The sequence below is a fragment of the Chiroxiphia lanceolata genome, chromosome 17 (genome assembly GCF_009829145.1).
Source record: "Chiroxiphia lanceolata isolate bChiLan1 chromosome 17, bChiLan1.pri, whole genome shotgun sequence".
NCBI lineage: Eukaryota > Metazoa > Chordata > Aves > Passeriformes > Pipridae > Chiroxiphia > Chiroxiphia lanceolata.
In genome coordinates this window covers 6,665,292-6,809,470 of record NC_045653.1, presented here as the reverse complement: position 1 = coordinate 6,809,470, position 144,179 = coordinate 6,665,292, and the positions used below count along the sequence as shown (strand labels likewise).

Genomic DNA, 144,179 nt, shown 5'->3' with positions numbered 1-144,179 from the left:
TGAACTTGCTCTTTTAGATGAAGTTGATCTCTTTTGAAAAATCTGTGTCAGCAAAGCCTAAATGTCAAGTCTCCTGATATTGTAGTGTCATCAAGTTTGAATCATGGCACTTTAGATTTATGTGTCTCTCCCTGAACTCTTGCTCCTGTCTTTTGCTCTCTTGCAGTTTGAGACTTGCAAGGAGTTAAACTGTGCAAGTCCTGGTCACCACCGGAGTTTCCTTTTCCTCATGGATCTTGCTGTGCTGCTCCAAGCAGGCACTGAATTACCTTGCCCTGGAGCAGCACAGGTCAATCCCAAATTCAGGCCAAAGAGGAGGCACAGACTGAGTTTTCAGAAAAACCCTGTTGAACCAGATCCTTTGGCAGTGGGATGGAATTGTCCCAACAGTGAGGGACAAGAGCACTGACCATTTTTGCAGAATGGGTGTGTGTGATAGCTATGATTTCCCCCTTGATTAATAATTCACCCTGTGGAGTTTAAGTGACATTTTCAAGCATTTTTGTTGCTGCTGTTGAAGATTGCTGGAGTCTGAAGCTGGCCAGTGTAACGAGTCAGGGCTGGAAGCATTTGCTTATACAGCCTAGAAAAGCCCCTGCCAGTATCTCACAGTGTGGTGTCAAGAAAGCCTTAATTTTCATGTGCTTGACAGTAAGAGCTAGTTGATTTGTAATTTACCTTGGGTTTGTTTTGATCTGTTTTTTTAATAAGAAATTTCTCTAATTGTCATTTAATGTGCACTGTTCTATCTAATGCTTAACTTTTTCCACTTGAGTGACTCTTCCCATAGTGGTTCCTGCTCAAAATTGAGATTTTTGTCAAAGCAAGATACTTGATGGCTCCATAATCTTGCTCCCTTGAAAGAAAGCAATTATTCAACCAAAATATATACACTTTGGTTATTATGTCAACATATCCACTTCCTGCTGGGTATTGAACTGTATTATTCTTGGAGTCTGAACTGGGAATATGATTAATAACAGGTTCTGATATGTAAGATAGCAAATGAAGGCAGAGTAATAGTAATTTTTCATTTGAATCACAGACAAATTGGCTGTTTTGCAGTACTTGTCTATGGCAATTACATGTTGTTTTGCTTCCTAATGCTGATTTCCTTCCACAGTTTATTAGCATGAATGTCAGGGAAACACTGGCATACTGGTTTTGTCTATAAACACTTGTGGCCAGGTGGAGAAGGCAGCCCTGCCTGAACTGCTGATTAGATCTGTTTGAATCCAGGCACTCCTGCAAGACAGAGCTGTTGCCAAGTGCCTCCTGCTCCTGCCTCTGGTGTGGCAGAACGAGCTGCTCTCAGCCCCGACCTGCCCGAGGTGGTCACCTGTGAACGGCCGGGTTTGGGAATCTGGGTTTGGGAATCTGGGGACAAGCTGTGCAAACCTTCTGCAGATGGAGTGTGTTCCCAAAGCCAGATCATCCCCTGGCTGGCACAGTTCCCCTTGTTTAACCTGAACTGCAGGTTTTGGCTCTGCTTTGGAGCGGTGCCAAGCTGCTCCAAAAGCTTTCACTTATTTGTTATTCCAAAACAGGATCTTGTTCAGAAATGTTCAGAAATCTGAGCTGCTGAGTTAGATTTGCAATCAAACTTTGGATAGATCTGCACAAGAATTTCTTCCCAATATCCCATCTAAACCTACTGTCTTTCAGTTTGAAACCAGTTCCCCCTTGTCCTGTCACTACATGTCATTGTAATATACATATATACATATGAAAATATATAAACATATATAAAAAGAAGTATAACTCATGATGACAGTAAAGTTCTTAACAGGCTGCTATTTTGTCCTGTGAGCTACTAATTGCAGGATGTGAAAATACACATTTTAGCTACTTAGACCTCATAAATGTACAGCCAAAGTGGCTCTGATTACACAGGTGCCAACACACTGTGCTGTTGAATTCACAATGGAAACAAAAAGAATTTTGAAGTCTATTGCAGCATTAATGTAATCATGTTAGAAATTTTTTTTAACAATTGCATATTTTGTAATAGCAACTTCTCAATAAGAGATGGCTTGTTTCTAGACTTTTCTGCCCTACAGAAATTACTTTTTGCTTTTAACACATGCTCACTGATTATGCAGATGACTTAATGATCTTGTACTCATTGCTGTTTCAATGTGGGGACTGTATTCTTTGTTAATTCCATCTTTTCCTTTATTCAGAATATCTGATTGCTCCATGTCCTTTGATGTGGTGGTTTTGATCATGCAGAGCTCTCACTCACCATTCACAGAGCTGTCTTAATGTACTTTTCTCTACAGGAAAAGTAATGGTAAAACCTTGTGTTACATGTTCTGCTCTCACCAGCTTCCAATAAAGCAAGAAAGTGGGTAGTATATCAGTGATTTAATTTTCTAAATAGCAATATTTGTGCATATGCCAAGGAAGTTATTTGCCTTTTCTGATTAGCAGTTATACAACAAATTGGAAGTAATTATCACATTAGAAGGAAAGTATTACTTCAGTATGTCTGAATAATTTTTCATTAAGGAGAACCACCAAAGGGACAGCATTTAAGAAAACAAAACACCAAACTGTCACATAGCTCTAGCTATCCCAGAAAATTCTGTTCTCTGAGCTGTCTCTTGGCTGTTACAGTCTGGAAAATACTGTTCCCTGAACTAAATCTCCTCCCTGACAACTTGGCTGCCTTCAGTATTTGACTTTAATAAAGACATGGTCCCCTGCATCTTTTCTGATATCTTCCCTTCAAAGGTAAAACTCAGAAGGAGAAAGTTTTGTTGGCTAAACAAGAAATCCTGTTCCTTTAGGAGAAGGCAGGGAAGGACACAAAAGATGCTTCTGCCCTTGGTACCACTTAAGTACCATTTTGGTCTGTAAACCAGCACCAAAGGGAGAACTAAGCCTTGAATTCCAGTTTCTATTAAGTAAAGCAACCAAGGGTGCCCAGTAGGATATTCAATACCTCTTCACATGTTGCTTTTCAGACAATAATTGAGCTGGGTTGGAATATTTCTCATACATTCGGACTGTCAGTAATTTAACAGCTCTTAGATTCTGGTAAGGAGCTGCACTTAGGTCAAAAAATGATATTTAAAATCCACCATATCTAAAGAGTAATTAGCTCCATTTTGAGAGGGGAACATTGATTTTTCACTGTACTTGTGTTACCACATGGAATTTAGAAAGAAATCAAACCTAAACCAGGTTAAATTGATATTATATGAGAGAAGAAAACAATGAATTCGAACTCTGAGAACATCATGTTTTTCTACCTGGTGGATTAATTTTTAAGAACACTTTTTAGTCACTTATGTGTGGCTCATTGATCCCCTGTATCCATGTATGCCTGGTTTAATTTCAGTAGATTTTGTAACAACTTAGTACCCACTTGCAGAATTTCTGATTAAAAAACAAAAAGTACCATCTTTTTCTCTTAATAAAAGTCACTATCCTATGATAATTTGCTTTTGTTTCCAATATAACTCCCATTTTTCTAGCTTTTTATTTAAATTTCAGGGCTTTGTAGTTATTAACTTTGTTACAGAATTGGTGGCACATCTGGTTTACAATTTTAAGAGACTTTAACAACAAAAGAATTTTGGGCAACAACAATATGATAGACATATAAAATTGTATGTCAGATGGTCCATAATGGGGCTAAATTCTAAGAATCAGTGATGGAAACAATGTTTGCACTGTTATTACACCCACAAATCCACTTGTACCTGTTCTCAGTGGTAACAGATTTCAGTTTCAACTTCTCTCGCTCGGTTAAAAGCAAAAAGCCCACGTTTGTGGATCTAAATGCAGGTGGCAGAAGGGAACAATTGCTCATTAGTAAAAACTTTTTATCATTGAAATGTGCAACTGTCCCTTTGTCTACAAATACACACACTTCCTAATCTCTCTGTGCATTTTTCTGATTCTTCCCATTTTAACCGAAGGGAACTTCTTTGATTTTGTGAATGATCCACTGTGGGGTCTCAATGACTGATTGCATTTGCCTGAGTTGGTTTTAAATGTTCACTTCTGTGCTCTCCAAAGTATATTTGCCTACAGGAAGTTGTTCAGAGTTACCCCTGTGCACACACCTGCTTTTTTTTTGTATGAATAGTAATGACCCACCAGCATATGAACTGCAGCTACACAGCTGTAGGGTTACTTATAGAAATCCAGGTTTGTCCACTTGTATACATGGATTATTGAGTTTGTTTGTTTAGGCTTCATCCTGTGAAGTTCCCAGTTGTTGCACCTGGCATTAAAGGGAAGTAGTGTCAAGTAGTACTTAGGGAATGAGGGGAATTATTTGTCTGCTGAGTGTCATTTGAGTAACTGCAGCCATCGGTGTAGAGGAGAGGGGTAAGAGCTGAGACACTGCATAGGGTTGGAAGCACCATGGCATGGCTGGCAAGGGGACACAAAATAGCAATGAAATGACTAAAACAGCACCTTCTAGTCAGATTTTGTTTGTGACTGCCTGCTGTGACAGATGTCACAGAGAGCAGCATGGTGTCCCTGTAAGATTAAACAAACCTGAGAGAGAAACATTGATTTTAGAGAATTTTCTTGACTCTGTTAAAAAGCAAAATCTATTTTAAGACTGAACCTGAGCTCAGCTCAGTTGGTTAGAGCATGGTGCTGATAGCACCAAGGTTGTGGGTTTGATCCCTGTGTGGGCCATTCACTTAAGAGCTGGACTTGATGATCCTTGTGGGTCCCCTCAAGTTCAGAATATTCTGTGATTCTGCTTTGGTGCCCACTGATGGACACTGTCCTTCTTTGCTGTTCCCTTCCCCTGGAATTGAATGTTCAGCTCACTCCATAATGCAGGAGTTGACATTCTCCCTTGTTTAACATTTTTAAGTAGCCCCTGCTGTCACGTTTTTGATGCTGAGACAGACACTTGTGTCCTTCAGAAGAAATAGATGTTCTGTTATGTAAACATAAAAGATAATGCAGAACACTTGATTATGACACTAGTGAAGTGTTTGGTTTAGTTTTTGTACATCAAGTTGTATATGCAAACCATTAGTTGCTTTCTTAGAGACAAGTTTACTGCCTGCCTCGTGTTTGGTCCTGATTCCTGATTTGTTTTAACAGAAGTTTTGAATTACCAAGTCTACCTCAATTGCTTGCATGCAGAGAAATTTGAAAATGAAAGATTATCTTTATTTATTGTCCATGTACCATTTCAGAACTTGCAATTACAAGTCCTTGATTTAGAGCACATTTCCAAGTACGTGCTGTACACTTTTAAGATTACTGAAGGCAAAGCTGTTCACAAGTATCTCATAATTGACTGCTACCAAGAGCAAGGCAACAAAACGCTACAAGTACAAGGTCTGGTGTTTTGCCAGAATGAAGAGTAAGCTCAGGCTCACTTTGAGAGACAAGTGGTTTGTGAAGAGGTTCTTTGCTCTTAAAGGCTGAAGGAGTAACATGTAGGCTTTGTGAAATCAGATAGGATTAATCATGATATCTGTCCTAATTAGCTGTGGGCTCTTGGCTTCATAGTTAATAGGTCTTGTCTGCTAAACAGCATCAAAGATACTCATCCTTGGATCTTTCCCTCTCCTGTGTCCCAAATGTCACCACATGCATCCAGTAGTTGTTTTGCACAGCTGTTCAGACTTTGTTTCCCATCCAGCTTTCTCTTGCCTCTCTTTTTTTGCCTTATGATTTCTTTGAGGTGTTGGTCCTGTGGGGATGAAAATCTGAATTGCACTCATACATGGCATGTTGGGAGTCCTGCCTGTGGGCAGTGCTGTAGAACCATAGAATAGTTTGGGTTGGGAGGGACCTTAAAGCTCATCTCATCCCACCCCCTGCCATGGGCAGGGACACCTTCCCCTAGCCCAGGTTGCTCCAAGCCCCATCCAACCTGGCCTTGGACACTTCCAGGGATGGGGCAGCCACAGCTTCTCTGGGCAACCTGTGCCAGGGCTTCACCAGCCTCACAGGGAACAATTTCTCCCCAATATCTCATCTAACCCTGCCCTCTGTCAGTGTGAAGCCGTTCCCCCTTGTCCTGTCACTCCAGATCTCCAGTGTTTGGACAATCTTGAAATCAGATTTTCTCTAGTATCTCAGAGATGATGGCATAACTTTAAGGGATCGAGATGCCTCTGCCTGATCCTTTCCAGAATTTCATAAAAATTAAACTTTGTAAATTTTTCACTGTTTCCTTTGAGGTTTGGGAAGGTCAAGGTCTACAAGGTTGGACAGAAATTCAGTATTTCACTGAGGTAAAGATAAAAAGACTCCTTTTTCCCCAAACGAGTTGTTTTGAAAAAGTTATGGTCCTTCTCTTCTTTTTCCTCAATATGAAATTTTGTGTGACTGCTTTACCTTGACAAAACAATTAGGCACAAAACATTTAACATGCTAAGTTTTATCAATCCCTGTCAGCTCCCTTTACCTGAGGAAGAAAGTGGTTTCTGGCATGGATCTGATGCAGCAGTGGCCTAATTTGACTTTGCTGGACAGTGAGTAGAAGAGCCTCATCTTCTCCAGTGACTACTGAAAGGAACTTCCTTGCCTGCAGCATTACCCTTTGGGAACATTCCTCACTGTGCAACAAGGTATTCTAAAACCAGAAAATGAGTTAAATACACTTAGAACTGAAGAAGTCCTGAGATGACCCTCAGCTGTATGAGAGTGGCAGAGGAAATACTCCTTAATGCACTTATTCTGAATCACACTTGGAGGCTTTTCTCAGCTTTCACTCGAGCCTTGCAAACACTGCTGCCAAGCTCTGTTAAGATGCAATAGGAACCCCTAATGAAATGAGTGCTAATAGGCTCTGGCTGCCTTTTCTCATCACAGGAAATAACTGGTTAGAGTGATTCTCCCAGCTGCACCTTTTCACTGCTCAGATTATCAGCTCGGTGTAATGGCCCCTCTGGGGGAGGTTGTTTCTGTGGCTCAGCTTCTTTGGAGAGGGGCTGCAATTGCTACTCAACTACTTGGATAATGTGGGACTGCATCAAGTGAGCAAACTGGAAGAGGAACACGTGTAGCAGGTCTGTAGCTGTTCTAACCTCACCTCCAGTTTCTTGTACCTCTGTGAATGTGTAGGTCTAAAGAAACATTCATTTCTCGGAGTGTCTGTTGGTCTGTCTGTGCTTAAATGTCAATTCAAGCTAAATTAGTGAGTTTAAGTAGCTGGAAGTGTTTCTGATTCAGTGTGTGGGTGTTTATTTCAAAAAAACCCAAAGTTTTCATCCTATTAATTTAAAGTGTGTTCACTGTTACATTGATAAATACCTGGTTATAATATTTATATGTTAATACAGAGTAGTCTCAAGTCCATAATGTTTGGCCTCTGGCTTTGTAATTCAGTTGCAGCATATGCCAAAAATAGTAGTGAACTTTGAAAATATCCTTGAAACAGTAGTGATTATATCAATCATGTCTTGAAAGTATTGTGCTGTCTGTTCTCCCCTTTGCAGTGAATCAGGACTGCTCTCTATATTTTATTTTTTCTCTAGAATGTTCATTTTTGGCCTTGAATCAGTAATAGGTACAGAACAAACCCAAACTGCATCAGTTGGGCTTGAAGGTGAATTCTGACCATGTTTGTTACTCATGGAGACAGTTTGAGCAATAACATTATGGCTTTATGGATTTCCTAAGTAAATCTCACTTGAGCAATGCCTTTGTTTATAATCACAAGAGAAAAATAGCCTCAAATCAAAACTGTGTTTTTCATAAAAAAACAAATGAAAAATATAAAACAGGACAAAGGAACCTTGGAAATTCGTAACAGCTTAGGGCAGGTACTTAACTGTGGAACTATGAAAGTTTCAGATTATTTATTTTACCAGATAATAAATATATTTCCATCACCATCCCAGAACAAGCAGGTATGTCCTTTTCTTGTGCACAGTCAGCTGAGTGAGTAAAAATAGCAAGTAGATCTACTTTTCACTAGCATTTTCAGAATGATGTGAATATTATATAAATTTATCTTAACTCTTTGAGGTCCTGGTCTTCCTGATAAAGTATCCACCCCTGGACTCCTGCCCCACTAACCAACACGTTGTCCAAACACTAAATTTACATGTCACAGTTTTTATGGTTTCTGTTTCAGAAGCATTTCTGACTCGCCTGTGACATCCAATCCTCTCCATATCAGGCAGATTTAGGGCTACCTTGTATAGCACTGAATTAGTGAGTGGGATGGAAATGTGCTTTTATTGAAATCAGCCCTAGTGCTGTGCTGGGACCTCACCCAGTGATTTTAGGTTGACTCTAACAGGTGTAAATTGTGAGAGTGATGAATGAGCAGAGCCCTGTGCTACCATTTCAAATGCTTTTGAAATATATAATGACTGGGATGAAGAACAAAAAGATGTTTATTTTCCAAACAGATTTGAAACATCAAAAGCGATGTTTTTCTCTTTGGAATGAATCTGATAGAGTTTATTTCCATTCATCAGTGTAACATCTGACTTGAGCAGTGACCCCATTACCTGCCAGCCCAGGAAAGAACACAATGAAATGTGCAGCTGGGATGCTGCACCACTGCCAGCACAGTGGGTTCACCTGTGGCTCTGGCCTTAAGAATCTACTTTAAATTTCCTCTCAGTGCCTCTACCCACTTAATGTACATTTTGAACTGAACCACTTAGGAACAAGGCTGCATTTTAATCTTTTAAGCTTTAACCTTCAAAACTGAGCAGAACTGCACCATTTGAATATTCTACACAGAGATATACATGGACAGGAATTTTGATGAGTCTTTGCAGCGTTCTTTGAAAGGTGTTTCTTTCCTCTGCCTTCCACCTGAAAGTGGATTGATCAAGGGCATTGTGTTACAGTTGTCATTAAAAAAATAGATCTGTGCCTGTACCCAGAGCTGTTCTGAAGAGGGAACAGCAGAGAGCCCTATTGTGGCTTGGTAGCACCATTTGTAGTGAGATGTGGAGGCTATGTGAGTGTCTCTGCTCTGCACCCTCTAACCCACTGAATGCTGTCCAGATTTCTGTGCCTTATTTAGAAGGGATAAAATAGAATAGAATGGTTTGGATTGAAAGGAACTTTAAAGCTCATCCCATTTCACCCCCCTGCTATGTGCAGGGGCACCTTCCACTAAACCTGGTTGCTCCAAGCCCCTTCCAACCTGGCCTTGGACATTTCCAGGGATGGGGCAGCCACAGCTTCTCTGGACAACCTGTGCCAGCGCCTCCCCACCCTCACAGGGAACAGTTTCTTCCTAGTATACAATCTAACTCTGCTCTCTGTCAGTTTGAAGACATGAATCATCTCACACCAGCAGATCTGAGTGCCTGTGCTCTTGGATGGTGGGGCAGGAAGGAAGAAGCTGTTGTGGAACAGTTGCATTTGCTGTGCCCGTGCTGGGTGTCTCAGTGCCCAGGTCACCTGGTTTCTCTTGTACCGTCTCAGAGGTTTGGAGCTGAGATTGGGCTGCATTGCCCAGCAAAGGGGCTCTCAGTGTATGTTGTGAAGCTGTATTCCTTAGTGGATTCCTTCAAAATCTCCTTGATGGTTTAAGTACAGCCAAAAAACCCTGCTCCCAAACTAAGCTTCAACAAATAGAGCCATCTTATTTCAGTGAAGAGATAAGGAAGCTATTTGTACTAATGGTCCTAATAATGACCTTGTTTGAAGGCAGCACTCTGTGCCTGGACTTTGTTATTTGCCCATTAAGACAAATGTTGTCAATTATAAAATATTTAGACACTTATTGATGGGAAAATTGCCTGTGTAGTGCTGAATTTAATATGAAAGAAACAGAATGTGCTGTGTTGAGTTGACTTAGGAGGATTACTCATGCTCCTGTGAACTCAAATATTTGTCTTAAATATATGAGGATTTTCTAACAAGTCTTTGAGCAAATGCTAATCCTACAGTGCTTGTGAACTGCCTAATTTTGTTGCAGAAAAACTGAATCAATAAATCCATATTAATGACACCTTTAGATGAAAAAGATATTTTCTCAGCCTGCCATTTCTTAGATCATCTAGGGGGAAACTGCATATAACCTGTTCAGCCCAACACTGTTATCAAGGAAGAAACATTTCTTATTAGGAACAGATTATGTGTTGGTTTAATAGTAACAACTCTGGTAGTGGTCACATTTCACTGCAGTTCTGATCAGGGGCAGATTCTCAGATAGAAATGTTGCTCTGGTTACCAGCCCGAGTCAGGGGCTGCTCTCCTGTCCCTGCATGTGTTGTGATGTCTTTGTTCTGCTGTATGGACACATCTATAGGGTCACTGCTGGGAAATGATACTGGTTTGGGCTCTGCCAGTGCTTCTGTGTCTCTGGGATGAGTCCTGACTGCTGTCCCCGAGGACTGAGGGGATTTCCAGTTTCAGGATTCCTTTCTCATCCAAGTGTTAAGGTCTGTCCCTCTGACTGCAGAGATATTTCCTTAGGGTGCAGTCTTGTTCTTCCCTCCACTTCCACATTGCACCTGGAGCTGTAGCTGTCAGTGTTCATTCAGTAACTCCTCTTGGGGGTTCAGCCCCATGGAACTGCCTCTTTCCCTTCCCAGGCTTGTGATGGATATCATCCTGGCTCTGTGCAGAACTCTGCACCGTGGATTTCCAAAGTATGAGTTAGAGCTGAGAATCTGGAACTGGACAAACCCATCATCCATCTCTGTGGATAATCTGTGGGGAGGGTGGTGACAGAAAGGGTGAGAGATCTTTGGGGGATTTTATGGATTCTCTTCCCAACTTGTTTCATGTGAGACTCAGAAATCTGGATTGTTTGCTCACTTTTGTGTAGCTCTGTGGACAGAGTTTAGAATTCAAGGCCATACTGGATGGGACTTTGAGGAACCTGGTCTAGTGGAAGGTGTCCCTCTCCTTGGCAGGGAGGTGGAACTTCATGAGCTTTTAAGTCCCTTCCAACCCAAACTATTCCATGATTCTGTGAATTAAGAGGCTTTTGCCCAGTGTTAAACTCTATTTCTAGTTTTGTGAGCCAGCCCACAGACTGGTTTGACATGATGTGGTGCTCTGATAGAAGCAAACATGGCTCTAAGTGATCTCTTCAGATTGTTTTATTCAGCACATGGATGTTTTGTTTAAAGGCAAAGCACAGTATGAATCGGTCTTGTTTAAATCGCTTTTAAAAGAGAAATAAGTAGGACATCAGGTGCAATAAAAGCTAAATACACAATAACCTGAGCAGAATATCATGGCAAACCATGCTCCAGAGTATAAAGATACAGAACAATGACAACAGGTAGAGATTTTTTACAACAAGTGCAGTCTTTCCACACTACAGAAGGCCAGTTGTATGGTTTCCTGTGCTGATTTCATCTTAATGTGCCACATCAGGTGTTGCAAAGTGTACAGGCTGAGCTATCAGAACAGATCTTGGTACTGCTGAACTCTGTGAGACACAGGTAAGGCTGAAAGCATTCTTTGCCAGTTGTTGGGATGTTCTCTAATTTTTACCTGAAATTGGGGAGAATTTTCATTTGTGCCTGTTCTGCTCCACAGTGATGTTGGTGTTTATTTTGTTTGGATTTGGTGGTTTTGCTGGTTTTTTTTGTTTGTTTGTTTGTTTTTAGTGGTTTTTTGTTTGTTTGTTTGTTTGTTTTTTTAGTTTAGCTTTTTTAAAATTTAAGGTGATGAGATTAGGTAATTGTTGGCACAGAGGAATGCCTGGAGGATGTGATTGTGGGAGGAAATGAGAACTCAGGGAATTTAGGGTGTGATCAGAGGGAAGGGAAATAGGGGACATGAGGTGGGTTAGTGCTGATGGGCAGTGTGGGAAGAGCACAGGGAGAGATGGCTCTTGGCCCCTTGACTGTAGGATTGGGATGTTGGGTTGCTCCCTATATAGGTTGGAGGATGCTGAGAATCAAACACAGGTCAGTATTTGCAAAGTGTGAAATGTGACTCCCCACAGCAGCCAGAGTTGGATCTGGAGCCAGTGGCAGGGAAACACCATCAGCCTGGGGGGTACCAGGACTAGTGTGTGAGTGCAGAACTGGAGGCAGAATAGGTGGGGAAGCTCTGGGCTGGATTAACTGTTCCTGACCTGACAGAGAGAGCCTCAGAAATAACTCTAATAATAATAACTGAGCAGCTCCATTCAAATGAAATAGGAGGGGGAAATAAAAAAGATGGTCTTAAGTCAAATGAGAACTTTTAGGTGTTTGAAAGCAATAGACAACCCTGAGGGATTTGGGATACTGCCTCTCCTAAAAGCAGAAGGTACCAGAAAGGTGCTGAATAGACTTTAGGATGGCTCAGGGTTTTCTTAGCCTGGCACTGCCTGCACTAGTGCCTGTACCTGTTGCACACAAACTGCATCAGCCTCTGCTCAGTTACAAAGTGCTGTTTGAAGGCCACTGACATGGTTTATTCCTATGAAAAGCAGAGGCACAGACTAAATTACTGCAGCTGAAGTTGAGTGCTTTACATACCACTGACTTGCACACAGAGTTTGGAAATGATTGCAAAGAGCATGTTGCTTCCTTGTTCCCAGTGTCCATCCCCTGAGTTCAGGGAAAAGCTTAAGTAAGAAGAGACTGACCCATGGCATTAATTTCTCAATGTATAGAAGTCCTATCTGTTATAAACATCTTATTTCTTCAGGTACTGAACTTAACCAGGTGGATATTTCTGATGACTCCATGCAGCTTTCACACAAAGCTAGATTCAAATTATTTTGCATTTTAGCTATTCCTGATGGTCAGATCTGTGGGTCTCATTAGTGCTAGTTTATCAAAAGGAGATTTCTGTGACTTTTTATGAACAGACCAAACACTACATTGATCAGTGTGTTCCAGCTTAAAAAAATAATTAAATATTCAAGGATATAATACTCCTATGTCACAATAAATAATGTAAAAGCCTTTGTATCAGTCAATCCTATCAGGCAGCTGTTTAAATCACACTGTCACTGATACTGTGATTCCTTTTCATTTGACTGATCTCAGTGCAAGAGAAATGTTTACTTTCACCCTTCCAAAATTGTACTCGAGTTGCTTTATGGCAAACAGAATAAATATCAGTCTGTTCTATCATTAAAAGGTGGAGGCATGGGAGTAGGTGTGGAACAATGTTGTTACCTGTTGGGCTTTTGAATACCTTTCCACAGAGATGACTAATCGAATCGTTTAGAAAACACTGACTTGGTGATGGTGACACAAAGATAAAGCAACAGGCACAAATGAATGGTAGAGAGAATATTATTTCAGTCTCTAGAAGGTAATATTCCCTTTCAGGATTTGTTTTTCCCAGTAAGTTTCTTAAGCTATTTTTAAGCCACTCTGGATTTCCTTCTGTTATAACTATTTAAAAAACTTCATATAATTCAGTTGAAACTGTTTCTCATTCTGAAAAGTATGAAACAAGGCATCATGTAGAAGGCATTTTTCTTTCCTGCACCCTTCCTTCAGGCACTGCATTAAAAGTGAGCTGCTGTATATCTTGATAATACATACATATATATATGCATACACCTATTGTGGGCATTTTCCATCCAAAGCCAGAGGTTTATAGCATGCACTGTCCCACACTCATGCCATAACAGCAACACACTATTTCTTTGAAAGTCTTTCTCATCTCCAGACTCCGGAAAGCATAAATGAGTGGGTCAATCACCGAGTTGCACATTATCAGCACCAGGTAGGTGTTGAAGTGTGAGGTGTAGCAGATGCAGTATGGATTCATCGGGCAAGAAATGATGAGGATGAGGTGGAGGAAGAAAGGTGCCCAGCAGACAATGAAGACACCCAGCAATATGGTGATGGTGACAGCTCCCTTCATGCAGGTCCTCTGGTAGGGCACCCCTTCCACGGGCAGGGCTGCGATTCGCTTCACGTGCAGGCGGGCGAACAGGAACATGTGGACATAGAGGGAGGCCATGAGGAAGAGCATGGTAAAGAACATGGTGATGAGACACACAATGACAGTTTTGCTCTCTGAGTAGGCAATGAATATGATGCCACAGATGATACAAGCAATCCAAATGACCACAATCAAGGTTAAAGCTTTCTTCACAGTCATGATGCTGTGGTAACGGAGAGCATAGAAAATAGTTATGTACCTGTCAATGGCTATAACCAAGAGGTTGCAAATTGAGGCTACCAAAGAAATACAAATCATTGAGTCAAAAACATTGTCCATGTGCTGGATGAAGTGGTCATCAATGATCAAGTAGCCGTTGCTCAGGATTGCAATCATGACAGTCTCCAGGGCGTTTGACATGCTCACCAACATATCTGCCACAGCCAAGCTACAAAGGAAGAAATACATGGGAGAATGTAGGTTTCCATTCTTCAGCACTGCAAGAATGACAAGGATGTTTTCCAGGAGGCTGATGATCCCTAAAGTCAAGAAGACCTCTGCTTTTATGAAGACCTGCTCGCAAAATCCATCGCCACTTCTGCTGTTCAGAGTGGAGTCGTTGAAGTCTTCGGTGACATTAAGCTGCACAGGCTGAAATGAAAATGCAGAGTGTGTGGTATTCATTGTCAGCAAAGGAGTTGAATTCACAACTGATTATGGACCTGATAGAGCACAGGTTAAAAAGAGAAAAAAAAGGGAGAAAAAAAAAAGAAAAAGGAAAACAAGTCCTTCCAAGCTGCTGCTGCGCATGTGGGGTGGAATCAAGCTGGACTTTTCTTTGGTCACTTTTACAAGTGGAAACATAAAAAAAATTATGCATTTACAGTGAGTTTTATGTCAGTCACACACTGCTTTTTCCTGTGTAAGACAGTGAGCTTCAAGCCTCGCAGGCATCAAACAGTTTTCTCCGCAGGGAAAAATCGGCAGCAGCACATTGCTGGTTTTAGCTCTCCCAGTGATTAAAAGTAGGGAGTTTTCCAGTCTGCTGGGGCAGGTTTGTTGCCAGCATGTTGCAGCTCAGCGAAGTATCTGTTGCTATTTCAGTGGCAAGAATGGAAAAGAGAACTAAGGGATTTATACGTGCACGAAAGAAAAAAACAACTCCTACTTCATCCTCCGTGCAGAGCATTGGCCATTCCAGAGCGAGCACCTTTGTGACTGACAGCCGCAAGCACCTGGTGCAGCATCCCCAGCGCATCTGAAACCGTCTGGCGCCCTCTGCAGACACCGAACAGGAGGGATTGGCTAGAAAATTCCTCTGAAAAGCGGGATTTTCATCCAGCAAAACTTTATGCCTGTTCTGGGCATCCGGATCCTGCCCAGGGGAGGGATGGACCGTCCCTGCACCTCTGGGCACCTGCACTGGAAGACAAATCTCTGGTGGAGAAGTGAAACATGTTCTTTTCCTTTCTTTACTCTTTCAAAAAGACATTTTCTCCCCAGCCACTGCTTTTGCTCACAGGATCCCACTGTGACTGGTCTTAACTGGAGTTGTACTGATTTAAACCTATGAAGGACCAGGGAGATTTTCATTTATCGTTAAGTATAAAGTAGATTTTCCTTGCACTTTATTCATTCTATATCTCTCTGGTGAATTTTCTTAGTTTGTTTTTTTGATGGCACCTGCTGATGTCTGAATACTCCACAACTCCTGCTTTTGAGAAGTATTTTAAAGTCAAAACCATACAATATCACTTATACAAATGTTTGAGGCTTCTCTTACAGCTCAAAAAGTCACAAATCTTTTCCAGTTTCCTTCTGAGCCCACAGAAATATTATCAGGTACACATAATTCAACAGCAAGACGCAACAAATCTCAAATTCAACCTCCATGTGATGGTTTTACAAGGACAATATTCAGTGCAGTAATTTTAAGCTGAATAAATGGCTGGGGACTTGTTCACCAAGTTATACAGTTAATGTTTTAAGGATCTTAATTGATCTCTCCCTAAATTCACAGTGGTGTATTTTAAAGCAGATATCTTAAAAATATCTTAAAAAAAGTATAGCAGCAAGCTATCTCCCCCATGTCCCTAATCTCATGGTAGGGGAAAAGATATTCCATCTGTCCAAGTGTCTGGATTTAAGTCTTGAGCAGCTCTCTCTGTTTTGAGCTTCAGTTCCTGGTTTCCAGCTTTTTTGAGCTGATAGAGTACACTCAAGATAGTGATTTTTAGACATAATAACTATCACTGCCCTTGGAAATGTTGTTTTGCAGCTGAGCAGGAGCCCAGCAGGAGCAGGGCTGGGCAGGTGTCCCTCCCTGCCAGCTCTGTCTTCGTGTGCTCTCTTTGGAAGTGGCAGGTGGAGGCTGTGTCCTCCCAGGGCAAGCACAGGATCCAAAGGTTCCCATCCATGCAGGAGAGCTCTCCCTGCAGGGGTAACATCCTTCTGGGCTTGGCTCTGGACTACCTGCTGGTGGAGGGGCACTTAGGTTTGAGGCACCCACATACACACCAATTTACAGGAGTGCTTTGCCATTTACGTTCCAGTCCTGTGCTGCCCATCTGGACAGTCTCAGCAACATACTGTGATAGTCCTGTAAATCTCCCCTCCAGAATGCTCCATCCCTTGATGCCACACTGTCTCAAAAGACTAGTACAGATTTTCCCAGCTTCAGCTGAGAGTAAGAAGTCATTAAATGCGTTGCATCATAAATTTCTGAATATATCTGACAGCAGGAATCAAGCTACCATTTGCTCTGAGATGCAATTTGAAGTGGAAATTGAATGTTATATACCAAGGTGGATTAATGGCACTATCAGCTTTGCCATTAAATGCTAAAAATAGTGGGCTAGAGCCTCATGTATCTGATAGCAAGCTCAAACTGACTCTGAGATCTTTGCAAAAATGGGAAAAAGTTGCTTTTGCGCAAAAGACAGCAACGTGTGAGCCCTTATTTTCAAAAGGTGTAAGGGGATTTCTCTGCTCAGCATCGGAAAACCTACATGATCTGAGATGTCACAATATATTTTGCAACCTATATAACAATTTGCTGCCCCTCAGCTGTCAGTTCCTGCCTCATTGCCAGAGATAGGGGTAGTGACTGTGACTATTGCAGTGCCAAACAGGGTGGCAGTGGATTTGTGTCCTGGACATTGCTACACTGCATCTGAGGGGTGGCAAATCACTAAAATGATGTTACACATTCATGTCCTCAATCTCCCAGATAGTGAAAACCACTTGTCTTGAGTAGGGGAGCAGAGCTGTAGAAATTCCTGCAATCCAGGGCATATTAAATGAAATGGTAACTTGGTTTAGGTCCTCCCTTCACCATGACCTGGTGAAGAGAAGACTGGAGAGTTAGGGGTGTGAGATGTCTGTGTGTACTCCTCCAGTTTTGCCTTGTGTGTAGCCCCTTCCACCTCTTTTCCTGAGGCCTCAAGGGGAAAACCTGCAGCCTGGGATGTGCTCAGGGCTGTTGTCAGTGCAGATCCAGGATGGAACTCCTGCAGGTTGGGTGGGACCAGTCAAAGTTTTGAACCTCTGTGCTTTGCTGGATCGTGGTGAGTCAGTAAGCTTGTGGTACTTGAGAATGTTTCCTTGCAACTCTGTTAATGTAGGTGAAATGCCATCTTCTATTTTAAATCAGTGACTAAAAGACCCTTCTCACCTCTTGTCTTGGGCTCAGCAGTCCATCACTGATGTTCCTGTGCTCAGCCTTCTCTCCAAGTATTGTGAGAGTACATTTATTTGACACCAAGAGCAGGGTCCTATTTCAGCTGTGCTCTTGTTTGTTCCCTGCACTCACAATATAAACCTGCTGTTGAAAATACCAATATAACCTTTTAATCCCATGGTGTGCTGAATGAGAAGAGTCCTTGGTCACTGTCCCTGTAGTTGCTACCAATTCTTTAACTTGGATGGTTCAACTGAAGAAAACACTCTTCTGTGCTTTTATAAACAATACTTTAAAACCCCATAAAAATAAAAATTTTTAGCAGCTTGAAGGCCAGATTGAGAAAATGAACAATGAATTTATTATGAAAATATCTCACTAATTGTGGAGCCATTTCGACTCAATCAGCACCAGCATTTTCTTAGAACCATATGGTGGTTTGGGTTGGAAGGGACCTTAATGCACATCTCATTCCACACCCTGCCACGTGCAGGGACACCTTCCACTTGCCCAGGTTGCTCCAAGCCCCATCCAACCTGACCTTGGACACTTCCAGGGATGGGGCAGCTTCTCTGGGCAGCCTGTGCCAGGGCCTCCCCACCCTCACAGGGAACAATTTCTTCCCAATATCCTGTCTAACTTTACTCTCTATCAGTGTGAAGCCATTCCCCCTTGTCCTGTCACTCCAGAACCCTGTAAATAGTCTCTCTCCATCCTTCTTGTAGCTCTTTCATGTCCTGAAAGGCCACAGTTAGATCACCTCAAAGCTTCTCTGTTCCAGGTTGATCAATCCCAATTCTCTCAGCCTTTCCTCACAGCAGAGCTGCTCCAGCCCTCTGATCATTTTGGTGCCTCCTCTGGACTCACTCCAGCAGGATTTTTGCATCTCAGCCTGTTCATGTCTCAGCTTTGACTGTGCCAGAGCCTGCCTGGGGTCTGCAAGGCAGCTGGACAGACACCCACAGGTGTCTCTCCTCACTACACTGTACCTGTGCCCAGATTTGACAATATTTAGTGGCCTTTTCCTTTTAGAGTGAGTTTAGAGCAAAATGGATCTTTGCTGTTCTGTGTTCTGGGCTACTGATTGGAGCTCTTGCCAGGAAAGTGCAAGATCTAATTTCCATTCCTTTTTTTTACCTGAAAAGATGAGACAGCTTATCTTCTCATATATCATCAGCACAAGCCTGGATTTGTCAGGGGTTTGCCCTGTACTTTCACTGCTCTGTGAACTAGCAAACCATTTCTTTACAGCATCCTCTGATACACCCTTGCCATCATATTTGCTTATCTGCCAAGGCCAGGGCTCTTCTTCCCTATCTGAGGCTTCCAAACTTAAAATTATTATCTAGTCTGAGAATCTGGTACTGAAAGTTATGTGTGCTTCATATTGAGCAGATGGATCTTTAGAAAATTTATGACAGTCCTTAAAAAAATGTCAGGACAACCCACCCCAAGCCCATATAGATGAAATGGGCTAAATGTGGAAATTATTGGGATATCTCTTCCTGAGGATGCTTTTGTTCACATTCTTCCCTAAGGAAAAAAAAAGCTGTAAATAAGACGATGTCAGCAGAGTTTATGTAATATTGGCTGTGATGAAGGCAAAGATCTAGCTGTTTAAGCTACCAGCAGAAATGACCAATTTTCCTTGGTGAAACCCTCTGTTGTGTTTTACAAAGCAGTTAATATTGTAAAGCTTCTTTTTTTTTTTTTTTAGTGTTGTTTTTACTTAGTTGTTTTGTCACTAGTGCAACTATTTAATCTTCAGGGAAAGGTAAAGTGAAAGTAACATTTACTGCTAAATGTGGATAATGGAGTTTTCTCAGAAAATTCCCTTGTGAGGTTGTTGAATGAAAAGTCTTGTGTAATGCTTGACGTGAGATTAAGCTGACAATGGCAGATAAATGCATATCACTTTCCTTTATTTTCACTCTTTTCCCACAATAGTTTGTGGCAGATAAAATTGGAAATTTGGAAGGAAATTAGAGCATGGTTGCTCCCATGTGTTTACTCCCATGCAGCAGGTATTTAATACTCTCCTGTAGTTCCAAGTAGATAAAGTAGTGAGTGAAAAACTCTTGAAGACCTCTGCTGTTTTATTCTTTATAAAAAAGGGCTTAACAGATTGAATATTTAATCTTAGCAAAGCAAAGTGTGCTGGGTTTGAATTCTGTGCACATTTCAGGAGTGTTTTGGTTTGGAATATCTGTAAACATGTGCTTGAATTCATCATCTGGGCACTCCAGGATGGTTGCTTAACTCTCTGCTGACCTGCAGAGTTATTCAGTGCTGAAGAGCTGCCTTAGTAGAGTTTAAGTTTTTGATAATAGAACACTTGACAAATGCAGTAAATGATATTTCAGCTCTTCTTCACCTTTTAACTCATGAATTGCTTGAGTATTGACTTAGTTCAAGAAAAAAACCTGTTTGCTATTTTTCACTGAAAACATGGAGGTATCACAAGTTATACTAAATAGCAGAAATGCAGTTTGGGATGTTTTAGAGATTCTAAAACTCCAGAAAACATGGAAGTAGGAGCCTCGCAAGAACCTGGCTTGTGATGAAACTGATGTAAACACTCAGGTGATTAAGTGCTGTCTACTAAAATGCTGCCTTTTCCTTACGGTAACAGAGTCACAGACTGCAGAATTACTTGCAATGTCAGGTGTCAGGTGCAATATTGAAAAGATTTCAATGTTGTTCCTCCAAGAAATTGTGGTTCATACTTCTCACATAGCTAATGACATTATTTTATGACCTGAGACGAGATCTGACATCAGCTGAGGCCAATGGAAGTTACATATGCGTGTACCAGGTTTCTGGAAGAGATTTTCAAATTGCAAGAGTAGATCCTCACCAGACACAACCAGCTGAATCCCTGCTGAAGCCAAGCACTAGGAGTTTGCATCATTTAAGATGTTACCTGCCAAATTTTCCTTCAACCCTGGCTGTAGGAAAAAGCAGCAGTGAGGAGGCAGCCTGGCAAACCTGGTGATGAGTGAGGAGAAGGGACACGTGATGATGATTGAAATGAGGGAGCTTTCAGATGAGTATTTCTATAATTTCAGCCAGTTAACAGGTTATTTTAAACAGACTCAACTTCTGGACATCATCTATGATTTTCCTTCTCATCCCTGGGTAAAAGGAGACAAAGCAGACCTGATTGCAAAACACTCACCAGCACCTGCAGGTGCTTTGTCATATTCAAGGGATTTTAAGTGCTTTAAACTAATAATAGTCAGTATCAGTTTTGTTCTCTCCTTTACAGAGTGAAAGACAAGCAGACGTGATTGAGCCAGCTGCCTTCTGCTATTCAGCTTCATCAATGCCAAAAAATCCCTAGCAGAATATCTTCCTCATCTCCCTGGAAGCTCTTGTCTTTATAAGTCTCATTGCCCTGTGGGCTAGGGCTGAGCAGCGGGTGCATTTGGCCTTTTAAAGCCTGATGCTGCTGACTGACCTCACTCCTGGCACTACAGAGAACTGTAAGACTTTGGAGACTGGCAAGCTTTCAAGATGATTTTCCTGAGCTGTCAGATGCTGTGGGTGGATGGATATTGGGACAAATTGTTCTGCTGATGCTTAGAGTGTCTCAATTTGTTCCTGTACTTGCAGTCCAGTGTTGCTTTCTCCCAGACAAAATAGTCGCACAAGAGGGACAAAAAAAAATCCCACAAACAGAAAATTGATGAAGGTTTTTTCTCCCTGATGCTGCCACTTCTCACATGACAGAGATGGATTGTTTGCAGTGCCAGTCATCAGTCACTCCCAGACCAGAGAAGGGCAATGGGTCCAGAGAGTAAATCATATGAGGAGAGGCTGAGGGAGCTGGAGGGGCTCAGCCTGGAGAAAAGGAGGCTTGGGGGGACCTTCTCTGTCCCCCCAACTCCCTGACAGGACGGGGGAGCTGGGGGGGTCATGCTCTGCTCCCAGGGAACAAGGTACAGGACAAGAGGAAACAGCCTCAAGCTGTGCCAGAGGAGGTTCAGGTTCAGGAGGAATTTCTTCATGGAAAGGGTGGTCAGGCATTGGAAGGGGCTGCCCAGGGAGGTGGTGGAATTCCCATTCCTGGAGGTGTCCAGGGAATGACTGGATGTGTCACTCAGTGCTCTGGGCTGGGTGACAAGGTGGGGATCAGTCAAAATTTGGACTCAATGACCTTGGGGTCGTTTTCCAACCTTAATGATTCTGTGAGATTGTGAAGTACTTGGTTGTCAGCCACGTTTCAGTGTATGGGATTTTCCTGAAATAGGTGGGAAAGGCTGTGGGATGGGTGATTTTCTCTTTCTGGCTACAGAAGAGCTCTCCCAGCTGCTTTTTCCGAAACAGTGACAGAAGTTGTGAGAACTTATCCTTTAATTTTAATTACCAGTTAGGTCTAACTTCTGCCTTTCTTTTTTTTGTTCAAGGATTTTCTGTTCTACTCCTTTTGTGTTTGGAAGATACTGTTCTACAGTTAAAAAAAAAATTCAACTCCACTGCTTTTATCTGCATTTCTTTTGCAAATAACTTCCAGAAACAGAGCAAGGCAGTATTATTTGTTATGGTTTGGAGATAACTGGGAATAGCAAACAACTCTCTTAGACAAACACACTGCTGGCCTTCAACAGTAAAATGGGACTTTAATGCTCTTCAGGGTTAGAGAGGTTTCAGAGGTTTTCTGGACTCTGAAATTTGAAATATGAGCCCGTTGTTTTGAGTAATGTCAAACTATGGAGTGTTAATAGGGAATATTTTCTGTCAGAAACAGAATCTTTTTGATTTAGAAAGCAAAATAGATTTGGGAAGCAAATATGATTCATGTAACCTTGTGTCCATTTATTATGGAAAACAGAAGAGACGACCAGTTATTCATGCAATTTCTTCTTCCTTATTTTTTCTTTTTTTCAGTTCAAGTACACAAGGCTATTCCCATGTCTTTGTATTTAACAGTAATCTGAATAGCATATTTTCCTATTTAACACAAGACCAAGGGGATATTTAAGGTTTTGTTTGTACTGAACACTGTCTTGACCAGAAAAGGTGTTGTGATGAAAAGGCTCCCCTGTCACTCATCTTGAACAACTTTTGATGGCAGAAATAAGAAAATTGCAGCTGAATTCACCAAGGCCACTTTTGTAACTGCTTAGAAACTTCCTAAAATGTTTTGTCTCCTTGCTCTTCTAGGCCAGATGCCAGAACCTTAAACCAACCAAGCCTGACCTCAGGACCTCTCTCATTCATAGAAGCATTTTGTGTCACTGCTTCACTAACTTTTGCAGAGTGAACCTTCAAACCCCTTCTGGTTTCCCCTGAATCTGTTTTTTCTGAATCTGAGCTTTATTATTCCCTTTGTTTTCTGGACTGGTTGTGACAAATTAATTTAGATATATATGTATACATAATAAGTGTGTCTAAATGCAATATATAGTAATAATATTATGAAGGGTTTTCTTTATGTGAGCCAATGCTGCCTTTCCTCTTCCAAGCCATGCCAGCTGGTATGGAAGATCTGGAGAGACTCTCTGCTGACAGGGTGTCTGGAGATCTGTCACTGCTATAAATTTACTCCCTGCCTAGTGGGTTATTGTTCCTTCACTGGCTAATTAAATGTCAGGGCATAAAATACTGCTTTTACCATTTCACAGTGGAGATCTGAGATTTGATGCCTTATTCCTATATGTCAATTACAAGATACTTTTTTCCCCCCAAATATAGTTCTCCTTTCCCTCTCACTCCATGGAAAGCAGAGCAGGAAGCTCGTTGTCTGGGAGTCTGAGCATCCTGTGTTCTCCTCTGTAGCTGGGCAGGTATTTTTCTTGTAATCTCTTCCTTCAATATCCCCATGAAGTGGGAGGTGATAACTGAACACAACCAAGCCCTGCAGATGTCCCTCTGCTCTCTCCATTGCTTAGCAAATAGCCTGATGATGACTAACTCACTGACACCGAGCCTGGAATTTTAAAAAAGCTCTTAGTAACAACCTGCCACTGGCTAACACTGGGGGCTTAGGTTTCCTAATAGCAGCTATGGCTGATAATACAGAAGAGAGTGCAGCTGAGTGCTTCCTACATTGTAAAACAGGGGATAATGATGAATAACTCCTGAAGGGAAAATCACCAGGGCTTGATTTAGCCCATTTCAGTGTTTTGTTGCTGCTGCTGCCCAGGGCTGTGCCCTCAGGCCTCTTCTCTTGGGGATGCTCTTCCAGAGACTGTGCCAAAAGGGGCTGCTCAAAGGCAAGTTTTATTTCCACGAATTTCCTCGTTTGAACACCAATTTTGTCAATCATTTTTAAAGCCAGCATCTAGGGAGCTGGGCTGTGTTGTGATGTGTCATAGACCCCAGTTCAGAAAGGATGGCCTTGCAAACGTGTTTGTTCAAGTTTTGGCGACTCACTGCCTTGGCTGAGCTTTAAATTACACCACTGAGTGCATAAAGGGTGAGGATTTTGGTGAGTGCTTGGTCACTGTTTGCAACATTCCTGACTAAAGCCTGGGCACAGATGGAGATCTGCAAGTGTAGCTTCAGCCAGCAACATCCCTGACCTGAGACACAGAGATAATGCCTCTTGCATTATTCTGACCCTGGCACAAGATGGAAAACAGAGGAGGGGACTGTACTAGAGCTGTCCCAGTCTGGGATGCCATGACCAGAATGAAATGGGGGAAGGTGAGGAGGCAGCTCTAATCTATCATCCTTTTCAATATTAGCTTCTGTCAAAACCAAAATATCTGTTTTGATTGATGAAAGGTTCAAAGTTTCAAAAGGAGGTTGTGGGATAAGAGGCATCCTTTGGTCACAGAGCTCTTTCCAGGATGCAAAGGCCATCCTGGAGTGTAGAGGAACCTGATTCCTCTGACTCCCCTGTGCCTCATTAAAGGATGCTGCAGCTGTGTTTCACAGCTTTAGAAGAGTCATCTGACTTACCCTCAGAGCCCTCACGGTTGCTTTGGCTCTCTCTTTGATTCCACAGCCAATTTCTTGCTATTTAGAAGCTTTCAGCACTCGCTGCTTGCCCCTGCTGAGCCCCAGCCATTCCCAGGAGCTGGTGGACACCCTGGGCACAGTCACTGAAGCGTTTGTCATATTCTCTCTCATCTCATTTAAACCCTCATACATGGCTCTTCAATTTTATACTGCTTTGATGGTGCACTTTTTAACAGCCTGAAGTTCAGGTAGTGTCTGGTGCCATCTTGTGTCACAAAGGAGTAGATATAGAGCTGTCACTTTTTACCTTGGAATAGTGTGGTTTTAACTTAACTTTCATGTGTGTCACTGAATGCAACACCAGTATTGACAGGGGGACACCACCAGATATATTCAGAGGACGAGATTTTGCATGAAATATGTTTTAAGCAGTTGAAAAAATGAGTTAAAATATGAATTGGGGTAGTGTCACCAGCTTGAGCAAAGCTTTCTTGACTCTAAGGCACAGGCTGTGGGGGAAGCAGGAGTGATTTGTGCTGCCTAAAGGCCACTGAGCTTCAGTTAAACTTGAGAGGAGCTTTCCACTGCTTGGGTTTGTTACTTCATCATAATTTTACAAAGTTTTCCTTGTCAGGGTTGGCTCACCCCTTTCAGGTAAGTGATTTTACCTCTGTGCTGCCAGGCTGGATGGGGGTTGGAGCAACCTGATCTGCTGGAAGGTGTCCCTGCCCACAGCAGGGGGTTGGAAAGAAGTGGTCTTTAAGATCTCTCCCAACCCAGGCCATTCTATGATTCTATGATTTCCTTTATTACTGTTTATTGCACACAGTGGGAAGTTAAAGGAAATTGCTCAGATAGTTGAAGAATTGTTACTTTTAGAAACATGTGGGTCGTTGTTTTTCTCTCCTTGATGGTGACAATGAACCACTGTCAAAGGCAGAAAACTGCTGGAAACATTTTGTTGTTCAAAATTCAGCAGCTAAGTAGTTTTGTGCATCACCAATTCACAGAGGAACAACTAATAGCTCACTGCTAATTACAGATTTCCTTTATTTATGTATCAAGCTGCCACTGTGCTTTGCAGCTGTTTTGAAAAGTGAAGAGTGAGAAAAGAATATTTGCTTTTATAAAAGAAGCCAAAAAAATTACACGTCCAGCAACTAGGCATCGTGTACCAATTTCTTCATTTTAATGAGTAGATATATTATTTCTATCTCCTAGTTCCTACTCTATTTTTAACTTTTCTGAATTCTCCCACTATTTACCAAAATGGGCACATTGAATGGATTTAAAAATTAACTCATATTGCCTGAAAAAATTTGAATATTTTATGAGAAAATATTTCTTTTATGGTATTTCTGGTGAAACATACGGAAAATTTAAGTTTGACACATGTCCAGCCAGCCTGGCTCACATGGGTTTCCACTGCACAGCTCCAGTGCCTCCTTTCCCTGGTTTCTGAGTGTCCTGCTGGGTTGGACATTCTGCCACTGTCCTGTCCAAGCCACCTCATCCCTCCCAGTTCCCTCCTCTCTCCCTTGGGCTTTATTTCATAATCATAGCTATAAACTAAATAATAAAAACAAAGTGAACTTGAGAACTGAGGTGAAATTCTCCCTCTTAACCCTGCCAGGAAAGACTGGACCAGGTTTTGGACAGGAGCCTGATTTCAATAGGAATAACTGAACATAAACTGTTCATTTTTTGTATTGAAATGTATTATTTCTGCTTCCAGTTTAAGAAAAAATTTGTAGAGACATAGAACAAGCCAAATTTGGTGGAGCTGGGTACCTTGGGAAAGATTAATGGGTGAGAATACTGCAAAAATGGGCAGAATTTGTGAGAGGATTGTGTGCTGAGCATCACTAGATGTCACCCTCGACCTGAATTTAGTTTCACAGACTCACTTGCTTGTCAGAAATTTTAAATTTAAATTACTCATCTTCTGTTCACTACCCCCACCCTTTTTTTCCCCTTGCACTTAATGCACAGGGGATCTCCCAGTTCAGTGGAGCATAAACTGTTGTGCATTGATATTTTTCTTGCTTAAAACCAGAATTAAAATTAGGTGAGATAGAAATACTGGAATTTGCAGTGCTATCAATTTCTGTGCTAGATAATCCCTGAGGAAACAGCAAAACCAAAACACCCTGGCAGGGCTTCCTTCCAACATGTTTGGTTGGTTTTCCAGTTCTGTTCAGATCTGGTTGCCACAGTTACCCATCATGAGAAATGAAGAGGAGGGTGTCCATTTCAGCCCAAAAGTTCTTCTTTGTTTCAAAATACTGGACTTTTGCTTATGTTACCAAGCAGAGGTGATTTTTAGGTAATTTATCTGATTTAATTATCTTTAATAATCTTTTTTGAGTTGCCAGGGGTTTCTATTTTTTTAACTTCTTGGCTTCTGCACTGAGCCAAACTTCAGTGAATTCAAAGAACACTGCAAGGGCTCTATTCATCCTGAAAATCTAAATAATCCCTGTCATGTAGCCCCAAATATCTCTGTCTCTTTAAAAATAAAGACAATTATCATATAGAGGTGTGAGAAGGACCAGGCTCACCACTCCTCCCTCATCCCTTGTCCTATCAGTGATTCCCAGCTCTGTTTTTTGGCATCACTGACTTCAGAGGGGGCACAGAGGAGCTGAGGGTGTCTCAGCTGTGATCTGGAGCTCTCTGGCAGGGCAGCTCATGTGGTAAATGGAGGGTGTCAGGCCCCCAGGATTGCCAAACTGGTTGCTTTAAAATAGCAACTAAAATAAAATTATTGAGAGCTCCTAAACCATGAAACTTCCATGGCAGGAGGAATGAGCTCATGGGAGGAAGGAAGGATGGATGGAGTACCAGACAGACAGATGGAAGAAGGCCAGGGCTTAGCCAGCTAATAACCATAAAGATTTAATGTAAAGAGCAAACCCAACATCCTACAGGTGAGTTACCTCTCTGCTGGTCTCCTGTGCACCAGAAGTTTCTCAGCCTGATGTCTCTTGTCCCTGTGAGATCCAGGCTGAGCTGAAGAGATTGTTGCAGTTCAAGGCACAGCCTCTCATTTGGTCACTGAGCAGCACATGTAAGTCCTTTCTCACACCAACCCTTAATGTGAGGATGTTTCTTATCCAGTATCTCAGTCAGTTCCTTGATTAACCTGTTATAAGAAGTAATACAACTGCAGTGTGCTTCCTTTGGAGTGGATGCTCTACCCCTTCTGGTCCTTTCAACCTTTTCTTCCTCTTTGTTAGAAAAAAACCCTGCTTTCTGTTTATTGCTCATGTATTCTCCCCCAGTTTTTTTTTTTCCTGATTTGCCCCCAGCATGTCTCCCCTCATTCCTTTCTGCTGATCAACACCCGTGGTATTCTGGTGGTACAAAGTCAACCCCCCCCTTCATGTGATGGAGTCACGAGGAGCTCTGCCTTCCTCTGTTTTTCAGCACCATTCCACAGAAAAAAGAAAGAACCCTTTTATAAAGCAGGTTTTAGGCAGTAATTTTCAGGTGAAACAAGTTTTCAGTGAAAGGCTTTGTTTTATCAGCTCTAAAATACTTTCTGAGAGTGTTCCAGCCCTGCTGGAACATTCATGCTTGAATGAGAGGCAAAAATGTTTCTATGAAGTTAATGCTTTATTTATTTATTTAAACAATAATTTCATTCAACTCTCATTTTTTAACTTATCTCATGATGTCCTTTTCTTAGGTATGAAAATATTTAGGAAAATTCTTTTAATACATTGAAAGAGACATAAACATGTTTTTAATTTTGCCTATTAAAAGCATATTCAGGTTGATTAAAAGCATACTGGCCATAGGAAGTTTCTTTTTTTAGTTTAACTTCCACAAAAAGCACCAGACAATGAGTTTGCACAGGGTTGGCCACAATATGCTATTGGAAAACTGCTTGGGGATTTAGCATTTCAGAAAACAGGTAGGGAAGTCCCTAATTTCTGGCATGTGAAGTCACTCCCAGGGCTGAGATAAAAGGAAGCAGAAGGCTGGCACAGAGGTTCACACCTCGTGGCTGGAAGGAAGTTTGGAAAAAGGTGTTTCAGAATTTCTATTAGTAAATCTGAGACAAGTCAGTCCTTTTAGCCTGAAACCCAGGAGGCTGAGATAATAGGGGTCGTTCAGCCTGGAGAAGAGAAGCTTTGGGATGACCTAATTGTGGCTTTCCAGTGCCTGAAGGAGCTACAAGAAAGATGGAGAGAGATTATTTACAAGGGCCTGGAGAGACAAGGGGAATGGCTTCAAACTGCCAGAGAGTAGGATTAGACGGGATAGTGGGAGGAAATTGTTCCCTGTGAGGGTGGAGAGGCCCTGGCACAGGTTGCCCAGAGAAGCTGTGGTTGCCCCAGCCCTGGAAGTGTCCAAGGCCAGGTTGGACAGGGCTTGGAGCAACCTGGGCTAGTGGAAGATGTCCCTGCCCATGGCAGGTTGTTGGAATGAGATAATTGGAATGAGAGGTCCCTTCCAACCCAGATCATTCTGTGATTCCATGAAAGCAGGTCAGGAGGACCCACGTGGGAGTGGGACCAGCCTGGGGGGTCATGTCCGGTCAGTGATGGGCAGCAGCAGTTTCAGGCGGGTCGTGACAAGGCAAGAAAGAATTTCTTTCCAGAGAGGGTGGTCAGACATTGGAATGGGCTGCCCAGGGAAGTAGTGGATTCTCTGTCCTTGGAGATTTTTAAAGAGAGACTGGATGTGGCATCAGTGCCATGGTCTAGTAACCACGGCAGTAGTGGATCAAGGGTTGGACTTGATGATCTCGAAGGTCCCTTCCAACCCAGCTGATTCTATGATTCTAAGGCACGGGCAAAAGGACCTTGGCAGCAAACACACCTTGTGCAAGTACTAAAGAAGTCCTACAAAGTCATGTCTGATACCAGCTTCATTCCCTATGGTCAGAGTTCATGTTTTTCTGAAGCAAAACATGCACTGCTGGTACAACACATTTACCTCATACATTGGTCAGACAGTGCACAAAGTGCTCTTGTTCTTCCACAATTATTCCAAAACTCTTTCCCCCACAATTTGCATCTTCATGATGTGGTTTATTGAGGAGAGTATTTTACTTCAATTTATTCCAGCAGTGAATTTTCCCACGTGTTTGTTGCAGCACATGAGTCTGGCATATGTTTGGATCGATAAACTGGGAGGAAAAAAAGAAAATTACACCCGAGCCTTTATTAAAGGGAGGTGTAATTAACGACTTCAGATTAATTGAAAATGTTTTCTCTAAGAGTAGCAATTGAGCTCTATCCTGATTAACTACTTTCTCTCAGGCTTTGTAACCTTGCAGAACATGCTGTTCAGCAGGCAGTGGAGGGGAAAAGGCCATCTGATATCTCTGCAGAACCTTTATAAAAGAAACCTGTCATTTTCCCATTCTGAAATGTTCTGTGCTGCTATAATCACATTATAAAAAGGAGTTCCTTGGGATTGTTCAATTTAAAAAGAAAATCATAGTTCCTCAAGGGTTGAGGACTCTAAGGGGGAATAGGTTGGTACTAGAAATTTGATTCTGAGTGAATTAGTTGCTATTTTATTTTAACCAAATGACTTGAGATAGCTATCAAAGAAACATATTTCCCGTGATTTCTTTTTCCATCTTCTCACACTGGACATAGAACAGTCAGAATTGAGAGCATGGAAAGACAATCTTTTATTGAATATTCCTACAGAAGATCTGGGCTCAGTCAGGCCCTGTTACATTATTGGCCTGTGTTAAGTTAACATTCTTTCAAAGAATAGAACTGACTTCTAACCAGTTAAAAGGATTAAAACCTGTTTATATTAGCATATATTGACCTTCCATTTAATTTCTACTGCCTTAAGTAATCTGAGAGAGTTAATTCCTAATCCTTTCTCTCCCACTTGTTTGATACTGGGGTCTCTCTTGGATCCATTTGGTTCAGTGAGTGTGGGTTTAAAGGCTCTTGACTGTGGGGCTGCCAGAACCTGCCCTGAGGCACAGCTTTGAGGTCTGTGTCTGGGATGTTGACAACCTGCTACAAGGTGAATGTGTTGGCCAGCTCTGCACTGTGATGTTTTCCTCAGCTTGTCTCTGCCTTCCAGCCTGAATTTGCCTCTTTTGGCAGGTAAATCAGTCCAGCTCCTCAGTGGGGGTCCATAACTACATCAGCTGAAAGAGCAGGTGGGATTTATAGCTGTGGGTGTACTGGGCTGAGCCAGGGACCCCCTTCAGCCCAGAGTGGTCCATTGGCACCTCTTCTGCACTGAACTTCTCAACTTCCTGTGTTTCTATTAAAAAGCTGCCTCTAGACCAGCAGAGGAAGGAGACCCATCATCAAAACGTTTCAATTCCTGTCACTTCTTAAAAACTGTGCCTTGCAGGAGATACTTCATAGCTTTTGATCTTCCCTTTTGCCTCCATTTGGAGAAGGAATGTCAAAATATGAAGAGTCCACTTTCCAGCCATGTCTGTTAAGAACCTTTAAGCTCCAAATTGATTTCAATATGGTTTTGTAATGTAGTAGAAGCTACCTTATATCAGTGGGAAAACTGAGGTATATTTTCCCTGTAGCTGCTGAATAATTTTTGTCACAGCCAGGGTTAGATTTCAGGAATGTCCTACTGGTAATTCCCTCTTCTAATCACTAGACTCTCTCCTCCAGTACAGACAGCAAAGGCAAAGTTTGAAATGCTCTTTGTCTTTACAGGAATCTTGTACATTAAGCTGTAGGTACCTTTGTGCTTTCATCCAACATGAACATATTCATGCTGGAGTTTGAAGACATGTTAAAGATTGTTGCTGTGCATAAAAACACTGCTGGGAAAACTGAGCACTGTATTTGCAGTTCCTCAGGCAAACTTCATTATATTTAGCACAAAATTTGTTTGGGCAATTAACATGTTGGGTGTTCCGATAGATTGAATGTACAGTAATAAATCAAATTTTCAATATTCATGGCTTGGTGATTTCAGGAAGTCTCTAGAACACAAATATCAGTTCAGGAAAAGCAAACAAACAACTTCTACATTTTTTTTGTCTTTTCACAGAGTTGCCATAAGGAAGCAAAGCATCATTATTGTTTCTTTCAGTTCTCAGCATAAAAGGAAGTAACACTTAATAAAAGCCATTGGCTGCAAGATTTCATAAGAGAGGGAAGCAGAGAGAGAGAACGAGCAGCGTGGTGTGGAAAAGCAGGTGTGATTCATGAATAAACTGTACTTTGCAACCCTGTAAGATACTGATGAAACAAATAGAATTTTCACAGACATGGATAATACAAGAACACAAGACACTTTTTCACAGGTAAAGGTAGAAATTGTTATGGCTTGTGTGAAAGTGCTATTTGTTGTGTGTAACTGGAGAAGGCATTTCAGAACCTGAAAATGACTTTGTACTTTACTGGCAAGGAATTTGCAGTAGATTGTTTGATGTAATTGATTATTATGTGATGTGAGCTCAGACTGGTGGAATATTTCAGGAAGTGTTTGCAGAAGATGTGTATGAGACAATATTTTTCTGTGCTTTATTCTTAAGAAAGTTGAAACTTGTGAGGTTTTCCTGATACAAGAAGAGGGACAAAGAGATAAAATCAGTCTTTCTATTGCCATGCTAGAGAGGATTTATTAATATTATGTATTATCTGTGCTAAAAATTTCCATAAAGTAATTGGAGGGGAGAAAAAAGTGGTTTATATTATAGGCAAAAGCAGTCTTTTGATAATCACAGTGGAATCTGAAGTGATTGATATGCCAGAATTGAATATACATCAGCTTGCAGCACTATTGGATTTGTCTGAGTGCCTGCCAGATACAGTCTTGTAGCATTCTACCTGTTTCAATACTTGGGTGTTTGGAAGTCTGTTATCTGGAGAATTGAGCAGTGGAAAACTCCTCTCTAAGTCTGACTAGGACAGCTGATGGGATGTATTGGCAGAGGCTCCCTGGTGTGTGTCCTGGAGCAAAGAGCAGTTAGGAAAAAGGATGATTGTGATGCACAGGGGCTGAGAAGGTGATGGAAGGGTCTGAGTTATCCTGGGCAGCCATCAAGGGGGACTGGGGAGGATCCAGCCCTGTTTGCATGATTCCTCTTCTTCCCTGAGTATGGGATGTCCATTGAACAGATTTTCTAGGCAAGACTTTGGACAAACCCAAAGAAGTTGAAGGGAGAAAATAAGTTTCTCCTGTTTATTGCTCTTTGGTTTGTCAAGGAGGAGGAAGGGGCAGGTGTCTGCCTTTGGTTACCTCCACACATCAACCTCCTTGGCCTTGGAAGGTTTGTGCAGGGCAGTGTAACAGGTGATCCAAACACTGAGTCCTTGAGCCTGACAGAAGTGAATTGCTGCACCTCAAGTAACAATACCTGAAGTGTTATAAAATTGCAGGTCCCACCTGGCTCTGTTCAGTGTCCTGAGGTGCTGGCATCTATTTGGAGAAACTGTTGATGACAGTGGGGTTGGAAAGGCACAAATCCAGCCTGGGAGTGTTTTCCCTTTCTTTGTTATCTGAAACCTGTGTGTTCATTGCTTGGCACCAACACACAGGCACGAGTGGCAGTGATGAATCATTGCTCTTATTTCTTACCTCAGGTACTGCAGGGGAGGTTGGGGACAGCACAGATGTGGAAATAACCAAATGTTTGCTACCAGAAAGGGCTTTACATGAATGAGAATCTGAAAACAGGAAACCACAACCAGATGGTGCCACTTCTCACTCTCTTTCACTCCCCAAAGCCTGCAATAAAGCACATGTACAAAGCTCAGGTTGTACAATCACTAAAACATTTGCAAAACTAAACCATGTCTGAGAAAAATGTGTGTTTTAAACTTTTTGTAGACTCCTTTCAGAACCTGACTGTATATCTTCCTGACGTTTTTCATGTAAGTCTTCTGAGAGCTGGGAAGATCAAGGTGCAAGGCGGAGTGGCTGTCAGATCTTTTGCTTTCCACCTTGCCTTACTTTAATCAGCTACTTTAAAGTACTTTATCCCCATGGCTTTCCCCTACAATTTTCGTTAGACTTTTTGTTAAAGGTCACCTCTCTTCAGTGATTGATTTTTTTTTTTTGTCTCCCCAATTTTTATTTCCCTGAGCTCTTCCAAGGTACCTTAAAGCAGATTTTCACTGTATCCTTACCAAGGGATCAATTCCATTTAAATAAGGCCAAATGATCCCATATCTTCAGGTATATATATTCATGAACATGTGCCCAACCTTGGGAGCAGCTTTTGCAGCCTTTGAGATGGGCTATTTTTGAAGGACTCCAAACCAGAAATGTGATGTTTTGCTGATCTCTTGGGGCTTCTGATGTTTTGACCGTCCAGAATCTGCTCCTTGCAGTTAATGTCAAATGTAAACCAGTGTCTAGGACTTGAGACAGTTCAGCTCCCTTGGTCCTCCTGGCTGTCTGTGGGTTCTGCAGTGAGAAAAGGATGAGAAATGCTCTGTCAGTGTATGTCCCTTTGAGGCTGCACCTGTCCTTAAAGCCAGGATCACTTGGAGTCAGGCTAAAACATCAGTATGAGCATTCTGGGGGGGAATCAGAGCTCACCTTTGCTTGATCCATCCAAAAACACCTCAAAACTTGGGAATGTGTTTCTTTTACATTGCCAGACCCAGGAAGGCTGCTCTGAATTTTCATGTTTGCCGCTTAGCAAGAAGTAGCCCAGTAAACAAAGAGGGTAAGAAATGCCTGTGGGACAGGGATAAAGCACATCCTGAGGCATGTCCTCCTCAGGCAAAGGTGAAGCCCCTCAGTTAAATTTCCTGCCACTGAGCCATTTGGAGCTCCATCTGTCCTGTTTCATCCTCAGCATTGTCCAAGTTCCTGAAACTGGGAGCACAATGGATATTGCCAACTTTTATTTTTTTAATAGAAATTATTCCCTGAGTTTAAGAAAGGACTTTAAAACTCATCTTAAATAGATGTCCAGAGAACTGTTCCTGAGGAATCTGACCCTATTTGGAAAATGTAGTGTCCTTTTGTAGGCAAGTATTCAGAACATAACATTTATACAGACAAGGATCATACTCTGCTTAATCTGCTGGAGATTGAGAAAGAGAAATAGCCCATTTTTACATAAATATTTTACTTGGATGATTTATTAACAAATCAGAATCCTGGGAAAAGACAAAGCTGGGTCAGAAATTATACACGAGCAGGTGGATGCTCGTTGGGGATTTTCCATGAGCTCTCAGACTGTGTTTTGATCAGAGCATAATGAAAGGTTTGTTCATCAAATGTTCCACCTCATTAATGTAAAATTCATGGAGACCCTGGATCCTCAGTTAAACGTGCATGAAATCACTGTTACATTCTCTGTGTTGCACTTGATACTCTTTGCTTAGCAGGTGTTAACTAAAATGATCTAATAAACCTCGAGTATAATGAAATGAGTCTTGTTCAGCATTTAATAATTTTAGCAATCCTGTTCTTACTTGATATGAATCTTTCTTTTACGAGACATTAGGGCACAAGATGAGTCTGTAAACCCGTGAGCAGAAAGATGCATGTTTTCCTCCAAAATGATTAGATGTTGCTGTTAAATAGTCCAAGATTAATTTGACTACCATGCTAATAAGCAAATATGATAATCCTCAATAGTTCTTATCACTGTGGATTATTTTAATTACTGTAGCTAAAGGCATAGAACATTATTATTTTAGTAACTAATTGAAATATTTCTATGTGAGCCACCTTCTTTATCCTATTTCAGTGTATTTTGTATTACAGCATTTAAATTATACCTCAATACACCGAGAAATTGCTAGGTAAGTTCACACTTAAGTATTGTTTTGAAATTAAGTATAATTTAAAATATTCAGGACATACTGTGTGTTTCTATGGGGGAAGGATACTGAAATCAATGGGAGTTTTACTCTTGCACTGAATGTACTCAGTGTAAAACTGTCCCTGAAGGCTTTTGAAAATCTTTCTTTAAAATTGTACGTGCCTAACATGAAGGAGGGTTTTCCAGGGACCATCTTTGCATTGGAAATAAACATTCATAGCCTGGGTGAAGTTTTCTAAAAGCTTTTAAATCTCTGACTGCCACTTTCCCCTAAAAGGGACACTGAAAAGGAGTGAAACCACCTGTTCTTCTCACTCAGGCTTGGACTGAATAAGGTGCAAAACAACTGTGGAAACGGTGGTTCAAAGGAGGAGGAGGTTGGGTTTGGCACAAAGCTGGTAAGGCATCTATCAAAGCACCATCCAAGGCTTTTGCACCCCACAGTGTCCATAAATCTTTTTGTTTATTTCTTCTTAAAAATGCTTAGCAGTGGGAGATTGCACAGTTTTCCCTGGACAACTCAGTGTTATCCTTACAGTTTTCCAAACCTTTTTTGCTGTAATTTAAATCGTATTTCCTCTCATCCCACCACGCAGGGAGCAACCTGCTCCTTTCCTTTTTGCAGCAGCTGTTTGTGTAGCTGCAGGCTGTGCCTGCCCCAGACTTCTCTAGGCTCTGAAATCCAATCCTTCCTCTTTTCAGTTGCAAATCACGTTTTTCCATTATTCTCATTGATTATTCTCATTGTCCCGAGCTGGACTCCTCCAACTCTTTTCTGGGGGCATGGAAGACTTCACACCCCATTCCAGCAGAACCCTTTCTCAGTGCTGAGTGCTGCAGGATGACTGGTGTTTTGGCTGTGCCACTGCCTGGAACCTCGCTGAGGAATATTCCCTTTTATTCCAACAGCAGGACGTTTGTAACTCTGGTTGGTGTCACTCTGCAAGATGTTCTAACTTCTGGGTCTTTTTCTGCAGCAAACATGTGCTTCAGCCAGGGCTTGTGAAGCTGGTAATTCCTGCTGAACATCAGGATTTTTTTCCCCCTGCTTGCTGAATTATACATTATTGCTTCTCTCATTTGTCAAGGCTGTTTTGGATTTGAATCCCCCTCTCAACCCGTCTGCAGTTCTTTTCCACCTTCGTGTCAAAGCCTGCAAATTTAACAACCAAAATCTCTAGCCAACCACTGGATCACTAATGAAAAACTGAGTAGTACAAAGCGGAGTCAGTCTCCCGTGCAACACCACTCAATTTATCCTTTGAGTTTCCACAGTGAAACTCCAGTAATTACTTTCTGAGTGTCATTTCCTGACAAGTTCTCAGCGCTGCTGGAGCAGGAGGGTCCATGCTGGTCTGTTAAGTGGTGATCGAGGGAGAATCTGAAGTGTTTGCTTCATGTGAGACCTATAAAATGTCAGTTTTTCAGGGGGAAATGTTAAGGTTTTGAGACTCTTCAGTATGGTGATATTTTCAATACTAAAAGTAGATGAAGTAGTTGGTACTGCACACTGTGCTATGCACGTGTCACCGGGCACCAGTTTACATTTTAAGTTCCTAAATATTTTTGGGAGTAACTCTCTGAGATTTCTTTGTTGTTATAATCGATCACTCTATACCTTTATACCAGTAAGAAATGAATTACAACAAAATACTTTCAGGCTCCTCCAGCTCCTACTGAAAGGGACAGAATTTCCAGTGTTTTCAAGGAAATCAAGCTATGTTTGATGAATACCTTCTTCTTTGGATAAATGTTGACAGATATTATTCAGCCAGATATAGACCTGAACAAATAATGCAAAATATTATTACAGATGGATAATTTATGTGACAAATAGCAGCTCTGTTTGACAAATAATATTAGTCTGTCTCTAGGGCTGGCTACAAAAGATGGTATTGCCACATCAAAATATCACATCAGTCACCTGTATTGATATTTCACGTAAATGGCCAGTGAAGACCTTTCAGATACCCAGTCATAGGAAACAGCCACTCCCCTGTAAATAAATGGGAGCAGTTAGTGCACTCTGAGCCAAGTTCAAACCTGACAAAAGTGAATACATTAGGAGATGAAAGTTGATAACACCAAACTGGAACTTTAAGACAATCCAAGTTGTGTCCACTGCCGTTAAAATCTCTTAAATGACATGTTCAACATGCAGGTAGAGTGAGTTCAGCATAATTCATTGTAAAGCAAGCCAGTGCCTTTGATTTAACAAAAAATAAAAAGTGTTTTCTTTGAAAACGCAGCTTGGAAAAGGAAGTAGCTACTCTAAATTTCATCACAGGTCAATCACTGCATTACATCCCAACTCTTACCTTTAAGCTTCTCTACTCTACTTGCTTTGCAGAAAGTGTTTGTGCACTGTAGCTGGGAGGCACTGAGTCAACAGAAAATCCTCAGAAGGCTTTGCCTCAAAGACATTTTATCATGCTGTTCTGGATAGAAACCAAAATCTTCTATTATTGAAAGCTGTATTAAAAAAACAGACTCCAAAATGAGTGAAAACATGACCTGGTGCTGGCTAAAAGATGTGTGTATGTTAATCCAGGATATTTCTGGCTGTGTGGACAACACTAGCATTCAGATTGATACTCAGAAGTTATGAGATCTCTGTAAAGCAACATGTAGCCACTACTTGACCTTCTTCTCTTGTATTGAGCTCCCTTGGAGCACTGACCCGAGAAGGGCTAAAAGGGAGATGCTGTGGAGCACAGAGTGTGAGGAACAGGCTCCCTCAGCCCAGCCCTCCCTTCTGGGCCCTGCACAGCTGGGAGCTGCTGTGTCTCTTGCTCCTTGCAGCGAGCAGATGAGGATGTTCAACACTGTTAATGTTTAACAAGGACAAGTGTAAGGAATCCTTAACAGCGAAAAGCTTCACTAGACTTGAATAAAAATCACTCCTCATTTGCACAGGGAGCAGGATTTCTGCATGGCTTGGTTTTGTTGTCACAGGAAATGATAGAGCTGGGTGCACATTAGCTATGATCTTCTCCTAAGTGAAGCTGAAACAATGTCTCAGTGAGTTGTGCCGGTGTTTGCAACGATTGTGATCCTGTGCAGGGCTCACTGACAGCCACGGTTCTGGGTGTGCACGTGCACACATTCCAGGAGTATTTTTGCATTAGACTGCTGTCGTGTTATGATGATTCGGGCAGGATGGTCCACAGAATAAGGATAAGCTGAGTAAAAGCCATGTAGCTCAAATTCCTCTGCAGGTAGCGAAGGGAAAGAGTTGCCAGATATCAAGGCAGGTTGAATTGCCTCCCCTGGAGGAGCCCAGGTGTCTCAGGTGAGTGCACAGGAGTCACAGCCATCCTGTGGCTGCCTGGGGGGTGTGAACCAGTGTGTATTAAAGGCTGAGAGTCAGAAAGAAAAGGCAGAGGAACACGTTTGCTGTGCTATCCTTGAGCAGTTACCCATATCCTGTGTGCCTTCCACTGCCTTGCTCAATCAACTGCGGATGGCTCAGATGATGTGGCTTTAACCCTTCTTTCTTGATTTAGTCCCAGGAAGGTCAGGGGACCTTTGTGGAGTCATTACAGTGATGTTTCCATGGTGTGGAGACTACAGGCAAAACCTTCTAGGAGGTCCTCTGAGGGCTCCAGTGAGACTGTGCTGGGTAAACGGAGAGGGGCAGGAAGCCCTGGAAGGGCTCATGTGCAGTGCTGTGTTGGCAGCTGCCCAAGAATAAGCCAGAAATCTCCTGTCTCACCATTAAACACATTTTATACCATGTCTAGGCCAAAAATATAAAAACCTCACCTCTCATTCCAGAGAATGTCTGGAGCCCCAGACTCTTCCTTCAATTGTGAATGTTGATTTTTCTTTCGAATCACTTGCGTGACTGTGCTGAATTTTGGGTGGGTGATGAAAATTTAATCTGTGTTAAACAAGCTGCTTTAACCTGGCAGGTAAATGAATGCATTATTAACACAATCTCATGTATTTCCTTAATGTGCCTGCTTTATAATAGAAGTTTTGTGATCCAGCCTTGTATAAAAACATTCTGCTTGGGTGCCCCAGTCACACTCTATCAGGCAACATAGCACAGACTGACTTAGTGGCATTTTGGTGGATAATATGACAAAATTTTTTTCCTTTTAAGAAAAAAATATAACCAAAACAAACACGAGAATGAACACTACAAAAATCGTGTCATGCTGAGAGAAAATCCCTACAAATACACAGTGATAAAGGTCAGGATCTGTTGCTCAAGTCTTGTTTGCAAGTGAAAATACCATGTTAACCTGTGGCTGTCAAAAACCTAAGTGAGCCAAACAGACTTCTGACAAATAATTTTGACAGTTCTCACAAGTTGAAAAGTGCCTTTTTTGCCTCTCTTGTCTTTTGAAATGTTTCCCTCCTGCTTACAGATGTGTAGAGAGAAAGAGAGTTAACAGAGGTAGTAAAACAACAGAGGGCTGTTAAAAATAACCTCCCCCAAGCACTGCCTTGTGTGCTCTCTGGGGAAGGGACTCTGTCAGTGGTCTAAGTTCCTAACTAAACTCTCTGAATTTGAAAGACATAGAATTATTTGTTTCTCTCCTGTAAACATTGTTTTCTTCACACATTATCAAGCAAATTAAGAGATGTTCCCTGTTGCTTTCGTGTCTTGGGCAGAATTTTATTCTAGTCTAAAGGAGACCTCAGTGAAGGTAAGAAGAATGAATAGTTGAGTACTACACAGAGCCAAAGGTGCCCTCTTTTCTGCAATTATTTTAAACGAAAAAAATATATTAAAAATTAAATTTGAAAAAAATGGTCATACTGCTGCAAAAATCTTTGAACCCTTCTCCACGTAAAAAGGCCTAACAGGCAAAAATACTCTACAACTTCCTCTCAAGAGCTGCTATCCTGAATAAATAGGATCTTGCATTTTAAAGCTGGCAGAGCTTAGCCTTAAGGAAACTATATTTTTCAATTCAAATATATCCATACTCTTGTTTACTCACCCAGAGCCTGTTCAGTGGGGAATTATCTTGTTAAGATCTAATCCTACACAGTGCATGTGAGGTTGTAAATATATGACCGTTTAAAATTCAAATACTGAGCGTGGAGGTCATTGTAGGAAACTCCTGTGCCTCTGCAAGTGTGAATGAATTATCAGGCTGTTTTCCTGCTTCCCTCACTGTTCACATTACTGTTGGCAGCTAGGAGCTATGGCATAAGTTACCTTTATATTAGCATTGAAAATTCCGAGGCTTTAAAACCAAAATATTGCTTTTACCCCACAGTTTTATTTGTGGGCTGTAAAAACAGCGTGTCTGTCGGTCAGACACTGATTTAGAAATCTGGCAGGTTGAAGTGTGGTTGGTGTGGTGTGGTTTAAATAAAGGGAGAGAACACGTGGATTTACCACCTCTGTGGTGGGACTGGTTGTTTTTATGTGCCCCATCAGACCTGTGTCAGGTGGCTGTGGTGCTTGGATGGGTGGAGGTGTTCAATAAACACATCCCTGGAGGTGTCCAAGGAACAACTGGACGTGGCACTCGGTGCTCTGGCCTGGGCGACAAGATGGGGCTGGGTCACAGGTTGGGTGATGACCTTGGAGGTGTTTTCCAGCCTCGATGATTCTGTGATTCTGAGAGGACCTTGTGCTGCAGGGCTGTTTAGCAGAGGGTGCTCTATCTGTGGAGAGATGCAGGCACAGGCAAAGCAGGGGCAGGTGCCTTGTGAGCTCCAGCTCCTTCCCAAGCCTCCTGCTCCTTCCTCTTGCTCCTGTTTGCCTGGATGTCCACCTGGAAGAGTCTGAAAAGGACGATTGGAAAGAAAGACTTTAGGGCAGTAACTCCTCTCCTGGTGGTGAAGCCATTCTCCCAGGGGAGGGGAACATTGGATGTTGTAGCTAATTGAGTAGTGGAGCTACTGGATAAAATATCACAAGTTTCTGGGCTCTGGTGGTAAAACCTACACATTCCTTTCCAATTCCCAGCTCTGCTGCTGTTGAGGAATGGATATCACACATGGGAGCTCTTTGGTCTGTCTCAAAGGAAGGTTTATTCCTGCTACAAAGTCTGTGAAAGAGCTTTGCCGGTGGTGTAACAGCTGTAGCTCTGGGTCTCCGGTGACTCCACTTGCCTTTTTTCTTTGCTTGATTCCTGTTTGCCATTGCAATCCCCACCTGGTTCTCTCAAGAGTGACAGAAATTTGTGTGTGAGCTGGTTGGCAGCACACGAAGCTGTTTTGGTAAAAGAAAGGGGAAGTGTAACACCGGCTTGTTAACGTGGTTCACTAAGTTCATGTGGCAGCTGCACCCCCTGCTACCAACAACAACTTACCCCCTCTTCACCCTGAAAATTTCAAAATGCTCCTGATTTTTCTTTCAAGTTATCTAGTATGCAGGACTTCACACTCAGGGTAAGACACAGGAGAGCATGCAAAATTGATGTTTTCGCTTCTTACCAGACTTTCTAACTAAAAAAGTTTCCCCCTGGCAGTTTTATCTCCAGATATTACCACCCCATCCCCTAAAATTGTAAAAGCCCCTGTGTATTTGCTATCTTGTGGACTTTTGCCAGGTTTCAAAGGGAGTTTCTATTTGCTGGGCAGGTTGTCGATAGAACATAAAATATGAATGAAATTGTAATTTTATGGCAGGCACTGGAGCTGTAACTGTCATGAGCCCTCTGTGTCCTCCACATCCACGTGAAAAAGCAGTCTCTAAAAACATTTGATTGACTTTTTTATTTTCCAGTTAAGCCAGGAAAAGATCCTCAAAATTATGAACATGGTGAAAAATAAAGAAGTGAGCATTGAGGGGGCTTTGCATTTGGCACAGAAGGAGGTGTATGCTGAGAAGGTAAGGTCGCTCCTCTGATCTATTTTGCGAGATATTCAAATGTATGAGCACTAGGAGCACATCTGTGCTGTTTTCAAAGGTACAATCCCAGCTTGTGCAAACACATGCACTCAAGTTTCTAACAAAATAGGACATGTACTAATGGCTGATGGTACCTGTGTCCTATGTAATGGATATTTCATGTAGATGCTGCAAGAGGGGCAGGAACACCTTTCACTATCCCAGGTTGCTCCAAACTCCTTCCAACCTGGCCTTGAACACTTCCAGGGATGGGGCAGCCACAATTTCTCTGTTCCAGGGCCTCACCATGGTCACAGTGAAGAATTTCTTCCCAATATCCCATCTAACCCCACTCTCTGTCTGTATGAAGCCATTCCCCCTTGTCACTCCATGCCCTTGCAAATAGTCTCTCTCTATCTTTGTTAAGGTGATTAAAAAGGCCAGGATGCTGCTGCTGTGCATCTCCATGTGGAATTCTTCTCCAGAGCCTCCAGAGCTGTTTAAACACTGTCTGCTGAGGGACATTTTACCTGAGAATGTGTTTGGATTTGGGTGGGCAAACGTCAGCCCAGTGCTGGATGTATTGCTGATTTCTATTCTGTTTTTCAGGATTCCCAGGATTTGTTAACTGGATCACAATTTAACTTCATTATCTACAAATACAAACACTATCGGTGGCAGAAGCGAATTTTGCAGGTAACTTGAAAGATTGTCCCTTTTGGAGCAATATTTAAAAATATATTATGCTTAAGTTGCTGGGTTAATGTTAGTGGGCAGCTTAAAAAAATCTTGTGGGTCAGCAGCCCATCAGAGAGGTGTAAGATAGAGAAAAAAATCTCTACTTTTTACACCAGAAGTATTCTGGGGGTAATATCTGACATTCCCTGTACTGAGGCCCCTGGGAGGGCTGTGCAGGGGACCTGATGATCTAAGAGGTTATTTCACCCCTGCAAAACATGAGTTGTCCCAGGGTGATGGATGATAATGGGCTCTGCCTGGGAGTTCTTATTAACTACCAAGAGTAAATGCATACAAGTGATGTAAACACACCTAAATATCTGTGCCTTTTGACAGGACATCACTTCCACTGCACTCACTAAAACCTTGGGAAGGAACATTCCTGGGATACTCAATGTGCATTTGGTAGACTGTGCAGTTTGTCTCTGGTTACTCTACCCTGTGAATCGTTTTTTGGATATCAGGAACCCTTAAGACTTTATTGACTTGCATGATATTAAAGCGAACTTGTGTTGGCAACACTTGATGATGATTTGATTCCATGAAGTCAGGGACAAAGGATTCATCTTGTTTCCAGGGACCTGGATTTCACTGAGTTTTCCTGTAATTTTGACAAAATTTAAAAATGAGCAAGTCCAAATCCCATATGCTAGAGGGTATTTTTTATTTACTACATCTAAACTGTGGAAAGTATAATCTCCTTATTTCCCTCAACATCCACCATGTTTTGGAATTAAAAGGTTATTTCTTTAGACATAAAACTGATGGAAAAAATTGAGAGACCTGTAGTTGATGTGGAAGTTATCAGTCTGGGAATCTGGAGTCATTTAATTTCAGTTCTCTAGTTTAACAGCAGCCTTCAAAAGTCAGAGATAATAATGAGAATGGTTCTGCTTTGAAGGTTTCCAGCTATAAACAGAAGGCAGGGAAAGGCCACAGTGTGGGCATTTGGTTGGCATGGTCTGCACATGCAAATTTTTAACCCTGCAAATGTAGGCTGGGCAGTGGAAGAAGAAGGATCTCATCTTGAAGCAAACAATTTTTAATTGTTATAGCCATGAAACTGCACTAAAGTAATTTTATTGGCTATTATTACTCCATCTATTTGTACACATATATATGTGTAAAAATAGGGAGGAAGGGATTTTTTTAACTGGGCAGGTAGTTAAACACAGGGGAAATGGTTTTAAACTAAATGAGGAAATTTTTTACTCAGAAGGTGATGAGGCCCTGGCACAGGTTGCCCAGAGAAGCTGTGGCTGCCCCATCCCTGGAAGTGTCCAAGGCCAGGTTGGACAGGGCTTGGAGCAACCTGGGCTAGTGGAAGTTGTCCCTGCCCATGGCAGGGGGGTGGAATGGAATATTCTTTAAGGTCCTTCCAACCCAAACCATTCTGTGATTCTGTGACAAAAAACTCTGTGTTAGGTAAGATCTAAATCAAAACACAGTAATATTTATATCAGAAAGTAATCCCTCAACAGTCCCCTCTTTTCCTGACATGGAAGCTGCTGCTATAACCACCCTCACTGCATTTCAGTGCTGGGGCACAGGCTGAAGGAGTAACTGAACCTCTGCTCAGATGGTCCTGCCATTAGTTCTTGCTACCACTGCTGCTGAATGGGAAGATTCTGCACTGGGTTGTATGAGACAAGGGGAATTTAAAAACAAGTAATATCTCAGAGTGATAAATTGATACATATTCATCAAAAGAGACAGGGAGACACAGCTGCATGGAATATCTGTTTTGTAACTAAAACAAATATTGTATGGTATCTTGATGATGGAATGTCATTTTTTTATCCTTTCTATTCTGAGCTGTTCCTTTCCCTAAATGCCTTTGCATGGTGATATTGGGATGTTGTCTTTGCCTTCCTGTGACAAGAAGCGATGGAGTCAAGTAATGAAGAATCTTCTCTTCCAGATTGATTTCAACACAAGGACCATTTTTAACATTGAAAAAGGAATTATTAAGAAACAGTTCCCTTTCTCTCAAGTCAAAGCCTGTGAAGACACTGAAAGGAGGCGCTTCAGCATTGTGTTTCATGGGAGACAAGATTATGAGCTGGAAGCTGTGTCTCTTGATGATAAAAGGAAGGTAAGTTTTTACAATGCCATGGACAGATTGCTATAAATAACAGTTGATGTGCTGGTGGCACCCAGCAGGTCCCAATCATTGTTATGCTGTGCTTTGTGTGAGCAAAAAAGGAGGAATGTCTTTATTCCATGTGTGTTTGTGCTCAGAACAAAGGGAACGGGAGTTCAAGATAAAGCTTGGCCTTAGGATTTGGGCACAGTTCTCTGGGACTGGAGATGTAAAGCCAGCTCAAGACATGATATGAAAGTGGATGCAGTTCTGCAACTACACCTGGAATGTAACCCCTCTGAGAGAGGATGAAAACAAGCAAAAAAACCCTGATGATGTGCACAGTTGAATCTTAATTGAAACTTTCTAAGCACTTTTTATTCTCTGTATAAGGTACTTTTTAAAATGTCTGCTTTTAATAATGAACAAGGTCATCCTGATGCTGTGAAAAGAAGACCTAGTGATTAATCTTTCGCCATCAAAAGAAACCGAAATGACACAATTAGCAGAGGAATGAAGTCTAGGTACAACTAATTGTTTAATTAAATGATGCAGTGCTGCAAGATTTTGTATGAGCTGCTTCACTTCAAGATTTCAGCTCCTTTTGAGTTCTACTGAAACACGAGAAAGTCAAGTCACGAGCTTTTCACCTGAATGCAGGTGTCCAGGGGTGGGCAGCTCTTGGAGTTTGTGTCGTTGAATCCACCCTGCACAATTTAGACTGAGGTACAAACTTTAAACCTCATGGAAGAATTTGCATCCAGACTTCTACTGTGACTCGTTTTTAGGGGGCTTTTTTTCCTCAGAAGGATTAATTCCCTGCAAACCCCAGCAATTCACCCCCCCATGCAGAAACCTTTCTTCCAGATGAGCAGAACCTCGTGGTTGATCAGCCTAATTTTGTTCAAAACAGATTATTAAGCAGAAGAGCTCAAAAAGGAACATGTATTTAGTAACAAGAACATCACATATGGCCCTGTACAGCACAAAGAGCTCTTTAAATTCACACCCACCTTAATCCATAATATTTTCCACTGTAGCCAAACCTGAGGTTTCTGGCTTAATCAATCAGGTGCTACTTGGGCTTGAACTGATCTGAACAGACACTTTGTCCTAGATTATTTTGTGTATGAGTTAAAAAAGTAAAGTTAAGTTTTACAGTAATCCTTCCAAAATAAAATTGTATTCTCCTTACACTGATGGGTTTAGAATTGTGGGCATAAAGCCAAATTGCAGTTAAGTAGTTTAGCATAAATTACTTATTTTATGTTCGTTTGTTTTACCTATTTGGCTGCAGTTTAGAGTGTTGTCTGTCATCTTTGGACTTGAAAAATCCAACTATTGATGTCTTATTCAAGGGAATTAACATGGAAAATATTCTCTCTCTGCTGCCACTTTTTGTCTAGATAATATACCTCCTGAGCAGAGTTTTACAGAGCAATTCATACAAGAGACCAGTGGAGTCCTGCTCTGGGAGACCTGCAGAATGGGATGTGATACATGAAGGGCTGCTGGATTTGCAGCAAAACACTTTTGCATCCACTGAATGGGTGAAGTATGAACTCTGGGCTGTGGATTTCGTTAAAATTTCTGATAAATGCATTAAGACTTTAATTTGCTGATAATGAGTTAATTATTTAATTGCTTTTGAAAGTTAAAAAGTGGATGGCAAATCTGCATGAGATGGAAACATTAAAGTAAACTTTCAGTGCAATAGTGGCCTCAACAAACCAAAGTTCTGGTGTGTGCTGGAGCCTGCTGGGTCCATTAGCAACACTGATCTGTAATGGTGATGGTGCTCAGAGGGATTTAATGGTGGGATTTTATGTTTATATCTTTATTTTCCCCTTCATTCTAAGTAATAAGGACAAGGAGACACTGGAGAAGTATAGGAGTCCTTCTAGAGAACATTGACTCCCATTTACCAAATGACTGCCCCAAAATTCATAATTGCTTCTCATAATGTTCTGAGCTCCCTTCCCGGGGGGTGACCAGCCACGGAGGCCTGATGGGGTGGTGGGATTGGAGACAGGAATCATTATTCAGTAGGAAATGGGCTGTCATCACCATTTCAGCCCCTAAACCATCCCAGATCAGCACAGCTTTTGCTTCTGCTTGTTCTGTTGCTGGATTAGTGAAGCAGCCCCAGTGGTTTTACATAGTTTGCTCCCCATTCCACAGACAAACCACCCTTCCCTGAGCCAGCTCCTAAAATACCTGGAAGTTGCTTATGCTACCAAAGGAGAGAAAGAGAGGAGGGGGAAAAAATCTGTCTAGCAAAACTAAGGAAAAAAATTTAACATTGTAATTTTCTGCATGGGGCAATTATCTCAACACCCTCCACAGAAAATGATTTTAATTGTTTTTAAAAGGCTACGCCTGTATGTCTTGTAAACACTATCCTCAAGTGTGTCCAGGATTTGTTACCTTGCAACAGTTAACAAGTTTGTTAACAAACAAAAATTGATTTTTATTTATCTTGTGAAGCAAAGCCCTTGTTGCTTTCTTCTTTATATTAATCCTCTCTCTTTTTTCCTCTTTTTTTTTGCTTTTTTTGGCAAAGTAAATAATGGTGGAAGTATCTGGAGATCCGATTAAACTATAAGTCTCTGCCTTAAAGAAAGGAGAGATCAATATAACTGCCAGCTCCATTAAACAATTCTTATCACTTTGACTGTTTATGTGGGAATAGATGCAATTTATATTTTATGTTTAATTCTTCTGGAGCAGCTAAACTTATTTAAATTCCTCATAGAACACCTTAATCAACCGGCCACACCTTAAAGAGAGAGTGGAGGAAAAGGAAGGTTTGATAGAACTGTCAGAATGATAAAGAAAGGCAGAAATCCTCAAGAAAAATAAGAGCACAAATGCTTAAATAAGAATAAACCCCACATACTGTAAAGCCCCATCTGTTGTTGAATGGGGGAACCTTTGTTTTGAGCAGCAGAACAGAATCTCGGAGGGGAGACTAAAGCAGAAGGTTCTGCTGAATTACAAGCTGTGTATGGTCAAGGCAGCGTTTTTCCAGGATTAATTTATTCTTTAAGTAGGTTTTACCCAAATTTTGGCACTGTCATTTCTGATGGAAGCCCTTGAGCCTTGTCCCTTTCCTGCCAAGTGACTCATGGGACCAGCATGAGTTCCCACGAAGTAATAGGATTTTTGGGAGGGAGGGATATTGGCCTATATGACTGGGAACTAAATTTGGTGACTTGTTTATAGCTTGGGGGCAGTGAAACTGGGAAGACACAGAAGCTCTGAAGCCTTGTCTTATTATGCACTGCTCAGTCACACAGGGGATTCCTTTAAAAGCTCATAGTCCAAGTGATCCACCCTTCCAAAGAAACAAGAGGAATAAGTGGAGTGGGAGGGACAGAGAGTGGCTACAAAATTAACAGGAGTTGGGTGATTTTTGGTTGATGGTCAGATCTCTGTTTCAGCTCTCGTTGGGCATGGCAGGCTGTTCAGAGTTGGTGTCAGTTTGCTTAGATAAGAATAAGTAGCCCTCAAATAAGAATATCTCAAAGGTTTTATGCTTTAGCATTGATACTTTTTGCCTGTCCCATGGAAGATGTTGTAAAAATGTGGAGATTTATTGATTTTAGGAAGTGCCATAACAAAAGTAAGGCTTGTGTAACTAAGTAGTCAATGAAGAATGAGCTGTATGTCCATTCCTTGTTCTTCAGGTACTTGGTGCAACTACGTGAAGGAGAATTGACTTTATATTGCATAGGTGTGGGAGGAAAGAACAGGACTGCAGACCCTGGAGCAAACACAATTAATTTGTCAGGTGGGGATGTGAGTGTCAGCAAGGAGAATGGATGCAGCACCTTTTCAGTTCAGACCAAAGATCACAATTACTTGTAAGTATAGTTGGTAATTAATAATTTATTAACGCAGAAGTACTGAAAACAAGGTCAAGCAGCAGAGGGCCTCAATGTTTCAGAATAAAATAACAATACTGGAGAAATGAGACCATCAGAATTATATAGATTCCTGCTCCCATTGCTCTGCAGTGATTTGATGAGGATTTTCAGGAGGAATCAAAAGTACCACATCATGGAACTGAAATACTGCCCACAGCAACTTGTCTAGTTGTCATGTCAGGAGCCAGGGAAGAGGAGATGCACATTCAGCTTGGTAGGACAGATGTGTGAGCAGGTCCTGCTTGTGCAACAAGCACAGCAAGGTGTAACAAGCTGTTCACCTTCCCCCAAGGTGGAGAGGAGGAATTATGAGGTAACTGCACCACGAAGTCAATATATGGCAAAACTTCAGCTCTCTAACCTTAGACACATAAGCAATTAACTTTACCTGAAAAGGTCAGAGTCAGCAGCATTGGGCTGCTTTGACAAGTAAAGCTGCTGAACATCATTCTGCTTAAATCAGAACTATCTGTGGCTGTGTTAGTCAGCATGTTATTTACACTGCCTCGTGTTTATATATGACATTCTTAAATTTCAGGTTTCGAATACCCTTTACTGTCCAAAACAGCAGGCCAGAGGATGCTGGCAAGCTCCAGAATGAATGGGTGTCTCTCCTAGAAAGGTACTGTCAGCTGGGCCAGGGGACCTCCCCACCTCAGGAGGGATCTCAAGGATGCACCTCCCCTGAATCTGATTATGAGGAATTTATTGTACCTCTGAATGAACAGAAAGAGGAGACTCTGCACTTTGGTGTGAGTTCTACAAGGACCAGTCTGAACAAGTCTCCAAGCCCCCTGACAAAGTCTGCAGAGGGGGAAGCAGCCCCAGCATCACCATCTCTTCCACTTCCCATAAGTAGGGCTGAGGTCCCACCAGCCCCTCCTGCCCTTCCACAGCCCTGCAGCCTCTCTCCAGCAGCAAAGAGAACCAAAGCCTTTCACTGGGATGTTGTTCCTTCTGATAAGGTGAGGATGAAACTGATGGTGGCTGTTAAAGAAAAAAAAATATTTATGTATTGTGTTACATCTATAGTTATAAAAGTACAGCTGTGCCACAAAACAACCTTCTCTGTGTTTGGATGGAACAAAGTGCCTCTGTTCTGGCTTTCTGTTTACCCTGTGTCACTCCTGTATTTTTAGATTCACAAATCTCTCTGGGGATCACGTGACCCATGTAAGAAGAAAATTGATGTATCCAGACTCTGTGACCAGTTCCAGATCCAGGACACAGCAGTGTTTTCGGGCAATGAGCCTTCAGTGAATCAGCACATCATGTTAGACCGAAAAGTTGCACACAACTTCAGTAAGTGTGTTGATAAGAGCTGTGTCCTCCTCTCTGAGCTGGGCTGAACACTGCATACATTTTCTGTTTGTACTTCCTGCCATTCAACAGGCAATGAGGCAAACTTCTGGATCATGTTTTAATTCAATGCCCCTCTACTAATTTATAAAAGAAGACCTCATGGCTGAGTTGCTCCAAATGTGGTCCTTAATGATGTAGAGGTGAAGCCCAAAGCTTCTTCTCTTCTTGTACAAAACATGTGGATGTGCCATTGAACTGTGGTGGTGTTGTCTTAGAGCAGACATGTGAAATCATGTATGTCACCTGTGAAATCAATGTAAGACTGAATTCAGAGGCTTTTCAAATTCTGTGGGTTGCTCAGGTGAAGAAAAGTCAACAGGAGCAGGTTGGGAGCCAGAAGTTTGAGTGTTGTGCTCAGTCTCTCTCCTGCATTGAGGTCAAGAAATTCATGTAGGTGTAGGTGGGTTGGCATAAGAGACCTTTGAGGCAGCTACAAGCCAAGTTTCAGGAATTCTTGGCCTTCCTCTGGCTGAGGGCTCAGGCTGTGAATGACTGTCTTGAACAGGATCCTTCCCTCTCGTATCACAGGATTCTACCAAAGACCTGACCTAGAACAGTCTTTCACAGCTAATGAAGGAATTCAACACGTAGTTCTGCTCTTCCTAATAAAATGATGTAAAGGTCTTTCAATCCTTTTAATGAGAAGTGGTAGATATTAAAGGAGCAAGAGTAATTGTTCTTCAAAGACCACTCTGATTTCTGTTACAGAGATGGCTTTCCAAAAAAGCTCTATAACCTAGAGATGTTTTAAGAAGTGTTACATGTGTAAAGAATTTGGGGCAGTTAATTTTGAAGTTTTAATGATTTTTTCTCTATGAATATTAATAGGAAAGAATGTATTTTGGAGATCATGTAAAGTTTTAATTGGGAACTTTAAATGGGGATAACTTGGAATTATTGCATCCCTTGACTAACAATTTGAAGGGTTAAAAGGAAGAGAGTGATACAGAAGTGCTGTTGCAGATAAAAGGATCTTGTAATAGCACTTTTATCTACTAAATGATTGCAGTTTCTTTGAGGAAATTTCTTTCTTTTGGTTTGCAAATAGCACCATTCCTCCCTTTGATCCTGTTCCTCTTACAACTATTTTTTCAATGGGACATTCTTAATCTTATCCTTAAAGTTCCATCAGTGAGATTTTTGGCCTACACTTATTATAATGGATGTTACTTAGATCAAAAGTTAATTTGATCCTTAGAATTCTGATTAATCTTCCTGCAAGTGCTGCAAACTGCAGTTGTTAAATTAACGAATAAAAGGATGAAGCTCCAAAATTGCCAGTGGGTTAATATTTCTGGAGAATTTGAGTGGGTTTCTGAACACAAGAGAGAAATGAGAGTTCTGAGAGTAGATATATACACTAAATTCGAGTCTAGTGTGTAAGAAAATACAAATAAAAGCTAAGTTATCTTGTGGGTTCTTGTAGACAAAATAAATTTCTGCCGTACAGAGAACATGTATCAGGAAGAAACAAGAAAAACATCCTCAAATTTCCAATGCAAAGTTTTGGGAGACATTATAATGTATATGTTAATCCAAGAATCTGAGATCTAATGGGTGAAAAGCTGATTTAGGAGTCAAAATATCAGCTTCTGTGTCTTGATTGGTGCCTGTTTCTCTGTATGAGACCCACTTTCCCACATAGTATCCTTATTTTGCCTGGGAAAATATTTTGACAAAGTCTGATGACTAGAATTTCTTCAGTGTCTTGATATCAGTTACTGAAAACATTCAAGACAATTTTAAATGCTTTGTAGACAGGTTGTGAAGATTTTAAAATCCACATTTTACTGTGAGTTATTCACTGTTATGGTGATTCCCCACAACTGAAGAGACACACGGTTTAAAAAGCATAGGGAAGCAATAGATATGAGGCATAAAAAGCACAAGAAGGAAAAAAGGAAAGTTCTACCAGGCTTAGCACTAAAGCACAGATCTTATAACAAAATTCAAAGGGTGTAGAGTGTGTCAGAGGAAGAATAAATGGTCTGTACTCCACTGGCCAACACTCTCCAGAACCATTAACAGCTGCCTCGGGCCACAGCAAGTTCCCCTAACCTGAAAAACTCTGTTCCTTTATAGAATTGAATTAAAAAGAAAGTAAATCATACAAATCCTTCCCAGATTCTCCTTCACAATCCCTTTATGCTGCTCAGAGGAGTGTTGGTGTAGCAGAGACTCCAGGGCAAGTCTCGTGCCAGCAAGGGGAAGCATTTAAACGTTTTCCCTTTCTCTGCTGCTGCCCTTTGTTCACTTCCTTGTGATTCCTTTTTTTTGTACCTCCATCCTTCAGTATCAGTGAGGGAGATAGACAGTAATTAAAGAATAACTGGCAAGACAAAGTGGTCTTTTTGGGAGCAACATCCTTACAAATTTTTACTTGCCTAAATGATGACCTTCACCTCTTTGGGGAAGAGACATCTTATTTGCATTTTCCTGTCATAATGAATGTTAGGAGCCAGCCCTGTATCAGCACAGAAATCTTAAACATTACAAAAACTCTTTATCAGATTTTAGGATCTTAGGGAGAAGTGAGCACTTCTCTTTCCTAGTTTACCTTCATTTTGGGAATAAGTTTTCCTACTGGAAATTAAACAAAGTGAGTAAACAAAATCAAAACAAATGGAAAATGTAATTCCTTTAACTTTCAAAATAGTGTGCCAACTTATTGAACTGTTATGTGGAAAAAAATTATTTGAACTGTTGAGGTGAGTACAAGAGAAATACATATGAGCAAGTACTGAGTACTTTCCCAAAACGGTATCTTGATAGTTCTGTCCAAAGCACTGACTATCTTATGAAAGAAATTTGTTTTTCCTTCACTACTGTTCTGTAAATTTAAGGAAAATACAAAAATTGAGTTATTGCTTTGATGATAGCAGCTGCTAAATATTTTGGTTTTTTACTTTCTTTCCTGTGTGTTTGTTATGGGTTTTTTCTTTCTTTCTTTTTTTTTTTTTAAAATCTGATAAGTACAGATGAGATATTTTGGTGATTTTCCTTCCAAGTAATCTAAGAATCCTTTTCCTCCAGATATTTTTCTTAAAAGTTTCCGTATCAAACCAAGTGAGCTGAAAGAAAAACTGTACATCATACATGAAGAGAGTGGGGGACTCACAGATGAGCAGATTACAGCACTAAGGAGGTAATTTTGGGGGTTCAGTTGTTTGTTTATGTTATAAGGTACCCTTTGGAGAAGGCAGAACCTTCTGCAAATAATGTGAAGCTCATGGATGGACTGAGACATTGGATTTATCCTGACTGTGGATATCAGGTTGCACGCAGAAATCAACCCTTGCAACTGAGATTTTTGAATACACAGGACAGGAGTCCAAACAGGATAATCCAGGGCTGGAAAATCCCTCTCTGTGCAAATTGTTCCTGTCAGACTGTCTGAGCCTGAGCAGGAAGTCAAAATTCTACTATTGTAGAATGAAAAAATATTTAAAGTCAAACCCAAGATTACATTTTCAAGACTGTGACCTGTGAGCAGAGTGTTCTGCTCATGTGTCCAGTGGTGGGATATTATTAGAAACTTCAGGACTTAATGTGACACGGAAACCTTTCCATAATTCTCTGAATGATTCTTTATCCTGATGTCTTAAAATCAATAGGAACGCACTCCTTGTCTCTCTAAACTTAATTTTTTTCAGAGCAACGGGATTTTTTTCATTGTGCAAATTCCATTAGAGTTGCATTCATGTACAAAGATATTTATGGAATGCGTTCACATATTCTTGTGCTTCCTTTTTCATGGCTTCCATTGTTCAGTGCTTTAGGCTTTAAACCTCCTAGATAATCTGCTGGGTTTTTTTATGTACATAAGACATCTAAACAATTTTATGGAATATCAGACATTTGATTAAATGAAGATATTTGCTGTCAGTTTTTAAAAATACGTTGTTTGAATTTGCTTAAAAAGTCAGACTTTTTTCAGTGATAAATAGCCTTCCATTTCACAACAGTTAACTTATTTTTAAATGAGAATTCAATTACTTCTTTGTGATAAAGGATGAAAAAAGTACTATTTTGTAATCTGCTTTAGTATAGATTTAATAATTCAAACCCTAGCCATTATTGAATTGAAATGTCAAATTACTGACAACAGTAAAAAAAAATAAACCTTACTTCTTGTCCTGTATTTAACATGCTAAAATATTTGCTTTATTTTTTCTATTTCTGAATATATTACTTTTAATGAAAATGTAGAGCTATCCCCATGAATGTTTAATCACACTTGCTACAAGTTTAGTAGGTTTTTTTGAAGAGAAAGAGAAGATAGACCTGAGTACTTATTTAAGATTCTTTACACTCCTTCTCATATGTTTGCTATAACATCGATTTCATTTTGCTGAAGATATGCTGTGAATTCCCATAGTGAGCACTCAGACAGGCAGGAAGATCTCCAAAGGAGAACTGTGGTGATGTGTTTGTTTTTCCAAGTGGAGTCAATATTTGAAGACATCAATTTTCTAAAAATCTGTGGCCCTGGAGTTCCGACCCTGGAGAATATATTCCGTGGCCTCTTGCAGAAGGAAGGAAGTTGTGGGTCTGTGTTATGTGCTGTCATTGTTTGAGCAAGTGAAAAAACCTGCAAAAACAATGGTAAAGAAGATGACTGTTCTCAGGCACAGGGAAGGATTGCTGAGGTGTCTGTGCAGGGCCAGGAGTTCCACTGATTAAAGAATTAACATGCAACACATAGACCACACTAAATGTAAGAAATTCCAGTGCATGGAATGGAATGATTGTTTTATGTTACAACAATACAGAATGAAGAGGAAGAGGACATTCAACTTTAATTTCTATTTTACAGATACATGCCAACAGCAAAAGATGCAGAAAGGTACCAGTCATTCAGGGGGTCGTGTTCAGAGCTGCACGTGGTTGACCAGTTTATGTTAGAGGTAAGAGGCATTAAAAGGCACCACATGCCATTTCTAGGGCATTCTCTGAGGTAAAACCACTGTTGTTTGGAACTTAAATTTACAATCTCACCCAGAATCAGCATAAGAGGATTATTCTGATAATATTATTCTGATATATATTCAGATTATTCTGATAATATTCTAATAATCAGATTATGGATTCCTTTGCTTCTCCAAGTCACACTCCCTCCCCTTGCTCCAAAGTAGGAGCTGATTTATTCTGAGCTGGGTTTCCAAAATATACAAGCAGAAAATTGTATGTAATTAAACATTCTTGTTCACAAGAAAGGAGTGTCGTTGATTTTAATAATGTCTGGCCCTACCAGCATATTTGAATTTGCATATGCAAATGTGCACATTCAGGTGTGCACCATAGTAAATCCACAGACCTCAAATAAAATTAAGAAACGAGCACAGAAATTAGGAAAACTATGGTGTAGCTGGGTTGCTCAATAAATTACAATGTGTATGTGCATGTTTTGGTATAAACATGAGTTTTGATTCCTTTTCTGTTCAATTCTGTGCAGATGTGTAAAATCCCTCACTTGGGCCAGAGGTTGGATCTCCTGCTCACTGTTCGTGAGCTCCCTGAGAGCATGAGAGATTTGGAGCCTGTGAGTAACAAGAGTCCTTCACAGTGTGTTTGTCATCAGAATCTACCCCTTTGATACTAGAGGGCCAAATTACCTCAGTGCAGATCCTTTTTTTTCTAATATGTGCATTTAACATCATCTTTATTCCACCAAGATGCAAGAAGCAGTAGCTGATGGGCCTGGCAATGGAATAGACTTCCACAAAAGAGGGAGAAAAGAACAGGAAAGGATTTTCAAATTTTTTATTTGATGTTGTTAAACTTTCCTCTTTCTTTGACCAGTGAGAAGTGAATTTCACCACTAAAAATCAACTTCCTTTGTGGGGAGGTTCTTGCACAAGCTGAAAGACATAGAGCAAGTTTATTTGACCAGCATCTCATAGAGAATTTCCTCTTTGCAGAAGACTGAAGGAGAATGTTCCTCCTAAGGGTTACAGGACTGAACTGAACTATCAGGAACCAGAGCTCAAGTCCCTCTCTACCTTTTTTCAGGATGACCTAAGGGTGGGGGGATGCAAATAAACAGTCTCATGACCGGACCTTCCTGTTCCAAGCCGCTGCCTTCCCTGCCAGGTTTTGTCTATGCTTTGGTTCAAAACAAGTATTTTGTCACGATTCTGCTTCTATGAAAATGTTTCAGAGGTTTTGCTCTCCTTCTGCATGGGAATGAAAACAAAATGTGAAAGTTCTGCAAGACCAAGTTGTTATCCTTTGTCTGGCTGTGACTAAAACCACGGTGACAGTGGCCAAAGCTCAGAAGAGGAGCAGATGGAAAGCATAGGGGAGATGCCCAGATTTCTGACCCTGCCTAGTGCACTGCCACACCTTTGCTGTCCCCCAATGAAGCCAAATACTTTAATATTTAGAAGTTATTATATGCACTGTTTGATTTGGCTGATATTTGATGTTCATTGAATGTTCACTGATCAGTTGTCTAAGTATTTTCTTACTTATGCTCACTAATATCTGTTTTAAAATCATAGAATATACACTTAAAATTCTATGGGGCAAGCTGAATACTGGCTTTCAGCCCTCTCTGGCCCTGAGATGTGCTATAAATGTTTTAACAACAGCTTTCAGCTCTCCCATGTGCTTCCACCTTTCCCTGTTTTTAAGTTTGTGTGTTGGTGACTGACGAAGAGGTGTGGTGCTAAAAAAATACAAATTTCCTAGTGGAAAACAAAACCACCTCTTGTGTCCATAGCCTTAGAAGGGAGGTGGCTTCCCTGGGAAAACAGAATTATATTGAGTTTGATTACAGGAAATCATTATTCTTCCTTGTGGGGAAACTGTGCTAAGAATTCTGATAACAGTTTTCAGCTGGTATAAACAGAAGGGAGGGAGGTGGAAGCTGGAGAGCCCCACACTGAGCTCCAGGCTCTGCTTCCCCTGGTACCTGACATTTGGTGCAATCTGGTGCATTCAAACAGCAAAACACTTCTTCTGCAGAGGCATTTTAAGAGATGAGTTGAAGTGGTTTTGGCAGCCAGAGAGGATGTGACCTCCTTTTGGGCAGAGTCACTGTGCCAACACAGCTTTATCTGGGTGGGAGAGTTTTAACTGGTCCTTCCTGAAAACCCTGAGCCTGTTTCCTTGAGGGACTTGAGTAGGAAGATGTCCTTGGTGAGGTGTGACTCGCTTCAGGTGGGGACAGTGAGGCTTTGGCACAGGGGCCCCACGGATTTACCCACATTTCCAGTCTGAACTGAAGGAAGATCTGTGTGTGTTTTTCAGCTGATAAACCAGAAGATCCAAGCCAGTAAGCAGCTGCAATCCAGCCAGAAGTTTGTTGCTGTCTTGGAGTACATTTTAGCCATTGGGAACCATCTAAATGAGAAGGCTGGAAAAGAGGTGGCGAAAGGATTTCGATTGTCATCTTTGACCAAAGTGAGTAAATATTTTCTTACCGTTAAAAATCCTGTTTGACATTATATTCTTGAATTTCTGTGATAAAAAGACACATTTCCCCATTTCAGACAGCAGCACTGGCTGGCTGGGGGGGCTTGGTGGCCTTCAAGTACCTGAAAGGGAGCTACGAGAAAGATGGAGAGAGACTTTTTCCAAGGGCCTGGAGTTGCAGAACAAGGGGGAATGGCTTCAGATGGACAGAGAGGAGGGTTAGATGGGATATTAGGAAGAAATTCTTCCCTGTGAGGGTGGTGAGGCCCTGGGGGGGAGGTTGGTCCCTTCCAACCCAAACCATTCTATGATTCCATGAATTAAAGTGTCTTTTGCAACAAGTGATACATGGCCATTTTAAAGTAAAATTTCAAAAGCAGAATTTAAACAAATTAACATATTGAAAGAGAGTGAAATTTCCTGCAATGTTTTTAAGCCCCCATCATTGCTCTGCTGGATGATTTAAAAAGGGATGAAGGTGGGAGTTGTGATCTTCACTCTTTCCTGACAGAGATTTGCTGTACAAAAAGCATCATCTAGTTCTTAATTCTCTAATTGCCTCTTCACTGACCTACCACTTGTGTGACATTAGCCTGAGTTTTCCATCAGTTTTAAGCAACCTGCTTCCCCCTCTTCTTCAGAATTTGCCATCAGAAAATGCTGCTGCCGAAAATAGGGGGTTTTTTCCCCCTTCCTCCATCCAGCAGTTGTAGAACATAATTTTCTTATCCTAAAAAGTAAGAAACAGATACAAATTTCCTAAGCTGCTTGTGCCTTTAATAGTATTGTAAAATCATGCCTCATCTGTAAACAGAAGAGAGAAGGATTTTTACTTTGTTTTCATAAGATATCTCTCCCATCTGGAGACTTTAATATATGAGTGAATGATTTATAAGTCTAGTGACAATTCTGAAACAAAACTTGCATTCTTTTTTTTTATTATCTTTATATATATAATGCCTGTAATACCACATCTATCATAATGAAAAATGCCTACAAAACCTTTTTCTGCCACAGAGCATCTTCCCAGATTCAATTAAGGAACTTTGCTCTCTTCATGAGCACAGCACACTTCTTCTAAGTGGAAAGGAATAATGACTGTGGTTGCTTGGAGGTCCGAAATCAGTTGCAGTCAATTAGGATACCTTCAGTTTAAAAAGATCTGTGTGAATAAGACACAGAAGAACAAGGAAGGTCAAGGGATATGAAAGTGGAAAGCTGATCTTAATCAAGAATGTGTGTGAAACGGCAGATTGAAAAGGAGAAGTTTAATTTTGTTGTGTTCTATTCTTGTCAAACTCACTTGGGAACTATCAACAGCCCTGCTGTTCTTTTATTTATTTATTTATTTATTTATTTATTTATTTTTTAAGGTGTAACAGCTCAGTCTGTCAACCATTGCTCTGCTTTATTTGCAGTTACCTCTGCTGAGGGGTAAAGAGAGGACGTTCACTTTGCTTCACGCCCTTGTGGAACAGATCCTCTTACATGAGCCTGATCTGGCCACATTTTCTCAGGAGTTGACAGAATTTGAAGCTGTTCCTGATGGTAAGAGGAGGGAGGGGGGAAAAATAATCAACAAATAAAAAATGTAGTCCTTCAACTTCTGTGGAAACTCCCCATCCTCAAGATATGAATGATATTTATTAACATGTCTTTCCCCCTCTCTTCCTTTCCAGCTTCCATGAAGGGCCTCAGTGCTGAAGTTGATGGTATGTAAATGTGGTCTCTACATCCAGAGAAAGGTTTTCAAACATTGTGCAGTCACTTGGAACAGGCTTTCATTGCACTTCTGTAGTTCATAAAGAGAGGTAAAGGTTCAAAACGTTGAGGTGAAGTGTTGCTATGGTGATGCTTAAGCTGTCATGTTACCTAGACAGAATTTAAAAAAAAAAGAAATATTAAAGTGTGTCCAGGTGGTTTAGAAATAAAAAAAAAAAATATACTGCCCATGGTAAATGGTGTTTATCATAAAGTACAAATGTTAAGTGCTACAGATGCTCCATCAAAGTCACAGCTGTAGCAGATTCTCTGGGAGCTGGGAATGTCCCAGGAGAAAACTTCCTGCAGCTCAGTCCTGGACTTCAAGAACTTCTTTGAACCAGACTGGTTTCCTTCTTTAGAAAGGAGTCCAACACCAGTGAAGTCGAGAGGAGGGAAGAGAATAAGGTAGTTCAAATGTCAGATTGGTTTGGGGAGATATTTACAACTCACCATTGAACAGTGCCAGGAGATGCCAGTGAGCTCTTTCCCCCCATTTCCCAGTGTGGGAGCTCCCAGGATAGCAGACCAGTGTTGTGCTCGGTGCCAACTGACAACGTTTCTCACTGCTGCATAAAAGAGAATTTTTGTTCTTTTATCTTTAAAGGAACCCTGAACTTTCTACACAAAAACATAGGTTTGAAGTGTGTTATTTTCATGGCTAATCCCAATGCCCAGAGCTAGGAAAGGCCAGATTTATGACCACTGCATTACCATGCTATCGACCTCTTCATTACTCTGCAGCGATGTGATGTGATCACATACTACTTTTTCCATAATAAAATGCCCCTTTCAGGGTTTCTACTTCAAAATAGAAAGTTAATATTCCTGGATGAACATATTATAGGCCTATATTCTCCTAAATATTTCTTGTGTCCTAAATTAGACCTTTGCAGTCCTTTGGTCACATCTGCATGCTGGTGAAATTCCTCCTTTTCTTTCTCTTTTGTTAGTTTTAAGAAAAGAATTGGAAAACATTATTCAGTGCAGGAGGCTTATTAAACCCAAGACAATCAAGGCAACACCCCAGGAATTACAGTTCTGCAAGGAACTAAAGGTAAAGTTGCTACAACTTTCTTGTGGGCTGGAGGTAAATGATGAGTAACCTGCTAGTTTGTCCGAGACCTGCCCTGACAAGGGAATCAGGAGCATTTGAGGAAAAGTGTTTTTTTATTCCCCTCTGAGAGTATCTCACAGTGTAAGTTGCAGCATGGGAAGGGTTTTCAGGGTTTCTGCAACTCCTGCTTTTGCTTCACCAGATAAATGGGATGAAGTGGATGAGGAACAGGCAGCCCCATAGCACCCCATGACAAGCACTTTGCAATAATAGGAATTTTTGAGCACATATAAATTTGTAATGATTTCTTCTGCCTTCAGATAGAAGGGGAGATAGCCCAGACAATCATAGAATCGTTTAGATTGAAAAAGACCTTTGAGAGCATTGAGCCCACCCATAAACCTATCACTACCAAGGACACCACTAAACCATGTCCCCACCTACACGTCTTTTGAATCCCTGTGATGACTCTACCACTTCCTGGGCAGCCTGTTCCAATGCTTGATAACCCCTTCAATGAAGACATTTTTCCTAGTATCCAATCTAAGTCTACCCTGATACAACTTGAGGCTGTTTTCTCTTGTCCTATCAATGTTACTTGGTTAAAGAGACCATCCAAGAAACACCATCCAAGGCCATACCTAAATTGTGATTATAGGCTGATCTAAGATGACTCTGCTCATGCATCATCCAAGACCATGCCTAATTTTTGATTACAGGTTGATCTGAGTTTATTCTGCCCTTGCTAGTTACAGAACAGGATGGGTTGGAGGACACAAGGGGGAGGAAGCTGAGCAGGCTGTAGGAAGCCCAGCTTTGGCCAGGAGTCAGCAGAGGGGTCGATAGCTCAGGCACAGAGAATTAATAACTCAAGAGCACTGTTGTGCTGGTTGTGAACTGGGCTAATGCCAGTTCAGGGGTTCCCCAGTCTGGTGTGGACACGTCCATCTCTGCTGTCCCAGCTATCTCTGTGCTGAGCTGCACTGGGCAGGGTCAGCATCTGCTCAATCCATGTGTTTCCTTCTCCTTTGGAACACCTTGCCAGGTGCTTCTTCCATGCATGTTCAGCTGTCAAAAATACATAGATTACAAAGGAACCATAATTAAGGAATTTAACTCCAAAACCTAAGTTTCTATTTCTGCTTCCTTAAGAACCAGCAACTGGGAGTGTTTGTTTCACATGCAAAAAGGCCAAATGTGGTGGAAATTAGGACTTTCTGATGCTCATTTAGTTCTACCAGTTTTAATAGATTTAGGTAATGTCATCAAATAATGGAGTTAAAATTCTCTAACCTTGATGTTTCTTTTTTTTTCCATCTTTGATGTCTTAATACTTGCAAGGAAATATGTGTGCTTGGTGTAGGCTTCTCTTTTGTGAAATGTGAAATTTTTGTGACATGAAAATTTTGACTTGAATTATCTTGTTTTCGCTGCTGTTTAATTCCTGCTTTAATATTATGCTCCTACAGCAAATTAAGAAGTTTTATTTTATTACAGGACTTAATTCAGAAATATGAAGGGGATCTATCCCAGCTGTCAAAAAGATGTGATGAAATGAAGAAGCTTTATAGCAACGTACTGGTACATATCATATTAAAATGCAATGAAAATAAATCTACATTTCTTTAAGAAAAAAAAAAAGAGGGGGAAGAAAGAAGTGGAAAGAAGCACAAGAAATTCCCATGTGCTTGATAGTTACACAGTCTATAGAAAGAGAAACAAAACCCTTCATCTAAGAGTGGTCAGAGGCTTTAAGGAAGGGGGTTGCTGAAATCCAGTGCTGAACTCTGAAACCAGAATAATGTCCTGGTTTGGGGACTGGGACATGATTTTAAGTGTGGTGGTGGTTTTTGTGGTGGTTTTTCATCTCCTGTTTTTTTTTTTTTTTGGTCAGAGGGAGGGATTAAAAGCAGAGAAGTTCAATGATAAGCAAATGTTACACAGAAGATGCAGCCAGGAAGGCCTTTGGGGACCTACCTGAACAGACACTGCAGATTAGAGAGATGTTTGACCAAGGAAATTTAATTAGTGATGTTTTACGAAAAGTAATATTGTAAGAATGCACAGGGGTTTCCTTGTGGCTCTTGCAAACTGGAATAACACCTCAGTTTAGGGCAGCAAGCCAGATTAGTCTGCAGCACATAGAGAACTCTGTCCCAAGCCTTCAAAAAAGTTGAAACCCAAGAAGAACATCTGAGACTCTTATTTGCATTTGAAGAGGATTTCATTTTCCATGTAGCTGGAAGTTTCCTCAACCTTTAAGCCAGCTCCTTTTTGCCTTCCTTTCCTTGTTATTCTCTAAATAACTTTTTTGATGCATTTCTCTCCTTTAGAATGAATTTTTTTCCTTCTGAACAAGCAAAGCAGATCCTTTTGCATGTTTATAAAGCATCAACAAATGTAAAGCAAATATAAAATAGGATGGGTGACCAAAGGCCACCTTATCATCCCAACAGCACTAGAAAGGTATAGTCCAGCTCACCTGGGATAACTGATCTGGAATTGTGTTGGAGTAGCCACGGAAATCATGTTGTACATAACCCAAAACTCCACAGGCCTACCTTGATGCTTTTGTATCCTGCTTATGAAATCAATATTGACCTTGGCATGTGACACATCTGTGGGATGAGCAATAAGTTGGGGACAACTGCCTGTGGCATAACTGTGGGCTCTCAGCTCCTCACAGATGGTCATGAGCTCCAGGAAATGCCTCTCTCATTACTGTTGAACTGATGGCACACCATGGGCCAGATGTGCCAGAGATGAAGGACTTGGAGAACCCAGGAGGTGCAGTTAGGAACATACAGGCAAAATTATTAATCAGGTGTCAGTGCTTAATGTGAAAGTTTTTGTGACTGGATTGTATTTGAGTGGTTTCTGGTGCTGTGTTTCTGATTTCCAGGCAGAGGGTTTGCTCCTAAGAGCTGTTAGATGGTGTCCAGGTGGATGCTTTAAGGGAATGCCAGATCTGCCCAAACCTCCCCCTGTATTTCAGCTGCAACTTGAAGTTGTGAAATACAACTTCATTGCTGTTCTGCCTTGGGAGAGCTGATCCCACAATTAGAGGGGAGCTCTCAATTACAGCCAGGATCAGAACTTGGAGTCTCTTTTTGATGAAGCCTTTGGAGTATGTTCTTTGGATTTCATAGAATCACAGATGGTTTGGGTTGGAAGGACCTTAAAAATCATCCAGTTCGAGCCCATGCCATGGACAGGGACACCTTCCACTAGCCCAGGTTGCTCCAAGCCCCTTCCAACCTGGCCTTGGACACTTCCAGGGATGGGGCAGCCACAGCTTCTCTGGGCAACCTGTGCCAGGCCTCCCCACCCTCACAGAGAGGAATTTATTAATTTTTTTGCCAATATCATTCACATCTTTTTAAAAACTTCCTGTCTGTTCACCTTTTTCAGACTAAAGAAGGAACAGGGAAAGGCTCTTTGATAAATTACTTTCTTGCCCAAAAATGTTTGCTTCCTTATGAATAATTTTTTTTTGTTTGCAAAGCAAAATGATAGAAAAGGGAAACTTTTTGGCCTGCCATGAAATATAAATCATATTTAGGATTTCAATTCCCTGGAGATTTCAGAGAGCTCAAAGTTTTCCTCTTCCTCCTCTTCCCCTTCTTCGTCCACCTCTTCTTCCTTTTTATATTAATATTAACAGTAATGAAGCTATTTAACTTTTATCTTGCTTTTTAAAATTTCATTAAGATCCTGGACATGGTTTAGATTCCTTGAATACACTAATATTAAATATTTTTGTCTTTCAAATTTACAGGTAAAGTTCGGGGAGCCACAAGACCTGGACTCCCAAGAACTCTTTGGATGGATATCTTCCTTCATCAGTGAGTTTAGGAAGGCCTGTGCTGAAGTCACACCACAAGGAGAACACAGACCTTAGAGAGAGGTGAGGGAAAGAGGAGTCCAGGAAACAAGATTTATTTGGTTAGTTACTTAGTGATAAAAACCACATAACCAGTATCTGTAAAGCAGACCACCTGATTTTGAGAGATATTCAGTTTATAATGTGTAATTTGTAAGTGGTATTTGTAGAATCCCAGATGACTTAAGAGCCTCTCTCTTAATTTTTCTGATGTACATGTTACAGTACCTTGAGATTCCTGTATATTTAGAAAGGAAACACTTCTGACATTTTGTAACTTCTCTTTTCAGTCTTCTCCTTTGATACTCAGTCTTCTGACTCAGTTTTAACTGTTATTTTCAATGAGTAAGTTTCTGTATGGTCTTCTGATTTCTAAATAATACTTTCCCAAGTTTAATAATGAAATGGGGAGCTGTTACCCACAGAGGAGACTATTTAACTAAAATCATTTTTTTTTTTCTGCTATTAAAGCACTGAAGCCTTAGTATGGAATGGAGAAAGTATCTGGCTGGGTGTTTTGTTTTGTAGTACAATAAAATGGTGCTTTTTATGGCTAATGTCATGTATTGGGATAAAATGCTAGAGAAATCAATCAATATGTGAGATTTGCATTTGCAGGAAGACAAAAATGTCAGAGAAGCAAAATAAAAAGGTGTCACGAAGCATCTAAGTAATGGATATGGGAGGTAATTATCCATGGTTTTCAAAAGAGAAAATACTTCTGTTGCATTTGTTGGCTTTTACATGTTTTTAATTAGAATAATTATCTAGAGCTCAAATAAATGAGAGGAAAAGGAGGCCTCTAAATGCAAAGACAAAATGGATGTTTTTAACACTAAAAGCAGAAAATAGCTTAAAAGGTCATTGAAAAAATTTGGCATTTTCTTCACCAGTTCTGCAAAGAGTGTTTTAGAAAAAGTGTTTTACCTGATTTATTTCAGGTCTGACTGCCCAGGTCTTGCAGTGTTTGGGCTTTGATGGAAATGCTGAACACTCTCCCTGACTTCAGTGCTAAAAGGAGTTGGGGCTAATCCCTCTGAAAGGGTTAGATGCACTTACATCTAAAAATTACATTATCACAGCTCTCTCTCAGCTGGCAGATAACACTGCTCCATATCCAGCATGTCCTTGGCTGCTCCAGGTGGGACCACTGAACGTCCTGGAGTTTAGGAAAAGGGTCAGGAAGGAGCTGGGCACCCACCAGTTGGGTGCTGTGCTGTAGATTTTTTAGTGCTGGTGTCAGACAGGTAAAGGACAATCACCACAAGTGCAGAGGCTCTTGGACACTGGAAAGGGGAGATGGAAGAACCCCAGGATTTTCTTTCTTGTCTTGGCCTCAGTGCTCCAAAGGGCAGCACAGGCAGCAGCTCCCGGGGGGTTACAGCTGTGACTGCCAGCCCAGCCCGCTGGGGAAAGGCAGAAAAGTGTTCTTGCAGCTAATTAGGAAGAAATCCTTCCCTGGGAGGGTGGGGAGGCCCTGGCACAGATTGCCCAGAGAAACTGTGGCTGCCCCATCCCTGGAAGTGTCCAAGGCCAGGTTGGATGGGGCTTGGAGCAACTTGGGCTAGTGGAAGGTGTCCCTGCCCATGGCAGGGGGTGGGACTGGATGAGCTTTAATGTCCTCCCAATCCCATTCCATGATTGCAGCAGCAGCCAAGTAGCCAGTGGGATCCCTCAGCTTTGCACCACCAGTGTTGCTCCTCTCTGTCAGCTCTTCCATGTCTGCACTTGCAAAGGGCACAATTTTGGCTTCTCAGTAGCCTTATCAGGGCTTTTCTCCCAGTTAACCACATGCAGTCATCTTTCTCAGAAGTAAAACAAAAGCAAAATTAGTACCTCTGATACTTACTTTATATAAAAATACTTACAGAAGCAAATAAAGGAATTTAATTTTACAGAAATATTGGCTACATTTGCCTCAGGTCAGCATCAGATCAGTGAGATCTGGTTGACCCTGAAGTCAGTGGCATGTATCTGTGCATCAGGAGCTGCAGCTTACACCCCTCATTTCTGGCTGAAAGGGGAAAATGAAATTCCCTTTTAATTTCTTGCCTCTCTATCCCACCGTGCCCTATGCAGGACATGGACATGCACTGTAAACACTTGCAGGTTTTGATGTGTGTCATTACTGCTCCAAAATCTGAACTATCTTCATTTATATGTGAATCATGTAAGATAATCCTGAATACAAGAGCCATTTCCATGGTATCGAGATCCCTGCATCCCTGAGCAGTGTTCGTGATGGTCATGATAAGCTCCAGGTTTTTTCTACCTTGGCTCCAGAGTCCTGGGAAGTCTCTTTTAACTGAATAGATTTTTTTCTTTTCTTTTTCACGACTCACTTTTTTCCCCCAGTCTTTTTTCTCTATTATTATATCTAACAGCCTGTGCTTGTTTTATAGCTCAGCTGGCATGGCCTCTTCCAATTAAAAATATATCCTACATAGCAGTCGATATCTGTGTCTTTGTGTGAATATCCTGGAGCATTAATTAAAAAAAAATTAATGTCCAAATATCTTCTTCTCAAGAAGTCCTCTCCCCTTCAGAGAGAGAACTTTCCTCTGGAGTGGGATCTTCCTGAGGAGAAATGTTTCAATTTTCCCAAATAAGCTGTTTCTTCAGTGCCTGTGAGTTTCAGAGACCTCCTGATTTATATGTAAAATAAATAGACCCTGTTCTCTACCTTGTTCTTTATTTCTTAAGTGTTATTTAGCATAAGGCTGGTTTTTTCAAGTCTTATCACTTATCACTGTATCACTAAGTTTCAGTAGCATAAAGAATAATAGTTTTTATGCCTCAACATTTATTTTAAATTATTTAGACAAGCTCAAAGTCTCCATATGGATGACATCCTTGGAATCCTTCATAGCAGATGATGATTTTATCCTGCAAACCTGTAGTCATAAAAATCCAAGCATTGGATGAACCTCTTTGTGGAAACTGGCACTATCAGGAGCAACCTGCAAGAACTACAGGTTTATTTGTATATAGTAACATATATTTGTAAATAATATATATTTGTATATAATAATCTGGATCATTTGTTTCCCTACAGAACCCACAGAGCTGACTTTTGGTATATTTTTTAATATGAAAGCTGAATGGTAGTGTTATAAGAAGTTCTGCTCAGTGAAATTCTCTCAATATTGAACTGTGGGAAGTAAGGCTGTGGGTCAAATGCTGCACAGATTTTCCTTTCCTGGCAGCTCAGCTGGGTAAGACCTACTCCCTGGAAAAGAAAGAAACTGAAAAGGAAGTAGAAATCTCTTTTCATGCTTTGTTTCCCTAAAATGCACACTCTTGGTAGGATGAGCAGTATTTCAGCAGGAACAGGAAAGAAAATTTCTGTAGCTCACATTAGACATTGGTGTTGTTCAGCAAAAACATGACTCAGGGAAGAAACCCCCAGAAGAAATCCCTGACTTTATCCACCTGTCCAGAGTCTCAGTGTTTTCTAATCTGCCCCAGGAAATGCTGTGAGAAATGGAGCTCCTACAGGGACAGGTCACTGAAGTGATCTGAGCTCCCAGAGGGGCCTGTGTTACACCTGCACCACCACTCACAAGGGGTTTCCAAAAGATAGGTTGAAATACAAATATCTTTCCATAAAGGCAGAAGCTTCCCAGAGTTTCTTTGAACCAAAAATATAAAGAGCAGAGATTATCCAACACTAGACTCAGTGGAAAAAATTGAACTCCCAGAAAGGGACAATCATATCCTAGGGCAGTGGCTCAACTTTGCCTTCCAGTTTTCCTCTTTTTTTTCCCCTTTCCTATTTGAATTACCAGGCAACAGGCAGAGTGCTCCTGCTAATTTGTATAAATGAACAGTCAAAATAAAAGCTGTGGTCACTTGGAAGGTGTTCTGTGCATAAAAGCCTTGATGTCACTTATGTGTGCTGGTCTTCTAGTTTGAATTCATGCTTTTCAATTCCAAACAGCAATTTTAGGAGAAGGGAAAAAAATGGTGTTAAGACAAAGTGAATAAAAACTTGAGGTCTCTAAAAGGGAGCCTGTTGGACACTCACTGTACAACAACTAAAGCCTCAAAGTGTTCTTAGAAAATGCTCCTGTGCTTAAGAAGTTGCTGCTAATGATGATGCTCAGAAGAACCACAAACAGGTTTCAAGCTGCTCATCTTAGAGAAGAACATATTAAAAGCTTCAAGCCAAGAGGCTGCTTAAAGAGCCCTTGGAGAGATCCTTCCCTGCCTCACACACAGACTTTTGGATTTGGATATTCACAGAGCCAAGATTTGATTCCCTGATTTTAAAGATGTTTTCAAGCTGCCTAAATGCTCAAGTAGTAAGTTTTCTCACCAAACTAAATGTAAATATTCATTTTTTCACTCTCTCTGCTCACTGCCCAAGGAGAATATCCCAAAAGATGAACCGCCTACTTTCTTCCCAGAGTAACAAAGAAAACTCTAACTCTCTTTGAAAACTCTAACCCAGACTTATGCAGGTATGAATATTTTGTGCAAATAATAATTTTATTTAGCACTAACTTGAATATTTCACGTCACAGCATGTTATTGCACCTGACATGAGATGTCTAAGCAGAACAGTGGGTTTGTTTGGGTGCACATTGAAATAATTGCAGGGAATGCTAATGGCTTAAGCCTTTACATTTGCTGCCTATTTACCAAGGGATGAATTTTGCCCATTGAAATACTTTAGTCAAGGGCAGTCAGCAGTAATTTAACAACAAAACCCCATGAAGTAGCTAAATATTGCTTTAAGCTCATTTCACAAGTAAGACACTTGAAACAAAAGGTTTCAGATGTAAATTTGAGGTCTCTGGATGCAATATAAAAATACTGCAGTGTGTTTTGAAGCATCAATAACTGACACTCTTTTACTTGCACAAGGATAAATAACTGGTGATCTGTGCTCTGGTGATGTCACTTGCTCATAAGCATTGACCCAAAAAAACCCCAAAACCCAAAGGTTATTGTTCATAAAGATCAAGTGCTGATGAGCATATTTATACCAAAATTCTTCTTGTAGCTCCTAGAAATTTTCCTGAAAGAGCTCTACAGGATGTGCCCTGAAATGAAGTAATTATAAATAGAAATTTGCTCAACTCTTTTTCAAACCAGGAACTTTTCTCAGTCAGTAAATAATTCCCAGATAATATCCCAAGTTGCTGTCATTAATACTTACATTGAAGTTTGTTGCTTGGAATCCTGCCATTTAAAACAATCTGATCTCTCGCTTTGTTGTCAGGAATTAAGCTGATTAGGAAAATTAAACCCCATCCAAATCCCTTAGATTATGGATTTACTGAACTTGCCCTGTGAAAGGACAACGTGGCTGTGATGACTCTGCTCTCCAAGCCTTGGCTGCAGCTGATGAAGCAGCTCCCCAGTTCTCAGACCAAAAGCCCCAAAAGTCATGCAGAGCCTGGTTTTAGGTGCATAAATCCTCTCTATCCATTTGTCTCTCCCTTTTTGGAAGCAGGAAGGCTGCTCTGACACCCTCCCCAAAGGGCTGGAATACATGCAAAAGTTAACTTTTGCCTTAAAGCTTTTTTATCTGAATCCTTTGAGACTCAGGTGAGTGCTCATTAGCTTTTATCTTGATGAACCATCCTGAGGAAGAACTTGGAGCAGCCATAGAGGAAACTCCGTGCAAAGCAGTCAGTGAAATTTTGTTATCTGCTGAAAGCCAGCCAGTGTTTCCAGCTGAAAATTCCATGGGCTGGGATTGGTTTAATGCTGGGAAGCATGTTAGGAAATGACACGTGGAATGGAAGTCTTGGGGAAGGACACCCTTGTCAAGGGCTTCGAGCTCACAGTGATTATTGAACACAAGCAGCTCTTCAGAAGTTTTGACTGTTTGGATGGCTTTTAAATTTTTCTTTCTCTTTTGCTTAGTATTTCTTCTACACATTTTGATATATTTTTTGGAGTTTAAAGGAGTTTTGGCAGAATCACAGGAAGCAGGAGGCTGGAAGGCACCTCTGGAGATCATTTATTCCAGAGGAGGGTGTCCAAGACCATGTCCAGAGTGGGTTTGAATCTTTTTGCTGATGGAGAAGATGGATATTTCACAATTTCTTGGTGAATTTAACACTTCTGGAAGTTATTACCAAAACAAAGGCTGAATTTGGCCTCAGGAGCCTCATTTCCTTAAAAAATGGGTTAAAAAAAATGACGAGATTGTCACTTGGGAAAGACACAAAGCAGCCAAAGGAGAGAAACAGGGGGGTCTGATGGACTTGGTTCCTTAGCTGTGAAATATATGTATTGTTTTCTTCCCTGCATCTTTTTAAAGTGCTCACTATGACAAAGACATATAACAGATATTTCTTGTCCTTGACATCTTTGCTTGGGCAGAATCAGAAAGGTCTGGTTAAGGATTCCTCAGTGACATGTCCAGGAAATTATTCAAACTTAATGGAAAATTACTTTTAAAAGACTTGATCTTTTTCAATCCCAGAGGTGGCTGCAGTTTATCTATAAGGAGTTCTAGGTTACATATATTTAATTACATAATGTTGGGGTCCTTTGGGGTGAATTTGCTTCCCTTGGGGAATTTTGGGGGGGTTTTGGAGGTCTTCTAACCCAGCTGTGCTCTCCATGCACATGGTCATCTTCATTGGAATTGTCTCTGTCCTTATCCATATATGATATTTCAACAGGAATATTCGGAGGAGCCTGCTATTAACATCTGGGGAATCACTGCTTATATATGGCTGTGCCTTACAAAAAACCCAAACAATAAAAGAAAGAAAAATTAGCATTGTAATCCCCACTGCTTTCCCTGACACATAATTTCTGTGACAAGAGCAGTTTTAAACATTTATAGGGACACACAAACAGAAAGTTGAAATGTGAAATTAGTTAAACTATGTATTAAACACCCAACCAAGGAGAAAAATGGGTTTCTGTCAGGATTCCATTTTAGAGAGATGCAGGAGAAGCTCTACTTGGGCTTGCTGGAGGCAAGTAAACCTTGGAAGAAAGTCTTGCATTACTTTGCTTTGATTAAAAATCATCACAATATTTACCCAGATTCATCAATTCCCATCTGCTACAAAGGTTATGTTGCTCATACTTTTTGTTTATCTCTAAATATGTTGCTAAATTATAGTTGAAAGTTATTACACCAACTAACGAAGTAGGAGATAAATTAAAAAAAAGCGCCAAGAATGTTTTCTTTTAAAATTGTCTATTAAACTTTACTTCCAAACATTTTAGGTAATGGTACAAACAGAAGAGAAAGAGAAATTTGGTCTTGAATTCTCAAACAGGAGGAGACACAGAGACAGTAAAAGACTTGCTATTCCAGCTGCCTGTATAGTTGGTAAATGACACTGAATTATTTAATTTCTCTGACTGAAAGACTCATTTACTCACTTTCTAACCCACATCCAGTAGTGAACTGCAAATATTGAAACTCAATAATTGACACTTGATGTTAAACATTTTACAGGTCTAAGCTGCATAAATTACATGCCTTCCCTAAGTTGGTTCCACGATTTGAAAATGTATGTTGAGATTATAATATTTGCCATCCAAATGACCTATTACCAGAATATTAAGTTGAGAAAATGGCACATTGGTGCAGTTGACACTACTTCACAATCTAATTGTTTCCTTGACACCACATTAGAATGCTGCACCCACAAAATATATTCAACAGTTCAAGCCAAATTGACGACCAACAGATTGTGGGAGCCTTTGCAAACTCTGTCCTGAGCTCACTGTTACCACCTGGTGAAATGGGCTCTGGAGCCCAGAGCACGTAACAAACCACAATCCTTCCCTCCTGCCCCAAGGGAAAGCTTTCCCTGCTAGGCTATTTTTCTGGTTTTCTGACCATATCATCGGATTTCATTCCATTTGGGCAAAAATCACACTTCTCGCCTCATTAAAATGCAATTGAAAAATCAGTTGCATGGATCAGTGCAGTGCTTTGCAAAATTATTTATTTCATAGAATTGCACAAATGTATTGGATTAACTAGAAGGAAAACACAGAAGAAAAGAGGAGTTCTTTCCTAGACACAAACTGAAATACATTAGCAAAACAAGAATTAAATTTTACTTTATAACAAGCTATACAGCTGCAAGTACCTGCTTTAAAGGCACGTGAGTTGATTTTATGGTCTTAACTCACCAAAGCCCTCTCTTTATAGGAGGGTCAAACATGCAAAGTAGAAATATTTCCTGGAAATATTTTGAATAAACATAAACACAAGACATGCTACCCTGTTTGTGGATAACTTAGTGAAAATTAAAGATGAAATTTACTGGCCTGTAGGTGTTTTGCAAACAACTGAATCATATTGAAGATCTTTGAAGGAGCAAAAAGAACCTAGAGGGTTGCATTTTCTCTCATTTTCACAGTGATGTAAATCCAGACTGAGTCGATTTGACTCAGTGTAACAATGTAACTGTGGAATATTTCCAGACATCCATCAAGGAATAACTGCAGGGCAAGCTGCTGGGAGGACTCACAGCATCTATCCAGGAGTGTTTCAGACCCTGACTTGCACTTGGGCCTTAAGTGTGCTCAGCTTTGCAGTGTTGGTCAAATAAAAGGTCTGGCTGCATAAGAAATGCTGAATAAAGACCTCAAATGCCAATGCTGTCAGCATTTCTGAACGGTTTTACCTTTACACATCCAGGCATCCTGCTGACTCATTTTCTTAATCACCTCTAAAATTCGCAGGGAATTTTAACATTCCGTTTCCTCAGAAGGCCATCAAAACACAAATTTATCATAGCAGAGTGTCAGGGAAACTAAAGCAGCCCAAGAAATATAAGTAGACAATTGTTTTTCATTGTTTTCTCTCTTCTGTTGCTGCAGAATGTTTAAAAAATACTTGAAGATGGGATGGATTGAGGAGAGATACATTAAAATAGGCAAACATACAGAAAAAGCTTACTTGAAAATCCAGGGAAGGTTGACTTTAAGATGAAAATAAAGCAAGGAAAAATCTAGGCTTGATTCTGCATGTCTGAATTAAAGACCAAAACCTTCTGTTCATTGCAGTCATTCCACATGCCCATGAAGATTTTATTATATTCCTATAGGATCTCTTTACATTTTATGCTTATATAAATGAAGTGAAATTTACTTTATAAAATATTTAGGGAATCTTCTTAAGAGCCTCTAAGCTCATTAGGCAGGTGAATTTGTCTTGGATTTGGCCAACAAACTGTTTAACCAGGGGAGAGCCACAGGCCCAGCTGCCTGGAAGAGGAGCTGGTCTGTACGGGAGCCAAGAGCCAGATGGAGACGACAGCCAGCTCAGGAGTTGCAATATCCACCCTGAAAGGATGTCAGAAGATGGGAAAAGCTCTGACCACTGAGCTGATAAACACAGGTTTGAACTGCCATCAGTATTCTGGCTTTGAATCCACCCCCTGTGCCCCCTCGTCCCTCATTAGGGTGAGCTCAGCACAACACGGAGCTGGGGGTTAAATCCTGGGAGGAGCTGGGGGGTGCTCAGCCTGCTCCCTGCAAAAGCCTCTCCACACTCAGCCAACGGAGAGCTCGGCCTGACAGAAGGGAAATATAATTAGGATAAAGAATAAAGAGAAGCAGAGGAAGGAGGGCTCCTGTTACCGAGGGGTTATAGAATTCATGAGGCCTCCAGACACCAGCGAGGAGCTCAAAAGCAGCAGAGGAAGTGTGAGGCAGATTATTTCTCCCTTTTGTAAGGCAAATGACTAATTATACAAAGCAAGATTTTTTTTTTTCAAAAGAGATTTGAAAGGTATCATGCAATATTGATACAGAAATTGTAGTTGATGCAGGTTTACAAGGCAAGTGGTAAAAGAAAATGTAAATGCAAACATCGTGTTTTTTCCTTATTCTCCCTGTGGCTCTTCCTTTTGTCAGAAACCTGCCTCGGTGCAGAAAGTTCTCTGTGAAACAGCAAAATTCTTCTAACTGGAGACAGCTTTAGACTTCCCCTTCTGTGTCCATTATGGAGAAGAAGCTGTGACCTTAATCCATCTGAATTTCCATTGTTGAGTATTGTTGCTATTAATTTGTTTTTCTTTCAAAGGAAGAAGAAAAAATAATCCCTGTTAGAGGGAGCTGAATCAATACTAAGAAATTCTTTGTCAGATAAAATAAGACCAATCATTAACCTTGTTGCTTATGAATGTAATGCAAACTCCTCTTTTCAGCTCACCTTGCCCACAGCATCCCCAGCAAACTTCCCTCATTTTGCTCAGCAGTTAAATCCCAGCTCAACCACCCAAACAAACACTGTTATTAATAACCTTGGAGCTCTCTTCCTGCTGGGAGGGTGGGAAAAAAGGAGGAGATGTTTCATGGTATGGTTCGGGTATTTTGGGGATAGGAACTCTTCAGTTTGTTTACTTAGGCCTGGATTTGAGGCTGGATTATGGATATTATTTATAGATCCAGCAGCACATGAAGATAGTTCATGGCCATTCCAGCAGAATATCTATAGAGACACGTGATGTTATTGTCCACAACAAAAAGAAATTAGAACCAAGTTGTCTGGAATTACTGTAAAGTTTTAATCTCTGACAAATGGTTGATCTCTCAAAATTATCAGCATTTTCCAATTCCAATTGAAAGTTATGTGCATGTTATAAATAAATTTGCTTTTACTTGTGCAGAGTTAAGAGGTTACTCAGTAGCTTGAGGTGCAGAGGAGTTTTTAAGTACAGGATGTTGAAATAGTGTGGAAGTATTTGTACATTTGTATTTATTCACAAAATATTGTGGCACAAGAGGTTTCACTGTTTTCACACAGCTTTGTTTTGTAGGAGTCCTTCAAACAGGTGTTCAATCTTTTAATCTGGAGATCCAATTTCTACAAAAGGCACAAAGTTGTACTGCAAGTATTTGCTTAATTTCTTGTTTCCTTTCCTTGCAGTAAGTACAATTTCTCAACTGGACTCTTCTATTCATCTTTATTGGTGTCACTGAGTAAGAGGATATTGATGCATTCCTAGAAAACAGTAACATTTCTTTTTGCCTCTTGCCTGATGAATGGGATTCCTGAGTCTAACCTTCTGAATTTTGGAGACTAACGCATTTGATGCTTGTTAAGAGGAATTTTGCCTGCTTTATGGCTTCTTAAAGGCTTTGCTGAGTTCTGCAGACTTAATGCTTCACTCTCAGTTTTCCACATCAACTGAAAAACAGTTCCAGCTCATTTACCTGCAGAAAGACTTGGTGTTCAGTAGAGAGGGGATTTTGGTGCTTTTTATTGCTACTGTTAGTCTCCTGTTGCTTCTTTAATTTGTTTTGTCTGTTAGTGCCCAGATTTATGGCCAGTTAGTGCACAGAGCTGAGGTGCTGAGTCTATATCCTGAGCCTCTTCCTCGACAGAATGGGAGGCAGCAAGATGCTGGATTTCTAAAAAGTCACTTGCTTGGTTTCTTACAAACTATTGGCCCTTTGTTGATGTTTTGGATGGAACCTGTTTGACCAGTTCGGCTTCTGGGAGCACTTGGTCACTTCTGCCAGTCCCTGAAGTGGGTTGAGGTTTCACCATGAGACTGTTTCAAGTGGGACCAGGTGATGTGCAGGAAAGATCCTCTCTGGAAGACATCAAGCAGCACCAAACCAGTCATGGTTTTAATAATCTTGAAATATATGGGAGTACTAAGCTAAGGTTCCCACTCCAATCCTTCCAGCACATATCAAAAAAATAAATTAATAGTAGACAGAGGTTTAATCAAATCACTACCAGAAGCTGCCATGTGGCAGCACCATGAGGTGGTACCTGGCCATGTTAATACTCAAAAAGCAGACAGTAAAGTCCTGTTGGTGATGTCAATGTGTGTGAAGGGTTTTAGGAAAGCTGCTTCCCTCCTGGCTGTGACGGGGAACCAGCAGCAGCGTGCATGGGGTGGGGGTGTCACACCAAAATTCAACCTGTAAATCCTTGTACAAGAAGTCTGTGTCCTGTCCAGCCCCAGGTTTAGGGGCTGCCTTTCAAGCAGGTTGCAGTGCTTTCCCCCTCCTCCTTCTGAAAATAGGGGACGTTGCAATGCTCTGGTGCTTTTCCTTCCGCTTTGTAGCTGCTTAAAAAGTTACCTGGGAGGACTGGAGTGTGTGTATGAGTAGGGGGCAATTCCAAGGGGAGGGTCGCTAGTAAGGAAGCGTCCTATGTGCCCGGCTAGGTGAAAGCTGGGCAGGTTTGTTATGACACAACTACTGGAGGGGGGGGTGGGGGGTGGAATTTGTGGCAGAGAGAGCGGGGGAAGAGAGAGAGAGAGAAGTGGAGTCTGCAGCACCCTGTCAGTGCTATCAGAGACAGGATCTGGCAGCTTTGAGTTGAGCTACCACCTCTCCGCTCCACCACTCCGAGCATCCTGGATCTCCAGCTAGAAGGGGAGAGGGAGCCTAGCAGCGGCGATCATGGCAACGTCAAATGGCTTTATTTCTTCGCGACCTCTCGTTTCTCTCTCTCATCCATAATTCACCTGAGGGCTTTTGTTTTCCCCACTCCCCCTTCTCACTCTCTTTTTTTGATGCGGGAAGGGGGCCCCGGCCAGCGTGTATTTTGTCCGGCAGCTTTTCGAGGCGCGTTCTAAAGAGCTCGCGAAAGGACCCGGGAAGAGAAAAAAAGAAGGAAAAAAAAAAAAATAAAAAAAAGAACGGCACAAAGTGGTGGCGGGGGGAGGAGGAGGAGAAGAGCGGGAGAGGAGAGAAGAGACGGAGAGGAGAAGGCGGCGGAGAGAAGACTTTGAGCGCGGCGGGCGCGGAGCGGGCGCGGGTGCGGTGCCGGGCGCGGTGGCCGGAGCGGGGCGCGGAGCGGCGGCGCGGGCGGCCGCGGGTGCGGACCATGGGCTGGCGGCTGCTGCCCGCCGTCCTGCTCGCCCTGGCGCTGGGCGGCCCCGCCGCGTGGGCGCAGAACGACACGGAGCCCATCGTGCTGGAGGGCAAGTGCCTGGTGGTCTGCGACTCCAACCCGGCCCCCGACGCCAAGGGCTCGTCCTCGTCCCCGCTGGGCATCTCCGTGCGCGCCGCCAACTCCAAGGTCGCCTTCTCGGCCGTGCGGAGCACCAACCACGAGCCCTCCGAGATGAGCAACAAGACGCGCATCATCTACTTCGACCAGGTGAGCGGCGGCGCCCCGGGGCATCCCCGCGGGGCCGGTGCCTCCCCCGCGAACCTCAACAGGTGCCGCCGCTTCCCTAAATTCCCGCACAAAGTTGGGGTGCGGGGGCGGCTGCTGCGGGCACCCCCGGAGCGAAGGGGCCGGGCAGGGGGGAGCTGGAGGGGCTGCAGCAGTGCCGCGGTTGCCCCCCGGGGATGGGGAGGATGCAGGGGAGGGCGGTACCGGCCCCTCCGCAGCCCCCCAACCCTGGCGGATGGAGCCCAGCAAGTTCCCGGGGTGACGCGGGGACCGAGCACCGGGAGATGCCGCGGCCGCAGCGCTCGGGGGGCACCGGTGGGGGGACACGGCCCCGGGGGGCTTGGGGACAGGGGGTCCTCAGGTGTGAGCAGCCTGTGTAGGTTTTAGACGGTTTGTTTACCCTTCGAGCGGGGAAAGAAGAAGGAATTTCAAGGGAAAATCCTTAAACTTTCCCACAACACTCCCAGGTTCACGGCGCAGCCCCGTGCAGCTCAGCACTAGTATTAACGTGCAGGTGCCAGCACACGTTTCAACACCGGCTCCTGTCCTGGGGCAGGTCCAAAGTAATCGAGACTGATGGTTATTCTTCTTCCTACACCCTGTTGTAATGAACAGTAAATTGTCGTGACAACTGGGGCCGGATATGTCACACAGCCCAATGCTGGGAGTGTGAAATGATCATAACTCCATGGACATTCCTAGTGGCTTTCTAGGGCTGTGCCTGGCATAAAGGAGCCCGAAAATAGCAATTAAAAATAAAGCATAACTAAGCAGAAAGGAAGCACAATCTAGTCATTAGAGAAGATGGGCAGCATATGGATGATGCACTCATTTAATATGTTCCCCTCTGTTACTTGTCTCTGATCAAACTCAAATTATTGTTAGTGCTTACAGAAACAACTGAAGCAGCAAAGGCTCACAGCCAGTTTTTCTGGGATGTGCCAGGTTTTTCAGCAACTCTGGCTGTAAACTGGGGAATGAACTATATCATTCATGTGTGTCCTTCCTCACAGCTTGGCACTTTGAGGAAGACAGTGTTGGCTTGACCATTGCTTTTTAAAACCATTTGCCACTCCCAGAATTAGTGGTTTTGATGTTATTTTTGGGGAATGATGAACAAAATGCTTTTACTTAATCCCCTCTAAACATGTAAAGAAGAAAGGACTTGACAGTATGACACAGTAGCAAAGTAGGAAACGGATTTCCACCCCAGTTTGTTTGTAGTAAAGTTGTACTATTAATACAACTAAATATCCATAGTATGAGCTATTCCAACTTAATTGAGAGAACATGAATAAACCAGCTTAGATGTAGATTAAAAATTTTCCATGGGTGAATGGTTTCTAAAGTTATAATCTGTGTTTTTATTTAGTACTCAATACCGGTACTAATTCCCATGCTCTATTTTTCTGTTTGTAGATCCTAGTAAATGTGGGCAATTTTTTCACGTTGGAGTCTGTCTTTGTAGCACCAAGAAAAGGAATTTACAGTTTCAATTTCCACGTAATTAAAGTCTATCAGAGTCAAACAATTCAGGTACGTCGATCAAGTGTGATTGTAAAATCTTTTCCCTAAATTGTTTGTTTGGAATGGGATCTTGACTGAACACAGGAGTATTCAACACTCTTTCAAGGAAAAAATGCTTAGTTTACAGCAACCTGTGGTATTGACTTCCCAGCAGCTGAGTGAATTAATTCAAACTGAATAGCTGAGACAATGCAGGATCCTCACCTCAGGTAAATTGCCACAGCTTCACTTCTATCTCATAAAACTGGGGTGATACAAAGAATTCAATGAATGAATGATCCAATAGTAAGAGCGCTCTGAATTTCACTTAATTGCCTAAATACTATTAAAGAGTCATATTTTCCAACAGGTTAAACTGTCTGGAACACAGAAATTCTGGGGATCCACACCAGATTTGACTATTTTTGTAACATTTTGACGTGGCTGACAGCTCCTGATGCCAGGTAGCTGGTTATCCCCTTAGTCTGCTGTGGGCCAAGGTTAGTCAACGTGGTCTACTTGTTCTGTAACCACACCAAAATGCTGTATCTCTACAGGGATGTCTTCTAAGGAACCTTTATAGCACTTCAAACTTTTTTTTTTCATCATATAATGTATAAAAGATGTGTCATATATTAGAGAAAAAGGAGTAATTTTACACTTTCTTCTGTAGCTTAATAGCAGCTGAACTGCCTAATTAAATATAAATATGTACTAGCTTAGAGGAAAAGCCTATAAGTTCCTGAACATCCCTTTGCTGAGCCAAAAGTAAATTCCTTGCAGTGCATTCCTTAATCTTCGTGCCAGGTCCCTCATTTTCTGTGACATACATCCTGGCTTTCTAGATCTGGAATGACATCTGTGGCTTCCTTTGTTTCTACCCATGAGACCACCAGATTCAGAGAAGTATCCGATGCTTTTCCCTGCTCTGTCTTGCTCCTGGATGTGGTTTTCAGTGTGCAAGGCTGAGGTGAAACGGATTTCTGCAGGAGGACTGCAGATTTCTGCAGGTCAGACTCTGCTTTGTGGCAGCTCTGGCTCCTGGGAAAAGTGTAAATGGTGGAGATGGCAGAGAGCTGGCGCAGGACAGAGTCACATCCCCGGTGAAATTTGCCTTCAGTTTACAGTGGGAAATACTAATTCTGTTCAGGGCAATGGCAAAAGCCTTAAATGAAATATTGACCTCATGAAAATCTCTATAATGGGCTTATAAGCTGTTTAATGTCCTCGAACTTAGTTCTTTTCACTCAAATGCTGAAGATTGAAATGGCCTTGAATAACTGTATGCCAGCCACTTCATTGGAGTTAAAATGCATATTGCCAAGGAAGATGCCAAGGCTTGGTTTCTGGAAGTCCAGCACAGGCTGGTGTTTCACACATCAGGGACTCAAACCTGTGAGTTTGGGGCTGGTGACAGGGAATGTTACAACCTGTGACATGGCCTGAAATATTTAATACATTGAGAGTTTCTAAAGTAATGGAAGTTGTGGCACAGTGAACGTGGGACCATAGGGTGCAAACTTGTGATGTGTCTTCTGCTGTGATTAAAATTGTTGTAAGACACTCTGCAGGGGAACCCAACCTAGAGAGATGGTACAGAAGGAGTGGGATAAATCAAACCCAGGCAATGAGAACCAAACACTTGATGCCCTTTTTCTGCATGTTTGATACCTAGGAAGGAGAGCCAGAAACCACTGCAGTGGAACAAACTGGCTTGAGTCTCATGCAGACTTTAAACACCACTAAATCACCTCAAGGCTTCCTACACAAGTGATATCACTGTGCTCCTGGAACATCTGTTAGTGCCATTAAATATCATTAAACTGCAGTTTGTTCCCCGGGGACATCTGATTAAGTGGATTTCCCAGATAGGTGAATCCCAAATAAGGGCCAGATTCTGCTGCCCTGACTTCTGCTGAGCAGTGATTTATTCTGTGGTGACTCCCATTAAAATTAATGGGAGCATATGCAAGGCCAGCACACTCCACATGAAAGAGCATTTCACAATTCACCCCTGTGTGACTGCATTAGAGCTGTTTAAAAAGAAAAAGGAGAGCTAACAGTTTGCCATGGGGGAAATGAAAAATGCCTGGATCTGTCCATTCCCTCAGCCCTGCCCATCTCTGTGTACAGAGTGTCTGTGATGCTGCTTTCAGAGCAGAGGCTGTGCTGACTTTCAGGGGGGTTTTACAGAAAATTGGAGCCAGTACCATGGTTTATAAAGCTAAAGATTGGTTCCAGACTTTAAAACTAAGCTGACATCAGTGATGGGAGGGACAGAGATTTTGCTGCCAGTGAAGCGTGAGCTCCCAGCCCACTGTGGTGCCTCTGACACCTCATTAGGTGACTGTATCACCTCTCTGGGGGCCCAAGTTTCTTGAAAATGTCCTTTTTTTCTGCTCCTGAGTATAAATAACCCTAAATAATGCCTAACATAAGTAAAGTGATGAAAACTGAGATGATACCTCCCTCAGCTGCAAGTCCAGCCCACGGAACACCAATGCGCTCGTACACACTGATTAAATGTAATTATTAGTTTAAAACAACCCCAAAATCAGTGAAGATTTGGACCTTAGCAGGGCTCTTATTCTGTAGTTAATATTCAAGGGTCGTTCTTCTTGTTTTGTTGTTAATTGGAGCTTTTCAGTGGTTTTTCTCTTGCAGGTTAATTTGATGCTGAATGGAAAGCCAGTCATTTCTGCTTTTGCTGGGGACAAGGATGTCACACGTGAAGCTGCCACTAATGGAGTCCTGCTCTATCTGGACAAGGAGGATAAGGTTTACCTGAAACTGGAGAAAGGTAATCTGGTCGGTGGATGGCAGTATTCTACGTTTTCTGGCTTTCTGGTCTTTCCCCTGTAAAGTCAATTTTCCTGTGACATTCATCCAGGTGTGGACTCATCATTGCCTCTGTTACACGAAGATCATTTTATCATCATGGGATTGATGTTTCTTTGTTGGTTTTTCATGGGTGAATATGGATTCTCCCTATGGATTTTGGCCCCATCTGAACTACTCAGAAGCTTCACAGAATTTTGTTTAAATACAATATATATGTTTAAATGCAATATATTTGGACTGAGACTAAAGCAGACAATAAATATTTATGCTTAACATTACAGTCTAAAGCTGCCTGCAAGATTTATTCCAATCACATTTTCTGGACTTACTGGCTTCATGAGAGAAGTGGATTTTCTTTAATTATGAAAAAACTGGCAACCAGGTCTTTAATTTAGGAGAGTTTGAGTTCAGACTTCAATCAAGAGTTAGTGTGTTGCTGCCAAAGAACTGTATATTGATATATTGGTCATACATGTTTTTGTCACTGGGACTTTACTGCCATGATCTATTCCATTGTCTTGAGAGAGGTAATTATTATTGATAAGTGGTTGACTTTAATTCTCCTCTGAGTGTTGTGTGTTGGATGGTTCACCCAGATATTTAAGCTCTGTCACTGCTCACATCAAGTGTAGCCCACATAAACTAAAGGGTCGTGGATGTATTTTAGTCGGATATGAAAGATATTCCTCTTTTCCACCTGCTGATTTCTAAAAAGAATAGCAGATTATAACCATTAAGACAAAACTTACCACGGTTAAAGGTGATCATTCAGGCACAGCTTTGCAAAACAGCTTTGCCCTGCAGGAAGTCTCACACTTGTTCTTCCATTTTAATTAACATGAATGATAAAAACTGCTTTATTAAAATCCTAAGGGATTCCTTCCTTAGCCACAACCACTTTGTTAGCTGGAGATGAGATCCCCCTTGTTTGTATTTATGTGTATTTTTCAAACTTTCTGTTGTGTTAAAGGTATTATCTGATTTTGCCTTAACTCCACAACTGTACATATAATTTTAGATCATATATTTAACAAATGTTAATTAAATCCAAATAGCTGGTACCTAACTTGGTACAAAAGCTTTTCAGCTTTTTGTACAGGTCACGTGAATTCATAAAGTTATTTATTATATCATTGTTACATAATAAAGATTAATGTATGTTAGCTTAATTTTTGACCTTTGGATTTTGGAAGTTGCTTCATGATATTTTTTTATTGGATATAATTATTATATGCAAAATGTAAGCTTTTGGGATTCACAGAAACTACCCCAGGAGGCAGGAAAACTGCCATAAGTTAGTCTGGCAGAATCCTAGAGGTAAACAGAAGGATCTAAAAATAACCTATGCATTTTATTTAAAAAACAAAAAGATTTAGGCAGAAATCCTGGCCTCACTGAAGTTACTGTTAAGAATCACATTGATTCCAAAGGGTTTTGGATGAAACCTGTTGCTTTTAGGTTTTTACCATCAGCGTGAAACTCCAGTGCCATCAAAATGAATATTAAATAAAATGATTTTCACTGGAGCTGCTAATGAAACCTTCATCCCTCATGCCCAAAACTGATGGATCTTTGTGCCTTGCATATCATGAAGGATATGTTTCTAAATTAAAAAAATACTGTGTACTTGAAAATGTTTCTGGATGGAAGGACCTGCAGCAACTGGGACCTTCCTTAAGAGCCAGTTTAGGCTGGAATTTGCTACTTTAGATGATCTGGTTCCAATTTGTTCACTTGTTAGTCAAGTGCAGTGCCATGTTGCTCTAACTGCTGTAAATGGATATTTCATTGATTTAAAGTCAGTTGGTTGGTTGATGCTCCTGATTAAAACACCAGGGAATCAGTGCCCAACACTGTGCCCAAATTCCTTATTGTTCAACACCCAACATACAGGATTTTTTGGGCCATTTCAGGAGGGTAGGTGAGACAAGTCAGAGGAGGAGGTGATTTTTCAGACACAATATTGAGCACTGCAGTTTGGGAGGAAGTGGAAGGACACACGGCAATGAATGATGATGAATTATTTAAATGGCTGAAAAATATAAAAATTATTATGACCAATCAAAAAGTGTTACTGCTGTACCCCCAAAATGTGTGTGTGTATATATATATATACATATATATGTATATCTGAACCCCCCTGGGATTGCAGCACATAGTATGCATGATGTTATAAAGAGGTTATTTGTCACAAGGGTTTATTTCAGAAGGGAACATCAATATTTTGTATAAGGTTGGTAAAATCCGAAATCTCACCCATTGAAATATATGTAATGTAAAAGACATGTTGCTACACAGACAGAAGAAAAGTGACATTAAAGGTGTCAGTATACTTTCAGAATGATCAAATGTATCTAACTTCTTTAATTTCTAAACATATCATCTTTAAAAGCTGCCTTCAGCATTCAGCAATAATCCTGAACTACTTTAATATAGTGGTGATTTCCCCTTGGCAAAACATTTGTGGTTGCTTCAGTCCTCAACAGTTACTTAAACTTCAGCTAGAGAGGTTGGGAAGTTATTCAATTAGGGAGTTACATTTTGATGGAAATACCCTAAATTTTTGCCATCAGCTTCTAGAATCATTATTTTGCCAGTTAAAGGAGAAATTTCACTGGAGTCCCTGGAAAGCAGCTCCTGTCATTGTCACACAGTGCTGAGCACTCAGAGGTGGCCCTGGGGACGGGCAGGGCTCTCAGCTCACATTGAAGTGTTTAAATAGGAACAAACTATGGGGTTTAGACCACAACCTGAGCTACTTTGCAGATCTTGCACTCCTTTTTATTGTGTTGCCCCAGAGTTATGTCAGTAGGAGTCACCCCCAGAAGAGAGGGATGAGCTGGGTCTGGAAAATCCCATTTCTCTTCTCTCTCCTCATTCCTTTTTTTTCCTTCTGCCTTCCCACGTTACTTTTCCAGCAGTTTTCCTGTTCAGCAGCAACAGCTCCGGAGACACTTCACATTTCAAAAGGTATTTAAGATTAGAGGTTTGATTTGTTTTTAAAGAACTTAAACCTGCATTGAGCTGCACTGTAAAGGTTAGAGCTGGTTTTCTGATCCTGTTCTATTCCATGATCCAGTCCTCTTGGTTCTGGAGAGGGCAGAAATATTCCTCCCTCTGTATGTATCCCTGCTGCAGAATGTGCTGAGGATCTACACCCACAGCCTTGATCATAAATCCACCTTGCAGTGAACTTTGTTGCTTCTGAAGGTTGATTGTGCAAGAAAACCTTTTAGCCACATGGGGTAAGGGCAAAAGAAAGAACTTACTTTCTGAAAAGAACAGATATATTGTTATTATCTGTGATCTCTCTATTTTTTGATCTGTTTTATTCATATTTTATCCCTATTTTATTGTAAAATTAAGGGAAAAAACCCTCTCTATTTTCCTTTCTTTCACTCCTGAGTGATGTAAATGTTGTTGGTAGAGCCAGGTCTGCCTGTTCCCCTGGGTTCACCCAGTGTAGAAACCTGCTCTGTTCTGTGGATTCCTGTGTGCTATGAAGAGTTTAGGCTGCACATGCCAAATGCCTGCAGAGCCAAAAAAGATACTGTTCAAAAGAGCCTGGGAGCAGCAGTGTTTTTGGAAAAGGTACTGAGGTAGCTTTGAAATTTTCACAAGCTCTTTTGTCTCTACATAAAAAGGAAAAAACTAACTTTGAAGCATAGAGAAAGGAAAAAACTCCTTTTTTATTTTTTTTTAAATGCAATATTTTGTATTTATTTTGTGTTACACCATTTTCTAGTAGTACCTGAACATTTTCTCAGTGTTAATTAAATTATTTTGGCCAGGTCATGGCAGAGTAAGTATTGAAACCTCAGTGTTACTACTGAGAAAATGGAGACAGTGTTTGGGTGTCAACACATCCAGTACCAGTGACTGGCTCTGTTCAGTTTGCTGGATCAAACCTTTTTCTGATATGAGGCATTTTTAAAAAACAAATTATAGTTTTGGAGTAAATGGCATTCTGGTGTATTTCCCCTTTGATATTATATCTAAATAATATTCCTAGAAAGTTGAATGCAGTGAAACAGTATCTTTACAAACAGGTTTTAGAGAGGGAAATGCAAGAAGCTGTGTGTCATAACCACAACAAGGAAGCCAAACCATTAACATGAAATATGGGCTGAAGAAGAGAAACACATAAATGTTCTGCTCCTTTTAGGAGAGGTTCTGAGTTTTACCTTAACAATTCATTGCCCTTCATATTGTAAGAGCTCTTTATAGTATTCAAACTCTTTGTCTTCTAAAGACAACATTAACCAGCTGACTCAGTGTAAATAAGTGAAGGTTCCCAGTGAATTTACTGGCTGACACATGCCACAACAACATATTTTTTGTGCTCTTGCTGTCCAGACAGAAAAGGCTCCTTTGAGAAAAGAAATTGTCTTAGACACTGAGCTAAACTTATTTATCTGTTGCTGCTTAGGAATGGGGAGGGGAAAAAAAAAAAACCCCTTTCCTACCCTAAAGCACTAAGGAGAATGCATACAAAGAATAATGATAAAATCAGTCACTGTTATATAACTGATGATGAGAATAATGGGGAAGTGGCTCGAATAGTGTGTTTAGTGAGAGCTGTGATCTGAGGCATTTGATGGAAGTGATCACTATTTTAATCTTCACAGGTTGGGGGAAGGGAAGAGCCAGTTGCATCATTTTTAACAGGCTCTTTTCCTTTTTTCATTCTCCTCCTCCCCCCCCACCATTTCCCTTCTGGCTCGTGGTTCTGCTTGGCTGCAAAGGAAAAAAGCAACCGGCAACGACCTAAGAAAAGTTCATTTCTGAAGAGGGATGAGAGGTTGTTTGGGGTTTTTTTGCTGGTATCTGATGTGGGGGGAAAACCCAAAGAGGAGAGGGGGGTAAAACAACAAAATAAACCTAAATACGTTCCTGACCCAGCATCCAGTTCAGTGAAATACTTAAATATGTTCTGCTTATACAGGTAAGACTCTTCTACAGTGCATGACCCCGACCCATCCCATTACAGCCACCACTTGTCATCTGATGGCTTTTGGTCCTGCTGGAGGAAACTGGACGTAGAAGGGTAGTACAGAGCACTGGAAATGATCAAATAAAACAGATTTATCCGTGTGTGTGTGCCTGGGTTTACTCCTGCACAGCAGGTCCCTCCCCCCGGGGGCATTTCAGTGTCAAGGGCGAATGTGCGGCTGAACTGTGACACACCTGGAAACCAGCTGGGAGTGTGGATATATTGGAATCACTGATGACAAAAGGAAAATGCTGCATCCTAATCCCTGAGTGAGGAGTTTTAGTGGTGCTGTATAATCCTAAAGCTGGAAGGAGGGAGATCTCCATGGCACTGGGCACAGTGACCAGAGACAAGCCCTGCCCAGGTGGAGGGTCTGTATTGACCCCAGTGGAGCTGTAGGAGCCTGAGCAGTGCTGTGGCAGCCAGACAGGCTGCTGGCTGTCCTGGACTTCCACTCAATTTAAAAATCAGTGTTTTGAGGTTTATGTTATCCCTTTCTTTGTAAAGCAAGGTCTATTTGCAGTGAGCATGTGGGATTCTCAAACAAAGGCCGTCTTTAACACTGACTGAAAATAAATTTAAAAAGAAGTCTGCAGCAAGGCTACATTTCTCTGAAGTTGAAACCATGCAATTAAGTAGCAAAATGAATTAAAATAGTCTGTGCTCTACTACACAACTAAATCTAAAGGAGCAAAATTGATCCTGGTCTCTCTCCCATGTACCTACAAACCAGCTTGGAAGCTCAATACAACAGAGAAAGAGCTCATTATTCCACCTTTTCCCGCTGCCCAGGAGTAGAAACAGCTGCAGGGCAGCATTTTCATGAGAGGCAAGTTAGTGCCAATGTTGGAGCATCTTCCTAGGACAACAGGGCTCAGTGCAATTCCTCCAGAGCCTCCCGACCATCTGAGCAGCTTTCACAAGGCCCCCACCTACTGCAGGTTGGAAAATTTTACTCAAAGCCATTCTCAACCAGGCCCTGTTTTGGGTGATGGTCAATAGAAACCTCCTCACCTCACACATTTTGAGTGACACTTTAAACAGTAAATAAACCAGTAACTGTTTGAGCACTGCAGTTGTGCAACTTCAGGGGCAAGCCATGGATGACTATAAGCTTAGTTTTTTCTCTATAGTAAATCTGAGTTTAAGGTGTTCAAAAGGCATTGTCAGATTATTTTTTCCCCCTATTTTTATCTGGAAAGCTCAGCTAAGGAATTTGGTTTTCATGATGCCCCTTAGGGTCCCCACAAAGTAATAAGTCAGCATCATTTTCTAGCTACAGTTGATAACATTTATTGCTAATTCTTTAAACCCTTCTATAAGAGAAAACAAGTCTGCAACCTGCATTGCACCCACAGGAATAATCTTTCTTTTCCTCAGTTTGGTAATTCAATTGTGACTTGTAAACTTGTGCAGTTGTAGCAAAAAAACTATACAGTCAACTCTAATCTATCTTGAGGAAAGTAAAAAGTGCTTACCAGCACCAGTGTAGTAAATCCTGGCTGCTTTATTAAATAAATGTAGAATTTCTCTCAGAAGCCTTAAGGAAGAAGAGTTTTAAAATATCTCAACAATTTAGCACGTTTTGAAGCTGAATTGATTGAATTTTGGAGTGAGATTTAGACTGATGACATACCAAATCCAACTTAAATTAGCTGGAAAAGTATAGGCATTACTGACGCCTTGAATGGTGAAAGACAAACCATCTACTGGAGAAATTCTGAAGGATCATAATCTTTCTGGTACTGGCAAAATAAAGACTCTAAAAAAGATCCCAAAGCTATTTATATTTGTAAGTCAGACTCTGAAGAGTCTTTACATAATCACTACACACGTAAGCAGGACAAGATCCAGCAGACAGTTAAGCACATGTATAATGCTCAAATCTGATGTGATTTCATGGATTTTGGTACACTTGCTTCCATGTCTGGAGCTATGCATCTGCTTTATTCTTTGTTGCACCAACAGAAGAGATTTTAAATGCTTTCAAAAGGAATTTGACACACAGGTGGCCAAGAAAACTCCTCTTGCTGTGCTAAACTCAGGGCATCGCTCACAGATGAAACCTCCTCCCCTCTTCCAGGAGGCTCCAACTGAACTGGAACAGTGTGGGTGGATTTGGGCACCTTCAGAGAAGGCCACAATCAGGATGAGTCACATTAGTATTCATAAAAAAAAAAACAACTGCAGTTTTCTGGCAAAGGAAGGGGTATAACAAGATAATAAATATTAGAATCATCCCTCCCTTTAGCCCAGGTTGGGCTGTGGGAGCAGATGTTGCTGTAACTGCTGTGCCACAGTCCCCCCCCTCCCACCCTCATTTTGAGGTACTCCTCATTGCCCACCCAATGGAATGGAAAACTGTGCTTTGTACATAGGGGGATGGTAGAAAATGGGGAAACAGGAGCACCAGGTCTGCCTGGTCAGTTGAATCTGACCTGGTGCAAATTACCCAAGAGAGGTTTTTAATACCTTTTGTTGGTGGAACATGATGCAGGTGATGAAGCAGAGCGTTGTCACACACCTACTGGGATTGACTGGACTCTGCAAGAGTGGGAGGCTGCAATTCAATCCCTCCCTCAGTCTAGTCCTGTATTTTACAGAGAGAGACACAATAGATTTCATACATCTGAGTCATTATATAGGTTTTAGAAATCTAAACTTGTTTATCATCTCTAACATTTCATGTATTTTTAGTTCCCCAAATAACCAAGAGCAGAAGTGCCAGCATGCAGTGGGTTACAAAATATATTACCCTTTAATGTATTAAAGATGCTTTCTCAAAATTCATACTGGCATTAGAAACACTCACATTCCCTTTGGCATTTCCTCTGATGTTGTCTACACAGAGTGAGGAGAGTGGTTGGTATTCCTCTTTGAAATGGTTAGGAACTGGATTATTTATGTATTTATGCATTTCTAGATGCCCATTCTTTACCAAGTGATAAGAAGATCCCCTTTAGACTTAGAAATATTAGTTTGAGTGAAGTTGTAATACTGCAGAATATGACTACACTGCTAGGAACTGGTTACAGCAAGATTAATTTCTGTGGCAATGAGCTCCCAGGTGACTGGCCTTGAACACAGCACTGTCATTAAAATGTAGTTAAAACAGTAGTTTAGAGACAATTATGAAAAGCTTTCAGTATTGGCCATATGACTGCTTTTAATTCACCTGCAACATGAATTTTCAATGGGAGGAGGCTGGAGATCCTGGTTAGTTAGAGAATTGAAGACCTTAAATGTAACAGCATTAAATCACCTTAACCTGAGGCCAGACTCTAAATTCAAATCTCACACCTGTAGGAGATGGAGTGAAACAACTCCCACCCTTTAAAAACTGAGTAAGGTGCTCAAAGGCAATGCAAAATTTAGCACACCAACAGTGTATTTTTTTTCCCTTTGAAGCTGGAGATTTTTGGAGTTGGTCACAGAGGAAGGGAGCACCAGACAGCACAGGGATGTTTCTTTGCTCCCAGCTCTCTTCCAGCTGCTATTTAACAAAAATATTACAGAATCCAACAGCACACTTTAGCACAGTTTTCCTGAGCTCTGTGCTCATTACCGTGTTTCTGTAGGCTGCAGAAATACCTGTGAGCCACATAAATATGTTAATGCACTAAGTGAGGGTCAGGGCTCAAAGTGCTTAAAACCTGGGTCTCGTTCAGCCCATCAGTTTGGGGACTGATGGCTACAAAGGGGGAACTGGAAAAGGTTCGAGCTGAGCCCAGAGGGACACACTCATGCTCACCTTGAGGACTTAATTTGCAAGCCTTGAGGGATTTTTGGCTTTAAAGGAGCACAACTGACTGCAGAGTCTGGGATTCAAAATACAGAGAGTTAAAATGCGTGTATGAGGTGACAAGACCCTCTGCTACTCTTTCTTTTTTTTTTTTTTTTTTAATACAGCCTCAAGCATACAAAAAAAAGAAAACTTATGCTTTATTGTAGTGGTGTGGCCAGAGCTGAGCTACTCACCAGATGATATGTGTGTCCAACAGATCCTTAAAATACAAAGTTCTTTCCTGATATAGGAAACTCCCTTCAGAAAGTGGAATGAATTGCAGAGCGATGTGAGAAGAGAGTTCTAAGTTGCAGTCTTGAATTTCAGATTTCTAAGGATGGGGGAACTGAACTCAACACAAAGAGTCCTAATTCATCCCTGAGATTTTACCACAAGTCACATCCAAATGTAAACCGGAATTATTTCTAGAGAAATTGTGGGAGAAAATCCTACATATTTCATACTGAGACCTGAGCTTGAGTCAGTGTGAATTTTCAGTTTAGAGGTAAAACAACCTTGGAGGAGTGCAGATGAATGTAGCTGATCAACCCTTTCAAATGCAGGATGTATTTGCAAATACAAAGGAGGGGTCACAAGAATTGAACTTGCTGACCTGTTAACTGGGCCAGCTCTGCCTGTTTCCACTTCCCACTGGAGATGGTTAAAATTGTCTCACTCCCTTTTGTGAGGCTCTGACTAAACCCTTTCATTCACTGTGTCTGCAATTGCTCAGGAAGAGTGTGAGAGACTTTCTATTGAATTTGGGTCTGAAACCTGTACAGACTCAGCTCATCCCTAACCTGGAGCTGAACTGTATATTCTTTCTCCAAGCCTAGATCTGATGACATTTCAGCGTCATAGATACGAACTTTTCTTAATGAGAAGGACTGCAGAGCCTACACAATGGAAGTCAGGGGTAAAAACATGGAAACAGAGAATTATCTCCTAATGGGACATTCCTGTCCAGGGGCACTGGCACTTCCTTTCCTTGCATGGTGATAACAAAGCTGTTTGCTTTGTCCTTCTTGGATCCTTTAGGCATTTACTAAGTGGCCACAACTCAAAGAGGCCTCTTTTCAAGGACCTCAGTTGATAATTCTTCATTCTCCAACACAAAGAAAGCACAGGAACAAAATTAGTCCTGACTACTAATAAAGATATATGGAGTCAGTGATGAGCTCAGCATTGCCCTCACAGCCTGCTGACTGTTCTCATGAAGTCCTACTCACTTCCTTCTGCCAAGATTTTCTGAATGTGTTGTGTAGACACAGGTAATACAATCTTAAATAAATAGCCCATTAATGGGATAATTTTCAACCTCTATACTAAGGCCACTCTCCTTCAGATCTACACAATGAGGAAGGAGTGGGGATAAAGGGTAGGAGAAGGCAAAGAATGTGATGTACAGGGCAGGAAAGCAGTTACAGAAACTGGGATGCATCTGGGAATCTGGCTTGTTTCCCTATTTCCATCAGCTCAGGGATGGCCAAAGTCAAACCATAGGTTTGAGTTCTTGTTTTAGTTCTGTCAAACTTGAGTTCAGCCAGCAGAGCCACAACTACCACGTGCCAGACAGAAAGGAATTGAGGCTGAGGCAGCTTATGAATGATCCCACTGACTTATGGAATAGACATTCTGTTATTTGAGAGGGATTGTAAGGGCTATAAGGACTGTGAACAGAGAGGGATCACACATGATAAGGAAAGTCAGTGCTGATATAGGAGAAATATCCTACTGCTAACAGAAATCTTAGTGTTGGATCATACTCTGCCTGCAGCCTGGATCTAAACAGACAGATTAAAGGTCAAAATAGGAGACTAAAAGTGGAAAAATAACATTTCTGGGTAAGCTGCTAAAAACCTTTATCAAGAGTGGCTCAAGGTTGTTCCCATAAAAAACCTCTGGTGGAATCCAGATTGCTGGAAATCTTCAGGCTGGTGTTTGAAAAATACCAGCCAGTGAGAATCCGGAAATCCGAGTCCTTTGGAAGGAATTTGTTAAATGCTGAAGCTCTCACCCCTTTCCTCCCCATCCTCACCCACACCATGGATTTACTGCATCAGGTCTTTAGGATTCATCTCCCTGTTCGAAGCCACAGCCTGTCTCCATTTGGGTAAAAATAAACCAGTTTATTGTCTTTTATGAAGCAGCAACATCTGGCAGAACAGACACTGCCGTGTGTTGTGCTGCAGCTTTCTCACGTGGTGCTGTCTCACCCTTCCCTGAGCTGCAGAGAAGTTTGGTAGCACATAAAATCCCCCCCTGAAACTCTGATGAGACCCTTCTGAGCTGGGCCCAGTCCGTCCCTGCAGCTGCCTAATGACACTGAATGGCTTTAGAACTCAGAAGAAAATTGTGTTAACTGTGTTATAAAAGAAGACTTTGCAAAGTGTAGAAGCCTGACTTGCTTTCTGCAGCATTTACTGTCTTTTTTAAATTTCAAGTGAATAGCTCTTCTGACAAACGTGAAAGAAATGTGTCTATGACATGATGATCTCAGTTCTCAGATACCTCAATCCTGGAATGCGTCATCACTTTTTACTCAAGTGTAGCTCTTGTTATAAGTTTCCCTCATTCTAGTTTTAATGAAAATTTAAGAATGGAAGGAAAATATAATCCAGATGCTTAATTATGGCATAAGCCTAATCGAGTTTATGCGTAACAAAAATGTCAAGGCTTGTATATTCTGCTAGAAACCCTCACTTTTAAGCAATGCAATTAATTATACTTGAATATCCTGGAGGTTTATTGCTTCAGATAAAAACATTCCCAGCACCTTCTTTACTACTATTTCTAGAAGAAAAAACAATGTAAAATAAAGATAATTGAAGTATCTCTGACAGACAGGTTGTATTTTTTTAAGGAGCTGTGTGGCTTTAACAAAGAAGCTCCTTAAAGAAAGTTATGAGTAACTACTTTGCACACAAAATTTTGGTTTATGTCAGCCTAAGTAATAATTTACTTTATTCTGTGCCTTTAAATATAACATTGTGCATTTACGTTGGTGATCTGGATGCCAGTTTAATTATCCAATGTCAGCTTCTGTAAGACTGATAAAACTATTAAAACAGAAATTCAGTACTAGGTCAGAATAATGCTACTAAAATTGAGAAACAGCCCTTTAGTTCTGTCAGCAAAACTGGCACAGCTGAATTTCCTTCCTCTGTGGAAGGTGTTTGGTGCAAGGATTGCTGGATGGAGTCATGAACACACACAGAGCTGAATCTGAGGGCTGTGCCTTCAAGGGCTGTAGGAAGCTGACTATTTTATTGTGTTTAGGATTTGACACTAATTTGATTGACTGCTGTATGCATCTTGTGGAAGAGAAAAAAAAACACATTAAAATGTTTCACTTAAATAAAAGCCCCCAGCAAATTGCTTTGCTCACAGAGCTGTTTGCATGAGAAAGGAGCAAGGACATAAGAAGTTTTTCAGACTCCTGGCATATGTTTTCTTGATAAAATGTGTAATTCCCTGTTACTCATCGTGCATTTTTGTCATCGTGTCTGGCTGTAAGAAACTCACCTTGATTTTTATCAGCTTGATTTTAAAACAATGTGTTTTTCCAACAGTCAGATTTAGCAGTAGTTTCTCATGAAGCAGCTTTTATTTTGTTTAATCAATGATATTGATTTCCTTTTAAATATAAAGATTTCACAGCTCAATACTGGATGCAGTAAAAGTGTTTTAAAGATGAAGCAACTGCCAGGTTTGTTAAGGTCTTCTCTCAATAAATCCCCCTTTGTTTAGCAATTTTGTTTAGAATGAATCTTTAAGAATTATGTGGTTTTGATCCTTAATAGTGAAAGTTTCTTATACGTTACAAAAAAGGTTTTATCATTGTTCAAGACCCCCTATATACATTGTGGATTGTTTTTTCTAATTGCTGCTTATTTAATTAAAATACCATTATATAGATTTATTTTTATGTGCTCATCAGCAGGTCCTAATCTTCACCTCTTTACCCTGAGCTGCAATTTGTTGTATTCGTGGGCCCGTGGGGTGTACAAGCACTTCTTAGAGTGATTTAGGTTATGGAATCTGGCTCATTTCTCTGTGTATAAATAAAGATAGTAGGATGAGGAGTGTGGCTCCTGCCAGGTTAGGCTGGACCAAGTGTATGTGTTGCTTTCTGTTGTGGGTTCTTCAATTTTTTGTTGGCTTTATTTTCTAAAATCTCTGTGCTTCTTTGGATTTGCTTCTCCTATTCTTCTAAAATATTCCCTCTTTCCTTATTTCCATTCTTGAGGGAATGACAAACAATTAAGAGACTATGAACAAAGAACAATTCAGAGCTTCTCCTTGCTCACTTTTCTGAGTTTTTTCCTTGAAAATGTTGGAGGAAAAGTCTAAAGCAAACTCCAAACCTGTCCTCTATCTATGTGTTAAATGTTTTCACTCAGAGTATTTAAAATTATTAATAAGTAAGAATGCATTCTGATCCACCCCATTTCTCATCCCTTTCTAGCTTTCCATGAAGTTTTTCCTGCAGTAAAAGAAGCCAAAAAATATCTGTACAGAAAAATATCTGTACACTCTGCCTGTTTCACTTTGTTACAACTTTCTTCAAAGAATTTAAGAAATGTTGGACAGTGGGAGTGATGAGGGGAATCTGTTCCCCAAATAAGTCCTATTTTCCTATGGAGGAAATTGAAAAGACCCAAGTTTTTATTTCAAATTATCAGGCTGGAATCCAGCTGAAAGAAGAATGGCCGTTTCAGTCTGGAGCGAAACTTTTGAGAAACCTTTAATGGGAAATTTCTGAATGGATTTTGAACACCAAAAAAAAGAAAGATAAGAAAGAGAAGGCGAAGTATTTGACCATCTGCAGCATGAAATATTGAAGCCTGATCTTTTTGTCCTCTCTGTAAAGGCTGATGTCTCCTGGGGTGAAAGGTTTCTCAGCTTCTCCTCGCTGCTCCCCTGTGCTGCTTTCGGCTGGAAAGCTGCTGAGGCTCCTTCTTAAAAACATTAGTATTTATTCAATGCAATTAATGCTTTCACACACTGTTCACACCTAATAGAAAAGATGTGCAAGCTTGCCACAATAGGTGAGATGCATCTATTTGTAGCAGCCAAAAATATCCCAATTTCTTTCTCAGCTACTCAACAGAGCACCAAAAAAAAAAAAAAAAAAAAAGCATCCTTAAGAAACCAAAAAGCCCCTTTCCAAACACTTGAATGAATCCCTCCTGCACAGAAGGGTGGGTTAGCTGGGGAATCAGAGACATGCTCTGGTGCCATGCAAAGGGGTAGAGTTCAGGATGAGAGAATTAAGGAAAACGACTTGAACTGATAGATAGGAAATTATGCTGCTACGTAACAGGAAACATTTAAACTCCAAATGATACTTTCAGCATAAAAAAAAAAAATCTGTTTCTGGCAGAGTAAGATACTGAGGAATTATCCTGACAACATGAATTACTGCCTATTTTTGCTGGAGATAAGGCAGGACAGGTCCAGGCCCACAGGTTATCACCCTTTCCCTCGGAGATATTTGTCTTTGCTCAACAGGCTTTCTCCCAGTCCCTCTGCTCCGTGCTGTCCTATTTAGAGCTGATTATACTCATTTGAGAATCCCTAAAAAAAGCTGTCAGCAAGACATGAAGTGGGAGTTGGAAATGTTGTCTCTGCACACTCCATGAGCTGGGAATATCTTGGAGTGTGCCCGTGAGCGAGGGCTGAGCGTTCGGTCCCGGCGATCCCGACACCCCCGGAGCTCACAGCAAAGCCCAGGGAGAGTGGCACATCCTGATGGGAGTAGTTAAACCTCTCTCTTCTCACACTGAATGTTCTACCTGTTTTTCATGAGTTCAGTGAAGCTACAGGGATTTCCCCCACCTGGGAATACACACTGTTGTACAGTCTCAGGAGAGAGCAAGATCCCAGAGCTCAGGATTTTAACTCTCCGTTCGTGCTCGTGGCTTCACGTCCTTCCACTTTGTCCTGAGACCCTCAAAGTTGCCTTTCCAACACATCAAACCCTATTAATGTTGTCTCTGTAGCATAACACCTTTGATATCCTATAATGCAATAAAAGTCAGCAGCTCTGCATTTGACATCTGAATTGTATTAAGAAAGGAAAATCATTATAAAATGAATATTGTGAGACTCCGGTGCTCTGGATGACTCCCCATTGAAGGCTGCCCATGTGCCACTGAGGCCAAGGAGAAAGAAAAGGCATCATAAATGCCATAAAGGGATTATTTTTTTCCCATGGTCACAGTGTTGAAATACAAGCAAATTCTTATTTACTATGTTCAGAGCCACAATTAGTGAAAATCAAAGTGTCTGCAAGTGTATTTTATACTGGAAATTATTGGGTAATTAACCTTAATGCACCCTGCTCAGAATCTCCAGCTTTCCAGCATAGTTGAGAACATCCTTCAAATGCAACAATACATAGGACTGCATCACTGCTTAATTATAAATAAAATGAACCTCTAATGAACTCAGAGGATTTGGATTATACTGATGGAAAGTGTGTAAGAGGAAGAGAGAAAAAGAGAGAATGAAATCATCTTTCTTCAGAGTAGAAAGACAAAGATTTATATCACAAGGATGTAAATAAAAGAGTATCCAACTAAAGGATGATTTACTTGCAAACTTTTATTTTATAACATTTATTGTCCTCCACGAGGGATTGTGTTTGTTCTCTTTCACAACCAAAACTGTTTTATGTTTATAAAAAATGGAATGATAAATGAACAAACTAGATTACCTATAAATAAAATTGATACTGTTGGAATTACATCAGGACTGCTCATTTCTGGTTTTATGGCAGAAGTGGATCCCAGCAATGTGAGAGACCATAAGACCAAAACTGGTGCTTTCTCTTGTATTTCCAAAGTGAAGTGGGATTATCTTGAAGGCTCCACAGAGGCTTCTGCTTCCCAACAGATGGAGTTTGCAGGAAGCAACTGAGACTGCTTAGACTTCCCACAGAGTGGTGATGTTCCCGTGGGAGCTCTAAATATTTTCCACCTAAGAATACCAATTGTGTTCAACAGGAGAAAGACAATATTGATTCTAACTCCTGGATCCGGTAGATACATGTGTTAAATAAAATGCTATTTAATGTTTTATATTAAATATCATCATTATTTTTATGGAGGACATGAAGGGGAAAGACACCTTAAATTGCTCCTACCTGTAGAAACCTGATGTAGGTTTGATGCTCTGTGGTTGCAGAACACAATTCCCCATCAGAACACATAGGCAGGACAGCTCAAAGCAGCTTCACTGGAAGCAAATTTCCCCCTCCTGCAGCAAGATGGGGCTTTTCCTGCAGAATATTTCCCTTTGCATTCTCCAGCTGTGATATTTGGAGCACTAGACAGGCTGGTGATGCAGAATATCCCAGAAGGGATGACATCCATAGGACGAAAGTGCTACAGAGGAGATGGGACAAGCTCTAAATTAGGCAGCAAGTCCCCGTCACAGGCAGAGTCCAGGAGAGCAGACCCCAATTCTCTCATCTTAAGCACCTGCTCCACCCTGTCTATGAAAAATCTCCTCCAACCTCGTCAAAATGAATGTGTTCCCTTTTGGCTTCAGCCTTGCAGCTGTTAGCAGAAAGTAGCTAAATTATAACTTACTCCCTAAATAATATTAACATGAGAACAGCATTGTTTTCACAGCGAGGGAAATTGCTGTGACATTGTATTTGTGTGCAGAAAAGAAAGGAAAAAGGAAAAGGACACATCTAGGAGCATATTGCTGGTTATGTGAGTGTTTCAAAAAGCAGCTCTTGGTTGTTTTTGTCTTGTCTGAAAGGGAGGAAGGAGGAACAGGTCTGATGACACAAATGAGATCTGTCATTAAATTGATGCATTAAAATAATACTTCAAGATTTCTGTGTGCATGAAAAGAACTGAAAGGGCTATTTGTCTCTCCATGGGTGTGAATAACTACTATTGACATTAATGTGATGGGTCTGATTTATGTTGAGAACAGCTCAAGGGAGGAGGTTCGTTTACGCTGAGTAAAAGTGGTGAAGCTCATTGGAGGAGTATGAACGATCCGAGAGAGGCTTTTAAATTCAGCACAAACCCCCAGCTCCTGAGTGGTGTTAACACTGATGTGCTGTATTAGCTCTCCAAAGGCAGGAGAGGACTCAGACTTCTTAAAACAAGGGACTTGTGGCTTCAGTTCCCCCCTGTGAGAGCGTGTTCATATGCAAGGAGTGCAGTGTACAAGAAAAGAGAGGGAAACAAGCCGTTATAGGGTAGATTATTCATCTCCTGTATTGCAGCTTTCTACCCTTTGCTGGCATAAAACATGACTGCAAATATTGCACAGCCCAGGCTTGAAAAATAGACTAAATAACTTTTATAGAAGTCAGCACTGATAAACAGAAAGGATTAGGGATAAGACTCAGGGCTGTTGGGGGTGGACCTGCTCTGGACACGGATGATGTTGCCCTACATGGCAAGAAGAGGAGTGTGGGCTGGGTGCCCCAGTACCAAATGGTAGAAGGGAAGAAGGCTCCTATTTTCAGTGGAAATTTTGTTTGAAGGTTCAGGAATCTTCCAGTTTCCAGGAGGAGGAAAGGCAGGGTGAAGGAGGTTTGCCCCTCTATCCTGGCTGAGCAGAGTGGAATCCTGGATTAAGGACAGAGGTAGATTGGGATAAATTTCTATTTCTCACACTTCCAAACTGGTGCAAACAAGTAAAAATCCTCCAACCATGCAGGAAATCTCTTAGGGCTCAATACAAAGTGATCATTTTCCTCTGTCTTTTCACTTCTCACTAAAACCCAAACACAACAAGCAGAAGCACCTTGTGAGTCACAGCTTTAAAAATGGCTTGTTACAAAATAGCAACTACTTTAAAAGCTGAGCAGTGTGGGTCTGATCCACACGCTGGCCTGGGATTTGCATCAGAGGGCAAGAAAGAAGGAAAGAGACTTTTTCCTTGTGATCTTGATCCAGAGTCAGCTGGATTTTTGCTCTGCACATCATCTTTCCCCTCTTTTAGATCTTGGCATCTCAGGTGCTTAAGCATCACCCCCAGTATCAGACACAGCCTCCTCCCTCCTCTGAGGGGAGCAGCTTTGTCCACCTGAGGATCCCCCACAAACAGTTTCACTTCTAGAACTGCAGCACCAAAACCAGGAGCTAATATTTAATTTAAGGGTAAACAGGTAGAGGTTTACAACTGCCAGGGTGTGCAGCTCCAACACTCATGTCATTTTACATCTATGGAACATCTAAATTTGGTTTGCTTTATTTATTATTTTGATATTCAGAAGTCAATGACTTTTAGCACATGTAAATCCTTTTTTTTTTTTTTTAACTTGCAAATGAGGTGTGGCTAAAAATGTCCATATTTATGGATGACAGTTCAGCAGGAATGTATTCTATTTTATATAAACACTAGATTGCGAATCAAACCAAGGAGCACAGTAACCATCACCGAGATGCCTCACACAGAAAAAAAGAGCTACAGAACCCTGAAAATAAACCATGCAAATTGCTGAGAATAATCACCATTTCTCGTTTGCTTATAATTATAATTTAATTATGAACCCAATCTTGCTACAATTTTTTAAAGTAGGTAGTTAGCATTAAAATACCTTTTGTCCAATTATCTGCTATTGAGCTTCCTCATTATACAGCAATTGCTACACAAATGTTCCTGTTGTTTAAACATAATTTTTGCCACTTGCAGATTTCACTTGAAATCTAATGAAACAAACCATTTGATCAAAGATCAATGGTCCTGTTTTACATGCCAGTTTCCAAGAAACCATTGCTAAATATTTGATATAATTGTTAAATATTTGATATAATACATACTGACAGAGAAGCCTTTTATTCTTTCCTCTTGCAGGCAAATTGATAAATAGTAACACTTTGATATTTAATGGGCTTGCCCACCCTCACAACAATCCTTCTTAAAATAAAATCTATTTAATAAATCAGAGGTTCACCACATCTGAGGTCTCTTACTCCTGAGTTAAATTTCTCTCCTGGCTGAGCAGAGGGGAATACTGGATTAAGGACAGAGGCAGATTGGAATAAATGATCACAATTTCATGCTCTTTCCCAGCTGGTGCAAAGTGTTGACTTCAGCAGAACCAGGGCAATTTGTGCCATTTGAGGATCTGCCACCACATCCTAAAAAAGGCACAAATTCCTGCCCCTCACCGTGGTCAGAACCAGCCCATGGCACAGGTTAAACCACAGGGACTCCAAAGCCAGCAGCAGACACCCCTCTGTGGGAAACTTTGTGGAGCAGAAAATGTCCTGGTAGGTAACTCAGTGGAATCAATATGTAAAAAAATGACTTTACATTTCTTGTGGGTGCTGTGAGGATAATATTGTGTAAGGACTTTCCCATGATTACATATTGACTCTGTCACAATATGTCAGAGAAAACTCTTCCATTTGAGTTCACTGAGAGAAAGGGGAGGAGGTGAACGTGGGTTTTTCTCATCAGGCTTTGCTGAGCAGTCCCTGATTTGTCATTGTGTGTATGGAAATGGCTCTGGACAATTTCAGAAAGTGGCAGGAGGTGCATCTTCTGGGCAAAAAGGAGGAAGACGTGCTTTCACAAAGAAAATCAGAACATACCAGGGGATTTTTGGGGGGATAGTTGTGAGCACTTTTTAAAATGAGGTGCCATTTGCTGTGAGTGCAGCTCTGGCAGCTGCAGTGGCCCCGGGGGGACTGACTGGCTCTACCCCTGTGCTGGGCTGTCAGAGGAGCCTGAGCTGCACCAGAAACTCCTCCTGCCTTCCCATTCCCTCAGCTGTGCTGGGAGAGGAGCCTGGCTGGGCTCCCAGACATGCAGCAGGTCTGTGGGAAGAGCCAGGTCACCTGCGACAGCAAACTGCCAAATCCATCCTGTTTGCAAGCAGAGGGAGGAGGGAAGGACCAGTTTTCCATGTGGCTCCTCAGGCTTCCTTCTCTCCACACACCGACGTGCAGAGGGATCTGCCAGCACTGCAAAGATTAAAGCAAATTGATTTAGCCACTAAAAAAATAAGAAAAGCTCTCGGTGCTGCATCAGCTGTAGCTTGGAGGAGAGTTCAGGCTGGCACTAGAAAATTTATTAAATTGTTGGAGTCCATAGAGATGAACTTACAAAAACTCAGTGGTTGATCTATTTTAGTGTTTTTGAGGAGCTGGAGAGTGTTAATCTCCTGAAGTACCAGCAAAGAATTTGGAGAGGTTTTTATACAACCACAGTTCTGCTTGGCAAGATGGTTAATACTGATGATATAGTTCTATAATTTTCTTTAATCCAACCTATGAAAAACATGATTATCCTGGACCCAGACTGAGCCACTTCCTTTGACTTCCTAGAGGGGAGCTGGAATTGCTCCTAAATTCCACTGAGATAAATCAGAGAACAAATCTTTTAAATTTTGAATGAAAATGCTCTACATTGAATATGTTTACATTGAACAGAAATAAAATAAACCCATGAACATACTAAATTGGGGCAAATAAACCTCAGTGAATAATAGGTAAATCTTTGAAGTGAGTGTCCCAGTCAGGTTTTATATCTGTTTACACTGGTAAATTAATACTAAGTTATTTATAATTGCAGTGATTTGATGACAGAGCTTTTAAGCATTCTGAAAAATGACAAAATACTAAAAAAAAAAAAACCCTAAGATTTTTCATTATTCTGAACTATTTTCTATTAATAATTTCACACTGTACAAAGGTAGCTGGCCAAGGAATCCACAGCTGGTAAACAGACATACTTTCCTTTTCCATTAGGAGAAAATATGTAGCTGTTACATAGAATCTATATTCTGAAAGCCATAGTAACACTCACAGAAACTTCACTGCCATGTCAGTAAACACAGGACTGTTATTCCAACAGCATTATAAAATTTGAACAGGTGGGATGCAAGTAGGTGTGAGCCCGTGGGTCCCTAATTCCTTGCATACTTGATTCACACTTGAAAAATGGAATACAAGCAGAGATTTCTTTACCACCTGCATCTTTAGGCACTTGTAATGCATTGCACTCTAAAAAGCCCCAAAGAGAAAAGCTCTTTGTTTTGTAGTTCCCATTGTGAGCACAAATGGTTTTCCCCTGGATTGATACCTCTGGGATACAATTACCTTGGTACCTCGGGTTTGTTTAAACAATGTGTTCACTGAACCCCTCTGGTCTCCAGGAGAAAGCAGGGTTGGAAGAAATTAGAAGGCAGGAAAAGCATCAAAATTAGAGAGAGCAGCTCATCTATGGATGATGAATGTCCACTCCTGGATCCACCTTGAGCACTGCAAAGCATGGCCTTGACTCTGATTGTCTGAATAAATGACCACCACGAGGTTTTTGCTTCAGGAATAGCTCCAGCCATTTTATAATTTGTATTACAAATAAACAAAGCAGAATAATATGGTTCTTCCCACAACTTTGAAAAATGCACAGCTGGAAACTTTTTGGGGATGAAATATATAAGACCTATAAAAGGAATCTTACAGATATGAGGCGATGTTGCACATTTTACAGAGCAGTAACAGGCCCCAGATTAGATAATTCAAGACTGATTTCTGTGAAGTTTAGTTATGCAGTTCAGAAAATACATGTGCAATTTGTTTCCTAAACCGATTAAGCAATTCCCATGTCTGTGCATCCCAATCAGCTAATTGCAGACCTAAACATCCATTTGCATATTTTCTGTCCCCCAGTTGCATATACAATTACCACACATGGGAACTGGGAACAGCATTTTGCATCCTAAGAGTCTGAGAATCAAACCTCTGCAGCTCTTTCTCATCTAACTTTTGTAACACATTTCTCATTGTTATATTTTAAGTGGATATTGGCCATTCCTCATTCAGAATAAACAGTGAAAACTTTTCACTGTAAACTGATATAATGAAGCAGACAGTTTCTGGAGCAGTTTTAGATAAATATCTCATGTAGTTAATAAAGCTAAAAGAACATTGATACAGTTACTTCTTGTCCACTGCTGATAACTGTAAAATATAAAGTTTGTGAGAAAAACTGAATATTTATGTAGGAAATTATTAGGGAAAAAAATTAATACATCTTTCCTTTTTTCCCTCATTCTTTTCATCTCTATCACCTTCTCCTCCTCTACTGGACCAATTTATTTGCTTAGTCAGATTCCCTTTCTTTTTCTTAATCAATTATGAGTCATCTGTTTGCTTTATCACCTAAAGCTTCAACTGCACCTGACACAAACTGCTGGCAGACAAAAACAAAGAGGTGGTTCCAGGCCATGATGTGGAAGCAGAACTGCTCTCCTTCCTCAGGGCAAGATTTTACCCAGTGCCATCTCAGCATTAAATCTTTCTGTCATTTTGAAACATAAATACCTTCAATAGGGAGAGTGAGATGAGCACTGGGAATGGGGGCAATTCCTGGGGTGCCTGTCGTGGCTCCCCAGGCAGAGGGTGGGACTGAGCTGGTGAGTGGGTTCACCCAAAAATGAACTGTGATCCTTCTTGCCCTTGGTTATTATAGAAAAAAAACCAAACCCTCATTTCCTGCTAAGGAAAAAAAAACAAACCAGGAGCTTTATGAGAGAATTCCTCAGGTGATGGTGGAGTAACAAGTAAGATGTGCAAGTGCTGGTCCTTCCCTTCTCAGCCAGCACTGGGCACCTCCTCCCCTGTGTCCTGCACCTGGTGGGATCATTCTGAGCTGTTCTGCACCTCCCCTGCATGGCACAGGAACCCCACACAATTCCACAGGGACCCAGTGCTGGGATGTTTTGTAGTGGCAATGCCCACTGTGGATGTAGGTATTGTCTGCCTTTCCAACAGCAGTGAGGAGAATTGCTCTTCTCTGATATTATAGAGACAAAAATGAAAAAAAAAAGAAGATAGAGGTAAAAATAACAACAAAAAAAGATACAGATAGAAATGAAACAGTGGTTTTGGGTCCCTAGGGAAATATCCAAATTTAAGATCTTGATCCAAGAGTGTTGTTAAGGTGCTGGAGGTGTTACTGAGTTTTAGCATCCCCGTCACAAACACAGGCAGGAGTCAGTCCCACAATTTCCATCATCAGCCTAATGCACAAGACTCTGAATTGACATCAATCAAAGCTGCAGGAGATTTTTCTACATTTCTAATTTTATCAATTCAGATTTTATGGATAGAAAAAACAAATGGCATCCTCTTTAAAGGGGTTTATATCTCCAAGACAGAGGATGCAGAAGCCACATTAGTGCTAAGGGAAATGGTGTGTGTGCAGGCATAGCAGAATAAACACATTAAATGCTGTTAATCATCACTTAAACACAGAAATCTCTTTGAATAAGAACAGTGCTGGCAGCTCCCCTGACTACAATGGCTTGGGATGCAGAGCCAGAAATGTCTTTGCTCTTTTTAATGATTTCTGAAATTATGCTACATTTTTATGGATGAAACTCTTAGCAGGTATGAACTAACAGAAACTGCATTAACTTCTGTGGAGTGGTGCCAACTCATTCCTTAATGCAATCTGTCTCTATAGAGGAACAAGAGGTAAGATTAAATATAGTTAATATGTGAATATAAGTTTTTTCCACAGATTTGTTAAAAATAATCCTATTTTCTCACCATTTTAATGAGAAAGTAGCCTTTTGTGGTAAAAGAACTTTGATTTTTTTTCCAAAAAGTTTTAAAAAAAGCTTTCATATCTTTGAAAGTAGCTGTCATTTTGAGCGCCCTTCTTTGGCCAGAAAAGTTCCTATGAACAAGTTTTACAGTTTTCCAAAGGTCCATTTCATTGAAATTCCAAAATTAACTTCATGAACCTCATGAAGGAGGAAACCTCTCAAGCCAGTGCAAGAGGAGCAGGGACTTCATAACTGCTGGCAGCCTTGAATTCTGCCCAAACCTATATTCCAACAGATCACAGAATCACAGAACCAGGGGATGGTTTGGGTTGGAAAGGACCTTAAAGATCATCCATTTCCCATGGGCAGGGACACCTTCCACTAGCCCAGCTTGCTCCAAGCCTTGTCCAACCTGGCCCTGAACACTTCCAGACACAAATATGGATTTATGTTTCTTATCAACCCTTTTGAAACAGAGAATCTTTATGTGGACAAGTGACAGGAGTGACCCTGAGCTTCAGGTCCAGCTGACATCCCAGATGAGTGTCCTTTGAAAAGCTGGAGGCTTCGATATTCCTGTGGTGATGTGTAGCAGGGATCCAGAGTGTAGAGTCCAGTCCCAGGTTCTGCATGGATTCATGGATCAAATCTGATTTCCCACCCATGCCCAAATCTGGAGGCAGAGGTACCTTGAGTGCTGTGGGTGCTGTGCTGTGGTTCACACAGCCTGCTGGAAAAGGACAATCTTCAAAAACCCACAGAACCACTTCGAAAAATGCTTTTTTTCCCAGTAGTTTACTTATCTCCTGGAGTTGCACTTTCTCCTGGTTTCTCAGCAGTTGCTGGTCAGAATCCTTTGGAAAAGTGCCACAAAGGCACAAGACACAACCACAGAGAAATTCATCCAGCTCAACCTGCACCTTGTTTGCTCTTGAACTGTTTCTGGGTGGCTTTTTTATACATATAACAACAAAATAACTTTGGTGCCCAATCTATGTTTTCAAATGAAAGAAATGATACTGTTTCACTATACTAATTACACTCCTCTGGGTGAAAAGTTGATACAGTAAATAATTTATCCATTCCAGAATGCGAAAGTGCAAATTACACAGACCTTTCAGAGGTTCAGAGTTCTCCAAACTTAAAATCATTAACATGGTCAATATGAATTGATTCAGATACTGCCAGAAGAGAATAAAAATTTTGGTCTTGTGAACCACTCCTGCCATCTGGAATCATCAGCTGCCACTGAAGGAAACACATTCCCAGACAAAACGTTTGATTCAGCCTTACCAGAGCCTGCCAGGCTGAGAGAGCTCCTTCCAGATGAAATATTTCTGTATTCTGTGACATGTTATCAACCTCCAGCTCTCTGAATGAAGTTCAGATCAGACTGAGACTTTGTCAAACGTGGAAAAATAGACAGAGTTTCAAACTCAGCCTTTCTAAAGCAGCCCAGGACTTGTCAGTGCCAGTGCTGATGCTGCCACGTTGGCTCATCTCGAGTCTCAGAGGCTGCTCTTCTTCAAGGTCAACCCATAGCTGGGCACCTTATAGGGCTTTCATAATCATCTATGGGTTTTGAGGGCTTTAATAATCATCCATGGTTTTTTGAGGAAAATATACAGCCTCAATGAGCTCTAGGGGTTTTTTTTCACTCAAAAGATAAGCTTAGCTACAAGATTCTTTTAATGCAGTTATGTCTGCCTAATAATCATGTATCCATAATACTATTACCACTAATAATTATTCTAATAATTAAATTATGGATTAATTAGATAACAACAATTATTATTATTATGCAGCTATCTCTGCATAATAATAATTTTATGCTTCTTTTTTTCTGACGCTTTTGGTGATCCTGCTGAGCAGAGCCCTGCCAGGGCCACTGCTGTGATTCCATGTCTCCAGCACTATGGGATGAAGACTCCTTTGATACCCTCACTGTTTGGAAGTTCTACCACAACTGGGAGCACCAGATTAACCTTTTTATGAGAGACCAGAATTCAGATACGGTTCCTTTCCACTGGGCTGCTGAAGAGAGAAAGGGAACAGAGAGACTCCTGAGGTGGAGAACCACAATCCATTTATTTCTGTATCATCTGTAGGAGGTATTTTAAAAGGACAAATATTTTTAAAGCTACAGTATTTTATTGCATCCTCATAACTTATTTAGTGCCTCAAATCAAAGGCTTTACCCTCCTACTTTACAAAAAACATGCAGAACACGGTGATATATCATCTGTCATCTCTATAAAGATGTCACCTACTATTAGTTTCTTCTATTAAAATGGATCTTTATTACCTACTGTAATTATGAGAAATTTAGGCTGGTTCATATATTTTCCAAGGTAAGGAAATCAAGAGCATCTTGTTTTTCCAGCAGACAGCAATGCAATGGGCCTTTCTCGTGGCTAAGTCTACCATTATATACTAAGACTAACCAGTGATGTCAAATACAGAATATAATTTTAATGAGATTCTTCTGATTTCATTATTAATGGCTTGAATGATCACAGCAAATTCCAGATGATGTGTGCTAGTAACTGCTTTCCTGATTCAGATATAAACCCTCACTTGAGGAGTCCTTGCAGCTCAGCTGTGACTGTAGATACAGAAGCAGAGAAAATAGTACTTCTATTAGAATTAGTGACAAGCTGGCATAATTCACAGGGACACAGGAGCAAAGAGCACTCATATGAGTAAAATCTCTTCAGATTGAGTCCTAAATCTTTAAGAAGAAATTCTGGCCTCACTCAGGTCAAGAGCTGATCCAAACTGTACCTGCATAGTGCAAAGCAGCTTCTGAGAAATAAGATGTAAACCCTCTTTTGTTTAAAGTCCATGTGCATATTGGCAACTCCAAAGTTGACAAAGCCAACTGTAAGACCAGTAGAGGCTTAAATGATCAAGGGATCAGACTGTGCATCCAAACAGACTCACCTGGTTGGCAACCAGAGAGGAATCTGACTCCAGCTCTGACAACTTACTAGATCCTTAATGGCCTAAATGATTACTCAGTGATTAATTCAATTAATTCAGTCCCTCTGAAATCAAGGTGCTACATTTTAATATTTTCACCCCCTGGAATCAAGCTGAGCTGAAATAGATTATTGCACTTTGCATTTTTAACTTGTAGAGTTCAATTTAACAGAGAGAGAGAGGAGGAAGTTCCGTGTAAGTGAATCAGCTATAACCCTGATATCCTTTTTCACTTTTCCAGCTACAGAGAAGAAAAAAATGTTGCTAATCAACAGGAAATACAATTTTGACTGTGTGAAAACTACCTTTTGCCACTCCAGGCAATTATAACAAGTCTATTGAAACATTTGCACTCCCGTGGCGCTGTTGAAATGCTGATATTTCTCAAATTACACACTAGATACAAATACTGTATTGAGCAGCCTTTTCCCAGTACCTTGGGATGGACTCTTATACCCTTATCCTTGCTGAATAGGTATTTTCTCCCAGAGCTATGCTATTGACTTCAGAGGAGCTATTTGCAGTATCAAGTTTGAAGAAACTCAAAAATTCACCCTGAAACTGTTTCCTCCCCTTGGTTTCACTGGTTATTAGGCAGCACTGAGCAGGGCCCAGGTTCATAACACCCAGAACAGTCTCCAGAGCCCTTCAGCTTTAGGCTGGGCTAATTCAGAAAGTCTTTCCATCAGCAAAACCTACATTTTTTCACTTTTCTAAAGTCAGTAGGAAAGTTTTCACACTGGCCTAGCAATTAGACACCCTTGGCTGTGATTCAGTGGGTACCACAAACTGGTTCCTGGCTGGTTTTCAGTGCTGGGGTTATTGGCACAGGCACCTGTGGGCAGGGAAGAGCAGGAGGAAGCCTGTGGTCACTGTGCTGACACCCCAAAACTCCTCCTGCTTTGCCCTCAAAACAGTCTCTCTGTGTCCAAAACAGCACAGCAAAAGCTGCCCTGCCCTTCTCCCTATGAATAAATTCCCTGATATTAATAAAGCTCATTTCCAATGTGATTAATTTTAAGTACAGGCTCAACTCCCATTGCTAAATGTATAGTCATGGCTTTTGGGATAAAGATGGACTTTACCTGTGATTCACAGCTCTGCTAAATTAGAGGATTTCCCACAATCTCACTACCAATCTCACTCCAAGGAGCACCAAATTCAGCAATGGTTTTGAGCACATCAGCTCCTGCTTCATCTCCAGCTCTGAGCCAGGTGTGTTAACTTGCAGGTTTGGTTCATCCTTCTGGTTGGGCTGGCAGGTTACTGGTGGTGGAATAGGACTGTATTATAGATGATTAAAATGATGGGATGAGACCTGGAATGAGAACCAGAAACAGGTTCTCCTGTACTCAGAGATTACAGGACTAAGTTTAACGGGATTTCTGACAAGGGGGAATGGTTTCACACTGAAAGAGAATAGGGTTAGATTAGGTAGTAGGAAAAAATTGGTGTGTTATCACTCAAGTTTTTTATTCACAGAAAAGTGTGTGCAAGCAACATTGGTTTCCAGGTTAGAGACTCAGAAGTGTCACACAGGCCTGGTTTGGGCAGCAAACCAGTATGGTTTCTTCCCAATATGTAAAAAGTGGTATTTGATTTCAGAACACCCTTTCAGTCAAGACAATATTTGGATATAATCCAGAATCTAATAATACAGGACTCCTTAATCAACCCTAAGTTCTTTTTTCTGTCTTTTTCCAAAAATTGTTTTAGTATCCTTTCCTCTATTTTTCCCCCTTAATTTTCGGTCTTATTCATTTTTAATCTGATTAAGCTCTGAAAAGCCTTTCTTCATATTGTTTTCAGATTGATAATTAGTTTGAAGGCATTCACCAGCCTGCAATGGCTTTTGTTATTGTGCAGTTTTTATAAAAAAAAAGTCATTAAAATATTGCTACCTCCTCACTTCTGAGAAGCCTGTAATCCCACTTCCACAGATAACAGGGAATAGGGTATGAGTTCTGCTTTTATGTCTTCTGTGCCTTGGACTCCAGAAGAAGAAGAGATATAGATTTCTATATAAATCTCTGTTTAGTCACACCCTGAGACAGATTCAGCAGAGAATTCTAATTGCATTCACTTAATCTATGATGGTTAATATTAATTTGCTTTCTTACCTCTGCTTCCATGGTCATAAATAGGGAATCCGAGAAGGATTCAAACAGTATCCAGAGCACTGGTTCACTAGGGTTGGATGGAGCCCTGTGTAGATCAATCAATGCCTTCCACCTTCTAAATCCCTTTATACTCTGCTGTGCACACAGTTCCCATCGAGTCTCATAAGTGAAACCCCTCACAGGCACAGGGATTTGGTGTTGTCTTGACAGAAAGTACTAATTCTAAAGCAGATGGTAGAGGAGGGGGAAAGTATCAAGAGAGATTATTGAGTTTTTATCTTGCAATCTGCCAGTAATCATGGATTGGTGCCCTGGGATGAAGACACTGAAAGAAAGCAGGAAAAGAAACCAGAATAGTTGCTGAAGGGATAATAGGAAATAAAAATAAGCTTCCCCCTCCCTTACCTGACACTTCAGAATTGTTACTCTATTTCATTAAGAAAAGGACACAGCAAAAGCCAATTTGCAATTAATTTTCTTCCTAATAAACTTGAAAAAAGCTCCTGATGGCCATTATTTTGTCTGCTTTATGAATAAACAGTCAAGTGTTGCTTTACCCTTGTTCCATAAAGCTCCTGTGGTTGATGTTGAGGACCAGCTCACTCCAGGTGCTCCAGGCTCCTGCCCTACCAACACAGACAGGTGCTGATGGGCACTGAAGCTCCTTCCCTGCATTTTGATTTTATCCCCAATGGAAAAAGGGCTGCACAAAGCTCGGTTCCCTCTCCTCATCCCAGGAGAGGGGAGGCCACAAGGCAGGAGTGCCACGCATGTTGTGGCTGAGACACCAAGAGCATCCACCTGAGGGCATTAATAAAAGAATCTGACTCCTAGAAAGCTACAGAAAGCTAAAGAAGCTAAAGAAAAGATCCTATGGATTTCACTCTTCCCAGTGCTGACACAGAAACTGGAACCTGCTACAATCATGTAGGAAGGGAATTTGTTGGAAAGTAATTACTGCCTGGCCTCTGGAAAGATCAGGGAATAAGATGGAGAAATATGATGCAGCTCTGAACATGCATTTTATAACAGCCAAACAAAATTCTGACTTCAAAAGATTTGAGATATGCTCTAAATCTAGAATAGGGGTCAGTGGTTTGGTTTTTTTTTCCTGTCATGAGAAGCAGCTTCTTAAATCCAGCCTGAATGGGAGAAAAGGAGAAAAATAGGCAGATTGCTGAGCACGAGAACTAATGAATTCTGATTCCTATGGATTTGTGTTGCCTGATTAAATGATTCTACCTGAATCCTACTAAGGTTTCCTGTCATCTGCATCTACCAGCTTGTGCATGTAGTTACCAGTTCCTGAGTTAGTTATATTGATGAATATTGATTCCCTGAAATATTTTCTGGGACAGACAAACCCCCTGAACCTGGTGTTGCTACACTTACCAAGGAGTCCTGAGCAGCCAGGCTTTACCCAGCTTTTCTCTACAGCAATTTCTGAATGTTAAGGACTAAAACCCACCATCTCTTCCTTTCCCCCAGTCCTGCTGGCCTAGCTGCTTTCTCCCAGGTCACAAATCCCCCCACGTGGATTTTTTGGGAGCTTGAGAAGTTGCATGCCCCCGGTAAAGCTTTTTCAGCATTTTGAATCTCAAAGTGTTTACAGTGCTGCTGGCTGGTGTAGATTCTCTGGTGTCTAATAAGCTGCAAACTCCCACTGCAGCTTTTCTCACTTGCTTGTTTGCCTGGGAAAACTGAAATCAAACAATGGGAATTTTTAGAAGGGAGCACAGAAGGACAGATGTATGTGCATAAACCTTCCACCCACCTGCAAAACATGAGGGTTTCCTTAGGGAACCAGGCTAAAAATGAGAGAAAATATCCCTAGGAAAGCTCCCAGTGTTTGTGCATCTTTGCAAGAGCTTGTTCTGCCTTGAATACAAAATGGATGTCTACCTCAAAAACCAGAGGATTCCTTGGAGATTTAAAGGTATAACATACAGGGGAGGAATTTGTAGTAGTTATCCAGTTCAATACAATATTCAGGCATTTCTGACAGAATGAGCTTTTCTATTCCTCCTATAAAAGCCATCAGAGCGCAGAACAATCCTTTAGCAAATATCAGCAGCAAAAATACATAACCCAGTTTTTATTAAGCTACCCTGTGCTAATCTGGTTTAGACACTGGTTTCCATTGTGTGGTCAGAGGGGTTTTTCCATGTTGAGAAGGGGCTCATTTGTTGTTCCAGGGCAGAAATGCCTTTTGCACACTGAGGCACAGCCTGAATCCCTGCCAGTAACATGACAAGGTCCTGCTGAGACCACACTATAGAAAACTGCTGCTGAAGTTGGAGAGTTTCTCTTCCACAGCCCACATGGATGGTTAGGGCTCATCTCCTTGGCTTGTCAGCACCAGGAATTGCTGGCTGTGTGCTCACCTGGAGCTTCCCAAGGATCAGTAAAGGCTCATGGGTGATCTGGCTCATGACTGAGTGCAAAAGGAAAATTTTTGATCATATTACCCCACTACCATTTCATTCCTTTTTTTGACGCACCTGCATTTTTTTAGGGAAAGGGTTTTTGATGCCAACAGTTGGCACACTTGGCAGCAGGTAAGAAGCCTCTCCAGTGCTGGATCACAGCCTCCACAGACTCCAGGACTGCATTCCCTGGGAAGCTGGAATAGGGAACAACGGCAAAGGGCCCTTACTTCTGTATATTTAATAATTAAATCTGGGAGATATTGTTGAAAATGCTTGTGATGCTTCCTTTTCCCGTCAGGGAGGAAGATGATGAGGGAGCTCAGACATGACTGGGGGTGCCTGGCACTGCTCCCTGACTGGAAAATTTGCTCTCTGGGCAAATCATGCAGGACAAAACCTTTGTGGAGCTCTCAGGCTTAAAATCTCTGGCCCTTCTCTAGATCAGATAGTTTGGTACGTTGCTGCCAGTCCAATAGATCTCACCTGCTGTGAATACACTGGACTTCACTAAAAGATTCACAGGAATAACTTATGTTTTCACAACTTAATGCATCAAACAGTCATTCCAAGCAGTCAACACTCAGAATGTTTTTTAAAACAGTATCAGCCCAAAGCAATGATTTTGGAAATAAATGTAAAAATCTTTAGCTTCTCTCAGGCTAAAGGGGTTTACACTGACATTTCTCACATGTACCAAAAAATGCCAACTATGGCACAACCTGACTTAGGATATTTTGCAAAATTTTCTGGGTAAATCAGAAGCAATGCCATGGGGATCAGCGGAATAGCCCAATATTCCACTAACATCTGTCAGGTTGCTTTGTCCTTTGTTTTTGTGGTTGGTTGTTTTTAATTCCATATTAAAAATGAGATAAAATTAATGGATTTTGGCCATCAACACTGGTTGACTTATGTATATATTTATTTTTCTGAGTCTACCCTCTTTCTTTTATTGCCAATATAGACCCTTCCATTACTGTTGAACACAAACTAAACGAAAATCTGCAGGCCACTGTAGATTCCCTTTTCATTGCCTAGGAAACCATGAAAGATGAGCAAAGCAAACTGGTGAAGACACAGAATATCCATCATCTGTAACTGTATGAAAATGTACCTCAGGTGCTAATCCTGCTGTGGCAGAAGGCAGTAGATCCAATGCATAAAGGTGTCAGCAAATCCCTTCTACAACTGCACAAGTGAATAGTTCAGGGGAGAGGGCCTGGGATCTGGTCCTTATTCCAAGCCTTGCTCCAAATATGATGGCCATGGGAAGCTGCTGAATCATGTTATAGATGATCACAGAACCAATTATGGTGGAAAAGCCCTCCCAGACCAACGAGTCCAACCTGTGCCCCATCCCCACCTTGTCCCCCAGCCCAGAGCACTGAGTGCCATGCCCCGTTGTTCCTTGGACACCTCCAGGACTCCACCACCTCCCTGGGCAGCCCCTCCCAATGCCTGAAAACCCTTTCCAGGAAGAAATTCCTCCTGAAATTACCGTCCTCCACTAGATTTATTTTTATCAGAATTTTTAAGTCTCAGGGCTGTCTGTTGTCCCGTGCCTGTTAATCCTTAGCGCAGGTAGACCCTGGTTATGATTATCCTGTGATCTGGGATAGGAGAGGGTAATATTGTTTCATACAAACATTTTTTTTCCCCTGCTGATTTCCTTAAAACCTGATGCCCCAGGAATCATTTCACATAAATCACAGATCCTCTGTCTCACCACAGCACCACTGAACTCTCGTTGTGCTGACTGGACAAACCAGGTGTCTGTCCCAGAGCACCATTTCCTCTGCCTCATCCCAGACTTTCCTACATTGAATCATACCATGGGAGCTGTTAAAATCTCCTAAATTGTAGTGACTCCTCCTTTAAGTACAGGAATGTGCTGCAATCACCACAAACGCCCAAGGCAGTGAATCCTGAGCTTTCAGCAGCACCCTTTGTATTCCCTTCTCAGAGCCCTTCTTTGCAAGCCAAATATTTGATGGAATTACAGTTCTGGCATCATGAAAGGAAATGGTTTTTGTTATCTGTTACTTTTTCAGTGTTTCCCAGCCTGGGGCTGCAGATGACAACAACAACACAAAGAACTCTTATCCCAGAAACCTGAAGTGCTCTGGATCTCAGACATTACAGAGTTACATTTACACTTTGTGGGGACCCTGGATGAAAAGAACTGCAAACTCATCATTATAAAGAGATATGCAAATCCCTCTTTTGTTTTCAAAGAAACCATTTAATTGTCTATTTTTCATCCTCAGATTTTTCCCAGCAGTTTCATTAGCTGACATGACAGAATTCCAGCTCATTTCATATTTAAATATAGGACCAATTTGAAATAGTATATCTTTACTATGGGAGAAAATTCATCTGTTATTACTCTATGAATTATGTCTAAAGGAAAGAACTTAAGCCCTTTTCTCTTATTTGCAAGGTTGGCAGAAAACTTGTATTTTCTGTAATAAAATAGGGGGCTTTTGGTTGGTTTATTTATTTATTTATTTTCCACTTTAATGTTTTTTTTCTCTTTACCAGATCCCACTAATAAAGGGGTGTAAATCCCTGTGCTTTGCCCTGCTGAATCAACTTCCCTTCCTATTTGAAGATTTTTCCGCCCTTTAATTTAAGTCTCCCCCTTTCAGACATGCAAAACAAAGGAGAAAAGAAATGTAATTACATGCATTGCTACTGATATTTCCATTGAAGTGATGGATTTTTTAGCTAATACTAGACAATAAATTAACACTGTAACAATGGATCCCACCTGAATTTGCACTTACACTGAACTGATAAAAGCAAATTTCAATTCCTTTACTGTTTTTATCGGATACTGTCAATGTAGGTGGCTCATATGCTAGATAATGGTTTAGTATCCTCACCAGAAGATTAATGACTTAACAAAGTCCCTGGATTTATAGAGAACACATTTGTGATGTTTGAAGCCTGGTTTTATTCTTTAGAGGGGACACAGAGGGATATTTCTCCTAGTCTAATTCACAGTCCTAGTATTGCACAGGTACTTAATGATTTTAGAAGAGTTAAAAAAGAACCTACCAAGCAAACAGGAAACCTATGTCCTACTGTGAAACTCATCTTGAGACAGAAGATCTGCAAAATGGTGCCAGGACTTGTTAAACTGCGCTTTAAGTGCTTAGAATAAAAAGAGTGAGGGTCTCTGTGTGGATTCCTTTCAAAACCCAGCATTTCCAGTCCAGGATTACACCCTATGCTTGTCTATGAAGCCCCACTCAGTGACTTCCACAAGGAGACTTGATCCTCTCACATTCCTTTTTAAGCTAAGCAGGTTTTTTTCCAAGGAAACAGAGGTCAAACAAACATATAACAAGTATAACACGTATGGAAAGATGTTGCCTTGTTTAGAAAAATCACCCTCTGGATACTGCCAGGCTCATTCATCCAGGAGCTAAGGATGAGGATTTTCTGTGGAAAGTGAAACAATCTCCTTTTCTCCCCATCAGAACATGCTGATTCATTGAAATAAGAACATTTTTCCAAGGTCAAAGTAAAATTTCTAATCAGAACCATGAGAGAGAAGGAACTTATATAATACATGGAAAACCTGAGGTTTTGTCCCACCCTGTCTGATGATGTCCAGATAAGTGTCCTGATTGCACAGTTCTGGATATCCAGGGCAGTTCTCACACTCTTTCAGAAGATCTGAGTTTGATTCTCCCATGAAACAAAAAACTCTACTTCAGAACTCTAGTATTTTACAAAACATGGATTCCCAGACAAGTGCAATGTCTGAAATCAGGGAGCTTCAATTTATCCCTCTTCAAAGAGAACTTTCAAATCCCAACCACTCCAAACCTCTTCAGCTGCAAAGACAAACAGCACCCACAGCTCCAGCCCAACCCTCCATGAACAACTTCCCGTTGCTGTGTACATGACTTTGTTTGTTTAATTGCCAAATCCTGATAGAAAAGCAAGATTTCATGCTGGAATCCCCTATATTTAGGAAAAACAGACCTGATCTCCAAAGATTTGGTGGCAAATAGAATCACACACTTCTTTGAATGAAAGCCTTCTCTGACCTAATAGTTCTGTCCCTGAATCCAGGGCTCTTTTTTTTTTCCCCCCAGAAATGATGTTTATTTGTGGTTCAGCCTCAAACATTTTCATTGTTCTCTTTGCTTTTTGTTCTGCCTTTGATCCCAAAGCTGCATTTCCCACTGTCATTACCTCAGGTGCCTTTCATGATGCCCTTAACCTTGGACACATATCATTGTCAAAAAAAAAAGGTATTTCTGTAAAACTGCTTTGTCAGTAAAAAAACAGAACACAGCTGTTTTCATAAATACCTGCACCATGTAACTCCTGACAAGGACTGACAAGAATTCCTCTCACTGTATCTAGAGCAGAGAAACATCATTTTATATGAATTATGAGCAGTACCATTATCCCACAGTTTGACTCAAATTATTTGTTATTTGACCAAAAACCTTTCTAAAATGTGCCCTTTATTTTTGGGGGAAGGGAGCTCTTTTGGGGACTGCATACATTGAAATTCAGAGCTCATCACTGGTAATTTAATCAGAGAGTTGCATTAATTGATCTTAGTTGAGATGACTGGTGCATGTCACGCAGGCTCTCCCAGAGCTGGAGCAGACACTTGGCTGCTCCTTGATTTATTATTTAGGGCAGGAGAATTCACTTCTGACAATACAAGTTTTTATTCTACCCAAGTTTCAGAAGCTCTTGTTTGAGAGATATTCAATGATATGGCAAAGCTTTGATCTCTTTTCTCATGAATGATGGAAGAATGCTCGGATTTATTGCCTAAAATTTCCACTTTATTAAGCTGTCAAGTTCTGCTTGGTGGCCTCCTCCAGAGTGAAATGCTAAATTTGATTTAAAGGTCAGAGGAGATGTGTGGCACCTACAATCTGCCTTTGAATTGTTTTTGTAACATTAAATAGAGTTTACAAGGAGAGAAAATTGGAACTGGTCAGCATAAGTCATTCCAATCACAGGGCCTTTGAAAAGACAGTTCTTCTTTTAACTACACTAAAATATAAAGGAAATGGAGACATTAGTGTGTTTCTCTGGGATTTATGAAACTCCAAGCAGAGTTCTGGGTCTGTAATTGTAACAACTAAACAAGGGAAAAGCATCAGGAAAATGCTTCTTTCTAATATTAATGCAGCAGTCACAATTATAAGAAACCTTAATTTGGGGAGACATTTTAATCTGAATTTACTCGAGGTCTAAATAAAGTCTCAATAATAGGCTCTGACCACTCTCCCAACAGACCTTGTTATTATTTCTGCATCTCTACATCTTTTAATTCACAACCCAAATAAGGTCCCAGAAGAGATTACTTTCCTTTAAAATAATTTTACAACTGCAGCCAAATATATTATCATTTTAATTAAATATATGAAGTATAATGAGGGCCAAGATATAAATTTCCAAGAGACTGAAGCTTAATTTAATTTCCACCTTTAATATATGAAACTTGCAACATATAAAAACTCCTAATATCCTCATTTGCCTCTTAGTACAGTCCTTTATCATGTGCATTCCATTAGTCACATAGATAAAAGAAAACAATTACAAACTAACTGTTAAGTCTATATGAGACATTGCTTGGTGAGAAAATTTGGTATTATACTAAGTGGAAACTTCTGTCTCAGAAAACAAAAAAGGGAGTTAAGCAATTTCCCTCTTGCCTCATTAAAGAAAATAGAAGTTCACTCATAATCACTATCTAATTCTCTGAAGGTGTCAGACTGGTTTCTGATTTTCTTGCTTGGAAATTTAAAGAATTAGTTCTTCCCTTAAAAATCTTGAGAAAGATTAAACCTTCAAGGGATCTTTCTGTGACCTTGTTCCTCTCTATACGGAAAAAGAGCTCAAATAACCCTGGAAAAGATGGAAATCAGTGGAAATATTGACATTCAGCTGAAAGTAGCTGGGAAGTAAACTTGCCCCAGATTTGCAGAGAGAGAGGTAGGAAAACATCTGGGCTGGATGCCTGAGAACACATTCCTTGGATTCAGCATGATCCAAGAGTAGAGAGAGAAGGAACACACTATTTTCTGAGCTGGCAGTTCCCATGTGGGCTGTGTACATCCCACTCCACTCTGGACAGCTCACACATCCCCTCTCCCCAACTGCTTCCCACAGCTTTCCATAAAAACATCCATCTCTCCTCTTTTTTTTGGTCTTTCCTCTTATATTTAGGGTTGCTGTGAATTAAAAATAGAGTTTGAAGGGAGAAAAGTGTTCATGGTTTCCAGACTCGAGCTTTTGACTTTTTTCTTTGAGGTTTCACCTAAAACCCTCAGACTGAGAGCAAACCTGAGCCTTTGATCCAAAAAAGATCCGAGTATCGTTCTGGTTCAGGTCTGTTCAAGAAATATGACATTTCAGACATAAAGTCAGGTAAAATTCATGAATTCCTTAAACCAAATATAAATATATCCTTATGGTGGGTCACTTGGGATTCTCCTCTGAAGCAGCAAATTCTGCATATATTATGTAGAGGGTCTATAAGCATTTAAAAGATACTGAGTGCCCTCAATTTTTATTGATCAGAGCTCTGCAGCTTTGTGGAATATAAATGATGAATTACCTGATTCAGCAGCTTTAAACAAAAGAAGAGTTAGATGGACATGTTTAGAAGGACCCATTTAATAAGACAGCACAGAAAAGATGGCAAGGCTTTCTCCCTAGAAATACTTTCAGCTGCAATCACAGAAACATATCCATGGGTTTGCTAACGCTCATTATTTTGATATATTGCTGCATTTCTGCCTAAAATAAAAAGAAACGTGTTAAGTTCGGCCTGAGATGAAATACTGAGTTTTCAGGACTAAAATGTTTCAATCATTCATACTGAAAGATCAGGAAAACAGCAAGGAGATAAACATAGCTGTTCATACATTGACATAATATGCCAACTGTTAGAAGCACATGCTTCTATTTCAGAATAATCTAATTTACATTAGCATGAGTGCAGAGTCATTAACACATTCTTCTGAACAAAGGTATCAGGCTCTGATTTCAGCTTCACTTTCACACAATTAAATGTATCGCCACTTTTCCCATCATTCAAGTAATACTTTCTTTAAAAGAAAAAAAGAATATAGAAGAAAGATATAGTGATAATCACCCAGAAATGAACTGACAGGGCTCTCTCTGTGATTAACCCGTTTGGATAGGCAGGAAAACATGCAGTGTGTAGATTACAAGACAAAGCAGATGGACAACATTTTACTGGACAAAAGTTAGATGCAATAAACTGAAGAGTGTTTATTACATCTTGGTTTATAAAAATAACAACAACAGGATGGGGAGAGACTTCCTGAAGGCAATTTTTTCAGGTTTAAAGCATAGATCTGGGACTTAGATCCTGTTCTTAAAGAGAAGGAAAATCATACACCTGTAACTGAACATTTCAAATGTCTGTTCAAATGTTTGCAGACCATTCTCAGGAGTTTTTGCCTGAAGTTTTGGGTTGTGACTGAGTGAGAATGTGGGAAAAGTGATGCCAGATAACCTTGGGAACCTACCCCAGGCACACACTTCAGAAACATCTCCCTAGGAAAGGGCTGAATAGCCCAGATTAAACATTTTGAGTTCTTGTTTGAGGTAAGTTTGGAGTCTGCCTGGTTTTGAAGTTCTCATTAAACTCAGTGAAAAGGGACCTGTCACTTTGGGCAGAGCCACAGGGATTTCAGAAGCTGTTTGTGGCCATTACTGCTAAATTCAAACCGAGGAGAAAGAAGAACTAACTAGATGACAAATAAGCACCATTTACACTAGAAGACAATATTTTCAAAACTTCTGAAGGCTGATATTCCTACAACATGAAGGTATAAAATAAACTTGTGAGTCAGCTGCAGTTCATGATTAGTAAGCGAAGTTCCACGATCAACAATCCAAACTCGTTGGAAAACCATTTACTTGTCTATGTCTATTTATTTGTTATTGATTAGCATTAATTGTGAAGACTCTGACTCCTGCAATATCTGACTGATGATCTTTCATTTTTCATGGAAGTCATTACCTTGTTCATCCAGATATTGCAAACACTTTCAGGTACCATAACTCAGCTGCCATACAGATTATCTAATTATACAGCACTCACCTAGAAAGAAAAATACCTCAGATGTGAGAACTGTACCAATAAAAGCAATGATTCACAGTTTGGTAGGAACCTCATTTGTAATTTGCAGAGATGGAACTTAAACCACAAACTCATGTGGTTGGAAATTTAGGAGCAAAGCCCACTGCAAGCAGCTCCTGCAGTTCAATGTAGCAACACCCAACGTGCCACCCATGTTTTGGGAGGTGTAATGAGCTGACTGTGAGTTTTCCTGAAGCCCAAATTCATGCTTCTTTAACTTTTATGGCAGTATCTCAATTAAAAAAACTCAGCAAGAAAATGGGAGTTTTTTCACTGATCTCCTAAATGCCATTGATCAGTTTGAGTCACGACTGGGGAGTGACTGGAGCTGGAAGTCAGAGTTGGGGGTCAGTGTGACACATGAAGACTCAAAAACTGCACTCAAGGGCCTTTGAAGCTTCTCAGTGAAATGATGATTTGTACAGCACCCACAGCACTGGTGTGTTTTTCCTTGCCATCACCTCTGACACTGAGAGGACTTCAATGCCACCTGTAACAGCCCTCTCTGCACACCCCAAAGCATCACTTACCTGCTGCAGCCCCTACCCCATGTCCAGCCTGGACAGCAGCTCTTCCCTTGGTCCCCATGCTTGCTGAGATGCTCAGGTGAATTTTTTATCACTTGTGTTGCTCAGCTTTCTAACGAGACCTCTCAAAAACCATGCACTGGCTTCGGATCCAAATTAAAATTCTCCTGCCCCCAGTGTGTGCTCCAAACTCAGTCAGGGTTACCTGGCAAGCACCCGAAACACAGGAGGGTTTGTTCAACCAGAGGAGCTCAGTCCCTGCACCCTCACTAGTTTCAGTTAAAAATATCCATCTTGTTTTCAAAAACATTCTATGTCTGTACTTGCAGTTTAATAAGTGACTGCTATGAAGCTCAGCCAGCAACTGTAAAGCAGCAAGATCCCTATCAAACTGCCCAAGAAATGAAATAGTATATATCAGATTCCCCAATGACCTCCATAAATCCTTGTTCTCCAACAGTGATATTTGTTAACAACAAAATTAACTTTTATTACTTCCCTTCTGTGACTGGGTTTGCCAACATTCATTTTTGAAGCTCCTCAGAGCAACCAGAACAGATAAATTAGATTAAATTAGGTTTACTGGCCAAGATGTGAAGACACAAACCTAACTGAGGGTTATATTAAGTCGTGATTTGAGGAACTTCATATAATTCACTGTGCACTAAGTAATAGAGAGAAGAAAAGGGAAAAAGCTGCTATCTCTGAAGCTGAGCTGCTATCTCTGATGCTAACACAAAATCCTCTGGATATTGCATCCCTGAAGGGTCACCTCCCAGCCTGACACCCTCAGTGTGGAGGAAATATAAGCCCAAATAAAACCTGGTCTGTCACTCCAGGGGTGTCAATAAGACTGTGCAAATTCCATGGACTGGTTCCTGAAATGGAGACACAGGTGGGCCTCCGAGGTGCCAAAACAGCAGCAGGAGCAGTGTTCTCTTGGCTCAGATGAGCACAAAAACTGCCTTAGGTGTACAAAAGTGCTCACTGCTTCAAACAGGAGGGTAAATAAGGGTAAAAGAGTGATCAGAATATGGGAATGGGAACATTAATCTTTCCTTAATCCCAGTGAAACACCCTTTTCTGTCAAGGTCGTGCAGGTGCCAATAGTCACAAATAATTCCTTTGGAAGGTTTTCTTTTACTGGGTACCCACAGTTGCCCCCAGCCATGAACCCTGGGAGTCCCTGGGATGGTATCACAGCCCTGGAACTGCATCCTGACAAGGGGCTCATCGAGTGAAAGTCATGGCAACTTCTGGGGCCGCAGAGGTGACCGTGGGGAGGAGACTCCTGGATTTTACTGAGCTTCTTTTCTGCTTTTCACAGCCTCTCTCCCTGTCTCAGTGCCAAGGAGACAGACTTTAATGCAGCACTGGTGAACACTAACCTTGGCTCTCACTGGAAAATTCTGCTAGGTAAGGTATAACAGGGAGAGATGATTCATTTTTATCCCATCAACATTGTCTACATGTTGGCAATATGTTTTTTAACACACTGCCTTGATTCTGGAGTTTTCCTTGACATGTTTGTGGTGTTTATGAAGAAGGCAGGTTGGGATCCTTGGCAGAAATGTAAATTACTTTAATATTTTTCTTCACAATTCTTTGGCTCGAATTTATGTAAGAAACCAGATGTGAGGATTTATGGAGGACACTCATGACAGGTCTGTTCTGCAAAAACTGGATAGAGGAAAATAAGTAAATAGCATTAAAATAAAGTAATAGAAAATAAGAATCTGAAAGGATCTCAAAATTCCTCTGATCCATCTCTAAGCAAGTTCCAAGTAATGCACCAATATCTTCCAGAGCTCTGCCTGTGCATTAATCAAATGATCTGGGATAAGACAAGAGACCAATTTAAAGTGCAAAAGTAACCGAAGAGATAAAATTTATCTCACTCCGACTTGGCTTCCTACAATTTTGCAGCTGCTCCAGTAAAGTTCCTGAGGTTTGTCTGGTGAGAGTAACTGTGAAATACCTGTGGGTAAGTGCCATTCCTGTGGCAAAGAGCAGCATGAGGCCTCATCCTGCTCCCTCTCTGGAGATCTAAGTGCTGTGAGGGGGCTTGTTTTGGTCCAAAGACAGAGTGAATCCTGGAGATACATTTGCCATCTTAGCTGAGGGTGTCAGTGTGCAAAGCTTTTTAAAGAACCTGATTCCTGAAACATAACTCCTCAATGTGCAAAAGTAAATTACCATTCAGTCCTTAAGTTTACTGACTTTTGTCCTGATACACATGACCTTTGAGAGGAGAAGATGATTCTTTCAAGAGTCAATGACCAGTTGTCACACGTTTTTGTGAACATCTCATTCTGCATATAAGGGAAATAAAAAAAATTTTGCCTTGTGGGGAAAATCTGGAAGGCAGAGTGAGGAGAAACCAAGCTTTGTTTACAGCAGGAACTTTTGTCTAAAATGAGAAATGCTTGCAAATACTTTTACTCTAGCAGAGCAGGATGCCCACAGAGCTAGGTCAGGATTCTTGGTGGGTTTTCCCAGGGCCAAAGTGTTAGCTACTTCTGGAGTTTCCACTTCTAAGTAATTCCTAATTCTTACTTCAAGACTTATTTGGGAGACAGTCCCCATATGCCTCTATAATCCTAGACCCACCTTCACAAATCTGTTGAAAACACTTTTACTTCTCCAGTGAAATGCTACAACCTGCTCATTCCGGAGGGATTTAGCTCAAATAAATCCATTCAAAACCAGTCAGTTTAGGAGAACCACTCCGTTTTTGTTAGATATTGATTTAGTGAGTTTATAGTGCTGTATGGGTTTGTATTAGCTTAATATTCAGGACTTTTATGTCCCAAGAGGAAAAAAACCTCAAAAACCCACTCCAGCTCCAGGATCAAAATTCCCAGTGTTGGAACTGCTGTGGTTCCAGATGTTGGCTCAGTATTGTCCTGGGTGTGGCAGAGCACCAGGACCTGCAGTGTAGGTGAGGATCACAGAGTATTTTAGGTTGGAAAGGACCTTTAAGATCATCCAATTCCTCCCCCTGCCATGGGCAGGGACACCTTCCCCTAGCCCAGATTGCTCCAAGCCCCATCCAACCTGACCTTGGACACTTCCAGGGATGGGGTAGCCACAGCTTCTCTGGGCAACCTGTGCCAGGGCCTCCCCACCTTCACAGAGAAGAATTTCTCTCTAATATCCCACCTAACCCCACTCTCTGTCAGTTTGAAGCCATTCCCCCTCGTCCTGTCACTCCAGGTATCCTGCAGGATGCTCAACCTTCACTCTGAACTGAGGCTCGAGGAGCTGCAGTCCCTGCCCTGGATCCCTGGCACAGAGCTTTGATCAGGTTCCTATTTCATTGTGAACTTCTGTGGCAACGTCAGACCCAGAGGGTTTCTCAAATGTGGAGCTTTAGAGCCAAAAAGCTGTTTGGAAGAGAGAAACGTGTGCTCAATGCTGAGACTGCAAAGCAGCAGCTGCACTTTTAATTAAAACTTATGTCCTATATATCTTTGTGTGTTTGAGTGTTTCTTTGTTTTTAATGAAATTTTTAGATAAAGGGAGCTCTTCTAATTATACTTCTGCCTCCTGGTGCTCCCCTTCCCTATTCATTTTTGCTATCATGACTTTTTTCAATTTACCTTAGCAGATTAGGCCATATCAGAGCTTCTGAGTATATTAAAGGTGATGGCAGCAAAACACAGCTCTGTTTCTTGATCTGTTCAGTAACAGTCTCTTTACTCACCCTTCTCTATCCCCCACCACTCCACACACACTCTAATTACGGTGACACATATGGATCTTAAGCATATTTGACAGAGAGTAATGAATGAAGTCTCAACACTCATCAAGCAAATGCCTCAACATTTGCATAAGTTAACATTAGTATCATTCCATGGATCTGCAAGTTAAAATTAGGGATTTTTCACTGGGGAAATTTGACTGGAAGAGTTACTGTTCCAGTGGGTTTGCTCACATAGAGCAGTTTGAATTTTGGCAGTGCTGAGCTCGTACTCAAGTCCAGCAGAAGTCAGGGGAGGATTTTTTTTTGGCTGCTAGGAATGAAAGCTTTAGATCCTTGTGAATGTGCAAATATGAGGAACAGGGAAGCTAAAAGAGAACTGTAATGGGATCTGGACTCAAAGAAAAAGGTAAATATGTAAGGTGAACATGAAAATCATATGAGGAGGGCTGAGGGAGCTGGGAGGGCTCAGCCTGGAGAAAAGATGTTCAGATAGAGGGGTCTGTGTTCATTATTTGGATTACACATAAAAGAATTCCTTGCCACGAGCTTGCTAACACAAGGAGCGATAGGAATTTGCCTGCTTGACAACAAATGGATACAGTGAAAAAAATGAGCTATGCTAAGGTCCTGGCAGTTAATTTTCCTACCAGGACCTTGCTTATGTAGAGACTCCTTTAGTTTTTCTTTTACAGACTAAGAAGGAAAAATTTTCCTTTATATGTAGAAAGCAGAACAATTTTAATAATGCTGGCCCTTGAAAATTTGGGTTAAATTTGGTTCCAAGGAACTGGGTAGGAAAAAGCATAATTTGGATGAAGGAGATTTACTTCTGAGATCCTAGTCATGGGAATTTCGTCTTCTGAGCTCCTTTTCTGTCAAGACTCACTATCTTACCAACTGCTTGCTCCAGCTTTCATCTTTATGCAAAATAACTGCTGAGCAGAAAAGTGTGTTTACATCAATCATTCTACAAATGTAAACAAAACAGAAGCAGTGGAATTATGAATGAAGAGTTGATTAGGAAGTGACAGTAAAGATTTGTGATAATGAAGGGATGAGTAGTGCTTGTTTGAGAATGTGCCACTTACTTGCAATTAATTTTGCAAGCTGGGCAGCAGGACACCTGCAGGATACAGGAGTGGGAATTTTCTGCCAGGTTGGTGTGCAAATACAAACCCCTCTGAACTAAGGTATTTTATGGCTATGGACTGGAATAACAAAAGCAGACCTAGAAGCCCTGCCAGCATTTGATGTTACATTTAGATGCTCTAACCAGACTGTTCTTTCTAATCCTTAAATCCCTGGGTTTCACCAGAACTGCTCCTGCCTGGTGATGGGCATGGCCAGAGTGACCTCTTGGCAAGGCCTCAATGCACAGACTGGCTGGGGAGTGTTCTCCCAGACAAACAGGTCAGAGGGCATCCTAGACTGATCTAACATCAAAATCATCCTCTTGTGGTGGCTGTGAAAGGAATTTTAAGAGTAATAGTGAACTATTTGTCTATGGGAAAGTCCCTCTGACTGACAGGAACATGGTGCAAGGTGTTCATTTGCTGCTGGGGCCCTGGGTGAGACCGTGCCTGGGGTAAATGCCCATTTCCCATCACAGAGAGTAAGATTATTAGACCAAAAGCTAGTGCTACAAGGATGCTACAGCACAAGATATTGGCTTGAGAAAGGGAAGATCTGGGTTTCAGATCCTGCCCCACGAAATGACAACCCAGGAGCACAAAGGTACTTCTGTTCCCAGCAGCAGTTTCCTGTGGTGCATCACCAGTTCTGCTTCAGAGAGATGGATTAACTGGGAGGGATGAGCTGAGACAATGTCAGGTGCAGAGTGTTCCTGGAATCACACAGCAGACAGAGCTGGACAGCCTGGCCTTGGTGTAATGACACTCCAGTCTCCTGTGCTGATCACATGCCCACCTTGCAGTCTTTTAAAAAAAACCAAACAACCCCAGATCAAACCCCTCGGAAAAGCACAGGGTCAATGAAACAATTCCCTTATGCTCCTTAAACTCTCCAAAATGCACATTTTTATCTACTAGCTCAAGTGTTTAACTCTTCCCAAATGCAGGTTGATGACTAATCAATCCCCAGCCAATCAATCTATTGAATTCAGGAATAACCAGCACATCACACACTTTGTAGGAGCCACGGTACGAGAAGAATTTCAAAATAACCTGCGTGTCTGAACAAGTCCAATGTTTCTCTCTATTACAGGCAAATTACATCAACACATTACAAAGGATGTCTGAAGGTAAGATTATTAAAATGTAAAGTTTTTGCTGGTTATATGATTAGGAGGACGGAGAAAAAGCAGGAGGTGAGAGTGTGAAGGTAAAGTAATAAAAGGAAACCAAATGATTCATTCAATTAAAGGGTTGATTAAACTTGAAGACTTGTTATATCTCACATTTTTCATTAGCAAACATTTCTTTTTAGGGGATTTTTTTCATTTTCCTTATTGAAGCTCTTCCAGATACAGTGTGCAATTTACAGTGGGTGATTTATGGGCTCAACCCTCCTTCTTTTGAAATCCACATGAATCTTCCCATTGATTAAAAAAATCAGTCATTACACAGGCAAAAAATGTTGGGGTTTTTTTATGAATTCTCCCTTCAGCTACAGTTTTGTCAACCCCCACTGATTTTATGATAGGAGACTTTGGTGTCACAAAATTTTAGGGATGCAATTAGAATTTTTTTTTCTCTGTGGTATTACTCAGATGTAAATGATTCCAGGATCTACAAGCTGAGATTATAAATTACTTTTCCCATTATTTTTCCAGGTTCTATGGCATTGTAGACATTGGGTAGACTCATGTTACTAAGATGTCTCTTAGAGGGCCAGTTAATATCACTGTGTCTGCTGTCTTATTAGAACAATACTAGAAACTAATGAGGTTGTACTTAGTTAGAACCAAGTAATTAAATACAATTTAATGAAGTGCTAAATATATCCAAAACTTTGAGATTTGGTCTTTTAATATGGGACTTGTATTGTGACAGAGAGCAAGAGGGAGAAAGAAAGAGTCAATCTCGTGTCACCTCATGTCACCTTTTATGCTTCTGTTATTTAATTTTCAGCCCTTCATCCACTGAAACAGGGTAATTTCAGATTTCACTGTGAGCTGAAAGCTAGAGGAAAATGGAATCTTTTTCAAAATGTGCTGAAACTGCCCCAGAACCCTGGAGATCTCGCTCACCCAAAGTTTTAGTCAATTAAAACTGTTAAAAACATGGTTAAATGTGTGCATAGTCATGCACCCACCCATGCAAATGAACTGCTGAGTGAAAAATGAACCTTTCCTCAGAGGCACCTCTGCATACAAAATTTGAAACATCAAGGTCCAGTTACCACGTGAATCTTCCCCCAGATCTCTGGTCTGTAAAATTTTGCAGAAAATCTGCATAATAGTGAAGCCATTTATCTTTTGCAATTTTCTGACAGACACAGCCCAAAGGCAAACTCCTTCCTCGAAACTCATTCAAAATGGAGTGAGAGAAAATCTGCTTCCTGGGATGCTGTGATTCCAGGTCTGTGCCTGGGCTTTGCTGGGCAAAAACTGGAAATTCAAAGTACTTAATGCATTCTGGTCCTTGAACTGTTATACATTCTCTACCTGTCCTTGGTTTAATATCAAACAAATATAATTTATCCCTCCCAGTCAAACACTGCTATTTAATGTATATGAGCCTTGCAACAGTCCAGTAAATATGTGAAATGTCAAATATTTAAATTTCAAGGAGACATTTAAATCCCAGCAGTTCTGTACTGATTTCAATGAGGATTAATCCTGCTCAGAATCCTGCTTCAAAACCTTGGCTCCAGTATTTGGGAATAAAATGACTCTCATACACTGCTTGTTAAAGTGAATGAATCCGTAAAGATTCATCAGTAAGTAAAAATTCACGTGTTACACAAGCAAAAATACAAATATACCAGAAGATATATACCATATTTTAAAAGTGTTAAAAAGCAAACCATTTTATTGATAAAAACACTTAAACTGTCTCTCTGTCTCTCTCTGTGCTTCTCTTGGGAGCTTTAAACTCAAATGATTCTGATAAAATATGAAAGTTTCCATTGATTTATCGATAATAGCAAATAAATAAATTTAGGGGAGAAAACGTACTTTGAGACATTATTGTCACTGAGGGACATTCCATATCTTCAGTTTCCATAGATCTGTACAGAAATCTGCTGAAAATCTCTTTTGCATATTCATAGTCAGAGTCATTCTAGTGGGAAATATCCGTAAGCAAAATTTTTCATTCCCTTTACTGGCCTGGTTAGTTTACAGGGAATTTTTCATCATCAGTATTTAGCTAAAAGGTTAATATTAAAAGTATTTTTCCTGGAATGAGACAAAAAGGGTGCTTATATAAATGACTGAATAGGTGTAGAAAATAAAACAAACTAAAACTAGTAATAGACTCAAGGTAATTGGTAATTCTCTGCAATATTCACTTTTTCATGCTTTCTTTTGTTCCTTAATACACAGATTTCTCTTGTGTCTTTTTTTTATGGTTACTTTGTTACCTTACCTCTTAATATTCCTATTCCATTTGTCTTCCAGTGCCCCCATGGGCGCTGTGGATCAACCCAAGTGGGCAGATTTGAGATGGGCTGGGGGAAGGCAGAGTCCTCCCACACACCTGAGGAGTTCCCTCGGGCCTGATTTTCAGAAAGGAATGCCCAAAGCAATCCAAACACTACAATTGTGCAGTAAGAGCACACGGAGAGTGGCCAACTCCAACCCTGAGTGAGCTCTGCCAGTCTCCAGGAACAGCACTGTTCCAGCAGTCACTCCTTAAAACCCCCAAGATCACAAAGAAACAAGGAAGAGCCAGGGGAACCTCACTGGGGGAGGCATTTTCAGGGACATTGCCCAGTTTTCCTGGAGAATTGTTTTTCCCCACCAACTGATCGACCGTGCTGTACAAATGGTAACTTGTACAACTTTAAGTGAACCTTTGGGTGGCAGACACTCAACAAAACATTTTGGCAAAGACTGGAGATGGCCCAGTGCTGATGATTCATCGGTTCTTAACTTCTGCCTGAGGCTGAAACAAAGTTTTCCTTTGCCCAGATCTGCCGAGGAGCAAAATTAAAGAAAGGTGTAATCAGAGCACATCTACCACACATTGTTAAGGTTAAGCCCCTACAAAATCAACTGTGTTACTTCCTTACTTTTTTAGTTAGGATCCCTAACATCTTGGAATAGCACCAGAGAAGAGCCACAACCCAAGTCAAATTGGTTTCAAGCTGTCTTTGGTCTTCGCTGACTTTGGCACCTTTAAAATGACTTTTGGCATTGATGTGAATTTGAAAGGATCAAAATATCTTTGAACCTTTGGCCTTTGATGACTTTGTGTCCCCATTCACTTATCTGGAGATTGATAATGACCATCTTTACCTCTGAGGGCTACAGATCAAAGAGGCATTTGGAGATGATCCCTATGAAAAGTCACCCCTACAAACGCTAAAAGTTAAAGCTTACTCAGCCCAAATCCACATTAAATGTGATATTATTATGATTTATGCAATGTTGGTTTCTTTAGGGAATTTTCTGGGAAGAACCTACATGCACCATGTGTATACTGTCTACCTCCATAATTCCCAGTCCAATCCAAAGATGTCCTCATTCCACACAGTAGATGTGCTCTGTCATGTTATCCCATGGAAGGTGTGTCAGACTATTTTAATTTGAGTTATTCACAGACATATTCTGCACATGGGATAAACCAAGGCAGTGACAACCTCACAGCAGGAGACACTTATTCAGGAGCTGGAAAAAAAAAATATCCCAAAAGCCTCCAGCAATCACTATTTCTTGTTAAAAATAAGTCGAAAAAAAGATCTGTTGTGCTTTTTTATGTGTGTCTTTGTACTTCCTGAAAAGCTGCACCATCAGATGCTGTAGCTTGAGCTCTACAAGGCTTTCTTTGGCTTATTCTAACATTAATACAGAAGGAACCAGGAATAGTTTGAAATGCTTGATTTGTTGACAGTGTTTGTGGCAGTGTGTTTGCCTTGATGGCAAAAAACCAATACACTACCTTGGACTTTTATTTTCCTTTTTCCTCTGTTACTTTGTTTATTGCTGGAGTATTTTAAAATATTTTTATTACAGATTCTGTGCTCAATTTAGGGCTTAAAGTAAATATTATGCTCTACACTGCTCCTAAAATAAAGCTTGTATTGTAGAGCCTACTGGCAGCAGACTGTGACTTATCTTTCATATTTCACAAGTGTTATGAAGCCTTACTTAGCAGAAAATCATGGTTTCACAGCCTAAAGCTTGTTTTTTAAAATCAAATTTTTTTTGGTAAATTAAGCCCAGTACTACACAGTAATAAAAGTTTATCCTCCATTCGCTGTGTTCTCCAAGTGCTGAATAACAACATGCTATTGAAATGCCACCCAGCTTTGCCAAACAGGAGGAAAATGCCTCAAAAAGCCCTCCTCCTTTCTACTTTCACAGCCTATAAATACAAAACACTGCAGAGATTTATGAGTGAGAAGGCAAGAGAAAAAAGCCCTTTCTATAACACTGCTGCAACTGAAGGCTTGTTTACAAAAATGTGATTTACGTCTTAGACAACAAGTCACACCACATAGGATTATTTCCCAGCTCTGTCATGCAGAGTCACTGCTGCACATTTTGCCATCACCCATTTAAACAAGACTGTCATTCTCCTGGTTTGGACACTTGGGTTGGGATTGAATTTCCTGGAATTTCAGAAGCACAAACCTCTTGGCAGCGGTTCCTCAGCCTTTGTGCAGGTCTGATGCTGGGGGAGAGCCCTGATTCCCTACTGCCTTGGGAAGGAGCCTGTGGGATGAGCTGAGCTCCACACCTGCCCCCAGAGCAGCCCAAATCCACTCATCTGTTCCCTGCATGGACACCCTGGAGAGCAGAGCACCTCTGCCTTCCTTGGCCACCTGAAGGGACCTCGTGTAGTTGTGGGTATAAGAAATGATGGCAAAGAGCAACAGCAACTCACTTCGCTGAGTGATCAAGAACCAGAATTGAGGATCTGTGGTTACCACGATCCCTTGCACTGATAAACTGAACCAAAGAACTTACAACATAAAATCCTTGAGACCCATTTGAAGTGCACTTGCTGTACTGGGGGGATTGATGACCTTGGGTGATGTGGCTGGATACCAGTTCAGAGACATATTAAGTGGACCAACAAACTTAATAGCACTTTTGAAAAATGCAGGGTGGCCCAGGCTCTAATCTGGTTCAAAAGTGAAAAACATTTTCCCTTGTAAGCTTTGTATTTTTTCCCCTACATGGATGTAGTTCAACTGGAGACTTCTCACACCGTGCTGCTGAAATAAAATGACAATGTGTACCTTTAAACCAGGTCATTAATCTTCCATCATTCACCTCCTGTAGTATGCCTTAGCTTACAGTTAATGGAATATTTAACTGCCTTAAGAGGAACAATAAATTGAAGTCACTGCTTCCCTTCAAGTTTTCATCCATAATTTCACCCAAATAAAAGAAAATCTGTTGACTGGAAACCACTGCATTGTTTTCTTAATAGCATTTCATTTGTGAGCATACAGTGAAATTCCATTTCAAAACGAGCCAGTGAGGAAGGATGGCTTATCAATCCCTCAGCTTCAAATCCTGCTCAGAGTATAATGCACAGAGGGGCATTGCTTTGGTTATCCTGAGGTATCCCTTGGCTTACAGATCTGTCCACAGGGTTTTAAAAACAAAACCCTTTCTTGATTCTTGGATGACAAATTGTTTAAAGGAAAGCACACCTTTGAGGACAGCTCTCCTTGGAACAGGTGCTAACAATGATGAACTATGAACTTCCCTTTCCACTGCTCACACACAGATTTCTTTCCCTGAAGACAATTTGGACAATAACAAACCTTCCTCGACCAAAACCTCAGCCTAATTTCTGAAATCTGCAGCAGACTCTGAAGATAACAACCCAACAGGTAGGAAAAAGGCTGTAATAAGTTTCTACAGAAACTTGAGGTTTATGTTTCCACCCCAGCCATCCTCACACAGGATATCCATGGAGTTTGCTCCGGTGTGGAAGGGTGAGACTCTCAGATGCACCAGAACTCTCACACAAACAGCAGCACCAAAATACAGTTTGGTGGAGATGTGGGGTGAGATCATTACATGAAGAAGCAAAGTGTGGAATAAATCAACCTGATAATTTTTGGGCAGTTGCCTGGGAGCCTTGAATTGGAAACATCTAAGTGTTCCCCTGATCCAAGGGCAGAGCTGAGCAGCAGCAGTACAGTGCTGCCATGGGGCTGAGGGCCAGGGCTTGTTCTCCAGCACCAGCCCAGCATCCTCCCCACCTCCAGCTGGCTCAGGGTGTGTGCTGGGCAGCTCCCCGTGGTCACAGGGCCAGCAGAGCTTGGTCCTGCCTGTCTGCAGGAGCTTGTCATGGGGGAATGTATAATGTGACTGTTTCTGTAGGGGAGAAAGCTGTGTGCACCCTAATGACCAGTCAGGGATCGCGCCCAGCTGGTTTGTAACCCAGCTCTGAGGGCAGACCCAGTGTGGCTCTCAGGTCTCACAAGGGCAGAATTCCTACAGAGAGCCAGGACAGTCACACTGCTAGTCAGGCTTCACATATAAATCACAATTACTGATATTTAACATCCAAGGAGGGATCTGGCAAAGTTCAGAGTGGGCCCAATCCCTCTGGACCAGATGGCCTTTGGAGAAGCTGTCCAGGAAACCATATATTTGTATCAAGTATGTTTGAGAGGATAAATGCAAGCCAGGAATCTCAAGTGCCTCTCCCTCCTTTGCTTGCTCATCCACCCCATGGGATAGCTCCCCTTTCAATCTTACTCAAGAATGAATTAACATTCCAAATTACATTACCATCAATTTGATGTAAACCACAGGCTCTTTGTTGGCTTCCAGCAATAGGAAGCAGCCTTGCAAGGGGGTTTTGGTTGGGTTTAATTTTTACTTTTTTTAAAAAATGGGAGATTGTGAAAGAGAGTACTCCGACAGATTTTTTTTCTGCGTAGGACACACATAATTATTCCTCAGTACAGAAATGCTGCAAATGAGGATGCAAACAGCAGCAACACCTCAGTTTGTGCCAGGGACTGGACTGTTTGCCAGTGAAGTTCCTGCTCATGGCAAGCTGGTGGCTGGCCCGTATCCAGGGGATCAGTGGCCACCACATTGCAGTCGATATCTGCCCACTGCTGTGCCCGAGTCCTCAGCCAGCCCTGGTGATGCCAGAGCAATTTGTGCAGACACATGCAAAGAGCACAGACACTCTCATCACTTCTGCTGGCAACCTCTGCAATCACACATGTTCAGGAAAGGATAGAGCAGAGAGGGAGACTATCAGAAAAAAAGTCAAGACAGACCACTAGAAATTGCTTTCCTCTGTCTCTAGTTCTTGTACATGAAAAGACTTCATCTTTTAACACTAAACTCTGTTATTGTGGAGCCTCTGGCCTCTTTAAGGATTTACCAGGGAAAGATTTCCAGGCTAGGGATGGCTATTATACCCTTTTAGATATGGAAAACCATAAACATGTACCAGAGGGATGCAACCTGACCTTTCCAAGGTACACTACCAGTGATACACTTAATAAACCAGCAAACTCCTATATCCCTTAGATTAAGGTGGTTTTACTTAGACCATATGCTGTTCTAGCATTAGACAGAAGTGATGTCATGGCACCGGTGTAGGAACTGGTTTAACTTTTGAAAACATAAATATCTTCACTGAAACCAGCTAAGTGTGCACTAAAATAAAGCAGGTAATTAGGTGGTTTGCTCAGACAGGGTTCTAGCTGTGACAGATGGACCATGAGCTAAGAGTTCAGTTGTTTCCAGCACAGCTGTGAGAGATCCAGCCCGGACATGTGTAAAGACACAAGTGAGAGAAGAAGGGGATGTTCAGGGCTGCCCCAAAGGCAGAGAGAGAGAACAGAGAGCAATGTTGGAGGCTGACCTGAAAGCAGCACTTAACTGACCAGTACCAGACACACAACTCAGTTTAGACTCCCTGACCTCCCACCTGCAGGTTCTGCTGGACCCTCCTCCCTTATCCTGCCCTCAGGCATCAAATCAACAGGCACTTTCAAAATAACCTGGCAGAGCAGTCTGGGGGCAAAACAGCCATCTGGAGAGCAGAGAGCAAGAGAAAATGCTGCTCTGACAGCAACCAGGCAGTTCTGAGGACCCTGTTACTGCCCTGGAGCTGCTACAGCCTCATCCTGCCTGCAGCCACACAAAGGGACAGTGGATATGGTCAGGGAACGGTCACTTCTGCCAACTGTGCTCCACTAAAACCACTTCATTGTGACATCCCAGGAGCTGCAGCCTGACCAATTCCTGCACTGCTGTTAACAGACTCACAGTCTGAGGCACAAGCCTGAGAGAGGAGAAGGGAAAAGTCTAGAGGCTTTTGTTTTAAGGGTTGTAACAGTTTTGTTTCTCCTGCAGAGATTATAGAGCAACTTCACCATCTCAGGTTTACGTGGTGAATAGAAAATTCAGTTTCGAGTGATTGGGTTTAGATTTCCAAGGAGCTGTTAAAATAGAGTCCAAATATAATGGAACATTGCTGTCATCTAAGGGCTCTTTGGTGTTCTTCATGAAAGGAGCTCAGTTCAAAGAGGAATGAGTACCTACAACCTAAAATATCTCAGCACATTTGACAATCTCATTGAAAACCTCAGCAGAGAGGCCTGTTCTCAATTTTACAGGTGACAATTGAGGCAGAAAATGTAGGGTTGGGAGGATGCTTCTCCCACTGATGTTCACAACTCTGTTTGAAGAAGTCTTCGCCCAACAGTTTTGCTCATATCCCAGATCTGCAAAGCATTTGGGAACATGCAGAACCTTAACACTGGGAGTTTTCTGATTAATTCTTTGCCAGCTCCTCACAGGATTCTCTGTCCTAAAAGGTATTGATAATCTGGGGCTTGGATTCACATAGAATGTGAAAGAAAGGAGTGAGTGAGAAAGAAAATGGGTATGGTGGTCTCTTATTTATTTCTCTTTTGGTGGCATTTTCTGTGGCTTTATTGAAGTGCTCATTAGCACAACCTCCTCTGCCCTGTCACCTACTGAGATAAATAAAACAAACATTTGCATATACCATGAAAAAGGTAAATGAAGCACCACCCTAAATATTCTTCACAGAAAAACCAAAGTATGGCTGATACTGTTGCTCCTCTTTGTTTAATGCAAATATTCAGCCATAAGTATGAGAAATAGTGTGTGGGATACAGGGAATTAATCAAGAGACCACAATACACAAAGTACTTAAAGGGTACCAAGTTCCCAAGTCTCGCACCATAAATGGAGATGTCTCACTAAAAAGACTCTACATGGAATCCTTTGCATCCATCACCTTCTCTTCTACTTTTCTCTTTCCTCCCCCTCAGTGTTTTGCTTTGTGATCTACTTCCAAATCCCTCGAATTCTCCATGTGGGAAAGCACAAAATCGAATTTCAAAGTTAATACCTGAGTCTCACCTTTGTGTATATTTTATTTTGCCTTTTTCATTTTTAGCTGCAGTGTAATTTTTTTCCCCCCTTCTCCCTTGAGAAATTTTGCTTGGAAACAGACCTGAAACTTCACAGCCTTTATTCCCTTTCCCCCGACTGGACTAATCCTTATAATACATAATTTTGAATTCTTTGTGGTTATTGAACTTCTCTCTTCATCTTTAAACAGTCTCGCCGGCTGAGAAATAGACTGCAATACTGATATTGAATAACAGTAAGGAAGGCAGTAAAATGATTATCACCCAAAAAATCACCAAAACAAATCCCTGTATGGTCAAAAAACAGCAAAATTTTTTGTGTGGTGGAAGGGAAAGCTAAACAGAACAAGCACAAGGAGAATGGTTTAATTTTTAAGACAAAGATAATGGCAACACCAAAATATCTAAACTCAATGTCTAAAAGAATGAAAAAGGACTTTGACACTAAAGCCTTGAACTGGGACACTTTGCTGAATCAATGCTGAGGAATCTTCCTTCCTGTGCCTTTTACCTTCCAGCACTTTTACCATCAGAATTTCCCGTTGTCCCTCACATTTCTCTGATGTTTCCTGATGGTGAAGGTTTTCCATATCATTCCCTAGACAGATGAATCCTGACTGCTGGCATTTGCAAGTCAGATTTAACAGCACTGGGTAACAATCATTCCAAAATGTGTTCACATTTTTCCCTTCCTAATCAATAGCTAAAGCAATTGGCAGTAAAAGTCAAATAGGAAATTATGAAAGTATAAAAGGTAAAATTCCCCTAGAATACCACTCTCAAAGTCTATAAGAGCCTGATTTCATTACAAGTTATTTCCCTGGGTTTGAGTTTTTCTCAGTTGCTGATGATTGATGCGGCAAATTTGATTTTCACATTTAACAGATTTTAATCTGTGAAACATTTCTGTATCAAAATGAATCTGGAGATGCTCCTTACAAGGTTTATCTCCCAATAAACTTGCGTAGACTTCTCCCAAGCTGGCAATGAGCCTGTCATTTCAAGTTTACCAGCAGATTCTTAGGAACAGTTAGAAATGCTGTACCCTTGCGACAGCTTAAAGTGCAGTAATTTCACTTTGTCCATAACCTTGAAGAAGCTGAAATCCAGGATACTACTCTCACTTTGGAACACACGGGTTTTCTTCCCTATATTAAGTCTATAGAGCTACAAGGGAGAATAATTAAAGATATAGTTAAGGTTTGGGAGCCCAATGCAGCACCCACAATAAGCCAATCCAGCTCCTCTGACACACACAGCTCTGTGCTACTCCTCACCTGCCAAAGGTGTTGTTCTTAACCCATAAAACTCTGTACAATAAAGTGTGGCAATTATTGAACCAATCTATACACAGCACAATATCACTTACACCCCAAAACAGCATCACCTCCCCCCCCTATTTTCAACTCCCAACAGAAGATCTTGACTGTGCTGAAACCACCATTCAGCAAAACCTTCCAACACTGCAAATGAAAATAAAGAAATGTTTGGACCAATTCTAAGACTTTTTTTTTTTTTAATCACTTCAGTATGGAGACTTCCACGGTAAAAGTTAGGGGTTTACCCTGAAAGCTGATATTTTCTCTTATTTAAAAAAAAAAAAAAAAAAAAGCCAACAATAAAATTTACCTAGAGACTGAACTGCTCTTTGAATTTGGATATCAGCAAAAACAGAAATCCTGACCACAGCCATTTTTTCTGTCTGCACATCACTTTCCAGAGAGTGATGCAGTTGGACAGCAAGAATGTTAGAGACCAGAGAAGGTTTCATTTAAGTGGTTGTGAGCTCTTCTGGAACTATCTGTGTGCAGAGCCACCTGGAAAGGGACAGGATAATTTCAAGAATGCAATTTTTTCAGTCTGGTGTTTTGTGGAACCAGCTACAACCTTGGCTCATTGCTGACAAAGGAGCAGTCTGCCTGCACCCTCTTTGCAATCCCCTTTGTGCCCAGCTCAGGGCTCCTCAGAAAGGCAGCAAAGCTGTTGCATCAAAAATTTAAAGCACTCCACATGCAATATATGTGACCATTTCTATGTAGAAATAAATCTTCTGCAAATAACACCTGGTGAGCACAACATGTGCCACTTGCTTGGACAGGGCACAAGTGAAAACTGCATTTAAAGACAGAGAGCTGTGAGAGTAGAGAGAACTTTACATGCAGCCACGGCATCCAGAGCTTTGAAAATGAAGGCCATGTTTCAACAGGAGCTGTTGTTGCTCTATTACACAGCTGATAAATATAACTAACTTAGATCTGTCATTGTAAAATGATAATTTGAAACCTCAGAATTTATAACTCTCACTATCTGACCTATCCTTAGCAGCCCATACACCAGAGGGAATATTCATATTCACCTTTGAGAGGTGTATTGCTCATTCCTGAAGATAAAGGCAAAAATCTGTCTTCATAAAGTTGGTAACAAAACCCAACATGGGGGAAATGGTGTTTTAAATCAGGACTGCTACAATTTTCATGCTTAATGCAAGCCTTAAAACTTGATTTAGGTAACACATGCCTGTGTTACTGCAGCAGGCTTTGCTCTAAGGCACAAAGGGCATTGTTTGACTGAGGGCTTGTAGCTTTAAATAACAACAATTAAAATGTATTTGATGTTTGAAAACACACACACTCATTCTCTGTATTGACTTTTAAAATCTGCCAAGCTGAGACTATTGAACCTGTCAATGGGCTCCTGCAATGATTATGGACAGGAACACAGTGACTTTGTTTTGAAAATACACAGGAAATGCTCTTGTTCTGGTAACTCAAGATCAATCCTGTTCAATTATGTAGTGTTTTATCCTCACTGACAGTACAGTCAGTACCATTGTGTGGGAGAGGTGAGGGAGGCTCCAGATGTGTTTGTCAGGTACCACACACTGAAGTTCACACTCCTTAAGGCAGCGCTGAACACATTTTAGAGAGACCACCCTGCCTCAGAACTGCCTCAGACCTTTCACTGCTGGCAGAACCAGTTTGCAGCTGTTCCCACCAGGCTTCTCTGAGCTGAAGGTAGGTGGTGGAATGGGGGAATTTCAACCTCATCACCACAAGGTGACAGATGGCATTATCTCAGGCATGGAGCAATCCTGGGCTGCTGGTGCCCACAGCTCTTGGTTAGTGCCCCATACCTGCATCCCAGCCCACTAACACACCATTCTGGTTGTCCTGGGCACCAGGGACCTCTCTGAAGGAGCAGTGGGTGCCTGACCAGCCCACCCCCAGTTGATGGTCACCTGGCCCACAGAGGGGCTCCCTGGGAGCAGGGGACACAGGTGGTTTCACCTCATGCTGAAAATCCTCCCACCAGTCACAGCAGCTCGTGTCCAAAATCCCGTCATTTTATTTGAGTCAACATCTGTTCGGGTCAATGTCAAAAACTCCTCAAAAAGAGGGTCCAGGAGTTCACCCTCTGTGGTCCTCCTGCTACTGACAGTCTCCTTGTGCCCTGCCACTTAGGTTGTGTAGGCACAATATGGGATCCCCCCTGAGATCACTGCAAACAGATCTCAAATACAACATAAATTCACAACAAAGGCCTTGCAGCATTTTCTACATGGAATCAGACTCTGAATTAGTCTAATTCACCCTGGGAATTCATTCCACTGTAAACCCTTCATCACTGAAAACAGCCTAAAGATTATTACTGTTACTCCATTGATTTTATGGATGATGGAATCCTTGAAATGTTGTGGCTGAGGTCGGGAAAAGACTTTTTCTCTCCCTTGGTTATCAGCAGCTACAAATTGTATAATTCATGTCTGTGCAGTGAATAAATATGATTGTGTTGAACAGTAAATTGCAGTTAGGAATCAATACATTATATCCAAGAGTGTTTATGGAGAACGCTTCCACCCCCTCTGTAATGATGGAATGTGGCTGCACTTCTCCTCTGTGCTCAGATTTACTGTGTTTGCTGCCAGTTCATTATGAGCAACAGTTCTGCTGGAATCTGCTAAAGAAAATGATCTTTCTCTGCTGCAGTTGTTCTGAGCTGCTCTCAGAGAAATCCCAGGGCTGACAGATCGAATATGGTTATAGATGACAGCAATCTCTGCCTAGAGACTCCCAAGATCCCTCCTATTAAACCACAACACCCACACAATTAATTGATCAGTTAAGTAGGAAAGAAATCAGTCTTGCAGTTCACCCAATCTAACTTTTCTGCTAAGTACTTCACAAAGACTTAAAATAGAGGGAAATAATTTTCTAGTTAAAAATCTTCCCATGCCAATGCATTATTCTGGCAGCTATTATAAGGTTATCTGTGACTTTATATTTTTTAAAAGCAACACATTAAAAACGCAGTGTAAATTGTTGTCATGGGATAAATACAGGTTGGACAGAGCTACAGAATGAAAATAAATCAAAAAGTGCTTTGTCACATCACTTGATCTTAGAAAATAAGAAGATATTTTCTCTTTGTAATACATCTTTTGAATACTGTTTCACATTAAATGATAATATAAAATGTTGTATAGCTGAACGGGACAACAAAAGATGGAATATGTCAAAAAAGATGATAGAGTCATGAAACCCTCCCTCACTGAAATAATTGTGAGTTCTACAGTTTGTTTCAGTAAAACCAGGACCAGCAGAGCTAATCCTATCTGTCATGTAGAAAAAAAAAATCCTACTAACTTCAGTTAAGCTGAATCACTTGCTTTTCTAAAGGAAAAGTAATCCAGTTTTGACAGGGTCCCAAAAAAATTGAGAAAAGATTTTGACAAATAATGATAGTAAGTTAGGCAAGAGATGATGAATGCAGTGCTTTATGTCTAATTGTATGCCTGGAGTACAAAACCTTTTCTTCAGGAATAAAATGCTATGATAGCTGCCAAGGATAAAATCTATCAGTGCAGAGCATCCCCCAGAAACTTCCATTTTAAGTCATCTAAACCTTCTGAAATAACTGTCAGGCTAAATGAATTATTAGCCCTAAGACAAGAAAGTTCTTTGCCTTTATTACTCAAAAGAACTATTTCATCTAGTTTAAAGTTCTGTTTGTAGGCTTTGTGGGTACCTGCTTTACTCTGTCTCTGTCACAATGAATTATTAATTTAAAATCTAAACACTTCCTTTTGGTTATTGTGGGTTTTTTCCCCTCACAGAACTTTCACTGAAAGTGATTTTCAGTTGCATCCTGAGTTCAAACAGTTCAGGTGAAACAAGAGCAAGATTAAATATTAGTTCTGGTTTAATTCTAGGGTTTATATCTGTAATGCTAAGACACTAATAGAGTTGGCTGCTTCTTGTCACAGCAATCTCTGCTTCAGGTCAGTAATTAATTAGCAGAACTTGATTGACTTGCAGGACAAAAGATGACTCAAAAATCACTACAGTATGAGCAGTGCCATGGCTTGTGTTGGAAGGATTTTGTAGGAATTTGATTGTAGTAATTTGTAGGAAGAACTGATTCCACCTGAGCAGTGTTAGAGTCAAAGGGGCAGAATTAGTGAAGGAATTCAGGGCCTGTTACGGGGTCACTGCAGGACCTGACACTGAGCTCGCTCCAACCTAAGCAAGACAGGGAAGGGAAACGCTTCCAAAGGGCACTTCCAAACCCCTGCAACTTGGCAATAGGAAACACTAAACTAAATCCAGGTCCACAGACAGATCAATTAGTTGGATAGATTTATATCCCAATTCTGTCCAGAGTAAAAGTCAAAAATACAGTGATGGATTTCTGCTAAATCTGTCCTAGAAAAAATCCCACCATGTCTCAGCCAAATCCTGCAGCAGGCAGGAGTTTTCCTCATCCATAACCACCCAAATAGCATCGACCTGCATTTTACAAACCCAGAGATAACAGGTATTAAGTATGAAACAGTTGATTATTTGCTGTGCCCCTTGCACATGTGCTCAGTCTTGATTTTCCCTACAAAGATGGGCTGTGCACAAGTGACCCTGCACATCAAAAATAGATTGAAGCAGCATGGAATACTCCTCTGGACAACTCCCTGGCAGTTTCTTCCTTTGGTTTTGTTTTCAAGTGCAAACTTTGTTTCCCACTGTTTCTTCTAGGCTTGCAAGCCTTTCAAACAATACCATCTTCAATAATTCACTAAATAATAACTAATGCCTTAAAACTTTTATAGCACTTCAGGTTTGCAAGCTGGAAGAGTTTTTACAGCCTCTGAGGCTGCCACATATCAGAGAATTCATTATACAGCAAAATACACTCTCAAATTGAGACTGTTCTTAAAAGTAAGGCCATCTTTTTCTGCAATGATAGTTGCAAAATAACTGGAGGTTTAAAGCCAAATGGACTCCCTCCTTCACCTATGAAATAAGAAATGTCTGTATTAAATCATTTTCCAGACAGACAGAACAGTGCAGAAGGAGTCTCCACTGCCCCCTTTTATCAAAGTAACCAGGCTAAAATTCATTTTGAATCAGTTAGGGAGTGGCTGGAAAGGCTTAGGTTACTGCAGATCAGGTTTGGACATGAGTGGGTGACTCTTGCTATTCCCCTAGTAAAGTATTCAGTAGAGAAAGAGTTTTTAGTGGTTTGCTTTTTTTTTTTTTCCCTCCAAATCTTTAGTTTAAGGGGGGGGGGGGGGAGATGCACTCATGCTGTGAATTATCAAAAGCAGAGTTCAATCACAAAAAAGCTGAAGAAATATAAATGGAAATGAAAAATAACCCTGGACTTAATGCTGTTGGCTGCTCCCTCTTATCTTGTGCAGGATCAGGAAGAGTGTGATTGCATTTCTGTGCTCCAGCCGAGCTGATTCCAGTAAACAACAGCAGCCAGAGGAAGGCACTGGGAATGCCAGTTATTCTGGGCAGAGGCAGAATGATGAGCAGATGTCGTGTGGCAAAGCAAACTGATAACATTTCATTATTTTACTTTAGAACAGAAACTGAAATAAGTTTTGCTTGCCTATAAAGCAAACCCACAAAATATCAGAGAATCCCAGAATGGTTTGGGTTGGAGGGGACCTTAAAGCCCATTTGTTCCACCCCCTACCATGGGCAGGGACAGCTTCCACTAGCCCAGGTTGCTCCAAGCCCTGTCCAACCTGGCCTTGGACACTTTCAGGGATGGGGCAGCCACAGCTTCTCTGGGCAACCTGTGCCAGGGCCTCCCCACCTCATCACATTTTGTTAATGTGCATGTTCTTTTGTCTTTCCTTCAAACAGAAATTGGCATCAATCACTTATGGGTTCATTTTTAAGGGTTAATTTTCTTTCCTCTTGATTTTTGCAGCTGCTCTAAGGAAAATAATATGGTATCTTCTCCTTTACTATATATTGAACATACACTGATTGCTTTTGGCAAAGTCACATTAGCACAATCTCACTATTACTTTGCTTAATGTCTTTGCATTACAGGAGATCTACTGGCCTTAAGAGAGAGGGGAAAAAAAGCCAGTAATTTGGTTTAAATTAGGGTAGGAGGCAAAAACACTTCATGTTGCTCCTACAAACCTAATCTTGTTCCCTGGGAAACTTTCCTTTCACTTGTGCTGAAGACAAATTGAGCTTTCTTACTCTTTTACTAAGTCCTCCACAATCAAAATCTAAATAACAGAATTGTGAAGTAATTCATGATGAACTAAATAATTTACTTACATCCTAAGCAGAGCTTTTCCTGTCTGAAGATTAAGAGCTGTCACTGTACTTCAAAATCTGTTGCTTTTCAAGCTCTCCCTTGCCAGGAATACATCTGGTTCATCTAAGTGACTGTAAATGTTGAGCTTTAATTGCTTGCTGGAAAGTCTGCATGGTAAATCTATAACCCAAATTCTTATTTAAAGAACTTCCTGAATATCTTTATTAAGAAAAAAAAAAACAAAACAAAACCCAAACAACCTGAAAACCTCACTTGATATCA

At 41.1% G+C, this 144,179-nt stretch overlaps 3 protein-coding genes across 3 annotated transcripts; 2 read left to right on the top strand and 1 right to left on the bottom strand.

The window, feature by feature from the left end:
* Window positions 1–11,630: 11,630 nt before the first annotated feature.
* MC3R (melanocortin 3 receptor) lies at window positions 11,631–14,867 on the bottom strand. Its single transcript, XM_032705280.1, has one exon. It carries the CDS (start codon window positions 14,449–14,451, stop codon window positions 13,474–13,476), a length of 978 nt encoding a protein of 325 aa, XP_032561171.1. The 5' UTR covers window positions 14,452–14,867; the 3' UTR covers window positions 11,631–13,473.
* Window positions 14,868–31,498: 16,631 nt separating this feature from the next.
* LOC116795514 (delphilin-like) lies at window positions 31,499–64,945 on the top strand. Its single transcript, XM_032705277.1, has 17 exons — window positions 31,499–31,622; window positions 41,803–41,907; window positions 42,517–42,603; window positions 44,567–44,740; window positions 46,135–46,283; window positions 48,418–48,594; window positions 49,196–49,622; window positions 49,797–49,959; window positions 53,053–53,164; window positions 54,836–54,926; window positions 55,475–55,561; window positions 57,274–57,426; window positions 58,857–58,986; window positions 59,118–59,150; window positions 60,153–60,256; window positions 61,754–61,837; window positions 64,035–64,945. The coding sequence occupies exons 1-17, from the start codon at window positions 31,587–31,589 to the stop codon at window positions 64,155–64,157; spliced, it is 2,235 nt and encodes a 744-aa protein (XP_032561168.1). The 5' UTR covers window positions 31,499–31,586; the 3' UTR covers window positions 64,158–64,945.
* An 11,883-nt stretch (window positions 64,946–76,828) lies between these two features.
* CBLN4 (cerebellin 4 precursor) lies at window positions 76,829–83,914 on the top strand. The gene is made up of 3 exons (XM_032705278.1): window positions 76,829–77,205; window positions 78,643–78,759; window positions 81,394–83,914. Exons 1-3 carry the CDS (start codon window positions 76,930–76,932, stop codon window positions 81,589–81,591), a joined length of 591 nt encoding a protein of 196 aa, XP_032561169.1. The 5' UTR covers window positions 76,829–76,929; the 3' UTR covers window positions 81,592–83,914.
* Window positions 83,915–144,179: the final 60,265 nt, after the last annotated feature.

Excerpts from the sequence above, each read along its gene's own strand:
- MC3R (XM_032705280.1), bottom strand. The coding sequence starts at position 14,451 with ATGAATACCACACACTCTGCATTTTCATTTCAGCCTGTGCAGCTTAAT.
- LOC116795514 (XM_032705277.1), top strand. The coding sequence starts at position 31,587 with ATGGATAATACAAGAACACAAGACACTTTTTCACAG. Across the intron at positions 44,741-46,134 it reads CTCTTGATGATAAAAGGAAG|ATAATATACCTCCTGAGCAG; the intron begins GTAAGTTTTTAC and ends CTTTTTGTCTAG. Across the intron at positions 53,165-54,835 it reads CAGATTACAGCACTAAGGAG|ATACATGCCAACAGCAAAAG; the intron begins GTAATTTTGGGG and ends TCTATTTTACAG.
- CBLN4 (XM_032705278.1), top strand. The coding sequence starts at position 76,930 with ATGGGCTGGCGGCTGCTGCCCGCCGTCCTGCTCGCCCTGGCGCTGGGC. Across the intron at positions 77,206-78,642 it reads GCATCATCTACTTCGACCAG|ATCCTAGTAAATGTGGGCAA; the intron begins GTGAGCGGCGGC and ends TTCTGTTTGTAG. Across the intron at positions 78,760-81,393 it reads ATCAGAGTCAAACAATTCAG|GTTAATTTGATGCTGAATGG; the intron begins GTACGTCGATCA and ends TTTCTCTTGCAG.